The sequence below is a fragment of the Ahaetulla prasina genome, chromosome 10 (assembly GCF_028640845.1).
Source record: "Ahaetulla prasina isolate Xishuangbanna chromosome 10, ASM2864084v1, whole genome shotgun sequence".
Classification (NCBI taxonomy): domain Eukaryota; kingdom Metazoa; phylum Chordata; class Lepidosauria; order Squamata; family Colubridae; genus Ahaetulla; species Ahaetulla prasina.
The window spans coordinates 14,364,602-14,507,663 of NC_080548.1; the positions used below are offsets into that span (position 1 = coordinate 14,364,602).

At 41.8% G+C, this 143,062-nt stretch overlaps 5 protein-coding genes and 1 long non-coding RNA gene across 12 annotated transcripts; 4 read left to right on the forward strand and 2 right to left on the reverse strand.

Annotated features, from left to right (window-relative positions):
* Window positions 1-18,228: 18,228 nt before the first annotated feature.
* CNKSR1 (connector enhancer of kinase suppressor of Ras 1) lies at window positions 18,229-57,355 on the forward strand. 2 transcript variants are annotated; one of them, XM_058195130.1, is made up of 21 exons: window positions 18,229-18,385; window positions 21,837-21,994; window positions 22,288-22,490; window positions 23,975-24,059; window positions 28,026-28,067; window positions 30,223-30,342; window positions 32,056-32,115; window positions 32,643-32,711; window positions 35,742-35,861; window positions 36,896-36,972; window positions 41,136-41,269; window positions 42,367-42,551; window positions 43,750-43,780; window positions 45,341-45,513; window positions 46,330-46,403; window positions 47,155-47,226; window positions 48,017-48,090; window positions 48,917-48,981; window positions 49,320-49,446; window positions 50,283-50,464; window positions 55,250-57,355. In XM_058195130.1, exons 1-21 carry the CDS (start codon window positions 18,334-18,336, stop codon window positions 55,448-55,450), a joined length of 2,304 nt encoding a protein of 767 aa, XP_058051113.1. In that variant the 5' UTR covers window positions 18,229-18,333; the 3' UTR covers window positions 55,451-57,355. The 2 variants fall into 2 exon arrangements, with proteins under 2 accessions (XP_058051113.1, XP_058051114.1); XM_058195131.1 differs by lacking the exon at window positions 32,056-32,115.
* A 4,230-nt stretch (window positions 57,356-61,585) lies between these two features.
* Window positions 61,586-77,007, forward strand: CEP85 (centrosomal protein 85). Of its 3 annotated transcripts, XM_058195133.1 has the most exons (13): window positions 61,586-61,812; window positions 64,725-64,843; window positions 66,389-67,074; window positions 67,766-67,899; window positions 68,509-68,626; window positions 69,207-69,392; window positions 69,885-70,037; window positions 70,225-70,379; window positions 72,643-72,760; window positions 72,989-73,039; window positions 73,131-73,238; window positions 74,763-74,988; window positions 76,042-77,007. In XM_058195133.1, the coding sequence occupies exons 2-13, from the start codon at window positions 64,789-64,791 to the stop codon at window positions 76,203-76,205; spliced, it is 2,154 nt and encodes a 717-aa protein (XP_058051116.1). In that variant the 5' UTR covers window positions 61,586-61,812; window positions 64,725-64,788; the 3' UTR covers window positions 76,206-77,007. The 3 variants fall into 3 exon arrangements, with proteins under 3 accessions (XP_058051116.1, XP_058051117.1, XP_058051118.1); XM_058195134.1 differs by lacking the exons at window positions 61,586-61,812; window positions 64,725-64,843 and adding an exon at window positions 65,927-66,108; XM_058195135.1 differs by lacking the exons at window positions 61,586-61,812; window positions 64,725-64,843; window positions 66,389-67,074; ... (2 more) ...; window positions 69,207-69,392; window positions 69,885-70,037 and adding an exon at window positions 72,441-72,496 and having other exon boundaries at window positions 70,298-70,379.
* A 1,629-nt stretch (window positions 77,008-78,636) lies between these two features.
* On the reverse strand, window positions 78,637-80,944 carry LOC131204194 (uncharacterized). Its single transcript, XM_058195142.1, has 2 exons — window positions 80,024-80,944; window positions 78,637-79,348 (listed from the first exon to the last, which is right to left on the reverse strand). The coding sequence occupies exons 1-2, from the start codon at window positions 80,930-80,932 to the stop codon at window positions 79,274-79,276; spliced, it is 984 nt and encodes a 327-aa protein (XP_058051125.1). The 5' UTR covers window positions 80,933-80,944; the 3' UTR covers window positions 78,637-79,273.
* Window positions 79,596-85,069, forward strand: SH3BGRL3 (SH3 domain binding glutamate rich protein like 3). Of its 2 annotated transcripts, none has more exons than XM_058195143.1 (3): window positions 79,596-79,994; window positions 80,953-81,120; window positions 84,085-85,069. In XM_058195143.1, exons 1-3 carry the CDS (start codon window positions 79,791-79,793, stop codon window positions 84,160-84,162), a joined length of 450 nt encoding a protein of 149 aa, XP_058051126.1. In that variant the 5' UTR covers window positions 79,596-79,790; the 3' UTR covers window positions 84,163-85,069. The 2 variants fall into 2 exon arrangements, with proteins under 2 accessions (XP_058051126.1, XP_058051127.1); XM_058195144.1 differs by having other exon boundaries at window positions 79,625-79,994; window positions 84,108-85,069.
* A 1,777-nt stretch (window positions 85,070-86,846) lies between these two features.
* Window positions 86,847-116,380, reverse strand: UBXN11 (UBX domain protein 11). 3 transcript variants are annotated; one of them, XM_058196367.1, is made up of 15 exons: window positions 116,334-116,380; window positions 116,037-116,133; window positions 115,529-115,566; window positions 114,424-114,534; window positions 113,859-113,959; window positions 112,155-112,209; window positions 111,528-111,610; window positions 109,843-109,957; window positions 106,972-107,189; window positions 102,107-102,184; window positions 94,767-94,887; window positions 93,504-93,607; window positions 92,602-92,672; window positions 90,754-90,900; window positions 86,847-89,053 (listed from the first exon to the last, which is right to left on the reverse strand). In XM_058196367.1, exons 2-15 carry the CDS (start codon window positions 116,099-116,101, stop codon window positions 88,900-88,902), a joined length of 1,461 nt encoding a protein of 486 aa, XP_058052350.1. In that variant the 5' UTR covers window positions 116,102-116,133; window positions 116,334-116,380; the 3' UTR covers window positions 86,847-88,899. The 3 variants fall into 3 exon arrangements, with proteins under 3 accessions (XP_058052350.1, XP_058052353.1, XP_058052351.1); XM_058196370.1 differs by lacking the exon at window positions 114,424-114,534; XM_058196368.1 differs by lacking the exon at window positions 102,107-102,184.
* Window positions 116,381-130,532: 14,152 nt separating this feature from the next.
* LOC131204798 (uncharacterized) lies at window positions 130,533-139,621 on the forward strand. Its single transcript, XR_009156641.1, has 2 exons — window positions 130,533-130,825; window positions 138,607-139,621. It is a non-coding gene; the product is annotated as an uncharacterized LOC131204798 (long non-coding RNA).
* Window positions 139,622-143,062: the final 3,441 nt, after the last annotated feature.

Genomic DNA, 143,062 nt, shown 5'->3' on the forward strand with positions numbered 1-143,062 from the left:
AGGATACTGTAAAAGCTCCATTCCCACCCCACTCCAGGGGAAGGATACTGTAAAAGCTCCATTCCCACCCCGCTCCAGGGGAATATTACTGCAAAATCCCCATTTCCTCCTGATCAGCTGGGACTTGGGAGGCAGAGAATAGATGCGGGCAGGGCCAGTCAGAATTTTTACTACCGGTTCTCCGAACTATTCAAAATTTCCGCTACCAGTTCTCCAGAACTGGTCAGGACCTGCTGAACCTCACCTCTGGTGCAGGGACACACATCTTGCTTATATTATAGTTTTATGGGATATGACATTTTCTCCCCTGCTGTGTGTTTTAATTTTTGTATTGTCGCAATTGTTTTTACTGTAATTTTGTAGGCCTCCCAAATTCACTCGTTAAGATGAACCATGCAAAATGAATGAATGTAATGGAAAGTACAAAATGCAGGTAGCCCTTGACTTACAATCATAATGGTCGTAACAGGTGACAGTCATCAATTTGATCATCCATGTGACTGATCCAATTTCAGGGCCTTTTTTGTGGCAGTCATTAAGCTAACGTAACTGTTGTTAAACAAATCAATTGTTCGCTATGGGCCAGTTTTGCTAAAAACCAGAAGCAAATGCTAGTTTTTGGTAAAAATGCAAAATGTGGTCACCTGAGCATAGGCTGCTGCAAACAGTTATAAATGCAGGGGTGAAATGCTGCCAGCTCTATCTGGCTCGTGGGAGCCAGTAGCGCCAGCGGTGGGTAGTTCAGAGAACCGGTAGCGCCAGCAGCCGGAGGCTCTGCCTCCCCAAACTGGGATGTCGTCACGTCCTGGTTTGACCATCTGCGCATGCGCAGAAGGCTTTGCACATGCTTGTGCACATCAACGAGCCGGTAGGAAAGGTAAGTACATTTCACCCCTGTATAAATGTGTGCCAGTTACCGAACACCCAAAACGCTGTCATGTGACCATGGGGGGGGGAGCCATTGGAACTTTGGAACTGACTAATAAATTCCCCTGTGGAGATCTGTGCCGCGAGCTAAAGACCTTTCTGTTCCATCGTGCAGGGCTGGCTTAATGAAGTTTTTTATTGGGGTTTTAATATAGTTTCATTATAATTCTTTCATCCTTTAATTTAATTAGTTTTTAAATGCTTTTTTAACTTTCTGATTTGTGCTTTTTATCATGGCTGTAAACCGCCCCGAGTCCTTTGGGAGAAGGGCGGTATATAAATTAATTTTTTTAAAATTTGCATTTATATCCCACCCTTCTCCAAAGACTCAGGGCGGCTTACACTATGTTAAGCAATAGTCTTCATCCATTTGTATATTATATACAAAGTCAACTTATTGCCCCCAACAATCTGGGTCCTCATTTTACCTACCTTATAAAGGATGGAAGGCTGAGTCAACCTTGGGCCTGGTGGGACTTGAACCTGCAGTAATTGCAAGCAGCTGTGTTAATAACAGACTGTCTTAGCAGTCTGAGCCACCAGAGGCCCTAAAATAAAATAAAAAAATGTTGAATGGTCACTAAGCGACCCATCGTAAGATAAGGACTACCTATATGTGTGTTTTTCCCAGCCATTCCAAACCCAGATCTAATCCAGCACAACAGAAGGACATCCAGTTACAAATAACAAGAATATAATAAATTGACCACCTCTGCTTTGAGGGATATTGGCAGGGTATAGCCCACAAAATCAAGATGTCAGTCATGATTAAAAGTTAGAATAAGAAATAGAAATAAGAGAGGGGGAATATTAGTGTATACACTTTTATATAATTAAATAAAAGCAATAACAATAATAACTGGGCCTCTGTGGCTCAGACTGCTAATGCAGTCTGTTATTAACAGCAGCTGCCTGCAATTACTGCAGGTTCTAGTCTCACCAGGCCCAAGGTTGACTCAGCCTTCCATCCTTTATAAGGTAGGTAAAATGAGGACCCAGATTGTTGGGGGCAATAAGTTGACTTTGTATATAAATATACAAATAGAATGAAGACTATTGCTAACATAGTGTAAGCTGCCCTGAGTCTTCGGAGAAGGGCGGGATATAAATGCAAATTAAAAAAAACACAAGAGAAAATATGGAATAATTGAATAATGATAGATTGTAACTTAATATAAATGTGTATTATTATTAGAAATATACAAGTTGATTGTATGTAATAACTATGATCATTTCAATTTAATCTATTACAATTTTTTCACAAGTACAATATTCTAATTATACCAATTTCTTACATTACTATCAATTTGCTTATAATATCTTTTTTCTAACCAATGGTAAAATTGATCCCATATCTTAAAATATTCTGAGTCCTCTCTTTCTTTAATCATCAAAGTTAATCTATTCATTTCCGCACAGTCTAAATTTTTTTTAATAACTTCCCCTTCCAGAGGTATTTTCTCTGCTTTCCAATTTTGTGCAAAAACAATTCTTGCTGCTGTTATTATATGTGTAATCAAGTAAATATTTTTTTTACTAATTTTCTCTGGAAGGATACCCAATAGGAACAGCTCCGGTTTTAATTCAGTATGTTGTTGAGTCATTTCTTCTAACCATGTCTTAATTTTGTTCCAATAATTTTTAGCTTCTGGGCATGTCCACCACATATGATAGTAAGATCCTGGTAACTGGTGACATTTCCAACATTTAGCTGATTTATCTTTAAACATTTTTGCCCGTTTTTCAGGAGGCATATGCCATCTATAGAACATTTTATATGAAATAGAGGTATCTAATAGCAAAGTGTTTCCACCATGAAGCAACACATATTGGCACATGGCAGATTCCATAACATAATGTTGCAGTGCAGAGAAGTCCCTGTTTTGAGTTCCAGGGATTCCAACGTGCCCCTCTTTTCATAAGATTTTCATCCCACTTTCAGATGTCAACCTTCCTTCGCTATCAAATCATCATTGCTTTCCACTCCATCTCTCCCCATAGCCATACCTGAAGACTGTTTCTTCCTAAGCGAAGACTTAACTGGTACGCCCTTCTACAAACCTTGATTTTTTCATAGGTTGGAAGACTTTCCTCTTGTTCATGGATACCTTATGCCACCAGACTTGAAATTTTGGACTTAGACAACTTAGAACTACGCTGGCTTCAATCTGACCTACGTGTAGTACATGAAATTATCTGCTACAATGTCCTACCTGTCAATGATTTTTTCAGCTTCAACCACAACAATACACAAGCACGCAATAGATAGAGTGAACCACTCCAAACTCGATTGCAGAAAATACGACTTCAGACTTCAGTGGTCAATGCCTGGAATGCTCTACCTGACTCTGTGGTTTCTTCCCCAAACCCCCAAAAGTTTAAGCTTAAACTGTCTACTGTTGACCTCACCCCATTCCTAAGAGGTCTGTAAGGAGCGTGCATAAGAGCACCAGCCTGCCTATGTCCCTGTCCCTTTTATTCGTAACCATCTCATGTATTCATAACCATGTTTATACTTGTATCTGTTATCTTATATATGCTTGACAAATAAATAAAATAAATAAATAAAATGTTTCAGGCTACAGTAGGGTCTGCCTTCACAGCCTGAACATGAGAAAAAGAAGGAATCCTGCAAATTGTTTTCCTCTTTGTTGTCTTTTTTTGGATTACTAAAATTCCTCTGATCTGCAGCCTCTGATACGGAATACATTATTCAGGACTTTCCAACAAGATCATTCCTATCTGTCTGTCTGTCCTTCCGTTACTCTGGTCTCTAATACAGGAAGAAATTCTGCTTACCTGCAACAGTCGGAAGTATCCTGGGGTCAGACGTCGGAGACGGAAGATCATAGCAGAAGGAAAGAGAGAGAGAGAGAGAAAGAGAGCTCCCCTTCCTAACCCTCTTCTTGTGGGTTTTTGAGTTATTTAGGAAAAAATCAAAGCTGTGGAAGGAAAGGAAAAAGCTTAGGACACGACCAGAGGAAGGGAACCGCAGCGAACATTCTTTGATGTCTGGCAGCGAAATGGTCTCCAGGACTTGACTGTAGACCACTGTTCTGGTGACCCCAAAGTTCTTCTGGCAAAAGATGTGGCGCTAATTGCATGGGTTGTTGTTTGAGTTACTCATTAATTTAATGAGCATCTCAGGCTCATCCTTGTCTACAACAGGGCAACTCCCTGAAATGTATGGTATGTGAAATGCCGCCATCCCTTTCTCTGATGGAACACGTTCCCTGGTTCCCTAGCATTTCCAACCAACTTCAGCTTTCTCCATCTTCTCTCTTTTCACGTCTTCCTCTGATGCTAAGGCAATGGATGTAAATGCACGTACCGCTTAGTGGGTTCAAGATCCTGGTCCTTGCGTATCATCTCCCAGCAATAACGCTGGACGGCTGTGTGCAAGAGATGTTTTTTTCATTTTGCCCTCCTCCCTTCCTGCCCAATGATGAGCCTGCCACTGCTTGCCTTAGCAGCAGCTGTCACAAGGAATCAGCACTCCCCGCACCGCTGACCGCACGCGATCCATGCATCAAGGGGAAGGTTTTTCCTGGCTTTTATTGGGGGAGCAAAATTTGGGAGCTATGTACATCATGAGAACCTCTGAGAACCAGCTCCCACTGTGATGTTGTGAAACAAACCTTCATGGAGGACCAGGTGTTCTAGATCACAGAGGACAATCCATCACTGGAAGAGTCTTACACTCCAAGTTCACTATAAATATGTGAGATGATGATGATAATCTCATCAACCCAACCAACCAGATCAATGACTGGGTAAGGTGGGAACTGAAGTCCAATAACTAAAATTCAGCTGCTGATGTTCATTTGAAGGTCTACCATGGTGAGCAGTATAGCACTTAGATTAAATGATAATTTCTAGATATGCAACTCTAGGTCAGATATGCAAATATTAATTATAGAAAAAGATGCAGGTCTTTTTTTTTTTAAGTGGAAAGAATTTTTTCCAAAACATCATGGAAAAAGCATCCGGAAAACATTGTCAATCGCTTTTCAAAAACAAACAATAATTTCAGAATGACGCACAGAAAGAAGTTGATTCAGCTTCTGTTTTTTAGAAGAACGTTTTCCCATTTGTCCTTCCAAGGGTCTCCTACTCGCTACCTGGAATAGCTTGGACTCAGATTTCATGCAATATACCTGGATTATGCTCTCACTGGACACTGGGACATAATTTGATTGGGTTTGGCTAACAAAACCCCAATGCAACCCTTGTGGTCATCAAACAATAACACATTGCTCATACCTTAGCAAACTGTGGCTTATTTAACAAAACAGGAAAAATATGATGTATAATCCTAGATAGATCAACTCCTAGTTATTTTCCATCAATTTTTGGTCCTTTCTCCTATAGCAGTGCATTTGTTTTCTTTCTTTTTATTAAGCTTTTAACCATTTTTAAAGAATGTTATACCAGAATAAAGATTAAAACAACAACAACAAAGTAAAGGAAAAAATAAAGCATTATGGAAAAACTTGTTAGCAATGTATTCTCTGTTTATTTTCACAACTAACCACAACTTAAATATTTGTACTCTATACTGAAGGTTCTTGCTGGTATTTATTTGTTTACATCCCATCTTTATTATTTTTATAAATAACCCAAAGCAGCAACCATACCTAATACTCCTTCCTCCTCCTCCTGTTTACCCCACAACAGCAACTCTGTGTGGTGGGTTGGGGTGACAGAGAGCGACTGGTCCAAAGTCACCCAGCTGGCTTTCATGCCTAAGGCGGGACTAGAACTCACGGTCTCTTGCTTTCTAGTCTGGTGTCTAACCACGAGATCAAACTGCCTCTCCAAATCTCTTTTTTTAAAGTGATTTCTTCTGTTATTCTTTTGTCTCATTTCCCCCTCTAAAAATCAAATTCCAGATATCTGAAGTTACCTTGCTGTGTGAGGTGTAGTAATATAAGGGAGCCATTCGAGCTTAAATTTGGCTAGATTTGTTTTATTACAGAATGCTAGTTTAACCATTGCTGCAATTTTCTCCCCTTTGGGTCTCTCAATTTTGTATTGTCAGTAAAACTGATCTTTTCCATTGTTGTGTCGAATTTGTTCTTGCAGCTCTCAGCATATATCTGGGTAAATTGGGATGTACCAATAAAGAAGAATGTTTGTAGCTCAGGGTTGAAATGAAGAGTCCTTGGTGCTCTTTCATTACCCTAACTAGGTAACTAGCATTGAGGATGTTACCTAGTTAGGGTAATGAAACATCTGCAAGGAAAAAGAACAAGCTCAGAGAGCACCAAGGACCCCTCAAATTGGGACGATTTTCATGTTTTACGTTCTGAAATTATAGCTAATAAAATGATCAGTTCAGATTGAGTTCAAATTTTATTTTTAGAATTTTCTGAATAACGTGTTTTTTCCAGTACTTTTGAATTTCTTTTACATGTCCATCATTTATGATAAGGTGTTCCTTTTTTGTTGTAGCATTTCCAACTTTTATTGTAAATATGATTTGCCTATCTTGGGCAATTATTGATGGAATTATTTTCTATAACACATTTTGTACCATTTTTCCTTTAAATTGTAACCGAGTATATTTTATTAATTTTTTCCATAGTATTTTTCATTGTTGTTCTCTGATTACTTATTTGTTTTGCATCAACTTTATCGTGCAATTTTTAATTTGTTTCATCTCTGTGTGCTATTTCAATAACTACACACACACAGAGTAATAAACAACCTTGGTTTTGTAAAAGTATTTCGAATTTTGTCATCCTTCTAAAATCCCTCTTTTCTTGATATCACATTTTATTTTTGAGCAATTTCTAAATATTGTACAACGTGGTAAATTCCTACTTAAACTAAGCAGTTCTTGCTAGGTGTTTAATCTATTTTCTGACTCTCATACACCATACTGACATAAGTGATTTGATTTTTCTTGCTGTATTTATCCATGAAATAAAAAGAATTTATCAGTAAAGCTAATGGTGAGGGCACTGTACTTATTCTTGTTTTTAAATAATTCCATATTTTTAAGAAATGTTGTTTATTCCTTCCTTCCTCCCACTCCCTCCCTCCTTCCCTCTCTTTCTATATTTTACCCTCTCTATATATCAGTACTAATGAAGTATTTTAAAGCTTTCTTTAAAATCATTTCTCTTTCACTGGGTTTATTTTCTACTAGCCTTTACCCCATGTTTATATATTTTATTTTTTTTATCCTCTCTCTATATTTTTTATTCTCTTATCTAATTTTCATTAAAAGCCATCCAAACCGAGATCAGCCTATCTTATATCACTGAATTACCAAGTTTAATTATGTACAGGAATTTTCTATTTTTCTGCCCTGACCTTCCCATTGTTCAGCTTCATTGGTTTCATGTGAAACGGAGAAAGCCTTTTTCCATCCATGTTTTCCATTATCATGCATTATTTATCGTATCTCCCTCCTCTTTTCTTTTTATTTCTAATTTAACAATTTTCAAAAGTTTAAAAGGCATTGGTTCTTCTTTTTTTTTTCTTCATATGAATCACAACAATCTCATTGGATGCTTTTGACCACAGCATAAAACAGAGTTTGGCAATGGATCATCTGCAGATACATGTTCAAATAGAAGAGAAACTGTGTAGGAAGAGAAACTCTAGAGTTGAACAGTGGTATCCTTGGGGCCCTCCAAGCTTGGTTGTAGACTTGAAGATATTTCATTACCTGACTAGGTAACATCATCAACACTCTAATCCACATAGTACATGTGTCCCCCATCTCTAATGAGCCATGGTGGTGCAGTGGTTAGAATGCAGTATTGCAGGCTACTTCTGCGACTGACGGCTGCCAGTAGTTCGATTTTCACCGGCTCAGGGTTGACTCAGGTTTCCATCCTTCTGAGGTCAGTAAAATGAGGATCCAGATTGTTGGGGGCAATAGGCTGACTCTGTAAACCACTTAGAGAGGCCTGTAAAGCAGTATGAAGCGGTATATACGTCTAAGTGATATTGCTATTGCAAATGATGCCTACAGGTTCCCAAAATGAAATACAAATATCTAATATTTTAATACAAAAGACCAAAATCTTCCTAATTATCCTCTGCAAGAGATGTTGATGTTCCCAAATTGGGCATCTCTCGCATGATGACTCCCTTAACAACTGCATCACTGAGTGATGAAAGTTCCAATCCCAATTGTGGTCATAAGTCAAGGACTACCTGCATTAGATGCATAAAGTTGTGGGGTGCCGCAGGGGTCGATCCTCTCGCCCCTTCTGTTCAACATCTATATGAAGCCGCTGGGTGAGATCATCAGTGGCTTCGGTGTGAGGTACCAGCTGTACGCTGATGACACCCAGCTGTACTTTTCCACGCCGGGCCACCCCAATGAAGCTATCGAAGTGCTGTTGGGAAGCCGTACGGGTCTGGATGGGGAGAAACAGGCTCAAGCTCAATCCCTCCAAGACAGAGTGGCTGTGGATGCCGGCATCCCGGTACAGTCAGCTGAGTCCACGGCTGACTGTTGGGGGCGAGTCATTGGCCCCGATGGAGGGGGTGCGCAACTTGGGCGGCCTCCTGGGTGGACGGCTGTCTTTTGAAGATCATTTGACGGCCGTCTCCAGGAGAGCTTTTTACCAGGTTCGCCTGGTGCGCCAGTTGCGCCCCTTTCTAGACCGGGATGCCCTATGCACGGTCACTCACGCCCTCGTGACGTCTCGCCTGGATTACTGCAATGCTCTCTACATGGGGCTCCCCTTGAAGGGCATCCGGAGACTGCAGTTAGTTCAGAATGTGGCTGCGCGGGTTATAGAGGGAGCCCCTCGTGGCTCCCGTATGACACCTATCCTGCGCAGACTGCACTGGCTACCTGTGGCCTTCCGGGTGCGCTTCAAGGTTTTGGTAACCACCTTTAAAGTGCTCCATGGCATAGGGCTGGGTTACTTACGGGACCGCCTACTGCTACCGAATACCTCTCACCGACCCGTGCGCTCTCATAGAGAGGAACTCCTCAGGGTGCCGTCAGCTAGGCAGTGTTGTCTGGCGACGCCCAGGGGAAGGGCCTTCTCTGTGGGGGCTCCCACCCTCTGGAACGAACTCCCCCCAGGACTCCGTCAACTTCCGGACCTCCGAACCTTCCGTCGCGAGCTTAAAACACATTTATTCATCTGCGCAGGACTGGACTAGATTTTAAATTTATAGTGGTTTTAATTGGTTTTAATATTTATACTATTTTTAATAATTTGGCTTTTAGAATAAGTTTTTTAATGGTTATCTTAATTTGTACATATATGTTTTTACTTGCCTGTGAACCGCCCTGAGTCCTTCGGGAGATAGGGCGGTATACAAATACGAATAAATAAATAAAATAAATAAATAAATAAAATAAATAAATAAAGTGCCTGTACCAGCAGTCATCCATTAATATCTTCATGGAGGATCAAGCATCACTGAGTCCTAACTGGGACTTTTTGTTACGAAGTTTTCTCATGTGAACTCCACTTCTTGGTCACTTGCTTGGTCTGTTTGCTTTTTCCCCAGCACTTTTTCAATCCTCTTGAATCCTCAGAGGTTCTTAACTTTTAGGTTAGTGTTTGTCAACATTGGCAAGGTTGAAGAGGTGCCGACTTCAACTCCCAGAATTCTTCAGCCAGAAAGCTAGTTGAAGAATTCCAGGAGTTTAACTTCACAGATCTTTCTGTTTCCAAGGTTAAGAAGCAATGATCTGGATGCATAGATTCTTTCTCTGTCAAGAGCTAGGTTGGGGTAATCGATTTTGTGTATGTGTGCAGGGGTGGGCTGCTGGGGGTTCGCAGGGGTTCGGGAGAACCTGTAGCTTAGTTTCTGTGCAGTTCGGAGAACTCCCAAATCCCACTCCTGGCTTGCCCCGCACATCCCACCCCACCCCTCCCAGGATTCCCCACGCGGCCCGTTTTGGATGCAGGTAAGTGCAGGGCATAACATAACATAACATAACATAACATAACATAACATAACATAACATAACATAACATAACATAACATAACATAACATAACATAACATAACATAACATAACATAACATAACATAACAACAGAGTTGGAAGGAACCTTGGAGGCCTTCTAGTCCAACCCCCTGCCCAGGCAGGAAACCCTACACCATCTCAGTTAGATGGTTATCCAACATTTTCTTTAAAATTTCCAATGTTGGAACATTCACAACTTCTGCAGGCAAGTCGTTCCACTTATTAATTGTTCTAACTGTCAGGAAATTTCTCCTTAGTTCTAAGTTGCTTCTTTCTTTGATCAGTTTCCACCCATTGCTTCTTGTTCTACCCTCAGGTGCTTTGGAGAACAGCCCGACTCCCTCTTCTTTGTGGCAACCCCTGAGATATTGGAACACTGCTATCATGTCTCCCCTAGTCCTTCTTTTTATTAAACTAGACATACCCAGTTCCTGCAACTGTTCTTCATATGTTTTAGTCTCCAGTCCCCTAATCATCTTTGTTGCTCTTCTCTGCACTTTTTCTAGAGTCTCAACATCTTTTTTACATTGTGGCGACCAAAACTGGATGCAATATTCCAAGTGTGGCCTTACCAAGGCATTATAAAGTGGCACTAACACTTCACGTGATCTTGATTCTATCCCTCTGTTTATGCAGCCCAGAACTGTGTTGGCTTTTTTAGCAGCTGCTGCACACTGCTGGCTCATATCTAAATGGTTATCCACTAGGACTCCAAGATCCCTCTCACAGGTACTACTATTGAGCAAGGTACCACATATACGGTACCTGTGCATTTTGGGTTTTTTTTGCCTAAATGTAGAACCTTACTTTTTTCACTGTTGAATTTCATTTTGTTAGATAGCGCCCAATGTTCAAGTCTGTCAAGATCTTTCTGTAACTTGAGCCTATCTTCTGGAGTGCTGGAGTGTTCTCCGTGCATGCAAGGAGGCTCAGGGAGGGCAAAAAACGGCCTACCAGAAGTTTGGGAAGAGGGCCTCCCAAGCCATAGGGAGGCAGTTTTCATCCTCCCCGAGGCTCGAGGAAAGCCTCTGGAGCCTGGGGAGGGCAACCCACCCCTGCCATGGTGTAGGAGGCCAACTAGGCTATGCCCACCATGGCACGCCCACCCAGCAACTGAGCAGAGAACCCTTTGCTAAAAAAAAAAATTATATTTTTTTTTATTTTTTAAGACAAAACAGTCCTTCCATGTGTCATCTCAGTGTTTCTTCCATGACTTCTACTTTTTGTTACTCTTTCTCTTCTCATTTCTTCCGTGGTCAATCCCCTTTCTCTATTTCATTATTTCCCCCCAAAATACATATATTTGATATAAACATTCTCCCGTTAGTCAATAAATTCTTTATCTATATCTCTTTTCCATCCAATCATAAAATTTCCCCCATATCTTGAAATATTCCCTCTTTTCTTTCTCTTCGATCATTAATGTTAATCTGTTCATCTCTGCAAGGGACATGGTGGCTCAGTGGATAAGACGGTGAGCTTGTCGATCGAAAGGTTGGCAGTTCAGCGGTTCGAATCCCGATTGCCATGTAATTGGGTGAGCTCCCATTACTTGTCCCAGCTTCTGCCAACCTAGCAGTTCGAAAGCACATAAAAAAATGCAAGTAGAAAAATAGGGACCACCTTTGGTGGGAAGGTAACAGCATTCTGTGCGCCTTTGGCGTTTGGTGTTTAATCATGCCGGCCACATGACCACGGAGACGTCTTCGGACAGCGCTGGCTCTTCAGCTTTGAAACGGAGATGAGCACCACCCCCTAGAGTTGGGAATGACTAGCACATACATGGGAGGGGAACCTTTACCTTTATTCATCTCTGCACAGTCCAAAATTTTTCTAATTACTTCCCCTTCTAAAGGGATTTTCTCTGCTTTCCATCTTTGTGCAAATACTATTCTTGCTGCAGTTATTATGTGTATAATCAAATATACATTTTCTTTACTAATTTTCTCTGGTAGGATACCCAGTAGGAACAGCTCAGGTTTTTCTTGCTAAAAATTTTGAAGCCCACCCCTGTATGTATCTGTGTGAATTCTGGTCCAAAACAATCACTTTCCCAAACTGTTCCTTTCCCAATTTTGTGACTCTCCAAGTTGTTGGCACTTGCTGTGGCGCACTTTGTTAGCTGAGCTTGGGCACAAACTTCCTGGAGTTGTAAAAATATGCCGTTAATAAATGGGTGTAATTTGAAATTACAGAGAGACATTGCCCCAAGCGTGAAGGCAGCCTGGTCCGATCTAGGTATATAGGAGAGAGCATGGAATGTTGTCCTTCTCAACCCCGCCCATCTAACTCAGTTAAATAATTAAAACGGCAAAGCTCAATTAGTTTTTATTAATTTGTTTTTAGTGGCTTATAATATTGTACAAAGCGCCTCAGGTTTCTTCAGGGTTCAGTGTTGGACATAATCCTCAGACATGAATTAATGCAACAACAGCATTAAATGTGTTGTATGAATCCAAAGTTAAAAACTAATAGGAAAGTCAGAATTTTTGTCTTTGGGGTCTAAATTAACCGTAAAGGATGCTATTTGAGGAAGGAGCTGAAACTGCATAGAAATTTCTAGAAATGGCTATGCAGGTTATCCTCAACTTACAACAGTTTGCTTAATGACTTGTTCGAAATTACAGCAGCACTGAAAAAAGTGACCATTTTTCACACTTATGACCACTGCAGCATCGTGATTTATATTTGGATGCTTGACAACTTGACTCATATCGTATTTTTTGGAGTATAAGTCGCACCTTAGTTTTTGGAGAGGAAAATAAGAAAAAAGCTGATTGGCAGGTGGATGGGCCTCCCAGAATACCCCCAGTCAGCTGTTCCCAGAGGTGAATTTTAGCAACAGATTCCTTGGTTGTGAGCTCTGTGCCTTGCTTTTTTTTCAGCCTCTGAAACTTCTGAAACTTGGTTTCTGAAAAAACTTTTTTTTCTGCTTCTGAAAGCCTCCGAAACAGAGCTTCAAAAAAAGCTTTTTTGGGAAGCTCTGTTTCGGAGGCTTTTTTTCCTGAAGCTCTGTTTGGGGGCTTTTTTTCTGAAGTTTCATTTCTTTTTTCAGCCTCTGAAATTTCCGTTTGAGTGGCTGGGCGGGGCTACATTCAGAGTATAAGATGCACCCAGATTTTAACCGTCTTTTTTGGGGGAAAAGGTACGTCTTATACTTCGAAAAATACGGGTATTTATGACAGTTGCAGTGTCCAGGGATCATGTGATCACTTTTTGCAATCTTTTGACAAGCAAAGTCAAAGGGGTAACCAGATTCACTTAACAATGGTGTTACTAATTTAACAACTGCAGGGATTCCCTTAACAAATGTGGCAAGAAAAGTCATAAAATGGGGCAAAACTCATTTAACAAATGTTTCACTTAGCAACATTAATTTTGGGCTGAATTGTGGTTTGAATTGTGGTTTGAAGTTGAGGACTACCTGTATAAATTTCTGTATTTCTAAAATGTGCACAAAGATTCCACCATTGTCCAGTAACAGATCTGTGACCCAGCAGAAATGATTATGCATGGGTTAGATGTTGCATTCTTTTCTGCTTTTTCTGTTTCCCCCTTGTGGTGGTTAACTTTCACATCAGCATTTCCCATGCACAATACTCTGTTTTTCATGACTATGTCACAGAGCCAATGCTTGGTCAGTCATTCTGAAAGCTGTAGTCCCGACAGGACTATAAATATTTATATTGGCTTCGGCTATTGATGGTGTGCAAATATTTTTCTCTTAAACGTATTAACATGTGCGTGCCTGAAGCTTTGAGAAGGGAGTTGCGCAGGATCTCCTCCTATCAGACTCATGAGTTTCCATGAGAGTGACTAAAGCCCCAACATTGTTGTGCCTGGACAATGATGCATCATCATGGAATACTATAATCTCTGTACTGCGATGTGAGTGTTCTGGAATGCAGAATTCTTGTTTGTTCTCCGGAACAATACTTGCTAACCCTGTTCATACTTTCCTTTTGACTTGGAGGTTGTACAGGTAATCCTCGGCTTATGACCGCAATGGGGATCATAATTTATAGAATAGAACAGAACAGTGATGGCTAACCTTTTTGCCATCGGGTGCCAAAAGCAGGGAAAGCACGGGGGTCAAGCGCGCGTGCGCCCACACCCATAATTCAATGCCCCCCCGCGCCCTGCACTCCCCCCGCTTTTGGCACGCAATGGCAAAAAGGTTACCGGTGGGCCCAGTAGGCCCATTTTTCTCCAGAGGCTTTCTTGGAGCCTGGGGAGGGTAAAAGTGGTCTCCCCCCGCCCCAAGGCCCTCTGGAGGCTGGAAACGACCTGTTTCCTGACTTCCAGTGGGACAGGAAAGCCCAAAAATCAGCTGACTGGCGCGTACATGCACACTGGAGCTGAGCTAGGGCAACACTCCCGTGCCCACAGATATGGCTCCGCGTGCCAGCTGTAGCATACGTGCCATAGGTTCACCATCATGGGAATAGAATAACGGAGTTAGAAGGGACCTTGGAGATCTTCTAGCCCAACCCCTGCTCAGGCAGGAAATCCAGCCTATACCACTTCAGACAAATGGTTGTCCAATCTCTTTTTAAAAACTTCCAGTGTTGGAGTATTCACAACTTCTGGAGGCAAGTTGTTCCACTGGTTAATTGTTCTGTTGCTAAGCAAGGTGATTGTGAAGTGAGTCATGCCTAATTTGATCACCTTTTCTGCCACAGTTGTGAAACGAATCCCTAGAGTTGTTCAGTAAATCACACAGTAAGTCAATCCAGTTTCTCCCTTTGACTTTGCTTGTCAGAAGGGAAGGGTGCAAATGGCTATCACATATCACAAATTGTACTTTTATCTTTTTTTTAAATGAATTTTATAGTGATCATACTGTAGAAAGTTAGCACCCACCCCTCTCTGAGGAAAATGAAATATTCTAGGAAATATTAAAGGCAGAATATTATATTTTATATTATATATTATATTATATTTTCCCTAAAGGAGAAATATGTTTCTAAAGACATAAACGCAGAGACTCAGCTCCCTGCTCCCCCTAGCAGATATTTTGATGCTAACCTATCTACAAGACAAAAGCTGGGCCAGCTTATCTACAACACAAAAGACATGGCCCTCAGGACATGATAGGATTAGCCCTCACTCAAGATCCAAACCAGAATAAAGCCATTAAACCATAATAGGAATTGCCCAAAGCCCATTCATTATATCATCACCCAGCAAGATTCAACCAAGCTTGACTCAGAAAACCTACACGGATAGCTATGACTCCTACAGCACCAATAGCTTGCCATAGGAACAGGAAGCTCAAATTCAAAGCCTCTCTCTCCCTCTCACCCATGTGCTCCTTTTGCCCCAGACCCAAAAAACCCATGTGGTCCTGTTTACCATTAAACCATCTTTCCAAGCAGTTTCCATGTTTCCAGTGTCTTTCTCCCCACTTGGAACTGAACCCAGATGGACACTTCTTCCAAGTAATGCATATGTTTGTACAGGAGTCTTGGTATATGTATTGAATTCAGAGCTGCATGGAAAATCAGCATCATGTTCATTCTTGTTTCTCTACTCACTTCATTGGGAGGATGCCATAAATGATTCAGAGCAGAGGTGGTCATCCTATTTGCAGTCACAGATGTAGGTTGTCTGTGTCCCAGGCTTGGTTGAGCCTTGCTGGGTGGTGATGTAATGAAAGGGCTTTGGGCAATTCCTACTATGGCTCTGCCTGAAGGAGGTAGATCTTTGTTATGTAGAATAGACTGGCTCAAACCTTAATGGCCCATTGACAAAGGGGTGGGTGGGTGAGTTTCTGCCTCCCTTTTAGGAGAAATATTCTGCCCTTTTAATATTTTCTAAAATATCTCATTTTCCTAGGAGAGTGGTAGGTGCTAACTTCCTACAAGAGAAAAGCCACCAAATCTGGGTCTGTAGAAATCCAGAGGCGCATTGATTTATATTTCAAGTCAGTGTTAACTTCTGATGACTGCCTAGAGAGACAAATCCCTGCACTTTTCATGGCAAGATTTCAGAAGTGGTTTTGCCATTCCCTACTTGCCAGGGCTGAGAAAGAGGGACTGGCCCATGGTTACCCAGCTGGCTTTTTACCTAAGCTGGGACTAGAACTCACGGTTTCCCAGTTTCTAGACCAGTGCCTTAAACCAGGGGGTCTCCAACCTTGGCCACTTTATGACTTGTGGACTCCAACTCCCAGAGTTCCTCAGCCAGCTTTGCTGCAAGGATCTCCAACCTTGGCCACTTTAAGACAACCGCTTTGCTGGTTGAGGAACTCTGGGAGTTGAGGTCCACAAAGCGGCCAAGGTTGGCGACCCCTGCCTTAAACCACTACTTTACACCAGCTTGGCTCTCTTTGTTTATCTCAATTATTTTGCAACCCAATCCCAGAGAAGGAATGAGGACGTCAGCAGATGTGCAGAGATGCCACAGATGACCTTGGAGAGAAATTAAACAGAGGTGGTTGCAACAACACGTATAAAAACATGTTCTAATCCTGGGAAACAAATCCAACACTAGGAAGGAACTCAAGATTGGCTCCACCCTCATTCTCCAGGAGATTAGAGGGAGAGAACGAAAACACACAGCCAGGCTTTCAAGATTCTGTTACTATTAGCCTAGTAGTCAAATTTGGAAGAGCCAGTTTCCTCATCTGACCTACCTGGAAGGGACTGACCAACTGGAATCATCTGGATTATTGTTTCTTCCCCTGAGGTTTGGGAGTGAGTGATTGATTGATTGATTTGAGGAAGGAAAGGAAGTTCCTTTTTATAGGGCATCAAAATCTTCTTTTAGGCTTTAGATCACATTTTGCAACAGGATGCACATCATTGGATTTTTTTGGAATTATAGGAACATGTGCATATTTACACATACATAATTATTTACAATTTGTATAATCCTCTCTGTATGTATGTATGCATGCAGGCATGTATGAATGAATGATTTTTTTTTATTTTTGGAAAGGAAAATATAAGCAGACCAATTCTATCACTTCTGGCTGCAGAACTAGCCCAGGTTTACTAAAAGCTCAACTCTTGGGAAGATGTAATGAAAACTGTCTTGATTATTGCGGAAGATCTGAATCGGAAGGAGGCCAAGAGACTCCCACCACCACCCCTGCCTGTCCCGGACAATTCCAGAAGCACCTTTCAGCTCCCAGCCATGGAATTTTTCTCCCTTTCGAAGTGTATTTAGGATTGCCGCCTGTGGTTGCCCGAACCTTCAACCCTGATCCTTTATGGCAGCCAGTGGAAGTTGAGCGTCTTGGCTCCCCCCCCCCCCTCCGACTGTAACCCAGCAAGTCTCCTGCGTGAGCAGGAGGTTGGACTTGATCAGCAGTCACTAACCAGTGGTCCATGGACCGCGAAAAAATGTTGGTGGTCGGCAGAAAAATTAGTTGCATTTTTTATATTGCACTAAATACTATTTGGGATGCGGTGTCTTAATGCAGGAGTCTCCAACCTTGGCAACTTTAAGACTTGTGGACTTCAACTTCCAGAGTTCCTCAGCCAGCTTTGCTGATTCTGGGAATTGAAGTCCACAAGTCTTAAAGTTACCAAGGTTAGAGACCCCTGGCTTAGTGGGTAAGACACTGAGCTTGTCGATCGAAAGGTCAGCAGTTCAGCAGTTCGAATCCCTAGTGCCGCGTAACAGGATGAGCTCCTGTTACTTGTCCCAGCTTCTGCCAACCTAGCAGTTGGAAAGCACGTAAAAAATGCAAGTAGAAAAATAGGGACCACCTTTGGTGGGAAGGTAACAGCGTTCCCTGCGCCTTTGGCATTGAGTCATGCCGGCCACAGGACCAGGAGACGTCTTTGGACAGCGCTGGCTCTTCGGCTTTGAAACGGAGATGAGCACCGCCCTCTAGAGTCGGGAACGACTAGCATGTATGTGCGAGGGGAACCTTTACCTTTACCTTTAAAGATACTGTTTATCTTTTAAAAAAAATCATATTAGTGGTCCGCGGGATTTAAAATTATGAATTTAGTGGTCCCTGAGGTGTGAAAGGTTGGCCACCCCTGGACTAGATGACCTCCAAGGTCCCTTCCAACTCCATTACTGTTAAGGTGCGTGCAGAGGGCTGTGTGTGTGTGTGTATGTTGGGGAGGGGGTCATGCTGTTTGGAAAATAGAGAAGGAGCATGACCTGAGTGGCCTGAAATTATCCGCAATTGAGTGCTGGCGAAGTGGGGGGGGCGTCATATAAAGTGGGCAACCCCCTCCCCACAAAACTAAATAATTTCAAGTCCAGCTTTTTTTTAAAAAAACTCTCCCTTTCAAGAGCGAGAGAAGTGGGCGGGTGTTCCCCGTGATTGACAGAAGGTTGAGCCAACCAGCCGGCCGGCTGACGAACTACCTGTTGGAACGTGCAGGTTCGTCTCGGGCGCTCGCCCCGATTCTCTCCCAACGCGGAAGCCTCTGCCCGGAACAGAAGGGGCCCCGCAGGGAGGGGCCGAGCCCGGGGCCCGAGTATGGAGCCCGTCTCTCTCTGGACTTGCCAGACGGTGCTGGCTTGGATCCGAGGTAGGGTTGGAAGAGGCAGCGGCGGCAGAAGCGTGGCGGTCTCGGCAGGGTGGGTTAGGGCAGGGGTCTCCAACCTGGGCAACTTTAAGACTTGGGGACTCCAACTCCCAGAATTCCTCAGCCAGCTTTGCTGGCTGAGGAATTCTGGGAGTTGAAGTCCCCAAGTCTTAAAGTTGCCCAGGTTGGAGACCCTTGGGTTAGGGCTCCCTCCCTCCTCCCCCCCCAAAGGTGTGTTTCGATGAGGTTCGCTCCGCCCCTTCTGAGGCTAAGCCCCGGCGGCCCCAGGGGAGGGGAGCCCACCTGCCAGGGCCCAGACGGCAACCGGGGTCAGGTGCCCCTGCCAAGGGCGAGGTTGGTCCTGCCCAGCTGGGTTCGGGAAGGGAGGCAGGTTCGTGTCCAAAGGCAAGTGGGTCGCTTCAGGTAAGTGGTGCGGTGCGGGCTGGGGAAGAGGCGCTTTAGCCGATAATTTGGGGTGTGTGTGTGTGTGTGTGACAAACCCTCACCTCTCTTTTCACAGTGGTTGTCTCCCTCTCCTCCCTCTCTATTTCTCTCTCTCTTTCTTTCTTTCTTTCTCTCCCTCTCTCTTTTTCTTTCTTTCTCTCTCCCTCTCTCTCTCTTTCTTTCTCTCCCTCTCCCCCTCTCCCGCTTTCTTTCTCTTTCTTTCTCTTTCTCTCTCTTTCTCTTTCTCTCTCTTTCTCTTTCTTTCTCTTTCTCTCTCTTTCTTTCTCTCTTTCTCTCCCTTTTCCTCTCCCTCCCCCCTCTCTTTCTTTCTCTCTCTGTCTTTCTTTCTTTCTTTCTCTCCTTTCCTTCTCCTCTCCCCTCTCTTTCTCTCTTCTTTCTCTCTCCTCTCTTTCTTTCTCTCTCTCTCTCTCTCTCTCTTTCTTTCTCTTCTCTCTCTCCTTTCTCTCTCTCTCCCTCCCCTCTTTCTTTCTTTCTCTCCTCTTCCCTCTCTCTCTCTCTTTCTCTCTCTCTCTCTCTTTTATTTCTTTCTCTTTCTCTCCTTTCTCTCCTCTCCCCTCTCTCTCTCTCTCTCTCTCTCTCTCGCTTTCTTTCTCTCCCCCACTCTCTCTTTCTCCCTCTCTTTCTCTCTCTTTCTCTCTCTCTCTCTCTCTCTGTGTCTCTCCCTGTCTCTCCTTCTCCCCCGCTCTCTCAAGAAACTTAGGGCAGATCCTTTGAAATTAACTTTCTTGGAAGGCATAACTTTAAATCTGAAAGAGGATTAGATTAGATTTAACAGAACATGTGCAGCTCTGAATGGGCTGGGCGGATTGCTGATGCTTGCTCTCTTAGATATTATTATGAGGACCAAGGTATTATATCCTCCCCTACCCCACCCTTATAACAGTGAATTAGGACTGAGGAGACTCAGCGCTTGGCACCTCTTAACTTACACCAGTTGTTGGGAAGGTAAAATAAAAGTCCCTTGAGCATTCAGAGGATGGATATAAACATAACACCTGGGGGTATGTATATGCAGTATGTGTGTGTATGCATTTAGTACTTTGCTTAGATGGCTATTATATGTCATCTGCCACATTACATTATCTTCTGACACTTTCATCATACTGTTATTTATTGCCAGTCATTCTTTGCTGTCTTTCAAGGGAAAAAGCTCGTTCTGCCCCACCCTTCCCATGGCACAGGCACAAACTCCGCTAATTTAAAACTGCAAATGTTATTAAATCTGCATGAAATGCATTCAAATAGAGCAGAAACAATGATTAAAAAGGATCTCATTGCCTTGGCTAATGAATGATATAGAATGAAAACTGCCTCTGAAAAAATGTTGTTCTTATTCCGTCCATCAGTCTAATGCAAGATTTTCCAAGGTTGGCAACTTTAAGACCTGTGGACTTCAACTCCCAGAATTCCCTAACCAGCACAGGTCTTAAAGCCACCAATTTTGGGAAACCCTGATCTAATCGATATTGATGCTGAGCAATGAATCAGACCTTTGTGGAGCTGTTAGAGTTTGGCTCAGGGGCTTGCTAATTGTCTTTCAGGTGATGCCAGTGTCTGCGGGGTATGGTCAAAAAAGCCAAGATGGCTACCTTGAGAGTACAATCAAAAGTTTTTATGGGGACGCATAAATGGGAGCTTTAAATTCAACATCATGGCAATTATCTTAACATTTTTGACCACACGCCCTGTGAACATTTCTGAGTAGTCTATTGACATTTTCTAGTATAGAAATGACAAATAATGGTAGCAGCCAAAGAAAGGGGTTCAACAACTTGCCTTCAGAAGTTGTGAATGCTCCAACGCTGGAAGCTTTTAAGAAGAGATTGGACAATCATTTCTCTGAAATGGTGTAGGGTTTCCTGCCTAAGGTCCCTTCCAACTCTGTTATTCTATTCTGTTCTATGTGTTTCAATCCTAACTGAAGACAGTACCAGTGGGGTGATCAATGTAAGGTCCTTTGGATCTACCCTAATACACCCTACTACATTTACCTGTGTAGTAGGCTGTATTGCTATTAGCCTTCTCATCTTCTCAACTTTCTCATCTTCTCATTTCTCATCTTTTCTCATCTCTCCTATCTTTTATTGATATCTTATGATTTATCACTTGTTGCTTGTATCTTATGATTAATGATTGTAAACTATGATTTATGAGCTATGACCTATCACTTTGTTGTTGTATGTGTGTACACAGAGAGCTTATGTACCGGAGACAAATTCCTTGTATGACCTATCACATTTGGCAAATATTCCTATTCCTATTCCTATTCCTATTCTCAGCCTGATTCCTGTCATTCCCATCAGGTCCTCTCTGCTAGATTTGGTGGGGCAAGTAGAAGCAATGATGGCCTTAAAACAACCCCAAGCAATTTTTAAACTGAGAAATAACATTTAAAGAGAAAGGGGGAAATAGTACAGGTAGTCCTCTGCTTACAGTATTTGATTAGTGGCTGTTTGAAGTCACAAAGGCACTGAAAGATGTGACTTATCACCAGTTTTCACATTTACGACCGTTGTAGCATCTTCACGGTCATGTGATCAAAATGTCGTTGCTTGGCAACTGGCATGTATTTATGACAGTTGTACTGTCCTGGGGTCATGTGATCACCATTTGTAACCTTCCCAGCTGGCTTCTGACAACCAAAGTCAGTTGGGGGGGGGGGAAGCTAGGTTCACTTAACAACTGCATGATTCACTTAACTGCAGTTAACAACTTTGGCAAAAAGGTTGTAAGATGAGACCCAACTCGCTTAACAACGGTCTTGCTTAGCAATGAAATTTTTGGCTCAATTGTGGTTGTAAGTTGAGAGCCACCTGTTACTGCAGGGATTGAGCTGGCCTCCTTTTGAGGCAAGGTGAGTGTGATGACCTAAGCCAAGGGTCTCCAACCTTGGCAACCCCAGATCTAAACTATGGTTCTTCTCAAAGGGTTTGGACCGGTTTGTTGAAATCCAGGAAACCACTTGCTTTGCTTTGCTTCCTCTGTTTAGGTTTGGATCCAGCATTACAAGGTTACCCAGTGGAGGCGTGGGAGTTGACCGGGAAGAGGCTGCTCCGGTTATCCTATCGGGATTTGGAGAATCTGGGCGTGAGCTGCATCGGCCACCAGGAGCTCCTCCTGGAAGCTGTGGAGCAGCTTTGTGTTTTGGTGGGTGCCTGCGGAAAACAAATTCTGGCAAACCCTCAATGGACAGCCGATAGCTTTGGTAGAGAAAGGGTTGCTTTCCTTACAGAATATCTGAACCAGTGGTGGGTTGCTCCTGGTTCATCCTGGTTCGGACGAACTGGTAGCATCGTCAGGAGGCTCCGTCCACCCACCCAGATGTCATCAAAAACACTCTGCGCTTGCGCAGAAGCGCCGTGTGCTCACTACCAATAGTGAACCGGTAGTGCCGGTATTTGAAACCCACTACTGATCTGGGCCTGTACTCCTCTCTCTAGAACTATGAGCTCACCACCTCCAACCTGAGGACCCTTGCCGAGAAGCTGCAAGGGATCATTCGGACGATCGAAGTCTGCATTCTGAGTCGCAGGAAAGTGAGCACTTATCACGGAGCGACAACCGAAAAGTCCAGCTTGGATCTCCTGGCATCTGTGGTGGAGCTGATCAGTGCTGCTAAAGGCCTCTTTTTATGGCTGAACAGGTACTTACTTACTTGCTTTGATGTTGGGAAGGGTGTGCTATCCAGGGCTGCTCTCATCTTGATAAAACATGGGAGGGCAGCATGTGGTTGCTCATAATTTCCTGCTGCCCTCAATAAACAATCGCAGTCCACTTCTTGAAAGTGCAGTTTGCTTTAGCCTCTTGTCCAGTGGGTGGGAGAGATATGCAACAGAGAGGCCGAGGTGGGATGCCAGAGAAAGAGCGATCGGATGGCTCTGTCAATTTTTAGCTATGGCTCTGACCTTTGTTTTTTGTAAACCCCGCCCGTTAACTGACATGTACCTCTGTAGATCCTTTTCAAGAAAAAAGCAGTTATCTCCCCTCCCGAGATAAATTACGGATTGGAAAAACCTTTCCCAACCTGCAGCTTGGATTGCAAATATGAACGTCCAATCATATTTCAAAACATCCGAAGAGAATCGGATTAAAAGTGGTTTCATGTGAACCCAATCGAGTTCACCAATTCTTCCTCCCTCTCTCCCTCCCTCCCTCTCTCCCTCTCTCCTTCCCTCCCTCCCATCCTTCCCTTCCTTCCTTCCTTTCTTCCTCCCTCCCTCCCTCCCTCCCTCCGTCTTTCTTTTTCTTTTTCTTTTTTTCCTTCCTTCCTCCCTCCCTCCCTCCCATCCTTCCTTCCTTCTTCCTTCCTTCCTCCCTCCCTCCCTCCTTCCTCTTTCTTTTTCCTTCCTCCTCCCTCCCATCCTTCCTTCCTCCTCCCTCCCTCCCTCCCATTCTTCCTTCCTTCTCCCTTCCTTCCTTCCTTCCTTCCTCCCTCCCTCCCTCCTTCCCTCTCTCCCCTCCCTTCCATCCTCCCTCCCTCCCTCCCATCCTTCCTTCCTTCTTCCTTCCTTCCTTCCTCCCTCCTCCTCCTTCCTTTCTTTTTCCTTCCTCCTCCTCCCATCCTTCCTTCCTCCTCCCTCGCTCCCTCCCATTCTTCCTTTCCTTCTTCCTTTCCTTCCTTTCCTTCCTTCCTCCCTCCCTCCCTCCCTCCTTCCTCTCTCTTTCCTTCTTTCTTCCTTCCTTCCTTCCTTCCTTCCTTCCTTCCTTCCTTCCTTCCTTCCTTCCTACCTACCTACCTACCTACCTACCTACCTTCCTACCTACACCTGTCTGGCACTGGTAGAAAAACACTGATAAATTGTCAAAATACTGTATATTGAAGTTAGCATCTGGCCTTTAGTACACTTTACATAGTTTACTTCAACTTAAGTCAAGAAGGCTGGTTATTGCTTTGTTTTTACTGTATGAGGGTGCCTGCTGTGAATTTGAGTGCCCTAGAAATATAGTTGTTTTAAGCTAACCTGTGAAGTGAATCAGTGCAGGTGAACAGAAGTCTTCCTGCTTTAAAAAAAAAACAACCACACAAACAGGAAGAACTTTTAGCCATGTCCACTTCCTCCATCTGGCCCCTAGTAGTTTGCCTGTACAACAGAATCTAACCGGGAGCTTACAAGTCTTCTTTTGCAGGTACCTCTTCTCCCACCTACATGATTATTCAGCCAGCCGAGACATCATTTGGCTTTGTGGTGATCTGGCAGAGACTGTGCAGAAGGTAGGTAGTAGTGGGTAGCACTTTGGTCAGGGAAGAATTTTACAGCACAGAGATGGGTTATACCCACCCTGCAAATTAGTTGGAACAAGAGCATTTTAAGAAAAATCTATTTTTCCTGATTTTCTGTAGATTTTGTGACTGTATGGACGGTTAAGTATTTCTGCGTTGTGTGGCTAATGGGGTAGTTTGCTTTATTCTGTGATGGTATTCAGATACTATATTAACATTTGTAAGGATATAACCTGTAGGTATTCTTACAGATTAAATGTGTTGAAAGAGGAAACAATAATTATGTTGCATGTCTTGGAAGCTGTTGGACAGTAGAATTTCCTCCACCTAGTGTATATTAAAATTACCTAATTATCAACAGATGGAACCCAACTAAATGCTCTTTGGGAAAAGAGACATCCAGGTGTCTTTAAGAAAGCTGACTAGTGCTGTTGGGAATGATGGTTGAGCAAGATGTGATTGGCTTATGACCACCGGTTCATAGGAAAGCTAGAGAAGATGGCAAAGGCATTTATTCTGGGAGGTGATGAAAAATGATCCATGCCTGAGATTTAATGTTGGCTAACTGAAAACGAGAGTAGAGAAGCTGAACTTGAGTGAACTGACAGAAATGGCAGCTGACCAGGAAGGGTGGGAGGAATAAGAACAGGAGAAGGAGTAAACAAAGTCGGAAGGGGAGACCGGCCAGTTGTCTTTTATAGAAGTCATCCTGTGACTCACACTTTGGGATCGGAGGCAGGGCTCGGTGCTGGAGTTCTCAGTTAGATGTTCTTGCTAAAAGCGAACAAATGGGCTGAGAGTTACAACCTGTTTAGGAGACAGAACTACAAATTAAGGTAAGTTCTTCAGTAGTGATTCTAAGAACATCCATTGGGTGTTCCTACCGCCTCGCTTTTCTTATATATATATCTCTGTGTGTATGTGTTGTTCTTGCATGGAATCTGTGGAATTTGCTGGGGAGATTTCACAATAAGATAGTTATGCTGGAAATGACATTCAACCAAAGCATGAGAAAGGATAGGAGGGTGCACAGAAGAATTGCCCCAATGCAGGACAATGTGTAGCTTTAAATGGGCAGTGGGGGAGGGGAGGGGAGAAACAGGAAGCTTGCCCAGTTTCACCTGAAGATGCAGAGATTAAACTTGAGATAACTTTGTACGAATTTTAAGCACAGTTTCTGTATCTACCTGTCTTTAGAAAGGAAGCTTGTTTTCGACTAGTTTTGTTTACTGCTCTGTTTCAGCACCTTCTGCATCCTTGGCAGTTTCTAGATTAGTGAGATTTCTAGAGTTGATATCTATGGATTTTGGTCTCCTCAGATGTCACCTTTAGTGAAGCATGCAAACCAGCATTTGCGTTGCCTGCATCGGACGAGGAGAGGACATCTTTTTCATTCTGTCCTGGCCCACTTTTTACGATTGAGAGCGTTTTAACAAACTGCATCGCTGTTTGATTTAGTGGCGGCAGTGCCTCAGATAGAAAGCCCATACAGAAAGTGGTAAGGACAGCAGAGAAGATTATAGGAAGTTCGCTTCCCGTTATTCAGGATATTGCTTATAAGCACTATGTGCTTAGAGCTCAAAGCATCGTTAGAGACCCCACCCACTAACCTCATGGTGTGTTTCTGTTGCTGCCTTCTGGGAGGAGGTTTTGAAGTATCTATAGCAGGATTACTAGAGTCTGTAACAGCTTTGTTTCTTATATCATCCATCTTATAAATTCTCAGGATTCTCCTCCCTCCCCTCCGTCATACATCCGGACTAGATTGTGATATTTCTCTGTATCATATGGGTAGGGATATGGATAAAGGTTATCTTTTGAGAACTGAATGCAATAAAATTTCATTTTAATCTATGCTGATTAATGTACATTTAAAATGACAAGTTCTATTCTATTCTATTCTATTCTATTCTATTCTATTCTATTCTATTCTATTCTATTCTATTTCTACATGTCTAGAAGTTGCCATAGTTTGGAAACTTTTGTTTAATATTATTGGCTCTATCAATAACTTGATGGGAGTTTTTTTCTAGTTCTACTTCTGAGCTGAAAAAGAGGTGAAATCTTATATAATTTTATGCTGTTAAGTATGGTAACTAACATACTGAGGGAATAAGCCATTCAGGCTCCAACGTTCTTCCCAATGTTATTTCCTTTCAAATTTTTTCTTCCCATTCTTCTTCTCCACCTCCCCACTCCTCCTCCTCCTCTTTCAGATTCTTGCTATACAACCCCTATTAGAATTGTGAAATAGAATAGAATAGAATTTTTATTGGCCAAGTGTGATTGGACACACAAGGAATTTGTCTTGGTGCATATGCTCTCAGTGTACATAAAATAAAAGATACCTTTATCCAGGTACAACACTTACAGCACTTAATGATAGGTATAGGGTACAAATTTAACACTTAATAATACAACACTTAATGATAGTTCTAGGCTACAAATAAGCAATCAGGAAACAATATCAGTATAAATTATAAGGATACAAGCAAAATTGACTGGGAATAATGGAAATTGACTCCGTAAGTGTTGTTAAGATTGTAAAATGGATAGAAAATAGCAAGAAGGTTAATGGGAGGGGCACTGCCTTAAAAAGAAGAGCAACAAAGATGATTAGGGGATTGGAGGCTAAAACGTGAAGAACTGGCTATTGCGTACTTCTACTCCAGGGGTCTGCAAACTTGGCTCTTTTAAGACTTGTGGACTTCAACTCCCAGAGTTCAGCTGGCTGAGAGTTGAAGTCCACAAGTCTTAAAACTTGTGGACTTCAAAACTTGTATTGGTGTGGGTATTTTAACATTGGCTGTAAACCGCCCTGAGTCCTTCGGGAGATGGTGCGGTATAGAAATGTAATTATAAATAAATATAAATAAATAAAAAATAAAAGAGCCAAGTTTGCAGACCCCTGGTCTAGTCTAATAAAAAGAAGAACAGGGGTGGCACAATAGCAGTCTTCCAGTATCTAAGGGGCTGCCACAAATAAGGGGTCAACCTATTCTTCAAAGCATCTGAAGGCAGGAAGAGAAGCAATAGACGGAAACGAATCAATGAAAAGACCAACCTAGAAATAAGGAGAAATTTTCTGACAGAACAATTAATCAGTGGAAGGGTTTGCCTTCAGAAGTTGTGGGTGCTCCATCATTGGAGCTTTTTAAGAAGAGATTGGACAGCCATTTGCCTGAAATGATATAGGGTCTCCTGCTTGAGGAGGGGGTTGGATTAGAAGACCTCTAAGGTCCCTTCCTTCTCTGTTATTCTGTATAAAATTTTTACTTTGAACAAGCATTTATTGCTCAAATGTGTGATATTAGCTGATCAAAAGTGGGCTTAAAAACAAGTAAGGTAACAACTAAAACTTGAACTTGTGGTGCTCCTGGATGCCAAAATGTTGGCACCTTGTAGAATTTCCTGTATCTTCCATGATTGACTGGTGGGATTGTTGTTGAGAGTTATTTGCCTTTATTTAAATAAAGGCATTAAGTGGAAAAGAGAGCAATAACAACAAGATTAAGAGCTGCTCATCCATATACAGTATATATATGAATAAGTTGCTTCCAGGTATAGATTATGCATGGATGATCTTGATGAATTATGACCATCCTTTATTAAAATAGTTGTGGAAAACTTCATATACATATTTCCCACAGTTATAAGATGCATGCCTCCTGTTCTTAAGATGATAAAGTGATCATTTTAAGATTAAACCCCATTCCTGGTTGACTCTCCTTAAAGCTTTGGGCAATGCATGGGTCTCCAAATTCCATGTGCCACTCTGAATTGGAATCACCATGAATCCAATTAAGAGGAGGATTGGAATGACATCTGAATTTCTGTGAATTCATCATACCTTTGGCCTTGCTGAAAAGTTGTCTAGTTCAACTAGAAAGGTTGTCTAGTTTGAATCAACAACCCTAGCTTCTATTAAGGTACCTTTCTTTGCATTTGTCCTTATAGGAGTGCACTGTATCTGAAAGAGAGGACCGAATTTTGCTAATCGTAAGTAGAGAAAAGATTCGGGTCCCCACCACAGTGTTGAAAATACAGATTCCCCAACCTTTTATGGGTCAATAGCTATATAATTGGCTTATATACAGAATCTTAAGGGACCCAGTGGCTCAGTGGCTAAGACGCTGAGCTTGTTGATCAAAAGGTCGGCATTTCAGCTGTTCAAATCCCTACTGCCATGTAATGGGGTGTGCTCCTGTTACTTGTTCCAACTTCTGCCAACCAGGGAGTTCGAAAGCACGTAAAAAATGCAAGTAGAAAAATAGGAACCACCTTTGGTAGGAAGGTAACAGCGTTCTGTGCGCCTTTGGCGTTTATTCATGCCGGCCACACGACCACGGAGACGTCTTCGGACAGCGCTGGCTCTTCGGCTTTGAAATGGAGATGAGCACTGCCCCCTAGAGTTGGGAACGACTAGCACATATCTGCAAGGGGAACCTTTACCTTTACCTTTTACAGAATCTTAAATGGGTTCATCTGAAAAGTCAGTGGTGGAGATGCAGGTATCTTCCTAACTCCTCCTCTTCTCCAATTAGCACACAAAAAAAGAAACTTGGAGGATTAGACCAAGGATAATCTACACTTCTAGGCTAGACCATCTGGTCAGCCAGATGTCTATTGGAAATACTTTATTTCCGTACATCCATCCCCTGGCAGGCATGGGCAAATTCTGAAGGATAAGGGCCAAAAGGATACCTCTTGATCTGATGGAAGGGGGTGTCATAAGAAGTTGATTGCTGTTATCATTTGATGCATTGATTATGCACACTGCATCGTGAAGCAAGATACAAAGGCATCACTTTACATACAGGTGGTCCTTACAATCACTTGTTTAGTGACCATTTGAAGTTACAAGGGCGCTGAAAAAAGTGACTTACAACTGGTCCTCATACTTATGACCGTCACAGCATTCCCCATGATCACATGATCAGAATTCAAGCACTTGGCTACCAGCATGTATTATTGAAGCATTTTGGCATCATGCGATTGCCATTTGAGACCATCCCAGGTTGCCTTTTGAAGAACAATATCAATGGGGGAGGCCAGATTTGCTTAATGACTGCATGATTCATTTAACAACTGCAGTGATTCGCTCAACAGTTGTGGTTAAAAAAAAGGTCATAAAATTGAGCATCATTCCCTTAACGATCGTCTTGCTTAGCAACAGAATTTCTGGTCTCAATTGTTGTCTTAAGCCGAGGACTAAAGGTAAAGGTAAAGGTTCCCCTCGCACATACGTGCTAGTCGTTCCCAACTCTAGGGGGTGGTGCTCATCTCCGTTTCAAAGCTGAAGAGCCAGCACTGTCCGAAGACGTCTCCGTGGTCATGTGGCCGGCATGACTCAACGCCAAAGGCACAGAATGGGATGGAATGTAGAATGGGTTTTAATTTGGGGCCAATTTTAAACCACACACAGTATTGGACTGCTGTGAACCACAAATGGTGTAACCAAAGCCTTCTAGCAGGTGACTATCACCGTATCTTTAGTGGGGGAGCATTGTTTATTGCTACATAAGTTAGATTTCCCTTTTGACTGTTTCCTAAGTGATCTAAAAAGACCTGCAGAAGGTCTATATAAATAACTCAGTACAGTGGTGAAATCGTCCCCAGTTTGCCACCGGTTTGCTACCTGCGCATGCGCGATGCGCACCAAACACATGCTGCATGCGCATGCATGCGCAGGTGTGTGCCAAACGTATGCAGTGCACACCAAATGCACGCTGCATGCATGCGCATGTATAGTACACGCCAAAAGCGCGCTGCGTGCGGAAAAAGGCTTGGGAAGGTAAGTAAAACAGCGAGGGGGGGAACAGCTGTGCCCCGCGATTTAGATTCACTAGAAAGCAGGATTTCCTGTTTTCTAGCGATTTTAAATTGGGCGTCACAGCTGATTGTCGGAAATATTGGTTTGGACCAACTGGTAGCTTTTTTTTACTACCGGTTCACCCAAACCGGTGCGAACCGGTAGGATTTCACCACTGACTCAGTAGCATTTGCCCAATTGTAGCTGAGCTCATTTCACAGGTCCGTGGTTTATATGTTGGGGCTCCTTGGATTTCACTTGTTCTTAGAGTTCTTGAGGATGCCACTGTACAGGGCAATTCAAGCCATGCTTTTCCAGGGACTTTGCCTTTTTACTCTGCAGGGAAGACACATTTCTGGAATCTGTGAGCATATTTTACACTGCAGCCCAGCAAACCTCCTGGATCAAACAGCCATCTTGGAAACGGTGGAACTTGAACCTGCAGGTCCAGAAGATAATTTGGTGAGTCTGGCACTGTCAGTACTACAGCTCTTCTGGACAAAAAAAGCTGAAATCAAAGTCCGCCAACTTAATACTGTACCTATTCATTCTACGCCAGTTCTTGACTACAAATATCCCTTTCCTCTGTTATGGGGACTCATTAGGGATCTTAGCAAGGTGGCAGTTAAGAAGGTTTTTGGGCATGATCAAAACCATTAGTGAGCAGAGGCCCACTGTCTTCTGACCTCATAGCACATATTTTCCTCTCCATGTGATTTACTCAGTTCCACACAAATCTTGTATGATAAATAAGGTTTGCCTTGCAGCTCTAAAAGGGTTTGGACCACACTGGTAATCTTGTAAGCTCCCACACCAAAGAGAGAGGTCTGAGATATCTTTGGGGAATGTGATGTTTTGTCTAAAATGTCCGAAGAGTGGAAAACATAGAAGGAGAGAAAGGAAGAGCCAAAACAGCTGGCGTGTGCTCAGGGGACATAGGATGCTGAAGGACCATTGCCAGGGCAGATGAAGAATGAAGTGAGGGAGAGAAGAGTTGGCGCCTCCTGAAGAACTTCATGTTGTTCCAACATCTTGTTCCAGGTCCCATCATGTGATCGATACCATGAGAACTTACATAGATGCCTTTATGGAGTCATTCTTCCAGGGATTTTAGAAAAAGGCCTCTTTATCAGTCTTATCTCGCTATGGTTGGAACAGGAATTTCCCTCATGTATCACACAAGTTCGACCTGTATCAGACTCCAACATCTATCATTCTCAACTATGCAGCTAATCTCTTTGTGGACATCCCCTCATTTACTTTAGGGTCCTTTGCTAAAAAGAACCATGATTAATACCCCAGCTTTGGGTTGTCCATTCCTGGATAGTTTTTTCTATATAATTATAATTCTATATAACTGTGATGGTGAACCTATGGCATGCGTGCCAGAGGTGGCACACGGAACCATATCTGTGGGCACACGAGCGTTGCCGTAGCTCAGTTACAGCGTGCATGTGCACGCCAGCCAGCTGATTTTCGGGCCTTCCGGTCCCACCAGAAGTCGGGAAATGGATCGTTTCTGGCCTCCAGAGGGGCTCCTGTGAGATGGGGAAGGTCATTTTCGCCCACCCCAGGCTCCTAGAAAGCCTCTGGAGCCTGGTGAGGGTGAAAAACAGGCTTACCGGGCCCACTGTGCCATCACATGCCAAAAGCGGGGGGAGTGGGGGGGAGCACACCCCATGCACGGGGCACATTGAATTATGGGTGTGGGCACGCACGCGCATGAACCCCCTTGCGCTCCCCCCGCTTTTGGCACACGACGGCAAAAAGGTTAGCCATCACTGCTATATAACTAAACATATATAAAATGATCCGGGAATTAACAACCCCAAACTGGGACATACATATGGTCCATGTCATGGTTGTTTACATATGAAATTGCCTTCCATTGGGTTGGTCCATCTTGGCTAGTTTTGCATCATCTGGCATTCCTCAACCTGGATGTTTTGGACCTCCTTCAAGTGTTCCGTACCTCCTACCCTCCACAGCACGTTTGGGGATTGGCTGGAGATGAACGCAATCAAATTATCTGAAGGGTGGTGCATTAGGAAAGGCTGATCTCCTTCCATGAGCCATTGCTATCCAGTGACTCGCCGAACGTACAAGGGAGGCAGCTGTCTCTTGCAGAGCCAGAGTTGAGCTGATAAGCATGTCTCCTAAATCTTCTCTCTGCAGGGCCTAGAGATTAAGTCCTTGCCCTCCTGTCTCCATTTGATATCAGGGACTGCCCGAGAGGTGAGTGTACAGTGAGAGCGGGTTCAGTTCATAGCTCTGCCTCTTCCCCCTCCCAAGGCACATTCCCAAGACTAGCAGGCAGGGTCACCGTAACTCCAGTCTTTAAAATAGACCCTCCTCTGCAACGGGCCAGTTCATTTTTTTCTTTTTCAAACCGTTGCCTGTGAAAACGTGGCTCGGTCCAATTGTCATTATTGCTTCCCCTCACCCCCATGGGGATTCTGCATCATACTTGGCTAATTACCATTTATCCCTTCCCCTCCTCTCCTTGGCACAACTGCCTCCTTCGTTCCCTTGCATTCTTTATTGAGTAGAATTAACCAAAAGGTCAAACTTGAAGTTAATACTTAATCCCCTGGGCAGGAATCTTTCCTCCTCCACCCCCAAGAGTTTTGACTTTTCCTGTCCAAAAAGTTTCTTACTACAATTCTGCAAACCGTGAGACTGTCTATGCTGCCTTTTCAGCCCTTTCTCTCCAAAGGCAGTCTTGTCCTTCAGGGTCTCCTGTTTTTTTTTCCCCCTTCCAGATTCCGGTCGACCAGTACAGCAAGGTCTTCCCAGGCGATGAAATAGTCCAAGTCAATGACCAGGTGGTGGTAAGTCAAGGCTTCTTTTCTGCTTGGTTCCTGGGGCAGGATGTACTGTGGTGCTGAGCTACCTTGTAAGGGAGAGATTAACCTGAATGGGGCAGACCTTAAGTATCCCTTGCCTTAATTTTTCCGCTGCATGAAGTTGCTTTGCTGGATGATGGGGAGATTCTTTACGGCCAAGAAAAGCATCTCTTCCCTACTTCTCTTCTTAAAAACTTCCAGTGTCGGAGCATTCACAGCTTCTGGAGGCAAGTTGTAACAATTAACAGGGGATCAACTTGCCTCCAGAAGTTGTGACACCGGAAATTTTTAAGGCGAGATTGGATGATCTTTTTCTGGAGGCAACCAGACTTTCTTGTTTTTTCTTTGAAGACATTTTGCTTCTCATCCAAGAAGCTTCTTCAGCTCTGACAGCATACTGGGGAATGGAAGGATTCATATTCTTTGCAGACAGCTGGTCATTTACATTCTTTTAGAGGGTCGTGGTTGTTGAAGCACTTGGAGGTTTATCTGTGTCCTCAGGGTCACCCAAGATTGGATGACCATTTGTCTGAAATCCTATAGGGTTTCCTGCCTAAGCAGGGGGGTTGGACTTGAAGACCTCCAAGGTCCCTTCCAACAATCTGGGTCCTCAGTTTACCTACCTTATAAAGGATGGAAGGCTGAGTCAACCTTGGGCCTGGTGGGACTTGAACCTGCAGTAATTGCAAGCAGCTGTGTTAATAACAGACTGCATTAATCTGTTGAGCCACCAGAGGCCCCTCATATTGATATGTTGACCATCAATTGTGTTGTAAATGTTGTACCTTGATGAAGGTATCTTTTCTTTTATGTACACTGAGAGCATATGCACCAAGACAAATTCCTTGTGTGTCCAATCACACTTGGCCAATAAAAAATTCTATTTCTATTCTATTCTATTCTATTCTATTCTATTCTATTCTATTTTATTCTACTTCCGAAGGAGAAAAGATGGAAAACTTTCCATGTGCTAATATATGTATATAAACATAAACTTCAATATAATTAAACTAGGATTTAGCTGCTTGTTATGTGAAAGAGACGTTGAGTGTTGCCCACCTGCAGAGTGGTGATGGGTGACTTCCAACTTTCCTGGCTTCTCTTCCTGTGATTGTGTATCTTTAAGATGGAATAAAACAGGGCAACTCTTCAAATAAGAGAACAGTCCTCCGTAAAATAGCAGGCTTGACTGACTGCAGCTCATGAAAACTGCTGGCTTTTAATAAAATTTCATTAGTCAGGAAAGATGCCATGGGACTTCCTGCGGTTTTTATGCTCCCACGGACTAAATGGCTCTCCTCCTACAATAGCTGGACAGCATAGTCTCTGCATTAGCTCACGTGTATTAGCTTTTGAGTTAATAGAAAGTGCACTGCCCAAATGCATTCTGCAATGACTCACCAAGGTTTAGGGCAGATGATTTTTTTTTCTACCTGGGGTGATCATATTTGTAATTGGGAAATGTCATTGATTGCAAAAATAATTAATTTGCCAATGGACCTTCTGGTGCATTGTCCAGTTGTGATTGTGTTGGGGTGTTTGTGACTCTGGGTTTGTATTACGAGGTTTCTCACATGAAGTCCCAAATACACTAAAATCTTAGAAAAAAGACATGTCGCATGGGCCAAAACATGAGCACTATCGGATTAGAGCATAGAGACATGCAAACACTTGTAAAGAGATGCTTTGGGACACAAAGGTTCATGCATGAAGTACCCCTCATTGACACATGAAAGCAGCCATGTCTCCTTCCAGGTTTTCATGATTGTTGTAGGAAGCTGCTCTTGGCTGTGCATTCATTTTGATGTACCCTATACAAAAGTATGGACAGGGATATAATTAGAGTTTTGAAAATACACCATAAAATAATGCTACCATAATAAAATTAACCACAAAAGCAATGATCAGTTGCTCTACAAAGGTTGCCCCAAAGGCTTTGAAAGCAAATTACATTCTTAGACCTGAAAAATATAAGGCTATGTGTACTAAACAGGTCTGTTGGGGAGAGTGTTTCACAAATGGAGCTCACTACGAACTCTTACGGCCACTGTCTGATTTGGAAGGAGAAAGTCTCAACCATATTTATCTACAGGTAGTCCTCAGCTTAAGATAACAATTGAGACCAGAAATTCTGTTGGGGATGCGGTGGCTTAGTGGGTAAGACGCTGAGCTTGTCAATCGAAAGGTCGACAGTTCAGCGGTTTGAATCCCTAGCGCTGTGGAACGGGGTAAGCTCCTGTTACTTGTCCCAGCTTCTGCCAACCTAGCAGTTCGAAAGCACATAAAAAATGCAAGTAGAAAAATAGGGATCACCTTTGGTGGGAAGATAACAGCGTTCCGTGTGTCTTTGGCGTTTAGTCATGCTGGCCACATGACCACGGAGACGTCTTCGGACAGCGCTGGTTCTTCAGCTTTGAAACGGAGATGAGCACCACTCCCTAGAGTTGGGAACGACTAGCACATATGTGTGAGGGGAACCTTTACCTTTACCTTTAGTCTTCGGCTTAAGACAACAATTGAGACCAGAAATTCTGTTGCTAAGCAAGACGATTGTTAAGGGAATGATGCTCAGTTTTATGACTTTTTTTTACCACAATTGTTGAGCGAATCACTGCAGTTGTTAAATGAATCATGCAGTCATTAAGCAAATCTGGCCTCCCCCATTGATATTGTTCTTCAAAAGGCAACCTGGGATGGTCTCAAATGGCAATCGCATGATGCCAAAATGCTTCAATAATGCATGCTAGTAGCCAAGTGCTTGAATTATGATCATGTGACCATGGGGGATGCTGTGACAGTCATAAGTGTGAGGACCAGTTGTAAGTCACTTTTTTCAGCGCCCTTGGAACTTCGAATGGTCACTAAACAAGTGATTGTAAGGACCACCTGTATGTAAAGTGATGCCTTTGTGTCTTGCTTCACGATGCAGTGTGCATAATCAATGCGTCAAATGATAAAAGCAACCAAAACCCTCATTCTTATCATTAAAAGTAAGGCAAATGGTTGATTGTGCAGGTGGGGTGGACCCGGATGAATCTCGTGAAGAAGCTTCTGGAATCCAGTCGAGTGACGCTGGTGCTGAAGAAAATCCCACTGGTTTCCTCAGAGTCTTTAGGATCTCCTCTTCACCAGCAAGTAAGTTTAGGCCAGGTCAAACTTCCCAGCCTCGTGCTTCACAGAGGAAAAAACTTCAACTCCCACAATTCTCAGCCCCTACAACTTTTGAAGCATGTGTTACAATGTCCAGACAATCAACGCACCAATCATTGCAATGTCCACCCGATGCCAGAACCTGATTGGTGCAGAATTCTGCTTCATATGGAAGAATGCACCTCTGTTTGCCTGAAATGGTCCTTCATGTATGAAATCGGTGGCCACAGTTCTCCGCTTTTAATAGGGAAAAGGATGAAGGATGGTTCTTTGAGCATCTCTTTATCTTTAGAGCAGTGTTTCTCAAATCTGAACAACTTTAAGATGTGTGGACTTCCACACGCTGGCTGGGGAATTCTGGGAGCTGAAGTCCAGACATGTTAAAGTTCATGAGGTTGAGAAACACAGCTTTAGAACATCTTTTTAGAGTTAAGGGCAAACCCTGCCGTGTGGTAGATTGGAGTGGTTATCCTAGGGAACAATGTAGTACCTATGGTTGTATTGTGATAGTGGGACATCCAAGGGAATATCATACTCTCTCATTCCTAAGATGCAATTTCCCAAAATCAGGGACCTTGGTTCCCATCTACATTTGATAAACCATGGAATAGATTTGCATCTTTTAAATCCCCCCACACACATACACACAAATGGAGAACCCCCAGCATCATTATCCTATTTCATCCTCCTTGCTTAGATGCTTTCTTACCATTTGCCAGTCCCTGAAGATCTCTCTGGTTTATCTTTCCAAGATCTTAGGCCTTAGGCCACCCCAATAGTAATAATAAATAAACAACCCCAACCTGATTTTACATTAGAAAAGCAAGGCAGGCAGCTTGGAAATTCCATTGTCCTCTATCTCCAAATATACCAGTGATTCATCTCCTACTCTTATGATTTCCCGGGAGTTTCGTTTGTGACTCAACGGGAAGCTGAAAGTGGAGATCAGTTGGCAACAGGAAGCATTTCTTCTCACCTGAGACAGATACTATCCTTAACTGGCTTTGTTTGCTCCCCAGCAACCACAGGCTTTCTTAGAAGACCTGAGCTCAAGAAGCGATGACTCTTCAGCCAGCTCTGCGTCACCAACATCCAGGTCAGACATCCATCAAGTGGAGGACTTGTTTGTTGGCAAGGTTGCCGTGGGACGTGGTTGATGATGTGGGATGTGAATCTGTGGACATGTGAAGGTCCTGCTCTTGGTCCGTGGCCCAGTGAAGAGAATGCTAAGAGCAAACAGTACATTCCAGTGATGCTGAGAAGGCTATCTTTAGAACTGGGCCTGACTCAGATATTCTCTGGGGGGACAGAGAGAAGAGTTTTCTGGTCAAGCTGGAGATGTTTTCTCCGCGTATTGTAAAATATGTGTGTGAATGTGAAGTCCTTGGTGCTCTCTGGTCTGGACTGTTTTCTTGCAGACGTTTTATTACCCAGTTATGTAACATCTTCAGTGCTAGAAGGAAGCGGGATTTGCTTTATGTTTCTGTAGAGCGGCTTGCCTTGTCAAGCATTGTTTTCTTCTAGTAGTTCTGATTACTCTGTTGTTTACTATTTGTTTGGATTGGTAGTTCCTAGATTGGGCATTGTTTACTGCTTGGGCATTGTTAGTTTGGAATTAATCCTGCTGTTAATCCCTGTTTATCTGGATGTCGACTGCTGGTGAGGAGGTTTGGGTCGATTGCTCCAAAGATGTTACCTAGTTCGGTAATGAAATGTCTTCAAGAAAACAATTATGCTCAGAGAGCACCAAGGGCCCCACACAATTCAACCCTGACCTACAAATATTGTCTTCTAGCGATGTATGAGAATTTTGTATGCTCAGTCTAATGATTTAATGATGACCAAGAGCATTGGTGGCACAGTGGTTAGAGTGCAGTACTACAGGCTGCACTCTAACCGTCAGCTTCCTGCAATTTGGTAGTTCAAATCTCACCGGGCTCAAGGTTCCATCCTTCTGAGGTGGGTAAAATGAGGACCCAGATTGTTGGGGGCAATAAGCTGACTCTGTAAACCGCTTAGAGAGGCCTGTAGAGCACTGTTAAAGCTGTATATACTGTAAGTCTAAGTGCTATTGCTATTTTTCATCTTCTGTTGACACCTTCAAAGTAATTGCTTAGAAGATGAATATGTAATAGATGTATTCTCCCAACCTACTTATCTGCTGACCTAAATTAACCCATTTTGTAAATTATCTATAATACATTCAACAGTAAAGTAACCCTATTTCACAGGGTTATTATTGCTGGGGGGGGGGTGGACCTAGAAGGCAGTACTTTATAAGGTGCTTTCAATTTTTGTAGGAAAAAATGGATATAAATCCTAACCAATGAATGCGGCAGCTTTCCTGCCCTCTCTAAAATGAGTGCATCATATCCTAGGCTGGACTCTAGACAGAGTTCTCAGGGCCTCATGCATATAACATGCATATATTCTTTCTCTCTCTCTCTCTCTCTGGCAAGCTAATGTAATAATAGTAAACTAATAAATAACTAAATAACCAATAGATTCAATAATAAACCAAACAATAACAACCAGATCATTTTCATAAGGTAAAGGTTCCCCTCGCACATATGTGCTAGTCGTTCCTGACTCTAGGGGGCAGTGTTCATCTCCGTTTCAAAGCCGAAGAGCCCGCGCTGTCCGAAGATGTCTCCATGGTCATGTGGCCGGCATGACTCAATGCCAAAGGTGCATAAAATGCTGTTACTTTCCCACCAAAGGTGGTCCCTATTTTTCTGCTTGCATTTTTTACGTGCTTTTGAACTGCTAGGTTGGCAGAAGCTGGGACAAGTAATGGGAGCTCGCCCCATTACACAGCACCAGGGATTCGACCCGCTGAACTGCCGACCTTTCGATTGACATGCTCAGCGTCTTAGGTACTGGGTCACCACGTCCCTCAGATCATTTTCGATATATTCAAAATTAGGACTTGAAATGGCCACTTCAGTTGATCAATGGTAGCTTCTTAGACCTGGAACCCTCCAGTGAGTTGTCTTCACATTCCTATGATGCTTTTGTGGGCAGAACGTTGAAGTCTCTATGGCTGTTTGATTGCTAAGGATCCAGACTGCCCTACCTGCCAGAGCTAGACCGTGTGGTGTGTACAGGTCATGGCTTCTTTCTTTTATTCTATCTTCTTGTTCTCTTGCTAGTGAAGTAGATAGAAACAGGAGAAGATAAAAGTAGCAGAGTAGAGTAGAAGGTTCAAGAAACTGTTTATGGATTTCCTAGTAGGGGTTGGCTTCTTGATGTTTTTGCAGACGTGACTTAGTCCTCTGTAACAAAATATGCCATGGCCTTTTCACTTTCAATAGAAAAGAAGCCACAGATGAGAATGTTGCAACATGAGGACGCACTGAGGAACAGATGGAATATCTCTTGGAGAAATTGGTGACCTTCCCCCTTTCTATTACTCAAGCTACATCTTGGCTGCATTTTAAACTTTCCAATAATAAAATTAGGCATTTGTCCTCCAATTTTTTTCCATCTTTTTATAAGGGTCCCCCATATAACATCCAGGAAGTGGGAGGGATTGTAAAAATCCTTGGGGATAGTGGCCCAGATCCTTGACCTATTTGTCTTCTGTCATCATCAAATCCAGCAACGCTTCTGGGCCACAAATGGGTATCATGAGCTTTCATAGAGAATTCAAGGGTTGGGATGTTTTCACAGACCAGGAACTTGGAAATGTGTATCCCTGCCCAGAGGAAGAATAAAAGTAGACATACAGAAGGGAGAATAGCTAATAACCTGGTAAACAGATGTTTTGTACCTAGGTATGTCCAATATAGCTCTTATTTGGTGAATAGAAAAGCCACCTCACCAACCATTTTGTCCACGACTGTTGTCAACAATTATTTGCACACTGGTCCAAAATGGATAGGATGCTTCCCTTGTGCTGAATTACACATTATTTTTTCAAATTCTCTTGCTGATATATATAAATATGTGAAAATATCTACAGACCCCTCATATCCTGGACATAAATTGTTTCCACTTCTACCTTTAAAATGACACACTAGAGGACAATTTTTTCCTGAATGCCATTACTCTGCTTAACAACTAATTCTCACAACACTGTCAAATAATTTACTAAGACTGTATTATTATTATTATTCTCTTCCTTCCTAGTATCAATCTCTTTCCATCTATTACTATAACCATGTTTCTTGTATCTTCCAATTTATATTGTTTTTGTTTCTTAGTACGATTTAGTACTTATTAGTAACCTTGGCTATCACTAAGTGCTGCATCTTTTTATTCTTTTTTTTTATAAAAAAGTTTTATTTTTACATTCATATCCAACAACTCATCCAATGTACAGTCATATACAATTAGTCGGGTTTGCCCAGTCACCACCCCCTCCTTTCAACTCTCTTCCCTCTTCTACCTTCTTCTACTTTCCAGACCTTCCTCCCCTTCTCTTACCTACATCCTCTCCTCCCTCCACCCTACACCTTCCTTCTCCCTCTACTATCCCTCTTCCTTCCTCTTCTCCCTCTTCTCCCCCTCTTCTCCTCTTTCCTACCTCCTACTCTCTCCCCTTTTCTCCCTCCCCACCATTCTAAAATGGTAGCTGGGCAGACCCGACCCTACATTAATTATATTTATATATCTTCAATAATCCCTGTACATTAACCATCACTCCATCCTTTTTATTCTTGATGCATGTGTTTTATTCTCCTTATGTACACTGAGAGCATATACACCAAGGACAAATTCCTTGTGTGTCCAATCACATTTGGCCAATAAAGAATTCTAAATAAGCTATTTGGGAGGTAAAGTGGTGCAAAAACCATTTGCTTGTTTTGTTAAAGGAAAGTTTATAGTTTCATTCCTATGATTATTCCTAATGATTATACAGTTTTCCCCTGCTTGGCAGTGTCTGAGATGCTGAGACTGCACTTCCCAGAATTCCTAGCCAGCATAGCTGGAGGCTAATTTGGGAATGATGGGAGTTTCAGTCTCAACTGGAAGGCAGTCTAGTTGGGGAAGGCTGGATTGGAAAATAACTAGGATTAATAAATTGAAATGGAGCTCCAGCATCTCGTGACATTTGGCGCCAAGAGAAGGGACAGCAGCCAATCTTTGACTTCTCAGTGCCCACAAATACTCAGATGTTTTCCTTAATTGACATTACATGCATTCATCTTGCAGGAACGCCATGTGATATCTGGCAGGGGGTTCTTCTGGCGAGCCACGTGTAGTTGTTATGTAATAGAGCAGATCAAAGGTTATTAATTTTTCTTCTTGTTAAAGCATGACGGCTGAGTTCGAGGGAACCCAGAATTCTGTGCTTGATCTCCCCACCGCTCAGGAGGAACCGAAGGGAATTGATTGCAGGCATCCTGTGGATAATATCTGTGGACTGGAAGAAGTCCTTTCTGGAGCAGGTAAGGAGCCTATTCTGTTGAGTCTAGTGAAGAAGTGCAAGAATAGAATAGAATAGAATAGAATAGAATAGAATAGAATAGAATAGAATAGAATAGAACAGAACAGAACAGAACAGAACAGAACAGAACAGAACAGAACAGAATTCTTTATTGGCCAAGTATGATTGGCTTTGGTGTATATGCTTTCAGTATACATAAAGAGAATAAAATACATTCTTTGAGCATAAAAAGATGCAACACTTAGTGATAGTCAAGGCTACTAATAAGCTATCAAATTGTACTAGGAAACTTGTAAAAACAATATAAATTGAAAAATACAGGCATACATGGTTATAGCAGTAAGTGGGAAGAGATAGATACTAGGAAGGAAGAGAATAATAATAGTAATACAGTCTTAATAAATTATTTGACAATGTTGTGGGGATTAGTTGTTAAGCAGAGTGATGGCATTCGGGAAAAAACTGTCCTTGTATCTAGTAGTTCTGATGTGCAGTGCTCTGTAGCATCATTTTGAGGGTAGAAGTGGAAACAATTTATGTCCAGGATGTGAGGGGTCTGTAGATATTTTCACAGCCCTCTTTTTGACTCATGCAGATCCTCAGTGGAAGGCAGGTTGGTAGCCATTGTTTTTTCTGCAGTTCTAATGATCCTCTGAAGTCTGTGTCTGTCTTGTTGGGTTGCAGAGCCAAACCAGACAGTTATGGAGGTGCAGATGACAGGCTCAATGATTCTTCTGTAGAACTGGATCAGCAGCTCTTTATCCTGGACTCTTCCATTCAGTTGTTGATCTATATATAACTTTTATATCACATTTTTCCCATGGACTTCAGGAATCATCATTAACATCATTAACACACTCCCAAAACCAAAGAATAACATTTAAAACATTCAAATGGACCCGAAAACCAGATAGGTTCCATGTTACAGTCTTTAGGCTCGTTGCCACTTACGGAATTCTCTAGTTCAGTACATGTGGAAGTAGCCAATGGATTTGCTCCTGATACTTGCTGGGTTTAACTTTCCATGCATATTTCTCCTGCCAAAATGGTCTAATTTATTGACCCCTTGGGTTTTTTCTTTCTTTCTGGTTTTTCCAGAGGCATTGGCTGACCCTGCTCTGGCAAAGCAGGACTTTGGAGCAGATTTCATGGGACCTAAATCTCCAGGTGCTGCTGTCCCTTCCACTCCCAAGAAGCAAGAGCATCAATTGGGAAACTCTGCGAGACATGAGAATGGATTTGTCAGAGGGCAACAGGGGCTGGCATCGGCAGATTCCAAAGAGGTAAGACGTTTGTTTAGGGCTAACACCTTCACAAGGAAGTTGCTAATATAAGACGCTTTTTTGGTGAGATTTATGTATATTAGAGCCAAGGTGGTGCGGTGGTTAGAGTGCAGCCCTGCAGGCTACTTCAGCTGACTGCTAGCTGCAGTTTGGCAGTTCGAATCTCACAAGGCTCAAGGTTGACTCAGCCTGCCATCCTTCCGAGGTGAGTAAAATGAGGACCCAGATTGTTGGGAGCAACAGCTGACTCTGTAAACCACTTAGAGAGGGCTGTAAAAGCACTGTGAAGCGGTATATAAGTCTAAGTGCTATTGCTATTGCTATTGCTATATTAGGACTATGCAAACAATGCTACATTTTAATTTTTGATTTACAAAATGGATTGAATGCAGACATCCAAATCCAAACATTTAATTGCATTGATTAGTTCATATGCACATATGATACTTCTTTGCAGGGGTGAAATGCTCCCGGTTCGGACCGGTAGCGATGGCAGCGGGTGGTTCGGAGAATCGGTAGCAAAAATCCCTGCCCCCCCTCCATGCCCAGCTGAACCGCACGATCATCAGAGTTTGTTTGTTTTTTAACTTTTAAAAGCATTTTTTCTTCGGCTGAAAAAATGTTTTTAAAAATAAGAAAAAGCCTCTGATGATCATGTGGCTCAGCTGGGATATTCAGAGCCTTTTAAAAGCATTTTTTCTACAACCTCTTCGGCCGAAGAGGTTGTAAAAAAAATGCTTTTAAAAGGCTCCTCTAACGATTCCAGTTGAATTGCCTGATCATCAGAGGTTTTTATTTTCTTTTAAAGGAAAAAAACCGCTTTTAAAAGAAAACAAAAGTCTCTGATGATCAGGAACTCAGCTGGGATCGTCAGAGGAGCCTATTAAAAGCATTTTTTAAAAACCTCTTCAACTGAAGAGGTTATAGAAAAAATGCTTTTAAAAGTTAAAAAAAAGTTAGCCATGCCCACCCAGTCACGTTACCCCCCACCAAGCCACGCCCACAGAACCGGTAGTAACAAATTTTACATTTCACCACTGCTTCCATGTCCAACCTGTTGCCACTCAGCCTTAGAAGACCTGAGTTTAGGGGAAAAGAGTAGAGAAAAGTTGTGTTTTTGAAAGGGGGTTGCATATTTCAAGTTCCTCATCAATCATGTCACCATGTTTTCTTCTGTCTCTCTCTGTGATCCCTACAGGGCAGCACTGAAATTCGACGGAAGCAGAAAGGTAAGTGGTACCCCTCTGTAGTCACCATGGGCTTGAATATCAAGCTATGGGTACTTATCAGCTTACGACCACAGTTGGGACCGAAACCTCCATTGCTACAGTGATATGGTCATTAAGTGGGTCAACACATGAGCACGCCCCATTTTATGATCTATGGAGTTTTGCTATGGTCATTAAGTAAATCACACAATCATTAAGGAAATCTAGTTTCCCCCATTGACTTTGCTTGTCAGAGGCTGACTGAGAAGGTTGCAAATGGTAATCACCGGACCCCAATTCTGCAACCCTCGTAAATTCCTGTCAATTGCAAAGTGCCCAAATTGTGATTGCGTCACTGCAGGGATCCTGCACACTCATGAGAGGAACCAGTCATAAATCACTTGTAACTTCAAACAGTCTTAAGGGTTATAAATGAAGTATTACCTGTATGTGTCAGGGTTCCAAGGAACACCCCCAACGAAATAAAGCTCTGAGGCTTGAGGTTCCTCAAAATTCCAATTTATTGTCATGTTGGCACAGCTGGGAAAACCCGAAACTGAAAGCTTCCAGGTTTTCCACACCCAGTTGACAGTTCACAGCCCTGCCCCACACCCACAAGTTCATCACATTGTCCAATCAACTCTTCACACTCAGTTGGATACAATCTTCAGGCAGTCTACATCAGACACAGGCAAAAATCCTTGTTGTTATGACTAACTTTCTACCGCTCCAACAACAACCCCCTCCCAACTTCCCCAGCTAAAATATGTGGCAGTTAAGAAGCAAAAAGAAAATTGCCTTCCAAAACTGACAGTATGCTTTTGATACGCTACCGCTCCCCCGGGTGGCTGGGGAATTCTGGGAGTTGAAGTCCACAGGTCTTAAAGTCACCAAGGTTGGATATCCCTGAGTGAACTCCTTCCAAAGTCAGCAAGATTCAGCGCATGCCTCTGCATGTGCACATGTGTGAATGTGCACTGGGGGAGAGCAGGAACTCTTGTAACTCCGCCAGTTCTTTCATTCCATCCATTGAACCAGGGATGGGCTTCTAGGGGTACGGCAGGGTTCGAGGGATCCTCTAGCCAAGGATTGCCAGGGTTTTGCAAACCCCCAAATGCCACCCTTGGCTGGCCACGCCCATCTTGCCCTGCCCCTCCCAGGAGTCTCCACGTGGCCTGTTCATCATTCCAGGTAAGTGCAGGGGCCACGCGGAGGGTCTTGGAGGGCAAAAAACAGGCCTACCGGAGGTTCCGGAAGTCCGGAAATGGGATTGTTTCCGGCCTCCAGAGAGCTTCTGGACCCTAGGGGAAGCAGTTTTCGCCCTCCTGGAGGCTCAAGGATAGCCTACAGAGCCTGGGGAGGGTGAAAGAGCCCCCCCCATCCCCGGCATAAGGTAAGCGGCTGACTAGGCCATGCCCACCATGGCCACGCCCATGCTCACCCAGCAACAGGGCAGAGAACCCGTTGCTAAAGGATCTGAAGCCCACCCCTGAATTGAACTTAACTGTGGGGTGTGTGTCCATTCAGAAGCTTTTAAAAATATGTTAGGCAACCTTTTTTTTTGTCTTTTGCATTAATGAGGCGTCACTACCCGATTAAGTCGACGACGCATCTCCTGCCAGGAACTGGGACAGGTGGACTGTGACGGTTGGCTCTTGAAAAAGAAGGACCACGTGGGCTTCATGGCCCAGAAATGGAAACGGTTTTGGTTTGTGCTGAAAGGACACAACCTTTACTGGTACAGCAACCCCAATGTGAGTGCATTCCGAGACACTTACGGTAACAGTAAACTCAAAGGGAGGCTGGGCTTCCTTCGCGGTGTATCAGTTTTCCATTTATTTTTAAACACTTTTTTTAAAAAAATAACAGCAACAAATGGCTAGGCCAAGATCATAAGTTTATGAGTGAGTGCCGGGAGAAATGAGCAAGGTCACTATTTTGGAGATTCCCCCACTTAGAGATTGAGTTCTTGAGGGATGTTGTACCCAGGAAATTATAAACCCTGCAAAATGGCAAGGTCAGGCGGGGTATGTTTGCCCATTTCAGGTGGTCCTGATTTAAGCTGACGAGTACCCCCACGTGGATTGGAAGACCCACATCAAAATGTTGCTCTTCCATTTCCAGAGAGATTTGAGGAAAATACAGGAGAGAGAGGGGGGAGAGGAAGAAGGAGGGGGAGAGGAAGGAGAGGAGAGAATACTGAAAAAATGAAGATATACCGCGAGATGAAGAAATAGTTAAGAAGATACTAGATTGTGCAGAAATGGGATAGATTGATACTGGAAATTAAGCAGAAAGAGGACATAGAATACAGTCAAACATGGAATTTATTTGACCAATGGTTGGAAAAAAGGGATGGAGTTTAAGAATGTAAATTTGTATTGTTAAGCAAATTAAATACCCAGACAACACGATGTTTAAAGAGCACTAAGAAATTTACTTAATAGAAAATAAATAAATCAATAAATAAATAAATAAAAATGTCCCAAATCCTTCAGTTTGTGGCCAAAGAGTAACACTTCTTTTCTTCTTTTCTTGTCAATGGACTCTTTCCTCTTCTGAAAAACTAGGATGAGAAGGCTGTGGGATTGATCAATGTGTCTGCCTACAGATTGGAGAGCACCAAGGAACAGAAGAAGAAATAGTGAGTGCAAACTCAGGGGTCCCCCTTGAGCCGTTTTCTGAGAAGGAACAAGCTCTGAATCAGTTCTCCAACACCGAAGTCCTTCAGATATGTTAAACTCTCATAATTCCAGCTAGACGAGATCTTTCAGCAGTTTGTGGGCTCCAAATGTCCGATACTTTTTGGAGTATAAGACGCACTTTTTTCCACCCTAAAAGAGGGTGGAAATGTTGGTGCATCTTATATACCGAATACAGCCATTTTTGGACTCTGGAAATCCTGCCCTGTGTGTCCCGTTTTTGCCAAAAACAGGCCCGTTTTTCGCAAAAACGGGACGTGCAGAGGGTTTGGAACGCCTGCAGAGTGCTCCTGGGGGCTGGGGAGGGCAAAAACTTTCTTTTCTTGTTTACCCCTTCGAAATCTTGGAGCGTCTTATACTCCATTGCATCTTATAGTCTGAAAAATACGGGTTTTGGTTTGTTATTTGACAAGGTATACGCACTAAGAGCAAACTGGATTTCAGTGTTAAATCCTTATGTAGCCTATTGATTACCATTTGTATATCTGAGGGCACTATGTGTAGGCTTGAGGGAACCATACGCTTTGCAAAATTGTGGGGGGGGAAAGGGGAAGTCACACTGGTTATGCAATCCTTTCCAAGCTTCATTTTTGCAGCTGTATCCATGCAGATTGGTAATTGGGTATAGGTGTGCTTCCCAACGGCAAGGAATCATGAGAAATCTGACTACTGTCGCTTCTTTTGTCTCTCCAGTGTTTTCCAACTCACCCATGAGAAGTACAAGCCCTTCGTCTTTGCAGCGGAAACCCTGGCTGATCTGAGCATGTGAGTAGCCTCTGAGGCAGGGGTGTCAAACTCAATTTCATTGAGGGCCACATCAGGGTTGTGTTTGACCTCGGGCGGGCGGGGGGGGGGCTGGCCAGCTCAACGTTACTCCTGTCAGGTGCCTGTGGTGGCCCGAGTGCTCTGCCCGCGCAAGCAGGCTCCCGAGCTCCGTTTTCGGCTGCTGCAGCTGCGGCCCTCCCGAGTTCCGTTTTCACTGGCAGAGGGTTGCAGGAGGCTGTGGCTGAGGAACAGCTGGAGCCCGTTCCCAGTGTGCGAATGCACAGAGCTGCCAGAAGACAAGAACAATTAAGAAAGCAGGGTCGACTCGGGAGTAAGGCCACACCTTGGAGGTGATTGGCCCCTCCCGTGGACATAAAAGAGGAGCGAGCGGGACGTGGGCTTTTGCAGGAAGCAATTAGTTCATCTCGTTTCAAGATTGGAAAGTTCTGTTTGTGACTCTAATAGACTCGGTGCCAGGTTTGGCCTTGCTCTGCATTTGGAAATTGGTTCTCTGGCAGCGTTCCAAGTGAGATAAGGTCAGAGTTGATAAACTTCTGTGGAAGCTTTGCTGATCTGATTCCAGTAGAATTTACCAAAGATATAAGGGAGTACTCGTTATCAACAAATTTTTGAAGCTGCTGCCCTTTGGCAAATTCCAGAAGTATAAAAAAAATTGGCAAGGAAGGCTTAAAAGGGGAATCGCTTTGAAGACAGATTTGTTTTCAGCAAGTTCCTATTCAAAGTTGTAAGGAGGGAACCTGGGAACATAACAAGCTGTGTTTCCTCCCAGGTGGGTCAGCCGTTTGATCACATCAATGACTAAATATACAGTGTCCCGTAAACCTGGACCATCTAACCAAGAAGGTGAGTGCCTATTGAAAGTAGTTCATTTTCTACCGGCCAAGTACATAAGACATGATATACCTGCATCACGTATACTAGAGATTCTCAGTCATCCAGGTCACGGTTGTCCCAAAGGTTCTTTTTCAGAAGGCAACTGGACTTTCTTGTTTTTTCTTTGAAGACGTTTCGCTTCTCATCCAAGAAACTTCTAGAGCTCTGATAGGAGCTTCCATTCCCCACTATCCCGACTGGTGACCCCCCAGGGGGAGGGCCTTCTCTATGGGGGCTCCTGCCCTCTGGAATGAGCTGCCTCCGGGGATACGTCAACTCCCCGACCTCCGGACCTTTCGACGCGAGCTAAAGACATTTTTGTTTCATCGCGCAGGGCTGGCTTAATTTGGCTTAATTTAATTTTAATAGGGGTTTTATTAGAGTTTTAGTCTTTCTGAGCCTAATTAAATTAGTTTTTTTAAAACGTTTTTTAATTTTTTTAATTGTTGTTTTTACTAGGCTGTAAACCGCCCTGAGTCTTTTGGGAGAAGGGCGGTATATAAATCAAAATAATAAATAAATAAATAAATAAATAAATAAATAAATAAATAAATAAATAAATAAATAAATAAATAAATAAATAAATAAATAAATAAATCAATAAATCAATAAATCAATCAATCAATCAATCAATCAATCAATCAATCAATCAATCAGGAAAAAAGGGAAGGAGCATGGTGGCTGGGGATGGTAGATTCCTAGGATGGAGGCAGAAAGCTGGTGTGATGCTATTCATCCCATTTCAGAATATTTTTATTCAAATATTTTTTTGTCCTCTGGACTCAATCCAACTTAGATTGCTACAGTGAAACAGAAGCAGAAGATCCTGAGGATGACTCTCCTAGGCATAGCTTTGATCAGGTCAGTATTTTCTTGATGGAACGTAATTGTAAAAATAGTGGGCTGCTCTTACTTTAAAATATCTTGATACTTTTTATAAACTCATTTGGGACTTCATTATTTTGGGGGAATGAGAGGCAACTACAACAGGCATATTGTGATTTCCAAAAAGGCCCTGATTCCAGCATGCAAACTTAAGATGGGAATCGATGCATTTGACTGTGTTTGGAAGGGATTGCAATGTAACCATTGAAAGAAATAGCTGCAGAATGTTGGGTGTGATGAAGTTGAGCTTGAGGGGGTCATATTTACTCATATTTTGTCTCCATCCCATTATTTTCTTTCTTTGTTTCTGGCAGACAAAGCAGAAGGAATTGGAGAAAGCTCAGTTGCCATCAGGGGCTACTGGGAGTAGCCAAAACCTTCTGGGCAGCCCAGTTTTCCAGGACAACGTAGATGAGAAAACAGCATCTCCTTCTTCTCCAGGTGAGCTCACCTTTGGTACCTTCCCAAGTTGCACTGGAAAGAACGTGGCAGGTGAGATGTTGGGGAAAAAAATCAACTATAATTGAACACCATTCCTAAAGCAGAAGGATGCAGATTTCTCTACAAGTTTTCTGAAATGTTCCCTTAGCAAAGGCAAATAGAAGAAAGGTAAGCTAGAATAGTTGAACATTTAAGCCGATGAACTGAAACAGAGGAAATTTGGTATGAAACTTTAGGGCAGCTTTCTCCAACTGGAATCATTCAAATATTTCAGACTACAGTGTACATCTTCCTCTGCCAAACTGACAGGGAGTATGGGCATGTGTGTGCATACGTCAGTAGCCAAATGAAGATTTGGCAACTTTTTTTTTTCATATTGAGACTGTGTTCCATTGGTACTATTATTTAGGACATCCTCATACCAATAAATGTGAATAGATGGCGCCAATCTGTTCTTGAAAATGCCCCTTTCTCCCTCTTTCTATCACCCCTTTTCTCTGTGTGTCTTTCTCTCTTTCTCCAAGTAGCAGGCTAGCTTCATGGCTCTTGCCAAGGTCTGAATTGCTAGCCTGCACAAAAATAAAGGACATTTTTAGTTGGAGTTAGCAGAGATGGCCAAATTGATTGCTCTGATTAAAGAAAAGAGCACAATTAATTTTGTTTCTATTTGGAAACCACTTTTGGACTTTGTGCTTGAGCTGGAAATAAATGAAACTTTGATTTGGGGTTTTGCCGATTAGATAGGTTTGGTGTTACAGGAATGGCTAAGTTTATGTTATTATATAAAAAAAAGTTGAGGTTTGATGTTACATGGTGGTATCTTGTATCTTATGAAGATCCAGCAGAAGAAGAACTTCAGTCACTGATCAAGTGTCTGAAACAAGGAGGAGTATCACTTATTGGGAAACAGCAGGTGTTCACTCGTGAATATTACCGGAAATCGTTTGTCAAACGTAACAAGAACCCAGAGATCAACGAGAAAGTACATCTGGTCCGGACACTTCAAAGCACACTCAAGGCAGGTGGAATGTAACTTTGGCCTGGGAAACAGCTCCATTTATGGGATGGATGCCTCTGGGGGGTGGTGAGAGATTGGGTAGGACTTGTTTTACATTTTGGAGGGGGCTTACAGAAACTCAGTTATGGAAGATGGAGGTAAAGAAACCCAACTACAAATGTAATGCACTTCACTACATTGAAGTACATTACTGAATGAAACTCCCTTTTTCTTTTTATGGCTACTTTTCTTTCTTTTTTTTTTATTCAAAAAGTTTTACAAAAAAATTTCCCCCCCACCTTTCCCCCCAACCCCCCTCCCTTCACTAATCCCCTCCCCCCTCCCCCCTGACTTCCTGGAACAAGCACAAGGTATAGTTAAAAATAAAACAAACATATGCTAAGAAAATTTTTCCCCAAAACTATTATACCAATTTTCCCTCTCTAGCTCTGACTTCCTCCTAACATAACCAAAATCCTTCAAAAAAAATTTAACAATTAACAGTAATAAGATATGTAAAGCAATAGAACAAATTAATCCTAAAGTGTTTAAAATCAGCTAAAGCATAAAAATCCAATCCCATTCAGAAAATATCTCCCTTATAGCTTCTATAACCATATAATTTTTCCCCCCAGGTCTTTCTTACATAAGATCTTTCGAGAATATTCTATTTAAAATTCAATACAACACATTATAAAATTTCAATACAGAAAATTACAATATCTATTCAACTTTAGTCCTTCCTCGTCAAAATCCAGTATAAATCCAAATATCTAGTCTTTTATGATAGATATAAAACATATAATCAACCCATTTCTTCCAGATCTTCCTCACATATTGTCTTTCAGGGACACTAATATTTTTGTCTGTTAATATTTCAAAACAACTTTGTTTCAAGGATAATACTTTTGTCTCTTGCCATTTTTTTTGATGCATTAATCTCTGTCTTTCCTTCATTACTCCTTTTGAAAAGTCAGTCACAATATTTCCTAGTAGTTCCTTATGTCCAAGAATCCACAAATTACTGCCATATATTTCATCAGTCCAAAAAGAGAACTCTTGGAAAGCATTAACCCTGTGAGTTTTTTCGGTTCAGGAGACAGCCTCCTGTAGCACAAATTCAGGCATTTCATCCAAACTATTTAAAGAAAACTTCTTTACATCAACTTGTTTATTCACGATCATATCTTCATATTTATCCACTTTTGTTTGTATCTCCTCCATTCCATTTTCCAAGTCCTGATTACACTGGTTAATTTCCTCCAAGCTCTCATCCAAAACGTCCCCATTTTTTATCAATTCGTATTTTTGAATAATTAAATACATTCTTTCTGTGTAATCCTGTATAAAGTCACGAATCCATTCTTCTGAAAGAACCTTCATGGCAAAGTTCTTGCTGAGAATCCCCTTATGAAATACTTAAACAACGTAATATAATCCAACAATCCACAGTCCAACACAATAAGATAAAATCTCCATTCAGTTTCGATTTCGCAGCAAGGCTCCTTTCCTTTCCCTTCCCTTTATCGCTCTACTTTCAGTTGCTCTCAGACACCATTTTAAACAATTAAAGGAAGGGGATTTTTTTTTTCTCTTTTTAAAGAAGGTGGAAGTCAGAAAGTCAAAAATACTTGCAAACCAATAATTGTTCACTCATACTTCTTCCGTCTGCTTATAGAAATCCACAAAAAGAAATCAATTGTTAGCAGAAGTGGACACCTTCCTCTTTTCCTGCTTTTGCAGAAGCGCACTGAATACTGGAGATTAAAGGAGGATTCAATGGGATTTGACCTTTCGGGACTTTGCATAACAAAAACAAAGCCCCTAGGGGAATCTACCACTCTCCCCCCCCCCCTGCTCTTTTTCTCTCTTTCAACCAGAGAGGGAAATTGAAGCCGGGAACAGCTGTTCGTTGCTGTTTTCACCGGCTTTTACCATATCCAGTGCGGAGTGCCATAAATTAGCACCCAGCGAGAAAGGTGGCGCCAAGCGGAAGTCGCTATCCCTTATGGCTACTTTTCTTGAATTCTAGCCTGCAAAATGTGTGAAATGTGGATTTTATTTTTTATCATATTTTACCTTTCTTGCAAAGGCAGTGGCATAAATGATTCCATCTCTTGCTTGCTTGAGCCTCACAATAATCCTTTGGAGAAGTAAGGAAGGCAGAACATGATTAGACCACTATCATGATTATATAGAGATTTAACCTTATTAATTTAACCTTATGATTCTTGACGAATGTATCTTTTCTTTTATGTACACCGAGAGCGTATGCACCAAGACAAATTCCTTGTGTGTCCAATCACACTTGGCCAATAAAGAATTCTGTTCTGTTCTATTTTATTCTAACTCAGGATCTCCCCAAGACCCATACAACACACCACAGTAGTGGCCAAAATTGTGGAAACCTTTGGGGAAAAGTGTATTTTCTAAAACTGGCTAATAACACCACTTTTTTGGGAAGTAATACCATAAAATTATATATCAATGGAAAGATAATCAAGAATGTAATGCAATAACTTTTATGAAGGATTTGCTATTAGAGTAGCAGGTACAGTATAAAGAAAAAAAGCAAAACACATAGAAAAAATGAGATATACAAAAAATATCTTGTCAGTTAATACTTAGTTGAGTAATCTTTAGCATGAATTATGGCCTTATAACGTCTTCCCATGGAGTGAGCCAAGTCTTTTAGTTCTACAGTGTGAACTACAGTTTCACACTTAATAGTGTGAAACCAAGATTGAATGATTGCTTGTAATAACGGTTTTATTGCTGGGTTGCTTCTGACTAACAAGTTTCTTTAGTCTGCTCCATAGATTTTCAACTGGGAAGGTTTGGGCTATTCCCAGGCCATTCCAGCAGTGGAATAAGATTATCTTGAAACTCCAAAAAAAAGTGGTGTTATTAGCCATCAAACCTCAAAAATATACTTTTCCCAAAAAGTTTCCACAATTTTGGCCACTACTGTAGCTGTGAGGTGTCAGGCTAGATCCTGAAAAGATTTCACAGAGTAACTCTTCTGTTTGAAACCTTAATGGGGCTTAACAAGAGCTGAAGCCTATATCTATAAGGTTCTATGTGAATGTATCACTAAAGAGGCTATAAGAATTTGCTTCAGATGACATATATTAGGGATATCAGTGAGAGGACAGGAGTGGCATATGTTCTAAGCAGGGGATCCCAAGTTTAATTCTTGGGTTTTTCCAAATAGGGAGAATAGATGTGTCTGAAATCCCGCAGAGCTGCTGCTAATAAATACAGTAGTGGAAAGTACCATAGTAAAGCCATCAAAGTTCTCAATCAATAAAAGTAGCTTCCATACTGCTGATACCTCACTGTCAGGTTGTTTCTGGATCCAATGCAAGGGTTTGATGTGATCCTTTTAGAACCCAGATCAATCTGAGACCAGAGTATTTTAACTATCAAAGGAGATTGTTTTAATATCGTGTCTGGTGTCCATCTGAATTCTTGCTTGGTATCCAGGCCAAGTGTCCAGCCCATGTGAGGCAGATACAGATTAACAGAGTTTGAAGGGACCTTGTAGGTCATCTAGTTCAACCCCCCCACCCAGCAGACCCTATACCATTTTTGACAGACAGTAGTCCAGTCTCTTCTTGAAAGCCTCCAGTGATGAAGCTCCCACAACTTTTGAAGGCAACTTCTGTTCCATTGGTTGATAGCTCTCACTGTCAGAAAAATTCTCCTTATTTCCTTGTTCTTTATAAAGTCTTCCTCAACTGCGTGGGCTTAGACATACCTGATTCCCATAATAATGTCTTTTTACTCCAGGGAAAGACAGTCCTCTTTTATGCATTTCTAAGACTTAATCAGTGGTGGGTTTCAAATTTTTTTTACTACTGATTCTGTGGGCGTGGCTTGGTGGGCATGGCAGGGGAAGGATACTGTAAAATCTCCATTACCTCCCCACTCCAGGGGAAGGATACTGTAAAATCTCCATTCCCTCCCCCCTCCAGCGGGAAGGATACTGTAAAATCTCCATTCCCACCCCACTCCAGGGGAAGGATACTGTAAAATCTCCATTCCCTCCCCCCTCCAGCGGGAAGGATACTGTAAAATCTCCATTTCCACCCCACTCCAGGGGGAAGGATACTGTAAAATCTCCATTCCCTCCCCACTCCAGGGGGAAGGATACTGTAAAATCTCCATTCCCACCTCACTCCAGGGGGAAGGTTACTGCAAAATCCCCATTTCTTCCTGATCAGCTGGGACTTGGGAGGCAGAGAATAGGTGGGGGTGGGACCAGTCAGAATTTTGACTACCGGTTCTCCGAACTACTCAAAATTTCCGTTACTGGTTCTCCAGAACTGGTCAGAACCTGCTGAAACCCACTCTGGGCTTAATAATGTAAGTGATTGATCCAATCTGGCACAATGGGTTTGATGTTTCCTGTGCTGTCTTTGAATGACATTATTTTACTTACTTATTTATTTATCCTTTTAAAATTGTAGAAAATTTCAATGGTTTTAAATCCTTTTGGAATCCTTTTGGCCAGACAATTTTGGCTCTTGGATGCATTAGAAATATAATGAATAAAATCAATACGACCTCTAAGGGAGAACAGTTTGTACCTGGGGGTTTATTAATATACCGGGCGTTTTTTGCTGCGCAGGACACCGAAATATTTTGAGACAGCTTTGTAAGGGTGGTGGGCCCTTGTCTCTCTTGAAAGGGATCTGGCAAACCATTTAAAAGCCACTCGAAATGGCTGTGCTCTTCTGGCCTCTGTTGTCCTTGTAAAAATGAGTCATGTATCAGCCTTAGAACATTCCTTTCCTTCCCCAGGCCAAAACTGCAGAGCTCCAATTACTTGATATTCTACTCGAGGACACTGAACTGAACTCTGAGAAATTCAGGAGCTGGAAAGAACAACATCAGGAGTTATACCAGGAAATACAGATGTGGTGGGCTAAAAAACTGGACCAAGACAATGGCTCAATAGACTCAAGTTTCGACCTCAACTTGGAGGCAGCTGCAGATCCGTAGCATCTGTTGGACCTCTGCCCAGTGAGCTAATAATGTCCTTCCCCCAGCTCCACTTACACAACACCAGACAGAAGTGCAGTTTTGTCGTTTCTAAATTTTGGATAGGAATGTTTTACGACAAGCTTCATCTTTAAGAGGGCATTGGGATTACGGTTGGGTTGGTCTAAAAGTTTTATACGGACAGCAACAATGGCTCCAAATGATTCTCTCATTTTAGAGAGATGGATTACAAATATGGTGGCAATTGAGAAAGGATTGTTGGCTTTTTATGTAACGATGGATATTTCCCCCACTGCAAAATAGAAGACCAACGAAGGAGAAAGTGGCTTTGGGTGGCTAAGCATCAGGGAAAGAGCTGGCATTGACTAGCACGGACTTTGTGCCCTTCAGATTTCTTCAAAACAAGCCATTTCCTCCAACGTCTTTCAAGATGAAACTTTCCCTTGACTATATATAGCAACCGAGAGACTCCAGTTTGTGGTTTTCAATAATGATAGTTTATATTGACAACCAACTTGCATTAGAAGCAGGATTACTGTAAACATGTAAGAAATGAATTATATAAACAAATGTTACAATATGTTTCTAAAGGTTGTTTAATGGGTTCACCCCCCTTATTTTCATTTTTAAAATGACCATTTGCCAACAATCCAGCTGCAATACAACAGAATGAATAGCAATAATAATAACACTTAGTGTTAGAGTTATATACTGCCCCATAGCGCTTTTCAGCGCTCTTTTTAAGTGGTTTACGAATGTCAGCATATTGTCCCCAACAATCTGGGTCCTCCTTTTACTGACTTTGGACGGATGGAAGGCTGAGTCAACCTTGAGCCCCATGGAACTACAAGCTGTGGGCAGAGTTAGCTTGCAAGACTGCATTCTGACCACTGCGCCACCAGGGGCGCAGTGGGCAAGGTTTGTTAACTCAGAATTATTAACTGTTTAAAATATTCATGTTTTGTTTTGTTTTTTACAAAATCCTTGCAGTTACTGAAAAATACTCAGCCCTTCAGAGGGTGTGTTTTTTTTAAGTGAATTATATTATAACACCACAAACTGTTTTTCCCCTAAATGTATCAATGGTCTCTGGTGGCCAGTCACGTGCCAGTCACGTGCCAGACACGTGCCAGTCAAGGTCTCTGCTGATTCTCCAGTCCAATCTAAATAAAGACATGTTCCAAGATGAGAGCTATCCTTTGTTGCTCTGGGGATTGGTACTGTTTGCAAGAGCTCTGTATGCCATGTAATGCAGAGATACAAGACTCCAGAAAGCATGAGTACAAACCTCTTGTAAGGCAGTACTTTGGCTGATGAGATCACCAGGGGACTCCCAAGTGAGTAAGAACATAACCCAGGAAACCAACCAGCATTGAAAGAAAGAGTCCAAGTCTTTCATCATCTGAAACTGCCAAGAAATGGCCTTTTTCTCTAGGATTGGTTGGCATTCCTTGGATTGTATACTGGTCATGTCTATGCAGCTCTCCCAAAGGCCATTATTGAAAGAGACATCTTGAGGGAAATTCACGCCACTGTGGTGTTACAGTATCAGCCAACATCAGGATCCAGCCCATGGGAGCAACCACTAGTCTGAATACTATGGCGCTGCTTGTCATATTAGCTGAAAACTGGGGAAGGTATGTCTTCTAAGATCTAAGAGGAAAAGAGTAAGTGATGCTTCTAAAAGAGCAAAATGACCCTTTCCTACTAAAGAACTTCTTTCAATCTTGCTCATCTCCTGATTTGGGACTAAGGTTAGAATCCAAGGGGTTATCATTAAGTGTTGTACCTTAGAATTCTTGATGAAGGTATCTTTTCTTTTATGTACACTGAGAGCATATGCACCAAAGACAAATTCCTTGTGTATCCAATCACACTTGGCCAATAAAAAATTCTATTCTGTTCTCTTCTATTCTCTTTTATAGTTTCAGAAGCTTGCCACCTTAATGCATTTGTACACACTTGCCTTTTAAAATTTTAATTCCAAATAATTTGAATCAGCTTCTTAAAGCATGAATATTATGGTTTAACGAAACCAAGCTTTTTTCTGATAACACATAAACAGTGGAGCTCTTTCTATTTTTGGATCATGTTTGTGGCCAGTCATAATGAATACCTTTAATCATTAAAAAACCACATGTTGGTAACGGAAATACAAATGTGTTGTGAATAACCTGTCAACCTAATATGATCCTGGATTCAACTGTGCTTAATTATTACAGATTATTTGATTTGCAGAAAAATGCAGAAAGTATGATGACTACTTATGAGATTAACAGACCATCAAAATCAATGCTTTTATTGAAATTACGAAAGCTGTTTTGCTTTTACTAAGAGAATCTGAAGACAACACAGTTGTGTGAACCATGAGATGTCTTAATAAGCATTGAAACACAGATGAGCATTCTTCTATATTGTTTATTCTTTTTGGTTTTAGAGATAGAGATAGAGATAGAGAAGTTCAGGTAAATGAGCAAACCAAAACTGGTGGAATACTGGTACAAACGTATGTTTGCTGCAGTCCTAACCGTGGGAGCTAATGAAATATTGATGATACTGTGACATGAGGGGAAGAATAATAAAAATTAAAACCCAGACTCAAATTTTCTGGAACTTCCATTGACACATATTCAATATGTCATGTTAAATTTGACTAACTTAAGTATGTTGTCTGCACAGAAATGGATGTTTTTGAGCCTCCATAATACACATTGCTATGACAAATCTAGACAGCGTACTAAAAAGCAGAGACATCACCCTGCCAACAAAAGTGCGTATAGTCAAGGCTATGGTTTTCCCAGTTGCAATGTATGGCTGTGAAAGTTGGACCATAAGAAAGGCTGAACGCCAAAGAATTGAGGCCTCTGAATTCTGGTGCTGGAGAAGACTCCTGCGAGTCCCTTGGACTGCAAGGCGATCAAACCGGTCAGTACTAGAGGAAATCAACCCTGACTGCTCTTTAGAAGGCCAGATCCTGAAGATGAAACTCAAGTACTTTGGCCACCTAATGAGAAGGAAGGACTCACTGGAGAACAGCCTAATGCTGGGAAAGATTGAGGGCAAAAGAAGGGCATGAGGGAGAAAGAGGTGGCTGGATGGAGTCACTGAAGCAGTTGGCGTAAGCTTAAATGGACTCCAGAGGATGATAGAGGATACGAAGGCCTGGAGGAACGTTGTCCATGGGATCGTGATGGATTGGACACAACTTCGCAACTAACAACAACAATACACATTGCAATGTTAGCTGGTGGTTCCTAGAAACTTTTTATTATTTATTTATTTATTTATTTATTTATCACAACAGTATATGTAAGCATAAGCATGAAATAACTATATGATATATAAGCATATATATAAACATAAGTATATATATATAAAAAAAACTATACGAATTGGATACAATCAAAGGGGACATTGGGACAGGAATGGTAGGCACATTGGTGCTCTTATGCACGCCCCCTTACAGACCTCTTAGGAATGGGGTGAGGTCAATAGTAGATAGTTTTTGATTAAAGATTTTGGGATTTTGGGAAGAAACCACAGAGTCAGGTAGTGCATTCCAGGCATTAACAACTCTGTTACTGAAGTCATATTTTCTGCAGTCAAGATTGGAGTGATTCACATTAAGCTTAAATCTATTGTATGCTCGTGTAATGTTGCGATTGAAACTGAAGTAGTCTTCAACAGGAAGGACATTGTAACAGATTATTCTATGAGTTAAACTCTGGTCATATCGAAGGCGGCGGAGTTCTAAATTTTCTAAACCCAATATTTCTAGTCTGGTGGCATAAGGTATTTTGTTGTATTCAGAGGAGTGGAGAACTCTTCTTGTAATATATTTTTGGACACGCTCAATTGTATTAATGTCCGAAATGAGGTATGGGTTCCAGACAGGCAAGCTGTATTCAAGAATTGGTCTAGCAAATGTTTTATATGCTCTGGTTAGTAGTGTAGTGTTTTTGGAGAAGAAGCTACGCAAGATTAAGTTTACAACTCTTAAAGCCTTTTTTGCGATGTAGTTGCAGTGGGCTTTGGCACTTAGATCATTTGATATGAAAACTCCAAGGTCTTTAACGGGGTGGGGGTCATCTACAAGGTATTGTCCATCGAGTTTGTATGTAGTGTTTTGATTCTTTTTCCCAATATGTAAGACTGAGCATTTGCTGGTTGAGATTTGGAATTGCCAAATTTTTGACCATTCCGACACAAAGTCAAGGTCTTTTTGAAGGGTAGCCGTATTGTTGGTAGTGTTAAATAGTTTGACATCATCAGCGAAGAGAACACAATTACTTATAATATGTCACAGAGGTCATTAATGTATAATATGAAGAGTGTTGGTCCTAGAACGCTGCCTTGGGGGACGCCGTTATTGACAGGAGCGGGATTTGATAGGGCACTGCCTATTTTGACCACTTGTTGTCTGTTTGACAGGAACGTTGTTATCCAATTCTGGAGGGGTCCGGAGATGCCGTAGGATTTTAGTTTTAGGAGAAGTTTGTCATGTACCACTGAGTCAAAAGCTTTACAGAAGTCTATGTAAATTGCAGTAAAATTGAAGTAAAATCTTTCAGGATTCTGCTATTAGGTGGTTAAACACTATGCTGTAGTGTGCAATTAGAAGGACTGTTCTAATTTCTTTGGATTATTGTCCAGCTACATCCTGAAAGCTATTTTAACTCACGGTGGTATCTTGTGTCTTATGAAGATCCAGCAGAAGAACTTGGGTCACTGATCAAGTGTCTGAAACAAGGAGTATCACTTATTTTTTTATTTTTTAATATTATTTTCCAAAGCACCAAAAGGCAAGGCAAGAAACGGAATGGATGGAAGCTAATCAAGGAGAGAAGCAGCTTGGAATTAAGGAAAACCTAACTACCTAATAGAAAAATTAACCAGTGGGACAGTTTGCCTTCAGAAGTTGTGGGTGCTTCACCCCTGGAGCTTTTTAAGAAAAGAGTGGACAGCCACCAGTCTGAAATGTACCATAAGGTTTCCTGCTTGAGCCAGGGGGTTAGACTAGAACAGGGGTCTCCAACCTTGTCAACTTTAACTTTAACTTTTGCCAGCTTTGCTGGCTGAGGAATTCTGGGAGTTGGGAGTCCACAAGACTTAAAGTTGACAAGGTTGGAACTTGGAGACCCCTGGACTAGAAGACCCCCAAAGTCCCTTCCAGCTCTATTCTGGTGTAGTGGTGGAGGTGCTGGCTTAAAAAACAGGAAACCTGGAGGTCCAGTCCTGCCTTAAGCATGAAACCCAACTGGTGACTTTGGTTTAGTCCTCCTCTCACAGACCAAACCACCTCACAGGGTTGTTGGGGGGGGGGGGGGGGAATAACAAGCAGGAATGCTGTAAATGTGTTGTAAATGTTGTACCTTGATGAACGTATCTTTTCTTTTATGTACACTGAGAGCATATGCACCAAGACAAATTCCTTGTGTGTCCAATCACACTTGGCCAATAAAAAATTCTATTCTATTCTATTCTGTATTAGGCATATTTGCCATCTTGAGTTGATATACATATATACTGTATATTGGTCTATGTATATACTGTATGCAGGTGTGTACAATTCATATAAATATGTAAAAAGACAGGATAAAGATCTAATAATTCAGATTTATAGAATCACTCCTCTATAGACCTCCTCCTATCCCAAAAAACCCTCTTATGCTTGCTCTTCTCACCCCACGGCCTCTTGTGTATTTGAACCTAATTAACTGTTCTGACTTTTGTCCAGGAAAAAATGAGAACGCTGACAGAGGAGGCCAGAGTTTCACCAAGCAACAGGTTCCCAGTTACCCTGCCCCTAAGAGAGCATCATCAGATAATCAACTTAGGTCCATTCTTACATGATTTAAATCAGAGGTCTCCAACCTTGGCCACTTTAAGCCTGGCGGACTCCAACTCCCAGAATTCCCCAACCAGCTTTGCTTTGCTGGCTGGGGAATTCTGGGAGTTGAAGTCCTCCAGGCTTAAAGTGGCCAAGGTTGGAGACCCCTGATTTAAAGTCTTCCTACGGCCAGCGGCGGGGAACAATTTTGTTCCGCTCTCAATTTAAATCGGGGCGAGGGGCGGAGCCTGTTGCCAAAGCAGACTTTCTATTGGATAACCACAGACTGTTCTAATCTGAAGGATGAAGACCAATAAAGAGACAGCGGGCCGGACGCCGCGACCCGCTCATGGAACCCGCGCGCCTGGGATGTCGTAACCTTCTGCGGGCAGCGGTTGCTGCGCACGCGCAGTAGCCACAAGGTCCGGGCAGGCTTAGCGCCGCGGTCTCTGAGGCGCAGTTTTTCCCTGGCGGCGGTCGTTAGTCTCCAGTTATAGTTGCCTTAAGTGGAGGCCCGAAGGGTCCCTCGGAGGTAATAATCAAAAATTACTTTCTCCTTTTTGGTTTTAAAAGTTCCCAGCCCTGAAGAGTTTCTCGTTTCCTCCCCTCAGTGCTGGTTCAAACCTCTGGAATTGATATCCCTGCTTTTTTTCGTGGGGAGGGGGGGGCTCGTGACGGAAAGTGAAATTGTGTACTTTGTCTCCAATTGGAGCGCTCGAGACAGCGCGAACTACAATGTCCATCTTTCCTAGGCTGGAGATAACGGGAATTGATGTCTGACGGGTCGAAAGGGCTCCAGGTTGGGGAAAAGTGGCTTAGTTTGGAGCATGCGCAGAGCAGGTGCTAGAAGGGGTTTTGTTGCATTGGGGAAGCAGACAACACCCCCCTCCCACACACACATGTATTTCCCCCCCCCCCCAGCTTTGCTTGTTGGAGAGATATTCCTGGTATATAATGGTGACGAATAATTCGCTTACAGGTATAGTTCTCCACTTATGATCCCAGTTGAGTCCCACGTTAAGGGTGACAGTTGTTAAGTGAGTTTTGCTCCATTTTACGACCTTCCTTGCCACAGCTGTTAAGTGAATCGTTGCGTTTTGTTAAGTTAGTAACATGGTTGTCAAGCGGATCACTGCAGTTGTTAAACGAATCTGGCGTCCCCCCCACTGATTTCGCTTGACAGAAGGTTGCAAAAGGTTATCACATGACCCTGGGGCATGGTGACTGTCATAAGTATGTGCCAGTTGCCAGGTGTCTGGATGTTGACCACGTGACTGTCATAAGTATGTGCCAGTTGCCAGGTGTCTGGATGTTGACCACGTGACTGTGGGGATGCTATAACAGTTGGGTGAAAAATGGTCACAATTCACTTTTTTTTCAGGGTCGTTTTAACTTTGGTCACTAAAATGAATGGTTGTAAGTTGAGGACTACCTGTATTTATTTTATTGTATTTAAATGTACAGGCCATCCAACTCCAGTGGACTCTGGCTGGAGCACAAAATTAAACACACAAAAAGAGCTAAAAATATGGCCATACATATGTATACTATTTGTTCTTTCACAAACCAAATCCGCATAGTTTTTCTCCCCACAATCATCCTTTTGCTCTGGTGGCCCCTCACCACCCACCACACTACTTTTTCTGGGGCCATAGAACATACTCCAGATCAGGGGTCCCTAACCCTTTCGGACCTCAAGGACAATTAAATTCATAATTTTAAATCCCGTGGACCACTAATATAATCTGCTTAATGGTGGATGTAGCTAGGTGGTCATGTGACTGGGTGGGCATGACCAACCTGATGTCACTCATGTCAAGGGGTGCCTCGCTGGCCTCTACTTGCCCCTTCCCTCCTACCCACTCCTCCCCTGCCTGCCCGGGCTCCTTAGGGCCCCAACAGGAAGCAGTTGTTGGAGCTAAGCAGCCACCACCAGAAAGAGTTGACAAAACAGCTCAGTTCAAATTGGATCTGACCGAGAAGGAAGCTTGGCAGAAGCACCTCACTGAGGACTAGGAGCATAGGCTTTTCAAGCAGAGGGAAGACCTGCAGGAGTGCAAGGCCAGGTACCGGTGCTTGGAGGTTCAGCGGGCTGAGATGGTCAGCAATTTCCAGGCCATGATGCAGTCCCACTGGAATAAGGTCCTCTGGCTCTTTGCCACCAGCAGCATTTCCCTCCAGCCTTTACCCAAAGCCCCACACCAGGAGGCTGAAGCAGACCCTAACCCACACAAAAAGACCCTGAAGGGGGAGACTCTGCAGCAACACAAGCATTCATTGCATGTATCCGATCCAGGGGCCGTAGTTTGAGGACCCCTGATTTAGTGCAATATAAAAAATGCAAATAATTTTTCTGGGGACCACCAAAATTTTCTCGAGGGCCACCGCTGTTCCAAAATCAAGCATCTCTTTTGTAACATGAATTATTCAGCGGCTAGGTTCACATAGCATGTTGTAATTAGCATAACATTAAGGGCTAAGCTTCATTATTTTTTGTTTGACTTGATTGCGGCTACAAAAATACTTTGGTTATTTGATGTTTAGTCCAGTGGTCCTTGAAACATTTTGGTCTCTGGACCCAATTTACATTCATAAAAATGACTGAAAGGGTTTTGTTTAGGTAGCGTATATCTATCTGTATGCACTTATTTTATTAGGAATTAAAGCAATGTTAAAATATTTTTTTGACTGCACAGACAGCCTGAAAGGGTCTTTGGGATCCCTAGGCATTTGCAGACCACACTATGAGAATTGCACGGACAAACAAATGGAAGATAACAAAATTTTCTGGCAATTACATAGATAAAATACAAGCAATATTTACTCCTTCCTTCCTTTCATGGATTAGATCTATGTTGTCAGATTCTTAGTTGAGAGACTTAAGTCTGTATTATGAATAATAAGGAAAGATTCCAAAAGTGTTATAAGGTATAATACTGAGTAAATTGCATAGGGAAGAAAAAAGCTGCAATAATGATACAATAAATCTAATGATCTTTATAAACTCCATTTTTTAAAACTAGGACACTAAACAAATATCTTGGCTCATGATGTTTGCTCTTGGTCTGCATTGCATATTGGCTGTTTTGCTATTCTCTGTTGATGTGATTGTAAAATTTATCATCTACAATTTCTGTTGTGGAGTAGCAGCCCAGAATTTAATTCAGAAGTCAGCTGAGACATAGCCTTCCTGAAGACTTCTACATATGAATAAAAACATCCTGGTCACAGTGTCTTCTGGACATAGATGAGATTTTGGGAAGGTTTCAGACCAGTCGGAGAGGTTTGATTCAGTTGGGTCTGATTGCATCATAGCTTTGAAGAACTGATCCAAACAGAAATCCATGAAAGCAGTCACCAGAATTGAAGCTTGATTCTGGAAGATTGCTACCTTTTTATATTTATCCAAGTGTTATATTGTTGCTCTTATGTTCAACTTCCTAGGTACCATCTGAAAATTCCAGATCAATTTGTCGTTCTAGAGAGAAGCTTTTATCATAAATCAAGAATGGCTGCCTCTGGGGGAACATTTATTGGAGTCCCCTCATCAAGCAATAATGATGGTAAATTTTCACTCTAATCCTTCAATTCTTAGAATCCCTTTAATTATTTTTACTCCCCTTATTAGATGAAATTGTAAAAATATTGAGACAAATAATACACTCAGTGAGGACCAGTAAATTGGAGAATAACCCCAACAGTTTGTGCAGGTTGCTACAGAATAGTCTGATCAGTTAAGTGGATCACATTCAGAGAGTCATCCTCATAATTCTGTCTCCTCCATATAATCAGGCATGGAGATCTGAAAGGCAGTTTAATGTCATGTGTACAACAAAGTCTCTAAAGCATTGTCTCCTTCTGCATGTGCTAGCCTGACATTTCTTTTACTATTTGGATACCTTTCTCCAAATATGCCTTTCTCCTATTAGACATTAAGGAACAAGTACTACTTAGTGCCAGGGATATTCTTCCTAGGAAATTTTATTTAGCATTTCCCCCCTTATTTTGTTTGTTTTTCCTTTCAATTTAGAATTGACTTCTGGAATTGACACAGACAGTTTTCTTGGCAATATTTTTTTTCAGAAATGGTTTGCCATTGTCTTCTTCCTGGGGGTTGAGAGGGAATGACTGACCCAGTATCACCCACTTGGCTTCTTTGGCAAGATTAGAAGTCAGATTTCCATGTTTCTATCACCCACTTGGCTTCTTTGGCAAGATTAAAAGTCAGATTTCCATGTTTCTAGTCCAGTATCTTAACCACTAGATCAAACTGGCTTTCTCTAACTAAAATGTAAACAGCACTAAGCTAATTTTCTGCATTACCTTCTTGGAAAATTTTTTGATCAATCCATTTTTCTCACATTTTTAGAATTGATTTTAAACTTTACAATCAACTTGCATTCCTAATAATCTGATTTGGTGTTATATATACATTTGAAATTTATATGGTGACTCTCATGAAAGGGAACACTGTTAGAACACCATGCTCCTTGCAGAGGTTAGCATAGCTGCTGTTGTTTTTCCTGTATTGAAATCTGAGAGTTACTAAGAATAACTTCATACATCCATCTAGTTAGCTCTGGTATTTTCCACGTCAGTATTTTCAGCACTCAACTCCTCCTTATCCCATATAGTGATTAGCAAAAACATACACTTGTTTTCAGAAGAGCCTGGTGCCAGCATAGAACCATTTACTCTATTTTCATAGCAGTGACTAGTTAACTGCTTCCTTGGAATAGCAGCTTCTTCCTTTATATATCTGGAAACAAATGAGGATTTCAATTCAGTGGATGGGAATATAATTAAGATCTGAGGTCTTGATTCCTAAGTAAGTGTTGACATTTTCTAAAGCTTTAACTTGTATTTTATGAGCAACTAGAATGCTATATATTACAAATCAAAAAGGCTTACTCTGATTGCCTATCGAGATTTTATTATTAGTCATAACACTTGATACATTAAGAAAGCTATCATTACTATAATTACTGTAAGCAGTAATTACTCTGAACAATTTTCTAGATGCTTGGTGTACACAAAAGCCAGGGTAAGTGAAATATCAGCTGATCTATAAAGTTTTGTTTTTAATTCCGGTATTTTTTCTTTTCTAGCATCCAGCAGTCTCAACTATGGTTCTTCATTTCAACCCATCAAAACCCAAGTGGCCATTCCTACAGCTCATGTCATGCCCTCCACATTGGACAGACCACCTTGTCTAGCAAGTGAATCAAGCCCTCCTCAGACCACTTTGGCTTCCTCCATGCCAAATTCACTGGGTGACACAGGAGGACTGATGTCCACCTATGACTCTGATACTTTGAGGCAATCCCAGGTGATCAACCGGAATTCTCTCTGTCTGAATCAGACTTCAGCACAAAATGGTTACAATCAGTCCTTGTTTCGTAGTTCTGGTCAGTCAGGTGTGGAATGTGTTCAGAAACCTATCAGCCTAGATGCGGAAGACACCCGTTCTGCTTTTCTAGATAGGCATTCTCTTGGTCCTTGGTCCCAACTCCAGATGTACACTCCAGGCAATTCAAATAGCACTTCTGCTGGCCTAGAAAAAGAATACAATAAAATACTGCAGAATACTAAACCATCAACAGATTCCAATAGAGTCTGTGGAAAGCAAGTATCCTTGGGACTTAATGCTGCTAGTATGTTTTCCACCCCTTTGGCTGCTCAATCTCAGACATCGAAGCAGGATGCTTGTACAATACATCCACATGAAAATTGTGCACACAGTGCTTGGAAACAACATCTGGATTGTGTTCGACTGCAACTGGAACAGATGCATGTAAGTTATTTTAACCTTTATCTATTGGGAATGTCTGCAAATGTAGCTTTTCTGCCTGTAACTTTTCTGCCAGGGCTCAGGAGGAGTATGTAGACCAGAGCTAATGTTGTTGCATATAATTTTCAAAGGGAACAAATGCTGAATGGGGGGAAATCCATAGAATTGTCTTAATTTAAAAGCCTGATGTATTCTAGTATTGTACTCTGGGGAAATAATCCCGTAAGTGCTTTTATTGCAGAATCAAACCTTTAGGAAAGAAAACAAGGACTTGGTGGCTGTAGATTTAGCTTTATAGGCTTTTGAAAAGTGGTGGCACTACATTTTCAAGGAGAGGTTACAGGTAAAAGATATAGTATGAAGCATGGGCATTAAAATTTCATTAAATACGAATCAAATATACAAATGCAAATACAAATATATGCTACCAAATTTAAAAAATGCAATCTCAAAATTGATAATAATTTAAAGAAAAATAGGGAATGGAGAAGAAATTAAAATTGTTATTAATAGTTCCAAAAACTATTATGACATTGCTTGAAAGTCCCTTGATTGAAAAAAAGTCAAATGTTGGCAAAATAATATCAACAGAGAGAACAAAAAAAAATCTAAACATCCCCCCCCCAAAATCTAACACTGACTTTCTCTTTGAGAACTGAATCTCATGCCTTGTCTCTGAATGTCATAATTCCAGCTGCAAAATAAAGCGACTTGTTACTATCCTTTGGTGAACAGTACTTCACTGCACACACTTGATCCAGCTCAGTGGATTGGCATTGCCAGCACTAATGAAAATTTGCTCCTGGAGAAAGAAATTCTCATTGACAGGTAAGAAATTAAACATTAGTTTACCTTCTAGATTTTTTCACCAGAAAGTAACAATGCTTATTTTCTATTTCATCTTGATAGAAAAGCAAGCAATCTTTGGCATAATAAGCTTCACTGAATACTCTACAACTTACTTATGAGTGGTTAAGCTTATGCGATTATTTTTGCCCAAACACTAAACAGTTTTGGTGTTTACTGTGTCAAAAACATAAGAATAGTGGGGAGGAACACCACTTCTTAAAGAGAGGTTTTCTTCCTTCTCTCTATTAATTAAAAAGGACATGCATGGCTTGTTTTGGTTACACTAAGATGTAGCTTGTCTTTTAACTAGGATAGCAAAGCTTTTGCTTCTAGGGTGAGTTGTGATTTCTCTTGAGTGCATTTGATTGGTTTTTATTGACTTATGAGAGGAATTATGGAGGTGGATAACTCTTTCTCAGTTAGCTTTTCCCCATATATCACTCTGCAAGTCCATGTATTGATTTCCTGCTCAGTTACAAACCTGGAAAAATAAATGCTATTTACCATTTTACTGAAAGCCCTCTAATGTTCCCTTTTATACTTTTAATTTTGTCAGTGTTAATATACTGAATGGGTTTATTTTCACAGGCAGAGACAGCACATTTCCCAGCTGGAGCAGAAACTACAAGAAAGTGAAATGCAAGTCCACAGTGCCCTCTATGGCCATCCTGCTCCTTATGGGGATATGCATCTGTTCAGAATGCAGGTAACCTTTATAACTGGTGGCACTGGAAATATGCTATTGGGAAAAGAATTTTAAATTCAGTGCAGGATTAGAGAAGGCATGAATGGAAAAGAGACATGCTCTATAGCTGCTCCTTCAGGAACCTTTAATTTCTGCAATTAGTTTTTCTTTAAAATCCCTTTTATTGGAGTGGAGTCAGGGCAACTAAATGGAGCTGAGCTTTGACTGGCCAGATGTCCTGCCTGATGCCTATGCAGAGTTTGCAGCAAATATTTTCTCTTTGTGCTCTGATAGAGAAACATCTGCCGCTGCCTAGGATTGAACTCTTAGCCACCTGAGTATGAGGTGAGCATCTTCACCTCTAGGCCAGCACACAGGTGTTCTGTTCCCTAAGCATTGGAGCCTGCTTGATTCTCTGGTGAGCACACTGAAGTAAATCAGATATTCTGTTTGTTCTTCAGATATTGATGTGTTTCTCTTCTTGTTCCCAGTATTTATTGAGCTCACATTCAATTTGAACAATTCTTCAATGAATATAATGATGAGTATAGATTTTAGGAGATGTTCTGGCTATTACTATTTTATTTAATATCTTTTGCAGGAGTTACAGCGGGAGAATATATTTTTACGGGCTCAGTTTACTGAAAAAACAGAGTCACTCAATAAGGAAAAGATTGAATTGGAAAGGAAACTGGCTGCTTCAGAAGCTAGTATTAAAAGGATCCAGCAACTTCACAAAGAGACCATACAGAAGCATACAGTAGAATTGAAGAAACAAGAAGAAAGGGTAGGCTTTTTTTGGATGAAGCCCCAACAGATATCCCAATGTCTGCTTATTTATATGGGAATGCAATTTTTTGTTGTAATATTTGATTATTCTAATATTCACACTTTAAGCTTTGATACATTTCATACCCTACTGTATAATAGAGAAGTGCTAAGGGAAATGATGTTTTTAGGAGTTAATAAAAGAAAGGAGCAAAAGGTAAAGCATTAACATTTTCCCAAAATGATTGCACTAAAGTTAGGCTGGAGTATTATTACAATGCCTCAGGGTTTCAGCAGTAAACTAAATTCCTTCTCTTTATAAAATGTAAAAGGTAGAGTAGGTTCCATAAGTATGTTTCTGGAAAGTATGCTTTTTTTTAAACATAGGCTATGCCCCAGAATCACTTCTTTTTGTTCTACATAATGGTCCATTTTTGGGTCATGGGCATTTTTGCATCTGAAATCAATAGTAGAAAGTGCTGCTATCTATCCCTGATATTCTATCCTGCAGGTCAAATCCAGAGACAAGCACATTGAGCATCTGAAAAAGAAATGCCAAAAAGAATTGGACCAAAACCATGAGAAACAGCAGAGAATTGAGACTCTAGAGCGCTATGTTGCTGACCTCCCAGGATTGGAGGATCATCGAAAACAAAGTCAACAGGTAGGAGGGCACCTCCCAGATGCAGCTGGCTTTGAAAAGCAGATGGATAGTGTAGGCATGCAAGTTTGAACAGAATAAATGTGTTAGCTTTGTGAATAGTTTCAATTGCTAGAAGGCATTCCTTTTAAGTCTGATGTATGTGTTTGTTCTCTCTCCACCCCACCCCACCCCACCTCCAACATTTTAGTTAAAGCAGTCCCAGGAGACCGTTAGCACTTTGCAAGAAACGGTAACTACTCTTGAAAGGGAGCTAAGAGATGTTCGCACTGACTGCCGAGAGAAGGAGCTGCAGCTAGAAGTGCAGAAACACAAAGAAATGGAACTGCTTTCCACAGTGCGCAGGTAACACCTGGGAAGTAGAAAAAACCAAGAACATTGGCTTCTAAGATAATCTAGAAGTACATTGTGCTGTCTGGCAATAAAGCCTTCCTACAAATAGCAGGCACAGCAGGCCCATATAGGAGAGATTAAGTATCAGAGAAAGGGATAGGAATAAAAAGAGAGAAGTTCTTTGACAGAATATCCTTTGAAGAAGAGTGACTGAAATATGTTTAGCCTTAAGGAAAAAACAACTGAGACGAGGTAGAGTAGCATTTTTAAAACTCCTTCCCTTAGAAGAATGTTCTCTCTCATTCCAGAGTGTAAGGTAAAGGTAAAGGTTCCCCTCGCACATATGTGTTAGTTGTTCCTGACTCTAGGGGGCGGTACTCATCTCCATTTCAAAGCCGAAGAGCCAGCGCTGTCCGAAGACGTCTCCGTGGTCATGTGGTCGGCATGACTAAATGCCAAAGGCACACGGAACACTGTTACCTTCCCACCAAAGGTGGTCCCTATTTTTCTACTTGCTTTTTTTACATGCTTTCAAACTGCTAGATTGGCAGAAGCTGGGACAAGTAATGGGAGCGGCACTAGGGATTTGAACTGCTGAACTGCCAACCTTCTGCTCGACAAGCTCAGCATCTTAGCCACTGAGCCACCACGTCCCTGTGCATTCCAGAATGTAGGATATGGAATAATGGTTTTTAAGTTACAAGAAAGCAGATTCATTGGAATTTGAGAAAAAAAAGGATGTTAACGTTAGTTGCTGTTAGACAGTGGAACTGATTATCCAGAGAGATGGTTGTCTCAATTTCTTTGGATCTGTGGAAGGAGAGCCTAGACAGCTCATCTGCTTAGGATGCCTTAATGTAGATTCCTGCACTAAGCGGGCCAAATGGCTCCTTTCGATCCTGATTCTCGTGATGGGAACTATAGTGTGAGGAGAAAAGAGCCTGGAAAGCCAATGGTGGCAAGCAATATATGCTTTAAGACAGGGGTCTCCAACCTTGACAATTTTAAGCCTGGTGGACCTCAACTCCCAGAATTCCCCCAGCCAGCTTTGCTTTGCTGGCTGGGGAATTCTAGGAGTTGGTCCACCAAGCTTAAAGTTGCCAAGGTTGGAGACCCCTGCTTTAAGAATCTACAGTCCTTGGACAGAGGCATTCACTCTTTATAAGGGGTGTCCTCATGGCCTATGTACAAATTGGGCAGATTTGCATTCTTTCGGCATGGCATTTTATTTCATAATTTGTCCTACTTTGTATGGATATCTCTCTCCAGAGAGAGGAAGGTGGAAAATGGCTATAGTCAAAAGTGTGTGTGCTTTGGGCTCAGAAAAGATCCTGGGAGTAGCAGTCACAGAATATATCCTCGACTTAACAACAGTTGGCTTAGAAACTGTTAAAACTTCATTGAAAAAAGTGACCTATGACAATTTTTCATACTTCCGACCATTGCAGCAGCATCCCCATGGTCCCATGATCAAAATTCAGACACTTGTCAACTGACTCATATTTGTGACGGTTGCAGTGTCCGGGGGTCATATAACCACCTGACAGGCAAAGTCAATGGGGAAGCCAGATTCACTTAATCGTGTTACTAACTTATTAAGTATAGTGATTCATTTAACAACTGTGGCAAGAAGAGTCATAAAATGGGGCAAAATTCACTTAACAAACGTTTCACCTAACAACAGAAATTTTGGACTCCCATTATTGTCATAAGTCTTTCTCTGTTTGAGGAAGGATAATTCTTTTGGGAGGGGATTGTGTTTATATCTCCTTCCAACACATACTTTTCCCTCAACTGGGTGCCCGTCCTTGGAAGATACTCTATTTATTACACATTTTAGGAGCATCTTACAAAAATCAGCGTTGCCCCCACCCCATATTTGGCTTGTGGGGTGTGGGCAACCAAATTAGATCAGGCTTTGATGGCATCTTTATCTGCTTCCACCATGTTTTTCTTTGAATACAATCGGAATTTGGTAACACTGGTAAGAAAACCTGCCTTGTTGCTTAGGCTTGATTGTGAGAATGGATGGGCATCTTTTGTAGACAATTTTAGCTTTTCAATTTCTCACAGACATGAAACTTCAACATACACAGAATCAAGACAGAAGAGTCTCTTTAATAATCGGGGTATGTGTGCATTTTTGTATCTGCTCATGTCTTTGCAATGGAGCAATGTTTTTAATTTGTTTTAGAGGCAGAATTACGAAGCTCACTTTCAAAGGGTGAGCTTACATAAAGTTGATTTCATTTAATGTAAACGTCTCGTTTCTTAGTTTACAAGATAAAATGCAGCAGATGAAGCCTTCAGTACCAGAAGATTATGCTCAAGAGATAGAGAGAGAAAAAGGAGAAAAAGAGGCTCTGCACAAAGAACGGGATCTTCTCAGGAAGGTAACTCCAAAGATGAGATTGGAGCTCTTAAGGGCAGTGTTTATTCTGTACTGAATAGATAGAAAATCAGCATTCGCTTCCTTTATGATCACTTGTATATATCAACATTCTTGTATTAGGATCTCATATCAAGGATACAATTGCTTGTGAGCACATTCATTCAGCAGCAGGCACATAATGCTGGAAGATGTATGGGAACATTTGATCATTTTGATTCCTTAAATTTAGATTGTGGAAAATCAGAAGAAGAAATTGGATCATTTGTCTTCACAAATAAAGGTGAGCTTCTTATTGGAGCATTAAAGGCAAACTTCTTGTTGAAGCAACACATCACCAGTGACAACATCTCAATTTGTCTTTTGACTCCCAGGATCTGGAGGAACAGATTGCCCAGGATGATGGTACAGCCCAAGCTGTGAGGGCAGAAGCCTTGAAGCAGGAAAATGCATTGCAGCAGCTGCGCAGAGCTGTGAAAGAGGTATAGCTTATTTTAAAAAACGGCAGTTTTAACAATCCCAATTATCAGGCTGTCTGATTCTTCTTACTAGTTTACTCCTGCAGTTTCTCTTTTTGCATAGTATATCCTTATCCATCTGATTTTTTCCCAGTTTAAATCCGTGGCCTGATTTGAACCTTCCCTCTTAATTAGTTCAGAAGTGCATAATCTTTTTTTAAATTAATGCCTGCACTTTGACTTTGAGTAGAATATTAGGGACCATATTTTGGAAAGAAGGTGAAACAAGGAAAACTCCATTTGATTTACATTTAATTAAGGTAACAAGAATGTTATTTCTGTCACTTCAAAGTAAAAACAAATACTGTTTAGAGGGATTACAAGAGACCTGAAGAGAATGCTTATAGTCCCATGATACAAGTCTTTTGACCAGCACATACGCTATTTGTTTTGCATTATTGTAAGTGAGATTGTGGTTCCGCTAGGGCTGGTTCCCACAGTTATGTTATTGTGCGGAGATATGATTTACATCTAGTGCCATCTAGCTGCTAGATTTTCTCCTTTGGTTCTAAAACATATTGTAGTAAAAGAAGGCTGGGTGGAGATTTTTTGATCTCCTGGAGACATGGTTGCCCAGCTGAATCCAGCAGAAGTTGGATAGTGGATGATGCAGCACAATCCACATTTTGTTTTTCCTCACTGCTCTAAATAATTTGGGGGAGGGAAAGGGTTGAACTACAAACTTCTATCTGGTGCCAAAAGTGTCTGAATCAATGAAAAAACAAATCAGTCATAAAGTTCCATAAAATATATGCAAAGCACCTGTAACTCCTTCATTCTCAAATACTTTGTAAGCGAGGACAATCTATACCAATTCATATTTCCCTGAAATGTATCTAAGGAATATTATTAAAAGTATGTTAAATTGTCTTTCCTATTATAGGAATTCTATTTTTTCTATATTTTGACGTCATTACCCTTCTCTTAATCAAAGATAGGTTGCGTTTATTTCTTGGAGTGGGGAACAGAGGACAAATTACAACTGTCTCTAAATTGGAAGTTCTGTTCTGGGAAGCAAGGCATAAATGTATTGGAATGTCTCCTGTCAGAATACTTACAATAATTTCCACTTTTTTTTTGTAAGACCATTTTCCCTGGTAGCACAAATGCTTAATCTAAACTTTGTGTTTTTCCTTCCTTGTAAAAGTGTAACTTTTCAGTCTCCAAGCTGTGTGATGGTTAGCCTATACCAGGGCTGTCAAACTCACAGGCCGGATGCATCATGTGCTGGCCACACCCATGCCCAGTTTAGCAAAGAAGGGGAAAGTTGCGATACATCACATGATGCCGCCGTAACGATGTGAGTTTGATACCCCTGGCCTATACTATGCTAAGAGTGATCTCAGAACTAAAGGCAAAAGCTACAGATGTACTTTCTGATGTCCAAGTTCCCAAACATGTTTGTAAAATGCAGAGCTGTGGAATCATAACTAGTGAAGAATCAGGAATCGTTTTTGAAAGCCCTGATTTTTTACATCTTATTTTTAGCTGTCTTCTCAGAACCAAGAATTGATGGAAAAAAACCTGACCTTCCAAGAGCATCTCCGGCAGATGGAGTTGGGCCAGCTGCTGTCAAATGAAACAGCCAGCCTGACCCAAGAGCTGCATAGTGAACTAGCCAGCTGTCTGCAGGACTTGCACTCGGTTTACAGTGTGGTTACTCAGCGGGCTCAAGGAAAAGATCCCAATTTGTCATTGCTGTTAGGCATTCACAGTAAGTCATAGGAGTCTGTTGTCCGTAGGGACAGATTATGGTCCCTTTGTTTGTAATACTTTGGGATTGTAATACCCGCATAGCTTTCTTAGTATGATGTCCACAGCAAACCATGACACCACCTACCCAGTGACACCTTTGTGCAGATCCTCCCATTACTTACTTGGGTCCAGTGGTGAAATGTAAAATTTGTTACTACCGGTTCTGTGGGCGTGGCTTGGTGGGGGGGGGTTAATGTGACTGGGTAGGCATGGGCAACTTTTTCTTTTTCTTTTTTTAACTTTTAAAAGCGAAGTGGTTGTAAAAAAAAATACTTTTAAAAGGCTCTGACAATCCCAGCTGAGCCCCTCGACCATCAGAGGCTTTTTTTTAACTTTTAAAAGCATTTTTTCAGCCAAAGAAAAATGCTTTTAAAAGTAAAAAAAACCCAAAACCCTTGATGATTGTGCGGCTCAGCTGGTTGGAGGGGGGGCAGAGATTTTTGCTACCGGTTCTCCGAACCACCCGCCGCCATCGCTACTGGATCAGGTGATCCGGTCTGAACCAGGAGCATTTCATCCCTGCTTCGGTCTTGATAATCTGACTCAAATCTCTTAAGTCACAGCACTTGCATGATTATGATGGTATGTACATTTTGTCAGTTGCTGTTCTTGCCCTCCATGTAGGCACTCATGTCTTACCTTGCCAATTGATGTTCTTTAACAGTACCTTATGGAAGTTAAGGGACAATACTATTTTGTGCTGAGAAAATCTTTTAACTCTTCCCTCCACTTTATTTAAGCATGATTGCTTCTTGTGGAGCTCCTTTGAGTTTTCTTGTGTAGAGTTTCAAGATTGTGGTGTAATGGTTATTTTTGTGGTATTTTGCACTATCCACCTAACTCCAAAGTACTTGGAGGTGGTCCCTATGATCATTAATAAGAGTTTTAAAAACTGCTTTTTAAGGGGGGGGGGATCCAAATTTATAGCTGTTATAGGAATTAGATGCCAATTCCCAATGCTGATTTTTCACTGGAAAATGACTAATCTGAGAACCTTCCTCTGATTTCACAGCTGTACATTATTCTGTTCAACAAGAAAAAGATTTGCTGAAACCAGACACACTAGCAAAAAAGGTGGAGGATGTAAAACAGTTACACAAAGAGATTGAAGATTTGCGGACTGCTATTTCAGATAGATACGCTCAAGATGTGGGTGATAACTGCATTACTCAGTGAAGGCCAAATAAGTGGAAGACGTGAACTAAGTTTGTACTGTGCAGGGTGAGTTTTCAGAAGGTCTTCATTACCTGTTCGAGTGAAGATGCTTCCCACAGCTGGAAATCATACTTTCTTTTGACAGGAAAGCTCTTTAAGGACAACGAGCCAGTAAGGGTGTGGCGAAAACTTTTTTTTTTTTATCCTGCAAGTCTGGATCTGGTTCCTGTTAGCAGCTGCAGTCAGGAAAGTGTCTGCCAGCATCCATTTTTGTAATTTATGGCAGAAGCATTTTTTCAGACACTACAATCATGGAGACTCTCTTTCTTTGTCATGTAATTGCTGTGAGGTTGCGAAAGCTTTGATGAGTTAGGATTGAATATAAAATGGCAGTCCGTATGTAGGAAAAACTGAATCAGCTGTGGTAAAGCAAGTCTGAACAGAAGAAAGATCTGTTTTTAAACAGGTTTTTGAAATTTCTAAGATAATCTTGTACTCTCAGGTTTTTTCCGATTCCTTCCTGAAACTAGAAATAATATGACAAAATTGTAGAAGGCATTGTTGCATTTCTCCTATAATGTTTTAGATCTCCAAAGCCTGTGCTGGTTCCCCAGGTTGCAGGATATGACCACTGCTAATGGCATGGACACTTTCAATGTCAGTCTGTCATTCTGGGTTCTTACGTTTTCAATGCAGATGCACTTTTTAAACTATATTTTCGCATTGCAGTTCTCTATGCAAGCATTAACTTGACATTCTAGAATGTATGAATTCAAATGTTGAAATGCCTTAATTCTCCTAGAAATAAACCTTTGGAAAGAGAGACTTGAATTTTCATATTGTTGCAATGTGGGCAATTAAGTTTATACATTGTGTAATAGAAAGAATTGCAGTTTGATTTTAAAACTAGCCCTTCTGTGAAACAGGGAGGTGATAATTTGTTAGTCCTTAAAACTGAACAGATTAATGCTCATACTTCCACAAGGTTGTAATATTGGAGGAGTATTTAATGCTGTGCCACCACTTTATAAAAAGACCTTACATTAGAACAAGCATGGATGGCAGTGGCTACTGATGTTGATGAACTCCTATCAAGTGTAGGTAGCATGATCGATGGTGAAGGCATGTAGACGGTTTACGCTTGCTCTTAAAATTGAAAATTGACCTTGAACAGAAAGCTGAATATGTTCCTGCAACATGTCAAATGTTTACCAGTGGAAATTATTCAAATGAGAAAACTGTAAATCAAGCATTCTCCATTCTTTTGATTACAATCCCAGCTGTAGATGTATTTAACCAAGTATATGAATGTTTATGTAATTTAGTTAAACAGATTGCTTATGATGAATTACTTCATTTGGTAGTGTAAAGGTTGGCTGTAATCAATGCTATTTATTCTTTGAAACAATGTATTTTTGACAACCCCTTGAATGTTTTTTCATATAATTAAGATGAATATTTATCATTAACCTAGGGTCCTAGATATTCCAATTTTCTTTTTTGGATGAAATTCATATTTCCCTATCTTTGTCCATTCTCTGGAGGACTGTCTTATTTTGTATGGATTTGACCATTATTTTAAGTATCTTTTTAAGTTTTTTCAAACCTTTCTATTCTGATCATTATTTAATTGCCCAAAATCACTGAGGATCAGGCAATATATAAGTAACAAAATTATATAAACAAAAAACTAAAACCACACTTGCAATTCTTTAGCTTGTTTTTCCCAAGAGCTTAGAATGTCATAATGTATTCTAGTAGTTTTATGTGTGGATCTAAGCAATATGTCCTTTTGTAAATGTTTTTTTAAAAAAACATGCAAAATGTAACAGCATACAAAGTTCTAAGCTTAAAACTGGCAGTAAATATGTTTACTTATTTTTCCAAAAGCTGCTTTTGCCTCATCAAACCTACCCTTTATTTATGTCCATGCTTTAGTTCCATCTATCATCAAAATAGAGCCAAAGTATTTGTACTGCTCCACTTTCTGCATTTATTTTCCTATAATTGGTTCATGGATTTTATTTTTGTTGAATAACTATATTTTTATTTTGAGTTACTTTTACTCAGTTAACCTAATTGAATAAATCTATAAACAATGGTTGCTATTTGCTAATAGACTATCTGGACATGGCAAGTCCATTATGCCACTAATTAATATACCTTCTTGACAGTCTTTTAAAGCTTTAGAATACATAATAGTGTGATAATGCACACCCTTGTCAGTCCATACATTATTTGACATTTGTTGGTTTGCAGACAGCTATTTCCCAAATTCTGGTACATTCCAGATGCAATACAGTTATAATAGCTAGTATTCTACATTTTGACAACTTTTACTATCTTTTAGTAAAGATCATAGCTTTACAAACATTCCCTATTTTTTATTGAACTTTTACTAAAGGATGGTAAAAGTTCAATCAAAAAAATAGGAGAGAATGTTTGTAAAGCTATGATCTAAAATTGTGACAAAAACTGCTTTATTGTCAGCATTTGACAGAAATTTTGACTTGAACTTTTGGAACAGGTAGGGAAAATTTCAGGGGTATAACATTTTGTTGTGTTTGCAGACAAGGAAAATGTTTATATGCTGGTTATTTTTATTACAAAAGAGTAGAACATTTTACTTTTTTTAAAAGTATACCCTTAATACAAATATTGCACCGAATTTCACTGTAAGATTGCAGTTTTACTGCACAATTTCTACATTACGTTTTCAAAGTAGGAATATTTCCTTTATGAAAAAGCTGCAACTGCGTTCATTGTTTTAACATATTTCTTTCAGAATAAATTAAATTTATTTTAAAAATAATAAAAAGAAAAAAGTTCTTTGTTTTTGTAGAATTAACCTAGTTGCTTTTAATCAAAGTTTTGAATATGGAAAGTTTTGAATTCCAGCCCTGAGATTTTGGACCTAATCTGACTCTTAAATGAGAAATTTAGAAAACGTATTTTGATTGAAATTATACACATTTCTTATTGATGCAAACTCAGTGTAGCAATAAAACTTCTGCGAATCGATTTACATTCAAAATTTTAAAAAGTTATTAAAATCACTAAGAGTGAAAGTATAGCAGTTGCCTAGTTTTCTAAGAAGAAGAAATTAAAAAAAAATCCCACCTATTTTTATAGCTGCCATTTTCCATTTTTGCTAATAAAACGAGCTGAAAATAGGAAGATCGGGGATTGGTAAACCAGATGCAACCGGGAACTCAAATAAGCATAAAGAACTTGTATTTTAAAAAAAAAAAGCAAAATGTGTGAAACGGAGTCTAAGCTGATCGGTGGAACAATTATTCTCCATCAACTACGCCTGATTTTGCACACACAAAGACGTCAAGAAGCGCTGCCAGTTGATGAGTCAGAGACCTTCCGCGCCCGCAGAGTAGGCGCCCCCTTTCCTTGGCAGCCACCCCAGCAGCGTTCTGGGCGGGGGACTCCGGAAGAGCTGCAAGGAGGCTGAGGTCGGCTTGAGCCCGCGGCTGCAGCTCCGGAAGAGAAGTGGGGAGGAAGCCTCCGACTCTTCTGGCGACCCTTCCAACAGCCCCCTCTGACCGCAGCTGAGCCGGTGGCGGAGAGCAGAGCCTGGCGTGCCGCCTGTTCCGCATGCTCGCGCCCGCTCGCCCCATTGGTCTAGCTGCGATCACGTGCCGGCTGGGGTTGGGGAGGCAACGGAGCCCTGCCCACCCTTTCGCTTCCTTCCCCATCCATCCTTCCACCCACCCAGCGGGCGACCCAGCGAGAGGGGAGCGACCAGCAGCCATGGCCTGTCTCACCATCTACAGCACTTCGGTGACCGGTTCTCGGGAGGTAAGCCACCCCCCAGTTCCCCCACTCACCAGCGCCCGTCCGTCCGTGCAGGAGGTCGGTGCCGCCCCTTTGCAGTATGCGCTGCCTACGGGGGTGGGGTCTTCTCCCCCCCTCCACACTTCTTCCCCTGGGGAGGGGGCTGCCTGCGCGCCCTCCGTCCCAAACGGTCCTGCTCTCTCCGCACTTTCCTTCCCCCGTTTCTCGCCTCCCTTCCCCAGCCAGCTCTTCCAGCTGTGCTCGTCTCTGCATCCTCCAGCCAGAACATCTGGAGGGCGGGCCAGGAATCTTGCCTCTCTTGGCTGTAGGTGGGCTTCTCTTCCCTGTAGGTTCCCCCCACCCCCCCACCGCCAGGGTGGGTTCCCTGAAGGGTTAAGGGGAGCAACTCCTTTTCGGTTCCCAATTCCCGCCCATGCCACTGGAGACACTGGAGCGATTTGAGGAAAACCTGAACGGGAAGAAATCCAATCCTGTGACAAAGGCGAGGGAGGGTCTTCCTTTGCCAAAGGCTCTTCCCCTACCCCGAGGCGTGGAGTCTTCCTTCCCCCCTCCCTCACTTCCTTCCTTCCCCGAGTCTTCCTCCCTCCATTTCCTCCCTCCCTCCTTTCCTTCCTTCCTCCTTTCCTCCCTCCCTCCTTTCCTTCCTTCCTTCCTCCCTCCCTCCTTTCCTTCCTCCCTCCCTCCCTCTTTTCCTCCCTCCCTCCTTTCCTTTCTTCCTTCCTTCCTTTTCCCATCCCCAGGCATGGAGCCATCCTTCCTCCTGTTGGGGGGGGGGCTGCCATCTCCTTGTTCTGCCTGAATTTAGCTAAGATTGGATTCATTCCCTGGAAGTATGATTCTGGCTCTTCGTATTTCAGTTGTCTCCTCTGCATATCCCCAATGCAGGGTGATTCACCCTCTTCCCCTTTTTCTCTTCCTCTTCTTTCCTCCCCCCCCACCATTGATATGCCTGCCCCCACAGATCAAATCCCAGCAGAGCGAAGTGACCAGGATCTTGGATGGAAAGAACATCAAGTACATCATGGTGGATATCTCCCAAGATAATGCCCTTCGGGAAGAAATGAGGACCAAATCAGGCAACCCCAAAGCCATTCCTCCCCAGATTTTCAATGGGGACCACTACTGCGGGGTGAGTGACCCCTGGCTGTAGGTAGTAGGTGTTGTATTGTACATTACTGTTTGGGAGAGGTTTTCCCCGGGATAGCAGTAGCAACGTTAAATGTTTTGCATCTCATTAAGAACGAACCACTTGAATGCATCCTGGTTCATTTGACTATTCACTGTGCCAATGTGTTCATGCCAACAAAACTGCAGACTTGTCCAGGCAGTCAAAGCTGACTCAAAGGCCAAAAAAAAAAAAAAAAGAGGTGCCCACTACCTCCACAACAAAATGAACTGGCTGGTTTCTTGTTTAGTTGAAACTAAATGTGCTGGTAGATGTTTAATTGATCTAAATGTATGGCAAAGGATTTCTAGCTCCCTAGCCTTTAGCGAGAGCATAAAAAAGTTGGAGGTGGATGAAGAGCCATCTATGATCATGGTAAATATGTCCTTGAGTCAATCTCCTGGCATGGGAATATCCGTGGATTTGGCTACAATACAGATGAGGCTTGCCAGTACCGTTTTTTTCCAGGGTGTGTTTCGTTTTTAACTTCCCAGTCTGAGCTGCAATCTTGAATTTCCTGGGTAAATATTATGCCCATCCCTGCTTGATCAATTTTTTCCCTTTCTAAAGATCAGCCAAGGTTGGCTAAGTGCTGCCATCTGGCGTCTCTCACAATTGTTTTACATTAATTGCTCATCTCTGGCCTTCATTGTTTCTTTTGCTTTCAACCTGGACTTTGCTCAGTTCTGTTGGCCGCTTTTAAATGAGAATGAATGTTGCTCTTCTCTCTGTACTCTCCATGCATGTTGGCCTTGCGTTAACCAGAATTCCCTGTCTTTGCTGTCAAGTTGATTTTAATAATTAACTTGTAGTTTTACATAAGAGGCTAATCTACAATCATAGGATGGAATACTGGCTCCAGTAGCCTCATCTTGTGACTAGGCCAAGATTTCAATATTAATCCTAAATGAATGAAGGGCCTGTATGACAAGGACTGTGTGTAAGTAGCTCAGAGTAATAACTCCTTATGTGCAATATGACTGCGGTGGTATTCTTACTTGTGTCATTTTGTATTATTTAGAATGGTGAAAGGAAGCTTCTAACCTTGCAAATATTGCTAAGTTGCAACTCCCAGCATCCCTTGATATTGGCCATGCTGGCTGGGGCCGCTAGGAGTTGTAGTTCATCAACATCTGGAGGGGTTCTGCATCTGGAGATTTAGGCTCCTCTGGCAAATGTTTAAATGAATTTTTGTCAACAGACCTTTTTCAAATATGAAGTGTAGGGCAACACTTGCTATTTCCAAACATTTTTAATAGCACCTGTTACAGTGAAAGTCCCTTGAGTAAGTTAAAGGAAAGCTGTAATCTTGCTGGGCTTGGCATGAAATTAGACAGGGAATCTTGCTAGGACAGGAAGGGGAAAATCCCATCTCTTTCTATACATTTCCATACTCTTTTAGGTGCTTATTACAAAATGTCTCAGACTAAAATGAATCGTTAATGTAAGGGTGAGGAAGAGTTATTTGGTTTGCTGACAGCAGGAGGAAATATTAATAGACTATGGTGATGCATCTCCTTGAGAGGAAAATGAATATTGACTCCAACCTAAATTATGTCCCTGAGCAAATTCCTGTCAAAGTCAGAGGGTCATTTGCAGAGGGAGCAGCCCTATGGGCATAAGGATACTATCGTTTTCCCTCTACCTGAAAGTATCTGTAAACAATCCCTAATTCTGTGCCTTAATACTGATACTGACAAGTGACATACTGCAGGTTAAAAGGCGTTTACTGTGAAAATGTCATCATGCCAGAGTGATTGCCTTGTTCTGTGAAAAAAAGAATTTTTCAGACTGTCTAGCATGTACGGACTGTATTAATGCTGAAGGTTGCAGGCCTGTCCCTTATAATTCCTTGTGTGTCCAATCACTCTTGGCCAATAAAGAATTCCATTCCATTCCATTCTATTTTTTTTATTACTCTATTCTATTCCTATTCTATTCTGACCAAATCCTGAATAAAAGCTCATAGTGGGGAATGACTCAGTTTGCATCAGACAGAACAGCTATAAAAGGAAGACAGCCAAGGATATATAACAGTGTTGGTGAACCTATGGCACGCGTGCCGGAAGCAGCACACAAAACCATCCCGTGAAGAGTGTGCAGCCTTGCTGGCTTCTATTCTGCGTTCCTGTGATCACACGCGCACTGGTCAGCTGGCCGTTGCACATGCAGGAGCGGCAGAACCCAGAAGAGCGGTGTTCCATCATGCATGTGCAGGCCAATACCCGAAGTTCCGGGTTGATGTTGCACGCATGCGCGGTGGCCAGCTTTTTGTCGGGTGCGCGTCCATGCTGCTATGGGTGCCGGCTTGCGCATGCGCAACAGACCGCTGCTCTTCCAAGTATCGGCGCTCCCATGCGCACGAAGGCCAGCAGGGCGGCGCATACCTCACAGGATTGTTTCGCATGCCACTTCCAGCACGCAGGCCAGCACACAGTGACGTCAAAGGTTCACCATCAGTGATATATAAGATATTTGTGGCTTTCACAGTAATTGTGACTGGATACACACCCAGGTTGGTGTCTGAGCCAAAGCACCCACAGGCCATTTAGTTGAAGGTTTTAGGTGTATCTTGCAGGGATTCTGCAGATGTTTCCACCAAATTATTGTTTTTCTTGTGATAGAAGGGGACGAAGTACATAGAAGCAATAGTATCAACTGTATTTAAGCAATGTAAGTATAATTGTATTACCTCAAACCTTACTTTTGATGTGATTAACCTCTCAGTTGTTAAGTGAAGATAAGTATCTAGAGAGGATTACCAAGGAGAGGGCTATATAATCAATTTTGAGGCACAAGAACAGGTCTTTAGCAGGGCTTTGAACATTCTGTAATGAAAGCTGTTCTCCTGTTTGGCTCCAGAGGCTGTTTTGGTTTGATGCTAAGAAATTCTTAGCCTTTCACTGCATAATGTCCCTATTTTTTTAGTTTACTTTTCTCCCACCTGGCAGGACTACGAACTGTTTGTGGAAGCCGTGGAACAGAACACCCTGCAGCAATTCCTGAAGTTAGCCTGAGCCTGCTTCTTCCCTGCCCCACGTGAAAAACCTCCCCACATGAAAACCATCCAGGACTTGGAAATTCTGCATTCCAGATGGATCACCTCCTAAGTGATTGTTGGCTCTGCGGGACCAAACCTCTTCTCCAACTGCCTCTGAATTGCATTCCCTCTTTAACTGTGGTCTCCAAAGACCTGCGTGTACCCTCGAATGCAGCTGGGCCCCTCTCCTCGTGCCTATGGGGGTAGTAGACTGATGCTAATCTTCTAATTAAGGACCTTGGAAAGCTACCTTTCCCTCCCCTCCCCCTTTTCTTTTTCAAGCTCAGACCACCCTTAGTATTAAAGGGGGAAGAGCTGGTTGCTTCTGCCCTTCTTATCACCATACGTCCTTCAATGTGCAAATGTCAGTTCCCCCTAGTTCCTTTTTCATTTTAACCCAGGAAAGAGAGCAACAGACATCTGCTCTTGCTGGGATTATTCTTTTCGAGCAATGCAAAAAGTGCTGCACATAGCTTTGTGCTCCCGTTGCCTTCTCTGCCGGCAGTTAGTGGGGTGGGGGGAGGGAGTGTGTGTATGTATCTGTCTTAAAACATGGTGATGTAGCTCAGCCTTTCTTAAACTGGTTCTCCAGAGGGCAGCAAGAGCATTTCTCCTAGCCCATTAGTGCTTTTTTCCTTGTGCCCCATCTGGCAATGGAAAAAAAAACCATCCCTGCTCCCCAAGAGGGGAAGGCAATTTCCACTCTATTTTAGCCTCAGCTGGTTTCCTGCTTCCCCTTTTTTGGAACTGGCTTTTTGCAAACTTGGACCAAGTGCATTTTCTTTTCTTTTTTTATTATTTCTGAAAGCAAAATTTAAAATTTAAAACAGCCATGTTTTTGTTAAGATGCCATTAAATATTGCTAAAAACCTGCATCGCTGTGGTTCTGTGCTTTTTTTATTATGGTCTAATTGGATGCTACATTGAATGCTTCATTTAGAAATCTGTTTTCTAACTCTTAGCAACTCGATTACTTTCATTGTTATAGTTGGGCAATATTATCTTTTTTTTAAAAAATCCCAAATGTACCGGAACAATGGCAGAAGTGCAAGGAAGTGTTTGGCACAACTGCCTCCTACAGCGATATGTAGCAATAGGAATAGCAATAGCACTTAGACTTATATAGGCCTTTTACAGCCCTCTCTAAGTTTTTTACAGAGTCAGCCTATTGCCCCCAACAATCTGGGTCCTCATTTTACCCACCTTGGAAGGCTGAGTCAACCTTGAGCCGGTTGTATCTAAAATAGGATTTAGTGTTTGGGCTTTTTGCAACCATTTGTAATGTGAGACTGTCATTACACTTTTTTGTGCTGTGAAAATTGTCCCCTGTGTCCCACAGTTCAGTAGCCAGGTTTTTTTTCCCAGGAAAGAGACTTTGCACAATATTTCTCTAGCACTGAAGTATGAGGCAATGTGCGAGGTTGCCTTTTAGTGAAAATAATGCAAAAGGGACAAGAAATAGATAGATAAATACTTGACAGCATTTCTCAAGAAGACGTTAATGCATCCTGCCCTCTTGCTTTAAGGACCAATCAGCATCCTTCTCTTTGCCTCCCAGAGAGGAGGTAGTAAGTAAATATAAAATGTCAGCTGCTGTTGCACTTCACGGTTGTATAAGAAGTTGTCAAAAAAAGTTCCTTTGTTCATGGTACATGTTATTCATTTCCCCCCCCCACCCAAACTAAGTGTAGGTGGGAAACTCAGTTGGACTATGGCTAAATTGGCTTACTACAACTTCCCTCTTGTACGCAGACAATGCTGCTTTGGTTACAGTACAGATAAACATTTGGAGAATAAGTCTATTGTTCAAGGGGAGAAAGGGGTGTGTGTGGAGAAACACATCTGAGTACAACATGCAAAACCCAAACCCTAAATCATATTGGGCTTGGCTTGTTATGTAAAGTCAGTCAGTTAAGATACTAACTACAGTTAAGTATACCACGTTTAAGCAAATGTTGGCTGAGCATACAGTTATTAATGAGGGCGTTGTCCAATGGGAATATTTTTGGTATGTTTATGGTCCAAATGCCATCACACAGAATACTTTCTAAAAATTCTGGTTGAAAACCCAGCATCATTATTTTTAAACATCGGGAGATTGGCACCAGGTCTTGAAAACCAGAAGCCAACTTAACTGCTTTTTTGCAGCTGAGATCAATGGCAAAATACTTGCTCTGGCATTCTTAGCTTTTACAGATTCTAAAGAGTCACCTTCAGTTGAGTATTAGGCTTACCACATCTGTTCGGTAAAAACCCAGATGAGGCCCACACGGCAGCCATCAGCCCTAACGGTAACCACAATTTGTCAAACTTTATGGATCCAGGGTGGCAGGCTATTGTAGTGATTAAGAGACATATTCTCATGATGATGAAGCATTTGTCCACCCAACAGCACTTTCTGGGAAGATACCAGCTGAGTTGACTGCAAGCATCTTATGTGCGTAGCAAAAGTAAGTTGTGCTGAAACAACTGTGGTTTAGTAGCACCAAGAACTGATTTTTAAAGTTAAAAAAAAATCAACCATCTAGCACTGGGGTCTCCAACCTTGGCAACTTTCAGACCTGTGGACTTTAACTCCCAGAGTATTGGGAGTTGAAGTCCACAAGTCTGAAAGTTGCCAAGGTTGGAGACCCTTGATCTAGCGTATCTTTTGTGTAATGAATACATATCTGCAACTTTGTGGCAGGCTTAGGAGGAATGTTTTAAGATATTCCTCCTGGTCAGAAAGGCCTTGCACACACAGTGCCTGGGCTTATATAACACCATACCACTATAGATGCCGTTGCTGGCAAAATGTGTTTTTAATTATTAAAGCCTTCTATTTGCTCATGTAGCTTTCTGCATGAAAGGAACTGCTGCTACAAGGAGAGGAATTCTAATGCATAATTCAATCCCTACCCTGCTATAATTCTGGATGGTCCAAACCCCAAGGGAGGAAATACTGGGTATTGGCAGAAGACGTGGATGCTGAAGAAATCTAGCCTGCCTTCTTCTGAACCTCTACAAAGACCCAGAAGATGCCCGTTGCTTAATGCTTCAAGTCTTCATCCAAATAGATAACATAATTCCCTCAACACTCAAACTATTCACTAAGGCTGCATTACTATTACTATTAGTTTTCTCATCGTTCCTATCACCCATATCCTCCCACTTATGACTGCATGACTGTAACTTTGCTGCTTGTATCCTTACGATTTATATTGAGATGGATTGTTTCCCAATTGCTTATTTGTGCCCTATGACTATCATTAAGTGTTGTACCTTATGATTCTTCATGAATGTATCTTGGCTTTTTATGTACACTGAGAGCATAGGCACCAAGGACAAATTCTTTGTGTGTCCAATCACACTTGGCCAATAAAGAATTCTATAAAAGGATAGGGAAATTAACCTGTTCAAAAAATGGGACCCAGTGGGCAAAAAACTAGGGACAACAGTAAAAAATAAGCTTACTTTTGGACTTAACAAACTATCTGAATACCTCATTTTACCTACAGTAATAGCTACAATGAGTAATAAAAGGCTTAGTTAGGTAAGTCATAAAACGCTTTCTGTTGAAGGACAAGACAAACAATGAGAAGGAAGTTGCCCGGAACTGGTTGCATTATTGCACTCGGTCACTCCCACTCAACTCCTATTCAGATATGTTGATTCTCATAATCTCCTAACTGGAAGAACCAAAAGAAATGGAGTAGGGGGCAGTTGGGAGCTAAATTTGTGACATCCAGAGAGACACAACTGAGGAAAGCTCGTAGTTAGCACTTGCAGCTGTTCCAGGGGAAAAAATAAATAAATAGCTGGACCACTCTGGTTCTCCTTGGCTTCGGGTACTTGTCTGCTCCATACTTTAAATCTGCCCACAGAGACAAAGCTCTCCCTCAGCTCTCTGGTCCCCTTTGATGATTTTCAGGATGTCCTTATAGGGTAGAACAGGATCCAGAAATGTCTGCTTTTCCTGCTTAGGATTTACAACAGTTGGGAGTACAAAGAAAACGGTGCCATATCTTGCCTGGCAGGGGTGATGCCCCAAATGGGTATTGTGTTTTACAAAAGCTTTACGATGCTCAAGAAGTTGCCAGCTGGGCACTGACCGCCCAACTGTTTTTCTTGCGGAAATAGATGTTCAAGAAGTTGCCAGCTGGGCACTGACCGCCCAACTGTTTTTCTTGCGGAAATAGATGTTCAAGAAGTTGCCAGCTGGGCACTGACCGCCCAACTGTTTTTCTTGCGGAAATAGACTGAACGTTCCTAAAGGAATGGTAATAAAGGCCAATTTATTTCAGTTCCTTCCTGGCTGAGTAGAAGGAGACGAGTAAGGGCTAAAGTCTTTGCCTGTGTCAGGATCGGAAAGAAAAGTGTTGCATAAAGCTGGGGAATTCTGGGAGTTGAAGTCCACAGTGTAATGTTTACGAAACACTGCTCTCTATGTAAGCCATTCAACATTCCTTTAGTATGTTTGCCCTGGCTTGTTTACTTGGGGGACAAGGGAGGGGTGGGGCATCAGGCAGAATACAGTGGCTAGTTCTAACCTGTGTAGCTGGAACTACAAGTTTTACTTGTTTCCTCCCTGGGTCTGCTTTCATACAGTTAAGGCCTTTGGCTCGTATCCGAGCAGTTACCTTGGAGAAGGAGAAGAAGGCACACAACATCCTAGCTGAATGGCAGCCAAAATCCGATGCATCATCTACTGTGAACCATTACAGCTATTCCCCGCCTGCTTTGCTGGGAGAGAGTTTTTTCCTCAGCAGAAGGAATGCGTTGGGGACCAGCCCACATTCCTCCAGGGTCACGGCATTGTCGTTATATACCCGAAGGGGAAACGTGGTGAGGATCTCATAGGGCTCCAGCGCTTCGCCCCTAGAAAAGAATAGAACCAGGTTGGTAAGACAGATTCACTTCACATCTGCCCAATGTTTCCAATCCGGTGACCTTTCTGAATTCAGTTTTAGCAATCGCATTAGCGCTTAGACTTAGAGACCCGCTTCACAGTGCTTGACAGCCCTCTCTCAGCGGTTTTACAGAGTCAACTTCTTGCCCCCAAGAATCTGGTTCCTCATTTTACCCACCTCGGAAGGATGGAAGGCTGAGTCAACCTGGAGCCTGTCAGGGGTTGAACTGCTGGCAGTGAGCAGAGTTAGGCTGCAATTTTGCATTCCAACCACTGGACACCATGGAAGGAAGGGAGGGCGGGAGGCGGGAGGGAGGGAGGGAGGACATTATCCCACCTCCTCAATTTTATGCTGAAAACTAATCCTCTTCCTTTCTTTCCAAAACAGCAAGTCACAATACATTGCCTCCACCTATGGCAGGGGTAGTCAACCTTTTTATACCTAGCGCCCACTTTTGTATCTCTGTTAGTAGTAAAATTTTCTAACTGCCCACTGGTTCCACAGTAATGGTGATTTATAAAGTGTATCGTCATCTGTGCATGCCTCTCGCGCATCGTGGATTGGGTTTGGGGGGGGTGCCGGCTACAAGCTCTCCTTGTCTGTTACAGCTGGGTGGTGTGGGGAGAGATGCGCGAACTATTCTGGGATGAGGCTCTTTTGTTTGTGGTCACACTATAGCGCCATTTAGTTTCACTTACGTAACATGAACTAAACTTATGTGCGGGTGATACAAATAGTATATTTTCAGAAATTTAAATTGTCATGGGGAATTTTATGAAAACCTAATGAAAATGTTTTTAAATAATGCTATGAAATTTTTTTAAAAAGTCAATTAAATTTTAAAAAAGGAAAGTACTTCAGTATGGGACAAACCATGAAAGCTGGAATGCCCACTAGTGGGCGGTAGGGACCAGGTTGACTATCACTGATCTATGGCTTGCAAACAACTATTTCTCATTTGCTCCGAATATTGTGATTGCAGTGGGAGGAAGCCAGGATCTAGTGAAATGGTTGGCACCAGTGGTGGGATTCAAATAATTTAACAACCTCTTCTCTGCCTTAATGACCGACTGGGTGGGCATGGCCTTGGTGGGTGTGGCCAATGGAGGTGACAGGCAGGGGATGTGATAGGATGTGTGTCAGCCTCCTACACCCCCGGGAGCAAAAATGGGTCACGGGGGGGAAACATGCCCTCATGCACCCCATTTTGGGCCTAGGAGGCCTCCCTGAATCTGCCTGGGAGTGAAAACGGGGCAAAGGGGGGCATGCCGCACCCCCCGTGTCCCATTTTGGGCCTAGGAGGGCTCCTTGCACTTACCTGGGAGCCAAAATAGGGTGCGTGGGGACTCCTGGAAGGGGCGGGGCAGGAAGGAGTGGGGCCAGCCAGCAATTTAACTACCGGTTCACGTGAACCGGCCCGAACCGGTTGAATCCCACCACTGGTTAACATTCAGGAACAACCTACACCAAACTGCAGGAGACTAAAGTTGGTTCTGAACCCATGATTAATAAATGCTCCCAAGCCTCTTTTATTTCTTGATATTACAGTTGGCAAATTTGAAGCTTCAAATGCAAAAACAGGGACAGGGGCTTGTTTTTCAGTGCAAACCGATGTTTGCCACAATTACCATCATTCTCCAATTTTGCTAGAACCACTCTTCTTCCTACCTATTCTGAGCAAGATGTTGTCGCAAGTCTCCAATAGTCTCCGCGAAGGACATTTTGACAATGTATGTCTTCTCTCCATCCTCCGACTTTATCCGAAGAGTTGAAATGTTGCCGTCAGGCCCCTCTGTCTTCTGCTTCCCTTCCAGTCTAGGTGTTAAAGGGAGACGGTGATGGAAACCATGGTTTCTTTAAGGAGAGCAGAACAACCCAGGCACACTGGTAGGTGGGATCGTCCTCTTTAAAAAATAGATATAGTTCTGTCCTAACATTCTCCAGATGTGTTGGGTCTACCATTCCCAGAAAGCAGAGCTTTTAATCATGCTACAATCCCAAGACATGTGGACTGAAGAAGGCTACTAAACCTTTTCTTTATGTAATTTATGCTGGTTTTGTTTTTGGCACACAAATCTTTAGCACCCACAATCCCTCACTCTAGCACGCAAAACAGTCTCGGGGAAAACAGTGGCCTGCACATGTCGGGGGTGGGGTGGGGTGGAGAGTTACTAAATGATAAAATATGGGAGACTCAGCTTCTCGGGACAGATTAAGTGCATAATGGGATTAGAATAGAAAAGGAAGCCAAAGCATAAATTCAGCCTACTTAATTGGGTTGGTTATTGAGACTTGGCATGCTAATACCTCGTACGGTTGAGGAAAAGGAGCCAAACTTTCTTAAAAATGCCCCCAATTCTTTCAGATTTGCTTGTTGGATTGATCGATTTATATAAGCTATCCTCTGAAAATGATAAGAGGATGATGTACAAAAGAGAAGGGGGAGGGAGCCCAAATGAACACTAACATTTCTTTTTCACAAAAAAAAAAAAAAGAATTTTGGCAATGTCACACAAGATTTATATCCTTGTAAAATCAGGGATAAGGAAGGAGATGGATTCAGACCTCCAAACTGATCCATTTTAAGTCCATTTTATCTACATTTCCTAGCCACGAGACTTTCCACGGTCTCAAGCAATCCATCATCTCCGTCCCGGAATCCTAGCTCAGAGGGTTCCATATATAAAACAGGTGCTTGATCGCATGTAGGATTGCACTTCAAAACGAGGCTAAAAGGACTTCCTGATGCTACTCCAGCTTACTTGAGGTTTGGAGTTCTGCCATAATGAGGAGACATTCTGAGGAAAAGAACCAGTGAGGATTCTAGAGCAGGGGTGTCAAACTCGAGGCCCGGGGGCCGGATCCAGCCTGCGGGGTACTTAGATGTGGCCAGCGGGGCCACCCAGGAAACAGTGAAGAACTGGCTCGCAGTGCTTCTGCCAGCGGAAACAGGCTCCCGAGTTCTGTTTTCGGCTGCCGCAGCCTCCTACAACCCTCTGCCAGTGAAGACGGAGCTCGGGAGGGCTGCGGGCGGAGCCAGCCTGCGGGGTACTTAGATGTGGCCAGCGGGGCCGCCCAGGAAACAGTGAAGAACTGGCTCGTAGTGCTTCTGCCAGCGGAAACAGGCTCCCAAGCTCTGTTTTCGGCTGCCGCAGCCTCCTATAACCCTCTGCCAGTGAAGACGGAGCTTCGTCTTCACTGTCAGAGGCTTGCAGGAGGCTGCGGCAGTCGAAAACAGAGCTCGGGAGCCTGTTTCCGCTGGCAGAGTGCTCAGGCCACCACAGGCACCCAACAGGGGTGATGTCAAGCTGGCCACACCCACCCTGGCCATGCCCCCCCTTCTCCCCACCCACCCCGAGGTCAAACACAACCCTGATGCGACCCTCAATGGAATCAAGTTTGACTCCCCTGTTCTAAAGACTTGTTTTTTTGTTTTTTTTTTAATTTATATCCCACCCTTCTCCGAAGACTCAGGGCGGCTTACACTATGTTAAGCAATAGTCTTCATCCGTTTACCTCTTCCTCAGTGCTGTGAGGCTGGGCGTCTCCACCAAAACTACTTCGTGGCTTTGTGCTCCATCCAGGCCCTGGAAGCAAAAGAGGGAAATGTAGGCCAATGTTGGAATGCCCTAAAGAGACATTAAGTCAGATGATGCCCTTCTGGTCAAGCAGCCCACATGTTTAAAGATCAAAAAGAAAGGAAGCGTTCTTTACTAGAGCTATTTTAGTAAAGAACAAGAAGGCTTGGTTAATCATTCTAAATAGCTTTTTGAGATCTCGGTTGTTATTCGTTTTTTGGAGCTGTTGTGACCCCAGGCCCAAGTAGGTAGTAGGAAACTCAGTCAGTGAAAAAACAAACTTTATTCGAACAGCTGAGAATTACTTCATTCTCAGCGTAGTTTAACTAAATTAAAGCAAATTCCTCCCAACACAAATTCCTCAGTCCTATCAGAAACCTTGGTCCAATTAGGCAAACAGCCGAAGGCCTTTCTTGGCAAACATTCAGAAGATACCGATACAAAAATAAATGCAAGAAGACGGAACTACCAACGTTGTTTTCCAGCAAAGCCCAAATGCCGTTGCTGGTCTGTTTTAAGCCTTATGGGAGGGGCCAATCATTTCTTGGCCTTATTCCGAGTTGTCCTCTTTGCTTGAGCTGCTCTTGCCTTCTGGCAGCTCTTCTCATGCGTGCATTAGGAACAGGCTCCACCTGTTCCTCTGCCTCATTACTATTAGTCTCTGGAGGCTCACTCCCCGATAGCCCAGGCCCTACCTCAGCCTCTGACTCAGAGCCCTCATCCGGACCTTCCCCAGCCTCATCACTGTCTGACTCCGTTGCCAGCTCTGCAGGCTGCTGGCGGACCACAACAGGAGCTTTGAAGAGGGGGATGCAAAATTAGAGAGGGGGAGCATCTTACCTGAAGGGTCTTTTTAAGATCTTCCCGGATATCTATCACTTGCCCATCTCGAACCAGTGACTTTGGAAGTTTGTTCAAAAATTGTTCCATGGTGAGCTTGGGACCTGGCAAAAAAAAGGGTTTCACAAGCAGATGCTTTTCAGGGTATGTAGACAATGGCAAAGCCATGCTAAGATTTCATTTAAATTAATTTAAATATCTTTCTTTTCTGGGGAAAGTCCTCTCAAATTTAGTTGTATTAAAACTACCCACAACTGTATGAGAAACAAAAAGAGGGAGCACTAGGCATGGCAGTTTGAGTTCCTGAAAAAAATTGGAATATACACCTAATACAGAAACAGATTTTTAGCACAAAAGGGAATTCTAGTGGTCAAAGGGTGAAACCAGGGGTGAAATGCTCCCGGTTTGGACCGGATCGCCCAATCCGGTAGCGATGGCGGTGGGTGGTTCAGAGAACCGGTAGCAAAAATCTCTGCCCCCTTCATGCCCAGCTGAGCCACGCAATCATCAGAGGTTTTCTTTTTACTTTTAAAAGCATTTTTTCTTTGGCTAAAAAAATGCTTTTAATTTTTTTTTTTTTTAAAAAGCCTCTGATGATCGCATAGCTCAGCTGGGATCGTTTAAATCTTTTAAAAGCATTTTTTCTACAACTTCTTTTGCCAAAGAGGTTGTAAAAAAAATCATTTAAAAGGCTCCTCTGGCAATCCCAGCTGAGTTGCCTGATCATCAGAACCCTTTAAAAGCATTTTTTCTACAACCTCTTCGGCCAAAGAAGTTGTAGAAAAAATGCTTTTAAAAGGTTCAGACAATCCCAGCTGAGCTGTGCGATCATCAGAGGCTTTTTTTTTTCTGTGCAGTTCGGAGACACCCCCCCGAAATCCGACTCCTAGCTGCTCCCCCTGCCCCCCCCCAGGAGTCACCAAGCAGCAGGTTTTGGATGCAGGGTACGGGCAGAAGCTCGGGAAGGGCGAAAAATGGGCCTACCAAAAGTTCGGGAAGGTCAGAAACAGGCCCATTTCTGGCCTCCAGAGGGCCTCCGGAGCCTGGGAGGCTGTTTTCGCCCTCCTGGAGGCTCGAAGAATGCTTCTGGAGCCCAGGGAGGGCAAAAATGCCCCCCCCCCCGCTGTGGCGCAAGAGGCCGACTAAGCCACGCCCACACCCACCCAGCAACCAGGCAGAGAACCCCTTGCTAAAATAACCCCTGCTTATAATCATTGGAGTTGGGTGGCTGATAAATTTGAATAAAAACAAACCAATCATCACCTGAGATTTCATTTGTCTCCTTTATGCCACTTGGTTTGGAACGCCCAACAGCCTGGCCAAAGCCAGGAAAATACCCTGGCCGTTTCCTTTCCTGGAAGAAGACATCTGTCTTGTTGGTGACCTATGGAATAAATCCCGCTGATGTTAAGTAACCCTGTCGGATTCCAGACTCCAGAGGTCACTGTTAGACTAAAAAGCAGATGAAACTGGATGTCAGCAGCAATAACAAATGCTATGGAAACAACCTCTTCCTTCTTCTGTCAAAATTCAAAGGAAATACCACATTTCAGACACCAGAAATGTAAGCATACCTGATAAGACCATGTTATAGGAAACCAAGAATAAGTTGTCTTGGACATAATGAACTGAACATTATGACACAATAAATGTATTGGTCTTAGAAAGGAAGTTGCAGAATGAATGCAAAATAAAAAGTGTTAGAATTTTTTTTATTTTTTTTTTATTGGCCAAGTGTGATTGACACACAAGGAATTTGTCTTGGTGCATATGCTCTCAGTGTACATAAAAGAAAAGATACGTTCATCAAGGTACAACATTTACAACACAATTGATGGTCAGTATATCAATATAAATCATAAGGATTGCCAGCAACAAAGTTACAGTCATACAGTCATAAGTGAGAGGAGATGGGTGATGGGAACGATGAGAAGACCAATAGCAGTGCAGATCTAGCAAATAGTTTGACAGTGTTGAGGGAATTATTTGTTTAGCAGAGTGATGGCCTTCGGGAAAAAACTGTTCTTGTGTCTAGTTGTTCTGGTGTGCAGTGCTCTATAGCGTCGTTTTGAGGGTAGTAGTTAGAAGTTATAGTAGTTGTAGTAGTTGTAGTAGTTAGAAGCCAACAATGGCAGGTATCTAGCAATAATCAAGATGCTCAGATAATTAAAACACACGAGTCTTTCACAACCCCAAATCCTGATAAAATCAACAGAATCTATACAAAATGACAGGTCACCTACATTTTTCAGCTCCTGTGGAGAGAACATTTATCTTTCTTTCTCATGGTCTTTTAGGGGGAAACCATGAATATATTCCAGACATTATGAACAGAAAAAAGTTTCATTTCATAAATGAGTAAACTATCTGACAGGCATTTGCAACAGTGATACCACAATCCAATTATATCATGTACCATACAGCTAGTCCTCAACTTATGACTACAAATTTCCATTGCTGAGCAAGGTTAATTAAGTCACACCTGATTTTACGCCCTTTCTAATTTCCTGCCATGATTACTAAGCGATTCACTGCAGATGTTAAGTGGCTCACATGGTCATTAAACAAATCCAGCTTTCCCCATTGACAGCTTGAGAGAAGTTGTAAATGGAGAATCGCGTTACTTTGGGAGGCTGCAACTGTCCTAAATATATTCAGGTTGCCGGGTGCCCAAATTTTGTTCCCTTGACTGTGGAGATGCTGTGAAGATTGTGTGAGGAGATGACTGGTCACGTAGCTTTCACCACTCTTGCAAACAAGTAACTTTCTTCAATGGTGTTGTGACTTCGAACAGTTGCTAAATGAATGGTTGTAAGCAGTGGTGAAATCTGAACCGGTTTACTACCGGTTCGCTGGCTGTGCATGTGTGCTGTGTGCGCATGCTTAGTGCGCACCACACACCAAATGCGAGGTGTGCGTGTGTGCACAGTGCATGCCAAAAGGAGGCATGGAGAAAGTAGAACAACACGCGGGGGGGTGATCAGCTGTGGCGAGCAATTTTTTTTTACTTTTAAAAGCATTTTTTACAACCTATTTGGCCGAATAGGTTGTTACAAAATGCTTTTAAAAGTAAAAAAAAGGCTCTGACGATCGCGCGGCTCAGCTGTGATCATCAGAGCTTTTTTTAACCTTTTAAAAGCATTTTTTTACAACCTATTTGGCCAAACAGGTTGTAAAAAAATGTTTTTAAAAGTAAGGCTCTGATGATCAGCTATGATCGACAGAGCCTTTTTTTTAAAATCTTTTTTTACCGCAAGCGAGCAAGCTGCAATTGGGTGGGCATGGGCGGGGGCCCCAGGGATTTTTGCTACCGGTTCTCCTAACCATCAGCCACCATCGCTACCAGATTGGCTGATCCGGTCCGAACCGGGAGCATTTCACCCTTGGTTATAAATCAAGGATTAGCTGTATGCCACATGCTAGCTATTGCTTTGGCTTCTCCCGAGCTGAGGCAAGATATAACCAGAGCCCTCCATGGCAGAGGCAACCTATATTTCCAGGATACAAAGGCGCTTTTCCAAGAGGCAACTAGATCTCACTCTGTGTTCTCTACATCCAGTGGACACAGTGGTGAAATGTAAAATTTGTTACTACCAGTTCTTGGGGGGGGGGGGGGGAATGTGACTGGGTGGGCATGGTCAACTTTTTTTTTTTACTTTTAAAAGCATTTATTCTACAACCTCTTCGGCCGAAGAAGTTGTTAAAAAATGCTTTTAAAAGCCTCTGACGATCCCAGCTGAGTTACTTAATCGTCAGAGGCTTTTTTTTTCTTTTAAAGGCAAAAAAAATGCTTTTAAAAGAAAAATAAGCCTCTGACGAACAGGCAACTCAGCTGGGCTCACCAGAGGAGCCTTTTAAAAGCATTTTTTCTACAACCTCTTTGCCAAATTTTAAAAGGCTCTGACGATCCCAGCTGAGCCGCCCAATCATCAGAGGCTTTTTTTTTTTACTTTTAAAAGCCTTTTTTCGGCCGAAGGAAAAATGCTTTTAAAAGTTAAAAAAAAAACACCTCTGATGATCGCGCAGCTCAGCTGGGCATGGGGCGGGGGCAGGGATTTTTGCTACCCGTTCTCCGAACCCCCTGCCGCCATCGCTACCAGATCGGGTGATGCGGTCTGAACCGGGAGCATTTCACCCCTGACTAGAGAGATTGGGAAAATAGGAGCTGCAGTCTAAGACTTCAAGAATGCACCAGAATGCTGGGCTTTGACTTTGCCACTCTATTTCCTCCTGTCTGCGTTTCCTCTCTAGAACTAACCAAGCATTCATTTTTAGGGCCCACACCCCAACCCTCAACTGCTAAAGGAACAGATGTTTTCCTCAGCAGTCACCAGCCCAAAGTGCAGACGGGCGGGTTTTAGAAACAGTGGCCCACATTTCCCTTTTTTCAACAAGACTTTCCCATGCATCTCTAAACCATGAAAGTTTAAAAATGTAATAAAATTCCCCCACCCTTGGGTATATGAGGCAAATAACCCTACCTAAATGAGGCTTGTCTCTTGACAAAGATCAGTAAAATGATGATGTGTTTGATGTATTCTAGCTGTGTTCTAGCTGATAATATGTTCAAGAAAGTTCAAAAATAAATTCCAGGCATCCGTAAATGGCCTTATAATTTTCCTCCCGCGCCTGAAACTTGCTGAGTGTCTAAATTGTGCGGTCTCTTTCATGTACTGCATTCTCTTTCAAGAGGCAGGGAGGGGTAGATTTGTTAAATGAGACACGTCCTAGGACCTTATTCACATCTCCAAACCTCCTACTTTTGTGTAAGATATGCATTTCTTAGTTGAAGGCAGGATGGGGTACCTAGAGTTTCAGGACCACATGGAGCCCCTCCAAAGAGATTTTCTTTGGGATACCAGAATCTGCTGTGAACAAAATGGACAGGGTGATTTTCTACCCTTTGGAGATGGGAAACAGAAATCTTGTAGAGCAGGGATGTCAAACTTGATTTCATTGAGGGCCACATCAGGCTTGTGTTTGACCTCAGTGGGGGTGTGAGGGATGGCCAGGGGGGGTGGCCAGCTCAATGTCACTCCTGTCGGGGGCGCCTGTGGTGGCCCGAGCACTCTGCCAGTGAAAATGGGCTCCTGAGCTCCGTTTTTGGCTGTGATAGTCTCCTGTAATGCTCTGCCAATGAAAACAGAGCTCGGGAGGGCCGCACACAGCCCTCCTGAGCTCCGTTTTTCCTGGCAGAGACACCGTGGGTCAGTCCTCTGCTATTTCCAGGGTGGCCCTGTGGGCCAAATCTAAGCACCCCCCCCAGCCCAAATCCGGCCCCCGGGTCTTCAGTTCGACACCCCTGTTGTAGAGTAAGATCTAACACAGACTGAATACAGTATAGAAAAATAAAAACTCTCCCAATCCTTAAACTGGAAAGAAACTCTGCTCACATAGAGCTGTTGATGAGATAGAACAGTGATGGCGAACCTTTTTGCCATCACGTGCCAAAAGTGGGGGTCGCGTGGGGGGGGGTGTCACGTGCATGCCCACGCCCATAATTCTATGCACCCTGCCCCCATGAATACACATGTGCTCCCCCCCCGCTTTTCGCACAGTGGGCCCAGTAGGCCCGTTATTTGCTCTCACAGGCTTTAGAGCCTTTCTAGGAGCCTTGGGAGGACCAAAACAGCCTCCCCCCTGGAGGTCCTGCAGAGGCCGGAAATGGCCCATTTGCCAATTTCCGGTGGGACCGGAAGTTGGCAAATAGGCCGTTTTTGGCCTCCGGAGGGCCTCCAGGAGGGTGAGGAAGGCTGTTTTTCACTCTCCCCAGCCTCCTAGCAAGCTCTGGAGCCTGAGGAGAGTGAAAAATGGACCTACCTGAGGGACCAAAAGTTGGCAAACAGGCCCTTTCTGGCCTCCGGAGGGCCTCCTGGTGGGTGGGAAAGGCCATTTTGGGGCCCCCAAGTCCTAGAAAGGTTCTGGAGCATGAGCAAAAAACAGGCCTTCCCCACCCCCACCAGGCCCTCCGGAGGTAGGAAACAACCTGTTTCCCTATTGCAGGTGGGCCCAGAAGGCCCGAAAATCAGCTGGCTGGAGCTGAGCTCATGTGCCCACCAATATGGCTACACGTGCACCTGTGGCACGCGTGCCATAGTTTCGCCATCACAGATATAGAAGAAGCTTTTCCAATAAAATTAAAACTCAAGGACTTTCCAAGTCTGTTTGGATTTGCCACAGTTCTGAACTAGGTGGTACCAGTCCATAAAGTTCTGGCTGTTGCAGCATCTGTAATGGAATGTAAGGATGATCTTGGGGAACGAGAGGAGGAGATGCTGCCCAGGAAACGATTAGACAAGAGAGGCAGGAACCTGCAGCTACTTTACAGAGAAAGAAACTGAGGAAAGACCTGCACTAATGAATCAAGTAGTTAAAAATGGAGGCAAAATTTGGGCCTTGGGCCTTGCAAGACTTCGTTCATGTAGCTTTATAGTAATGTAGAATTAGTTTTGCCATGTTTCCTGTCTGGTTTATGTGGGAGGGTCGGAGGGCCGAGCACCCCTGCAGCTATGGGACTGCAAATGGAGCACTCAGCGACTGTTCCAGACTCCCGACTGTCACAACATGCCATAGTCATGTGATCATGATTTGCAACCTTCCCCACTGGCTTTCCATGAAACAAGTCAGTGGGGAAGTGGGCAAGAAATTGGAAGTCATGGTCACAACCTGTGCAATTCTTTCTTAAGAAGTGTAACGAGGGACTACCGGAACTACTGTCACTAAGCAATGTGGTCATAAAATGAGACTGGTCTGTTTTCAAAGTCCACCAGGGAAGAAGAGGGAAGAGCCATGCTGTAATAAAGTTTCTTCTTTAGAATCAGTTTAGCATCTTATCTTCAGCAGTTCTATGTAGGATGTTTAATAAAATAAATATATATTCGTTGCTTGTATCCTTACGATTTTTATTGATATTGATTGATTCCTGATTGCTTATTTCTTACTCTATGACTATCATTAAGTGTTGTACCTTTGAATTCTTGATGATCTTTTCTTTTATGTATACTGAGAGCATCTGCACCAAGACAAATTCCTTGTGTGTCCAAACACACTTGGCCAATAAAAAATTCTATTCTATTCTATTCTATTCTATTCTATTCTATTCTATTCTATTCTATTCTATTCTATTCTATTCTATTCTATCTATTCTATATAACTTGCCAATTTTGCCCCTGTGGTTCCAGTTCTGTTAAATTCATCCTATATATGTTGCTATGTTATTTCTTTTATGCACACAGGCAGAAAAGCTTCATATTTCTTGTTGTTAGCTGACCCAGGACAGCAGGAATTAATATGTGCAAGCCCTTGAATTTGATGTGATGAACAGCCTTCAAAGGATCTCTTTAGGCTTTTTTGTACTTTTGGTATGCAAAAGTCATTTTACTTTTATTTTGGGTTAGATTTCAATAAATAAAACTGTATCTGTATCTACCTTGTGATAATTATAATTATAAAACGAGGAACTTACATTTCACGTTGCTTGCTTGATTAAATTGGCAAATGTTTAGCTAGACAGTAGCACTTTGCCAATTTTCACTAATCTTAAAAAAAAGAAGTCAGCATTTGGTAAATATTTGGTAAATATTTGGATCAGAGATCATCAGAAACTCCAAAAATTTAAAACACTAAGAAACTGAAGGCTTAATTTATACAGATTCCTACAATTCAACTGCACTTGTCTTTTTTCAATTAAAAAAAAATCTATTTGCTGTTTAACTTTTTCTGTTTCCAACTTGTGGGTTTACTATTTTTCCATTCTTCCAAAACAAACTATCCTAATAATCTCTAGTTAAACTGTCTTTTTATTTATTGCTTTTTTTAAAAAAAATTACATTCTGATTTTTGACTGTTGTAAAGATGGTAAAGATTATTTTTTTTTAGAGACAATATACTTTTCATGTTTCCAGTAATTTTTTTTCTCCGTTGTTTCCCTGAGTCACATAATGAATATTTAAACTGATTTTTCTAATAGAATTTGATCTAAATATCCAGTGGTATTCTTAAACATTGTATTTACCTACTGAAAAATATCTTTTAATTTTCATTAGTGGAAACTGCTACTACTAGTAGATGGTTTTTAAATGTTTATTATCTGTATTTAAATAATAAAACAGTATTTTCAAAAAGGAAACTTAAAGAAATGCAAACTAAGAAGAAAAAGGGGGGAAAAACCTATCATTAATAGAGTTACTTCAAAGCAAAAATACAGAAATGACAATTAAGCTGTTCTAAAGAAGGTTTTAGGAGAAAAATTGTTCCAGTTTCTGATACAACAAGCATTCTCAGTTCCTCAAATGGACTGATAATTAAAAAAAAAACTTTCACAGCTTGCAAAAACACCCAACAAAAATCAGTTGCCTGTTGTTTGAAACAATAATTAGGTACAATAACTTGACCAAAAAGTACTCCATCCATAGGTCAGTGACAGTTTAACTAACCTCATAGAAGCGGTGCTGATTGTATGGATCCATTGTCATAAAACCACAGAATCAACACAGAATTAAGTTGTAGTAGAGTATCTTTTTGTAGGCATGATGACCTCAAAATCTTCAATTCTGACAAACAAGAAACCAAGCATTCAAAAACAGGAAGCTATAAAGATATACCTGAAATGGGACACCATTGGGGTAACGGCTTTGCAGTTCAGACGGGAAAAAGCCATCCATGATATCTCGCAGGCAACGCTGAAACCACAATCAGAACCAACTCATTAGATTTCCCCCAGAGTGACAAAGCAATTGCAATGGAGAAAACCTCAAATTATTTGCCTGTTGACACCTTATCTATTTCCGTTTATGTATTCCCCTTTATTGGGACAGAAAATATTTATTGTTCCCCACCATTTAAAAAAAAAGGAAAGAAAGAAATTAAATGGGTCAACATTTTCCGTGGGAAAATTTATGGACTCCATCTGAATTGAGTAGCAATGGCAGACAGGGAATGGCCTGGATAAAAAGAACCAATCAAACAATCTTAAAAAATGCAGGCTTGGACATGAGAAGACCAATGAGTGACCCAGTCCGAAACTAGCCTTGGTTACTGACTATCTGGTGAAAACTGAACATCAAGGGGTGAAAGCCACCCAGCCCAGCAATGATAGCAACCAATAAAGATGAGGCCAAGAATAAAAGAATTAAATAAAAAGGAGGGCTAGACAGAGACCTATTTGGGCGACATCATTTCATCAACTGTCTAGACTGTAATTTGTCTTTTCAAGTTTCTTGACTGGTTATTATGTTGAGGTTTACCAATTAGCTAAGAATGTACTTTATTATACCAAGAAACCAAAGGCTTAATTTACATGCAATCCAACAATTCAATTACATTTCTCTCTTCTCGGTTTTTTTTAAAATTCTACTTTATGCCTATTTTGCTCCCTTCCTTTCCATCAGGGTTAACCAAATTTTATCTGATTTTTTTATCTGTGCGGTTCTTACTTATTGTTTTAATGTTTTATATAGTCTTTTAATTTCTTGACTGTAAGATGCCTAGAGTCGCCTTGATGAGATGGGCAGCACAGAAGTCTAATCATAATTCATAAATAAATAAATTGACCCAAAGTCACCTAACTGGTTTCATGGCTAAAGTGAGACTAGAACTCATGGGCCTCCAGTTTCTAACTTAGTGTTTTAACCACTGGATCCCAGTTATTCTAATAGTGAAATGTTAATCGCAAAATTTAAATGTGAAACCATAATCCTAACTGCTTATGTAGTATTGTAGAACAAGCTTACAATTTGGCAAGTACAGGGGAGGCTTCCTATATATTCCTGGCAAAGATAAACCCACTACAGAGTCTACATTAAGTCAATAAAACAGTTATTTGGAGGGTTGGATAGACAGGAAGTGCCCCATTTATTACAGTTTCCCCAATTTCATGTTTTTCAACATTTGGACTTTATCCATTGGCCATGGTGGCTGAAGTACTAAAGTCCAAAACTTCCTGAAAGGCACCCAGTAAGACAAAACTAAGTATAATCTTGATCTTGATCTTCACTCAAAGATCAAGAACATACCAAGAAGAAACCAGATACTCAGTCAAACAACCTGGAGAATCTTAGGCAACTCTCAAAAAGAGTATAATTGCCATTCGTGCTACAGAAATGGGAAGACTATCCTAATAAGAATAAAGCTGAACACAAAGTTCTAGCAGAGGAATCATAAAATCATAATAAAGAATGCAAAAACTTTATGTTCAAAGCAGAAAATCACTGCGGGGCCTTTAGACATCAAAAGTGTGAAAGAGATCCTCAACGATTGCAGAGAAATTAAATTAATTATTTCATCTGTCTATCACAGGAACTGTAGACTAGACCAAAAGTGAGCTTAGGCTGAGTTTATCAGGATGGGAATTGGAACAACTGAAGCAAAATGGGATATCAAGAAAAATCTATTCTAGGAGGAGGTATTCAAAGACAAATCACTGGGTCTTGATGGCATCCACTTAAGAGATTTTAAATAACTCATTTGAGAAATTTATGACCTCCTTACAAATATTATCCCTTTTCACTCAAATCAGGGTCAGTGCCAGAGGTCACTGTCATATCCCTTTTAGAAAGTGATTAAGTGGAAATCCAGGAAAACTTAGGCTAGTCAGCCTAGCAACTGTTACAGGAGAATTTGTAGAAATGGTAATAATTGAAAAAAACTAAGCATACAGAACAAAGATTTGTTGCTTGTATCTTTACGATTTATATTGATATTGTTTCCTGATTGCTTATTTGTACCCTATGACTATCATTAAGTGTTGTACCTTATGATTCTTGATGAAGGTATCTTTTCTTTTATGTACACTGAGAGCATATGAACCAAGACTTGTGTGTCCAATCACACTTGGCCAATAAAAAATTCTATTCTATTCTATTCTATTCTATTCTATTCTATTCTATTCTATTCTATTCTATTCTATTCTATTCTATTCTATTCTAGCCTAGCCTAGCCTAGCCTAGCCTAGCCTAGCCTAGCCTAGCCTAGCCTAGCCAAGTCTATTTCCTTCTAAAAAGAAAATCAGAATACAAAGGAAACTCCTGCCCCATCTTGTGGTTTTTTTTAGATTTTGGGTATCAACGGGACATGGATGGAAGCATCTCTGTTAATTGGTGAATATAGGATAACAGGACTAGGGGCAGCGAATATATTTTCTCCGTATAAAAATGTCAAATCTAGGTAGATATGAAATGGAGTAGTTCAGCGAATGTCTTAACTACAATTTTCAGCCAATAACTGCCTCTTATTTACCGTAAGACAACAATCATATGAAAGCCAGTTTGATCTAGTAGTCAAGGAAGGCACAAGAAGCCAGAAGACTGTGAGCTCAGGCCGTATCTTGGCCACGAAAGCCGGCTGGGTGACCTTGGGCCGGTCACATTCTCCCGGCCCAACCCACCTCACAGGGTTGTTGTTGTGGAGAAAAGAGGAGGAGGAAGGTGTGCTGGATATGTTCACCCCCTTGACTTTTTTGTAAAAATAATAAAAAGGGGATATAAATAAATAAATAAATAAATAAATGGAAGAAGCGACTTAATTTGTATACATTGCATACATCTTTTGGGGGAGACTTTAAAAGGTCACGCCAAGTGTTAGGATTGCATGCGGTAAAAGGCCCCAGACAGCTTGGTTATTGTGGATGGGGAACTGCAGCAGGCTGAAAACAGGAAGCAGTTTCCACGTGCAATAAGGAAAACAGGAAGCAGTTTCCACGCGTCACTACCTTGCTATGAAGGCAACATACAGATTCTTGTGGTTCTCTGAAAAAGTAAGCCAAATGGCTTGGCCATCAGAAAGGGGGTATTTTCACTTCCTCCAACTCCCTTTCAGGCTGAGAAGCAGTAGGACGCGTCTTCTTAAACATGAAGCTTTCCAGTTGAAAAAGACAAAGAAATGAGAAGTAATAAAACCTTATTTCCCACCATTTCTCATTTCACAATTTCAGTTCTTTGCAAAAAAAAATAAAGCCTGCTTTGTTCTCAGCCAGACTCAAAATACTGGAGTCCTTGCTTTTAGAAGTCGCTGGAGAGAGAGAGAGAGAGAGAGAGAGAGAGAGAGAGAGAGACTGTGGGAAATAAGCCATAGGTGGAAGGGAAAGGTGCTTTCCCCACACTTCAGTACCGCAGCAGCAGTTCCCTTTCATGGTTCGTGGTCAATTCAAAATGCAATGTGTGCGTGGGCCCCGTGCATGCATCCTGTTCTCGCACATGCGCGCATGGCCCCTGCACATGTGAGCAAGGCCCCCGCATACGCCATCCCGTGCATGCGCGTGCGCCTCTGCACGTGCCCCACCCCGCACCCCCGCACATGCGCATCCACACCAGCACATGCCCTGCCTCCGCACGCGTCCTGCTCCCCTGCGCATGCGTGCGCGGTCCCCCTCCCCAGTACCCTGCTGCCCCCACACCCCGTGCATGCATGGCAGAGACCCGAAGACCAGCTAGCCGGTGGGAGGTGCGCGTGCATGCATGATGGAGCTGAACTAGGCTGACGGCTCGTGTGCCCACAGAAAGGGCACTACTGCATGCCACCTCTGGCACGCGTGCCATGGGTTCGCCATTTAGGGTCCCCTGCTTGAACAGGGGGTTGGACTGGAAGACCACTGTTACTCTGTTCTGTTAATTTCTGCAATGTTTCTGTTACCCAATCCACTTGAGTTGGAATCCTTCTTCTTTCTTTTCTCTAACTGGATAGTTGCTAATTCAATATTCCTCTCAATAACTTCTCCATTTCTTATTATCCCATTTCCCCTTCTGCGCTACTATTTTAAGTCTCCAGTGCTTCCTTTTTGTTTCATGTTTTCCTGCCACGTTCCATATTCTCTTTTATTTTCTCTTTCAAGCATGGTCATCATCATCATTAACAATAATATTACATTGTAATATTATTTACAATTAAATAATATTGTTATATTAAATAAAATTAAATTATAAAATTAAATTATTATAAATTGTTAATGGGAAACATAACATTACATGCCACGCGCTATTTATGTTGGAAGCTGCTTATTCCAAGGCTGAACTTTCAGAGATGTATGTCTCGGCCCAACATGGAATAAGTGCGCTTCCACATCAGTTTGACGGCTACATGTTGCATCTTTGCCGCTTCTTATCTTATCAGTCTTTTCAAACCTAATGATCAAAATGCCCAAGGACCCACTAAAAGATAAGATTCTTGCCATTCTCTGCCACAATAGAAGGAAGGGGAGGGGCTTGGCCATGGTTGTGGGAGAATGTTACTGCCACAAAAGGCTTATTTTGTACATGTACTAGTAACTCTCATATTCCAATCAAAGAGAATATTTCTAGCTCAGGGTTTCAAATGAGAGGTCCTTTGCTGCTACTATAAGCTTGGATGTTTCCTTGCAGATATTTCATTCCCCAAATTTCGCAATGTCATGAGTGCTAATGCCATCAGAGAATCTCAGAGAATCTCAGATCAGCTGCTAGTCAACAATTGTGTTTCTTTGAAGCTTGATCCCTACCTGAGTGGAAGGATCTTCATATGACCGAAAAGGCCCATTGAACATGACAATCCCATTCTGATAGAAGGTGATCGGAACGGAATCCAAGCGCTTCAACCGAGCTCCACCTGTCGTGTGTTTGATTTGGGACACACCTTCCCCAGCCAGCAGGTTCAAATCTTTCAGATTTTTGAAAATCAAATCAAAATTGATTGGGGTTTCAGAAATGATGGCTTCGCCTGTACGAAAGGAGAAATGACTGTGGGAAGGCAAGGATAAGTAAGGCATCTTCCAGCCTATAGTGATATTTAGTTCTGAATTTTAGTGCAAGCTCAGTATTTGAACTGCATCTTTGCTGAAGCGAAACCAACACTCCAATGCAATCTTCCCAAACCCAAATGTGATATCCTCCAGATGCCCTCTTGACTGAGATTCTGGGAATTGTAGTCTAAATACACCTGGGGGGGGGCACTAGTTTGGTGGACCTGGCAATGGAATGCTATTATCTGCATTTCTGTAACAAAGGCATTGCTTTATCTGATAAGTTTCTCATCTTATGCTACAGGTATACCGATTCCACATACACCCTACCCTCCAGGGAGAGATACATAGCACAGTCTAAAAACGAAGATATGTTTGTGGCTTTTAAAAATATATTTTAAATTTCTATAGTAATTCTCACTGCAAAACCTCCTCCAAAGGATCTGCAATATAATTCAAAGTATATAATTAAAATAATCATAGCGTTCAATTGAATTACAAGCAACAAAAATAAAATATTTAATATTTAGGAAGCTGGCAGAATAATTTCCAAACTTGTCTGAATAGAAGAATGAGTAGAACAATTTCCCGAGGACTAAAAAGGCCAATTTGTGTTTCCTAGTATATAAAACAAATCAGCTTTGATAGGAGCAGTCAATAAAAGCTTTCTTCCAAGACTGACCTGAAAGTCTTGCTCTTTGTTATCACAAGTCTAACAATCAGCAGGATTGTCCCAAAGGTGCTTTTCAAAAAGAAACTGGACATTCTTGGGGTTTTTTTTTCCTTGAAGACATTTTGCTACTCATCCAAGAAGCTTCTTCAGTTCTGACTGAATGTTGTCCCACCATTCAGTCAGAACTGAAGCAGCTTCTTGGATGAGAAGCAAAATGACTTCAAGGAAAAAAACCCAAGAATGTCCCGTTGCCTTTTGAAAACATCTTTGGGACAAGCACAACCTGGATAATTGGGAATCTCTATAGACATATCAGCAGGATTATATAATGAACATTGATGGGGAGAAGATATCAAAATACATAGCTACAGGGATGGGCTTCAGCCGGTTCAGGCGAATCGGATGTCAATTTTAATCTGGTTCGCTGAAGTCCTTAGAAGTCCTTAGAACAGTTGTTCTAAGGACTGGCTGACCCCGCCCCACCCCACCCCGCCCCTCCCAGGAGTCTCCACACAGCCCATTTTGGATGCCAGGTAAGTGCAGAGTACATGTGGAGGTTCTGGGAGGGTGAAAAATGGGCCTACGAAAAGTACTGGCAGTCCGGAAACTGGCCCATTTCTGGCCTCCGGAGGGCTCTGGTGCCTGGGGGAGGCCATTTTTGCCCTCCTGGAGGCTCCGGGAAAGCCTCCAGAGCCTGGGGAGGGCGAAAAATGGGCCTACTGGAAGTACCAGAAGTCCTGAAAGGGGCCCATTTCTGCCCGTTTTCTGTCTCCTGGAGGCTGGGGAGGGTGAAAATGCCCCCCCCCCCGCCGTGGTGGAGGCAGCCAAGTAGGCCACACACCCATGGCCACATCCACTGGGCAGCGAACCAATTGCTGAAATTTTTCAGTCCCACCCCTGCGTACCTACTTTATGAAATTTTGCAAAGAAAAAAAGATTTGTTTCCTCTTTCAAGAAACTGGACATTCTTGGGGTTTTTTTTTCCTTGAAAACATTTTGCGACTCATCCAAGAAGCTTCTTCAGTTCTGACTGAATGTTGTCCCACCATTCAGTCAGAACTGAAGCAGCTTCTTGGATGAGAAGCAAAATGACTTCAAGGAAAAAAACCCAAGAATGTCCCGTTGCCTTTTGAAAACATCTTTGGGACAAGCACAACCTGGATAATTGGGAATCTCTATAGACATATCAGCAGGATTATATAATGAACATTGATGGGGAGAAGATATCAAAATACATAGCTACAGGGATGGGCTTCAGCCGGTTCAGGCGAATCGGATGTCAATTTTAATCTGGTTCGCTGAAGTCCTTAGAAGTCCTTAGAACAGTTGTTCTAAGGACTGGCTGACCCCGCCCCACCCCACCCCGCCCCTCCCAGGAGTCTCCACACAGCCCATTTTGGATGCCAGGTAAGTGCAGAGTACATGTGGAGGTTCTGGGAGGGTGAAAAATGGGCCTACGAAAAGTACTGGCAGTCCGGAAACTGGCCCATTTCTGGCCTCCGGAGGGCTCTGGTGCCTGGGGGAGGCCATTTTTGCCCTCCTGGAGGCTCCGGGAAAGCCTCCAGAGCCTGGGGAGGGCGAAAAATGGGCCTACTGGAAGTACCAGAAGTCCTGAAAGGGGCCCATTTCTGCCCGTTTTCTGTCTCCTGGAGGCTGGGGAGGGTGAAAATGCCCCCCCCCCCGCCGTGGTGGAGGCAGCCAAGTAGGCCACACACCCATGGCCACATCCACTGGGCAGCGAACCAATTGCTGAAATTTTTCAGTCCCACCCCTGCGTACCTACTTTATGAAATTTTGCAAAGAAAAAAAGATTTGTTTCCTCTTTCAAGAAACTAATAATATGCCTTTCATTATTCACAAAATCAATAGAGAAAGGGGAGAAGAAGATGAGATTAAAATAAACGATAAAATATATTTTCATGCTTCTTTTAAAAAGGCAGTCATTCCTCCCAGCTAACCTGGTTTCCAAAAAGTCCTTGATGTCAAACTCTCTCCTTCCTCTGGTGACTCACGATCTCTCAGAGAATCTGGGTCTTCCCCGACCCAGATCAATCCATAGTCATTCAGAAACCGCTTTATGGGAGAGGGAATAGAAAATTCAGAGGACAAGAAAATTGATAGTATTTCTTAATTTTTATATTAATCTTTTTGTCTGCAATGACATAATATGTACATTCCAAGATGGAATAGGAAAACTAAGTTTGTTAAACCTGCAAGTCAACTAAGGCCATTTTTAACTAGGGAATTTTAATACATTTAAAAATGTTGTTTGGGAAGGAAGTCCTGACACGAAGCCACCTCTGCAGATGTAGAGTCCCTCCCGTCCCTTCTTAATACCAACAGAGAAAGGCATAAAGCACATGTGTCAAAATCAAGATCCACAGGCCGTATCCAGCTCACAGGGTGCTTAGATCTGGCCCATGGGGCAACCCCGGAAACAGCAAAGGACCAGCCTATGGTGCTTCTGCCAGCGAAAATGGAGCGGCCGTGTGCAGCCCTCCTGAGTGCCGTTTTTGTTGGCAGAGGCTTGCAGGATGCTGTTGCAGCCAAAAATGGAACTTGGAAGCCCGTTTTCACTGGCAGAGTATTGAGCCACATGTTGTGGTCCACCAGCAGCCTGCGTAGCTGGCAACGGAGTCGGACAGTGAGGAGGCTGGGGAGGACAATGGGCCAGTCCTGGAGTCAGAGGAAGGCCCGGATGAGGGTTCTGCGTCAGAGGCAGAGATGGGGCCAGGGCCATCGGGGAGTGATGTGCAGACTCTGGAGCCTCTAGAGGCAGACAGCAGAGAGGCAGAGGAACAGGAGGAGCCTGTTCCTAGTGCATGCATACGAAGAGCTGCCAAAAGGCAAGAGCAGCTAAAGTTAAAAGGAAAACTCGGGAGTAAGGCCAGGAAATGACTGGTCCTTCCCATAAGGCTTAAAAGAGCAGCAACAGCTCTTGGACTCTTGGTAGGAAAGCAACGTTGCTACATTTGTTTCTAGTTGGCATCTCTTGTTTCTGAACTTCGTGGGGCTTTGCCTAGAAAAGCCTTTGGCAGGGTGCCAAAGAAGACAAAAGTTTGTGATAAGGCCGGAGGACTTTTTTTGAAGAATTTGTTTTGGAATTAATTTGGACTAAGCTGAGAATGAAGTAATTCTCAGCTGTTCTAATAAAATATGTTTGTTTAGGACTGGTTGTGTCTGGTAATAACTACTTGACTTGAGCCTAGGTCACACCACCACCACAGGTGCTCCTGACATGAGTGAAGTTGAGCTGGCCATGCCCACTCTGGCCACGCCCACCCCAGCTCCCCAAGGTCAAACACAACCCTGATGCAGCCCTCAATGAAATTGAGTTTGACATGCCTGCCATAAAGAGTGGTGTTTGTGTGTGTCCCATCTTCTTTCCACTACTGTTTGCATTAAACACACTGTAGTTTTCCAGTTCAACAACTGTCAGTTTTCCTTGAATTCATGAAAAAGCTCAGATTCCTTCCTTCCTTTAACAGAGATGGAAGGGACCCTGGAGATCATCTAGTCCAACCCCTCTGCTCATGCAGGAGACCTGTACTAGGGATTCAAATAGCTAACCTTTCTGATCAACAAGCTCAGTGTCCTAAAGGAAAGCAGAATTTTTTTTATTTCTTTCCATTATGTAGCTAACCTCCATTTCCCAGACCTGACGTTGCAGCTGAAGGCATAACATTTCCAGTTCCTCAACTCGGGTTGCCCCTGATGACGCTTTTTCTATAGGGAGGCAAAAATAAATAAAATAATAGAATTTGGAATTCTTTTTTCTTTTAAATATCAAACTATACCAAACGAAAATCAATAAATGTTCTGATTTGGAACAGAAAATAAGACAAATTTATTTTGGGATATATATATATATAATATATATATAGGTCTTTGGTTGTTCGGGTTTTCTCCCGTGTAAAATTGGAAGTGTCTTGGCGACGTTTCGACGAAGTCTCATTCGTCATCTTCAGGCTTCAGCTTCAGTATATATATATATATATATATATATATATATATATATATATATATATATATATATATATATATATATATATATATATATATATATATATATATATATATATATATATATCTCCTTTGTATTATTTTTCCACATTTCATCAGTTTCAGATCTTAGTAGTCTACAAAGTCTTAAAATCCTTCTCTCTATTAATGGTAAGGACGAAATATGGTCTCTTGTTTCGCATTTCCCATCTTTACCTAGACAGTGTCACTGCCTGCTGTTGAGGACTAAAAGAAAAGGAAGGGTTACCTGTTCTCTTCTGAAGGGTTTTGATCTGCTCCTCAAGTTCTCTGATCTTCTTATTCTGCCAACCCAAAAGCAAAGGCCAAAACAAGTTGCTTTTTGTATTAATGCAAACTCAACTTGATTATTATAGACACAGAGCCAGGCAATTTTCTGAAACTTGGAAAGCACATTAGTCCCCTATCTATTTTCAACAGGCACTATTCACGCTTCATTATCTGCATTCGAAAAATTATCCTACCCTTGACTATCTCTATTCCCCCTGACAGTGCAAAAGATCAGGACCGGGGTGAAATCCAGCAGGTTCTGACAGGTTCTGGAGAACCGGTAGCGGAAATTTTGAGCAGTTCAGTGAACCGGTAGCAAAAATTTTGAGCAGTTCAGAGAACTGCCAAATACCATCTCCGGCTGGCCTCAGAGTGGGGTGGGAATGGAGACTTTGCAATATCCTTCCCCCAGGAGTGGGGAGGAAATGGGGTTTTTGCAGTATCCTTTCCCTGCCACGCCCACCAAGCCACGCCCACAGAACTAGTAGTAAAAAAATGTGGATTTCACCCCTGAACAGGACCCATACATTAACTTACAGTACAAAAGATTTAGTCAATCAGGTGCTCAATAAGGGTCAAAGGAATTCAAGGGAGGCTGGCCTTGGAGCACTTGTGGACACATAAGAATTCTAAGCTAATGACACGTTTAACTCCGCCACCTAGTCCTGCCTGCTCTTCTACAGTCAGTTTTAAAACCAGGCATGGCGTCCCATGGTCATGTAACTGATTCACAATGCTTTTTACCAATTTATGGCAAAATCGACCCAAAGAATGGGTTCGCTTAAAAACTGCCTCCCTTGCTTAACAACTGCCCTGTTCACTTAACAACCTCCATATTTGTTTAACAACCCCGCCCCATTCTTTTAACACTCACCATGTTTGCTTAACAACTACTGCCCCCCAAAAAATCAGAAATTTACTTCTGGTTATGTAGTGCCTCGACTTATAATCATAGCAACGTAAAACCAAATTTCTGGTCCCACTTAGTCATAAGTCAAGGAACTACCTGTACCTCTTTTCAAGTGTATCTGTTCAGTTTTTAAGACTCCAATCTTCCCTAATTGCAAAGAAAACACTTCTGAGTATTGCTGCTTGTATTCTTATGATTTATATTGATATTGTTTCCTGATTGCTTATTTGTATCCTATAACTATCATTAAGTGTTGTACCTTAGAATTCTTAATGAACGTATCTTTTCTTTTATGTACCCTGAGAGCGTATGCACCAAGACAAATTCCTTATGTGTCCAATCACATTTGGCCAATAAAAAATTCTATTCTATTCTATTCTATTAACTCCAAACATACCAATGTAATAGCAACTATAGTAATGCCCGTTTAGCATACAGGGTTTTTTATTGTATCTTTTAAATTTCTTTGCACATCTTGTGCCAAATTCTCTACATTTATTATCCTTTGGTCTCTTTTAATGTGTTGTTTTGATCTTATTATATTACTTGTTTTACACTATTTTTATTGTAATCATAACTCTACTTAATTTTGCTGCTTATCCTAATGAGATATCTACGACAAGCTGACGTAAAAAAATAAAAAAAATAAAAAAAACAAAATGGTAAGTAAAATCTTAACAAAATGTCAACAGTTTCCAATCTGAACTGTTACAAATAGTTCAAGGGCAACTCCTACACTGGTTGTATTGTCACCTTTTCTTGGATGGCTTGTGCTTGGCTCTTGACTTTCTGCTCCAAAGAAGCAATCTTCTGCATCATAGAAGTCATCAACTCCATATCAGTCGGAGCGTTCCCTGAAGACATGAAATCAGCAGAATATGAGGACAATCTGGAGGTGAACCTTCATGCTAGCAATTGGTTTAAGGGCATTTTGTATTGTTGAAAAATGGGGCATACTTCCAGAAGATTTGCTATGTTGTCTGCATTGGCTCTTTATCTATAGCAGTATCTCCACTTTCATGAGGAGAAGCTATTTGATTTCAGGGAAAAGGGCTGTTTAATTGGTTTTGTTCTATACCCAAAATTGAGATTTTTTAGGAATCCAAATTCTGGTCCAAATCTATAAGGAACCACAAAGTATTCTTAATAGCACAGGAACATGGGTCTCATTAAGTCTGAGTCAGCTTTTTAAACTGTATAGTGAATTATAATTAAACTTACTCTTACTCATTCCAAAGTGAGACTGTGCAGCTAATGTAAATGCTTAGCATTACCCAGTACAGTTACATAATTCTATGTCCAATTCTTTGACTCATACCAAAAGTGGTTGATTGTGCTGTAGCTCCATTTGAGCAAGAAGGCAAATTAATTTGTACTGGAATTTGAGCTCCTGGCCCTAGAATTTCATCCATCATAGCAGCTTCATCTTCTGTGAATCAAAGGAATTACACTATTATCAAGAGCAAACCTATGATATTCTCTTTATTCTGCTTGTTTAGAGAGAAAGAGAGAGCAAACCCCACACTCTTCTAGCACTGATGATGTTATCTAGTTGGGTAATGAAACATCTGCAAGAAAACAACCAAGCTCAGAGAGCACCAGGGACTCCATTGTTCAGAAAGAAACCACATATCAATTGTATCATTTTCCCATATAGACTGATATAACAAAGTGAAAGACTGATTCAAAGCAGATTTTTTCCCCCAAGATAACTGTAAAGGTAAAGGTTCTCCTCGCACATACGTGCTAGTCGTTCTCGACTCTAGGGAACGGTGCTCATCTCCGTTTCAAAGCCGAAGACGTCTCCGTGGTCATGTGGCTGGCATGACTCAACGCCAAAGGCGCACGAAACGCTGTTACCTTCCCACCAAAGGTGGTCCCTATTTTTCTACTTGCATTTTTTACGTGCTTTTGAACTGCTAGGTGGCAGAAGCTGGGACAAGTAACAGGAACTCACCCCGTTAGGCGGCACTAGGGATTCGAACCGCTGATCTGCCAACCTTTCAATTGATAAGCTCAGCGTCTTACCCACTAAGCCACCACGTCCCTTAAGATAACTGTGTAACACACTAAACCAGCATTAATTGCAACTACCATCTTTTACTAATTGACATCTATTTGACTGTAAAAGATAATCAGATCAAATCAATTGGTCAGATCAAGCAGACCTTTCTTAGTTCCATAGTTCCTATATGTGCCCCAAAGGTTATTTTCATAGCATTTTGTAGTTTAATTGTTTGCTGGTAGATTTTTAAAACCTTTATGGAAATATATAACATTAACGATATGGTATTTAAACACAAACATTTTTTATGAATACCTGGGATGTGAAAATATTCCTATGGATCATTAAACTATAAGAAAAGCTTACAATGTTTACAACCAGTATTTAAAATAAAAGGTATGAAGCTTTGACAATTTACCATTCTGGATATTTATCGGGAGTGGTCCTGCCTTTTTCCTAAAATCCAGAAACAAATGGGAGAAACAATTAAAAAAAAAATAAAGAGGAAAATTCATTCAAATTATCATGTCAATATATCACGTTTGCAATCACGTTTGCAGGGTTGCATACAAATTATTCTTTGGAACGTTTTAGTTCTTCTTTTTAAGGAAGTTAGACCATATGCATAACTCAAACAAGAACTCGGGATTTCCTGCATGAATATGTAACATTAAAATAGGAAGAAATAAAAATATATAAAAAGTCATGACTAATAGTTTCAAATTGTAGTAAAACTGAATAAAACTAAGTGCATTAGAAACATTTAAATTCTCCTACGTAATGCTCTCACAACTGGCAGAAGCTTAAGGGCTATTTTGGTCATTCAAAAGAGGACTGTCCATCTATTGTGATATTCAGAAGCCGAAATATGGGATTTTTTTTCTACCACAGATTTAGATGATTTCTTCCAATAAGCCCTCACTTACTCTGTTGGCTGCAGCTGAAGTGGCATTCTACGAATCTTGCTGAGAGAAGAGAAGGGAGATGACATTTTTCCCCCCCCCTTGAACACAGTTGTAATTCCTAGGTGGAGAAAAGAGGTAAAAATGCTTTACTTTTGGAGACCATTTTGGATGAGAACCAACGTGCCCCGCCAGTTTGGGGAGGCGCCGGGGATTTTTCTGCAGGTCTTTTCGTCGGGATGAGGCAGCCTCGTCAAGGGCAGGTGGGAAAACGAGGGGCAGGGGGTGGGGTGGGGGGCTCCCGCTCCCCCCGGGACTCACCGGCCCCTCCAGAGGCTTCAGAGAGGCGCCGCCATCTTGTTGACCGGCGGTTGCCTAGGCTACCGCCCCTGCTTCAGCTCCCGAAACTACAAGTCCCGACGTTCCAAGCAGGGCCAGCCGCCTACCTGGTTCGGCTGGACTTCTCAAAAGTTGCTTTTAACAGAATAGAATAGAATTTTTATTGGCCAAGTGTGGTTGGACACACAAGAAATTTATCTTTGGTGCATACGCTCTCAGTGTATATAAAAGAAAAGATACTTTCATCAAGGCACAACACTTACAGCACTTAATGATACTCATAGGGTACAAATTTAACACTTAATGATACAACACTTAATGATAGTCATAGAATAGAATAGAATAGAATAGAATAGAATAGAATAGAATAGAATAGAATAGAATAGATTTTTTTATTGGCCAAGTGTGATTGGACACACAAGGAATTTGTCTTGGTGCAGATGCTCTCAGTGTACATAAAAGAAAAGATACCTTCATCAAGAATCATAAGGTACAACACTTAATGATAGTCATAGAATAGAACAGAATAGAACAGAATAGAATAGAATAGAATAGAATAGAATAGAATAGAATAGAATTCTTTTATTGGCCAACTGTGATTGGACATACAAGGAATTTGTCTTGGTGCAGATGCTCTCAGTGTACATAAAAGAAAAGATACCTTCATCAAGAATCATAAGGTACAACACTTAATGATAGTCATAGAATAGAATAGAACAGAACAGAACAGAACAGAACAGAACAGAACAGAATAGAATAGAATAGAATAGAATAGAATAGAATAGAATAGAATTCTTTTATTGGCCAACTGTGATTGGACATACAAGGAATTTGTCTTGGTGCAGATGCTCTCAGTGTACATAAAAGATACCTTCATCAAGGTACAACTCTTACAACACTTAATGATAGTCATAGGGTACAAATTTAACACTTAATGATATAACAATGATAGTCATAGAATAGAATAGAATAGAATAGAATAGAATAGAATAGAATAGAATAGAATAGAATAGAATAGAATAGAATTTTTTTATTGGCCAAGTGTGATTGGACACACAAGGAATTTGTCTTGGTGCAGATGCTCTCAGTATACATAAAGGTACAACACCTACAACACTTAATGATAGTCATAGGCTACAAATAAGCAATCAGAAAACAATCAATTGCAGTATAAATCGTAAGGATATAAACAACAAAGTTACAGTCGTAAGTGGAAAGAGATGGGTGGTGGGAACGATGAGGAGATTAATAGTAGTGCAGATTTAGTGAATAGTTTGACAGTGTTGAGGGAATTATTTGTTTAGCAAAGTGATGGTGTTTGGGGAAAAGCTGTCCTTGTGTCTAGTTGTTCTGATGTGCAATGCTCTATAGCGTTATTTTGAGGGTAGGAGTTGAAACAGTTTATGTCCAGGTTGTGAGGGATCTGTAAATATTTTCACATCCCTCTTTTTGATTTGTGCAGTATACAGGTCCTCAGTGGAAGGCAGGTTGGTAGCCATGGTTTTTTCTGCAGTTCTTTTCAAAAGGCAACTTGGATTTTCTACCTTTTAAATTTTTCTTAAGCATCTTTCTTAGCACCTTTGGGACAACCACAGTCTGGATGGTTGAGAATCTCCATAGGGATTCATTCAGCTTCTTCTTTTTTTTAATGTATTTTTTGCAGAGGCCGGGCAGAGTCCATCTCTCACATCATTTGTATCTCTGTCGTTGCATTGTTTTCAGAGTGTGGGGGGGGGGCGGGGGGAGAGAAATCAATGCAGCTTTGGACATGATTATCATCTGTCCCCTTCCAAGTGGATGAGTGAGAGGGTGGGTGTATGGATGGATCATGGATGGATGGAGTGGATGTATAAGAAGCCACAAAGTCAGTGTGGGCTCTTAACAGGGATAGATTTACTCCAAGATCATATGTTACCAAGGTGATCCTTTAGAACAGGCGTCTCCAACCTTGGCAACTTTAAGCCTGGCGGTCTTTAACTCCCAGAATTCTGGGAGTTGAAGTCCACCAAGCTTAAAATTGCCAAGATTGGAGACCCCTCCTTTAGAATAGAATAGAATAGAATAGAATAGAATAGAATAGAATAGAATAGAATAGAATAGAATACCAGAGTTGGAAGAGACCTTGGAGGTCTTCCCTGCCTAGGCAGGAAACTCTACAGCATTTCAGAAAAATGGTTATCCAACATCTTCTTAAAAACTTCCAGTGTTGAAGCATTCACAACTTCTGGAGGCAAGTAGTTCCACTGATTAATTGTTCTAACTGTCAGGAAATTTCTCCTTAGTTCTAAGTTGCTTCTCTCCTTGATTGTCCCACCTTTTTTTTTTTCTGAAATGGTATAGTTCTCCTGCTTGAGCAGGGGGCTCGACTAGAAGACCTCCAGGGTCCCTTCCAGCTCATTCTCTTCTACTTATTAACAACCAAATGACTGCAAGGAATATAAATCCTTCCATCTTCCACCATTCAGTCAGAACTGAAGAAGCTTCTTGGATGAGAAGCGAAACATCTTCAAGGAAAAAGGATTTTCCAAAAGTGCCCCCGCATAGAGTATGTCCACCTTGCTGTTGGTCGTTCTCTTCTGTTTCTTTTCACCTTTCCCAGCATTGGACCATTTTCCAGAGATCTAGGTCTTCCGAAGTAGCATAAAAATAGCCTGCTCATGTGTCCTTGGAGTCACAACTCTGGACTGATTTGTCCGATGGTCCGTCAATTTGTTTTCTTGGCTGTCCATAGACTCCAATTCAGTGGTGAAATCCAATTTTTTTTACTACCGGTTCTTTGGGCGTGGCTTGGTGGGCGTGGTGTGGCTTGGTGGGTGTGGCAGGGGAAGGATACTGCAAAATCTCCATTCCCACCCCACTCTGGCGCCAGCCAGAGGTGGCATTTGCCGGTTCTGTGAACTGCTCAAAATTTCTGCTGCCGGTTCTCCAGAACCTGATGGATTTTACCCCTGCTCCATTTTCTATAAGTTTCAGTTAGCTCACCCCATGCAATGGCAAATGTCTGGAAAGCCCAAACGGCCTATCCCGGATGCTAAAAGCCAAACATTTTGTGTGCATTCATCGCATGTACTATGCCTTCATTATAACGCTGGATTTATATAAATCTGGGCATTGTGGTTTGTAAAAATCCTTTTTTCTTCCTTAGACTGACGTTGGGCAAGTCTTTGTGTTGCTTTCTCTGCAATGCTGTAAATAAGGGACTTTCTTTGAAGGAAGATTTTGGCTATTGCTCCTGATGCACCGACTTTCGAATAGCACAAAGATAAATGAAAGTGGAATTCACTTTTATTAGGGCAAATTTTTTGGGGGGGCACGTCTGTATGCAATGTTTGTTTAGTCAAAAAAGGACAAGAAAGGAAGATGAAAGTGAGAAGATTCTGCTAAATCAAACAAGCTACATCAAACCTAGCACTGCCACACTGATCGATCAAGTGTCTTGGGGAAACCTCCAAGCGAGTTAGACAAATGCAGTCTTCCTGTTGGCATTTTTCAGCTCCATGGTACTAAAAGGCTCTGAAAGTAACATAGAATCTCTAACCATTTTTTCAGATGTATTACTCCCTACCAATTTACAGTCAATATCAGTAGAGTGCAGGGGTGAAATGCTCCCGGTTTGGACCGGATCGCCTGATCCGGTCCAAAAATCTCTGCCCGCCGCCACCCCAGCTGAGCCACGTGATCATCAGAGGGTTTTTTTTTTTTTACTTTTAAAAACATTTTTTCTTTGGCCAAAAAAATGCTTTTAAAAGTAAAAAAAAAAGCTTCTGATGATCGCATGGCTCAGCTGGGATCGTCAGAGCCTTTTAAAAGCATTTTTTCTACAACCTCTTCAGCCGAAGAGGTTGTAAAAAAAAAATTTTAAAGGCTCCTCTGGCGATCCCAGCTGAGTCGCCTGATCATCAGAACCCTTTAAAAGCATGTTTTCTACAAGCTCTTCGGTCGAAGAGGATGTCGAAAAAATGTTTTTAAAAGGTTCTGGCGATCAGGCAACTTAGCTGGGATCATCAGAACCCTTTAAAAGCCTTTTTTCCTCTGGCGATCCCAGCTGAGTTGCCTGATCATCAGAGGCTTTTAAAAGCATTTTTATACAAGCTCTTCAGCCAAAGAAATTGTAGAAAAAATGCTTTTAAAAGGGAAGTTTAAAAAAAAGTTGGCCATGCCCACCCAGTCACATTACCGCCTCCCCACCAAGCCACGCCCACAGAACTGGTAGTAACGAATTTTACATTTCACCCCTGGTAGAGTGGTGCATGATTTGAAAATTGTTCAGATTATTTCCTTTGTGCAGGAGCCTTAGCCCAGCACGTTTAAAGTATCTGCAGCTGTTAATAAATCTATTTATTGGTGTCTTTTCTCTGAGAAAGCTTGAAAAAAATCAGCTGCTTTAAAGAGGTGTTGCATTCACACCCCTTGCATTCTGAAGACACTCTTCTGATCATTTTTGAAGAATGCATAGTCTTCCTATTGATCAGGTGATCCACCACTTTGGCTGTCTAAGCATTAGCACATGCACACTGAATATCAAAAGAAACACCCAGAAAGCAGCAGATTCATGTTTTGCAAACAAATAAGAGGTTTCCATAAATCCTGTCTCCGATCCAAATTATTTTCCTCTGTGTTCACGGATTTAATTACTAAGTGAATCACGTTGTTAAGAAAATCCAGCTTCTTTCTTTCTTTCTTTCTTTCACTTTGCTTGTCGGAAGCCAGTTAGGAAGGTCACAGATGGAGATCACATGACCCCAGGAGACTGAAACTATCATAAAGAGCCATGGTGGCACAGTGGTTAGAATGCAATACTGCAGGGCTACCTCACTGCTCACTCCAGCAGTTCGATCCTGACCGACTCAAGGTTGACTCAGCCTTCCATCCTTCCGAGGCCGGTAAAATGAGGACCCAGAATATTTTGGGCAATATGCCGACTCTGTAAACAGCTTAGAAAGGGCTGTAAAGCAGGGGTCTCCAACTTTGGTCCCTTTAAGGCTTTTCAGCTTTGCTGGCTGAGGGACTCTGGGAGTTGACGTCCACAAGTCTTAAAGGGACCAAGGTTGGAGACCCCTGCTGTAAAGCACTATGAAGTGATATATAAGTATAAGTGCTATTGCCTTCCTTCCTTCCTTCCTTCCTTCCTTCCTTCCTTCCTTCCTTCCTTCCTTCCTTCCTTCCTTCCTTGCTGTGGTGGTGCAATGGTTAGAATGCAGTATTGCAGGCTCATTTTGCTGACTGCCAACAGTTCGATTCTCACTGGCTCAAGCTTATCTCAGCCTTCCATCCTTCCGAGGTCGGTAAAATGAGGACCCAGACTGTTGGAGGGAATATGCTGACTCTGTAAACTGCTTAGAGAGGGCTGTAAAGCACTATGAAGCCGTATATAAGTCTTAAGTGCTATTGCTATTATAAGAGCTGTGCTGCCACAGTGGTTAGAATGCAGCGTTGCAGACCAACTCTGCCCATTTCCAGGAGTTCGATCCTGACCGGCTCAAGATTGACTCAGCCTTCCATCCTTCTGAGGTGGGTAAAATGAGGACCCAGATTATTGGGGGCAATAGGCAGACTCTGTAAACTGCTTATTGAGGGCTGTAAAGCACTATGAAGCCGTATATACATCTAAATGGTTTTGCTATAAAAACAAGTGCCCAAATTTTGAACACATGACAATGAAGATGCTGTAATGATAGCAAATCCGAGGACTTAAGACACTTTTTTTTAAAGTTGTTATAACTTTGAATGGTCATGAAACAAAGGGCAGTAAGTTGTGGACTACCTGTCTATACATATGTGCATCTCTATTCCGCAGACACAGAATAAGATGGGCATCCCTGCTGCCATCCAATAATTTCTACTACTTCAGGTAGCTGCCACAATCTGCCTAATGATACAACCAACCCTGTTAAAGCATTAATTCTGTCAATGATGGCAGAGGACCTAAAAGAATAACAGTTAAGGTTGTCCCAAAGGTGCTTTTTTTCAAGAGGCAACTGGACTTTGGTTTTTCTTTGAAGACATTTTGCAGAAACTTCTTCAGCTTCCAACTGGATGATGGGGAATGGAAGGATTTATAAGGAAGTATCCAGATACTTATGGATGAGAAGCGAAATGTCTTCCAAGAAAAACAAGGAAGTCCAGTTGCCTCTGGAAAAAAGCACCTTTGAGACAACCATGACCCAGATGACTGAGAATCTCCGTAGACATAAGAGCTCAGTCAAATAAAATTCAATTTGACTTTTAGAGAGAAAAAAATTACAGCCATATCAGTCCTCAGAAGAGAAAATTATCATCAAGGTAGATTTCACCTAGATGTGGCAATATCAAGAGATAATCAAACTGATGAAAAATCATCAGAGGAAGAAATAAAATACTAAGATTTACAAACTGAGGTAGAAAAATTATGATGGGGGGGGGGAAAAACCAGTTGTCACATTGATTGAAATGGGAGCTTTTGGCACAAATGACACAAGTTGCCAAACATTAGGAATTTTAAACTTACTGGACTTGGCTCCATTGCATTCCCACTCATTTTTTTAAAAAATTTGCATTTATATCCCGCCCTTCTCTGAAGACTCAGGGCGGCTTACACTATGTTAAGCAATAGTCTTCATCCATTTGTATATTATATACAAAGTCAACTTTTATTGCCCCCAACAATCTAGGTCCTCATTTTACCTACCTTATAAAGGATGGAAGGCTGAGTCAACCTTGAGCCTGGTGGGACTTGAACCTGCAGAAATTGCAAGCAGCTGTGTTAATAACAGACTGTCTTAGCAGTCTGAGCCACCAGAGGCCAGTAATACTATTTAATTTGCTGATGATACAACAGTGGTGGGACTCATCTGTGGGGAGGCAAGTCTGCCTATCAAGATGAGGTGGACCGGATGCTTTCATGGTGTGGAGACAATAACTTGGTGCTTAACACCAATAAGACCAAGGAGCTTATAGTGGACTACAGAAGAAACAGATCAGACATCCAGCCCTTGCTTATCAATGGAGACCCGAGTGGAGCAAGTGGCCAGTTTTAAGTTTTGGGGCGTTATAAAAGAAGACCTGACCTGATTGATCAAAGGTTTGGTCTTCCCTTGAATGCACTTCCATAAGCCCACCTGTTGCAGCTCTACTCTTCTAGGCAGGCAGATCAGCTCTGGATGTGTCAATGGACCAACCATCGTAATCCCCACCCATCATCATCCACACAAAAGCAAATCAGAAGACGTTGGTTGTGATGGGCGAGTTCCTTCTGCTTTTGCCTTAGCACAAAACCTTCTGCATCTCTTCTAAGAGAGAGATTGTTTTTCCCAGATGCTCCAACCTTGAGAGCTGTAGAGAATTTAACCATGAAGGCTGCTTTGCTCCTTGGTGCCATTCTCTTCATGAGCCTGGTTATGGCTAATGTACCATATCTACCAGATATATCTTCATTTGACAATAAAATTAAATCGGCAGTTGAAAATATACCAGCTAACTTGGTGAGTCGAATTAGAGTCTGTGGTTATTCCAAACAGCAGGGTTTTATTGAAGGAAATATGTGTTTGTGAACTGGGTACAGGTTTTCAACGAGGGATATATTTCTGAGATGTTCTATTAAACATGGATGAACTAACTTCTAAGTAATAATCCGTAAGACTTCAATGTTTTATGCATATTTGGTATTAGTGGGCTTCTACTAAGAATGAAATTTCCCTAGGTTATATAGAACTTATTTCCTGATATTATCAGTAATATATATATATTGTACCTGAGTTTGCTGATAAAGAAATAAATGGAGACTAGTATAGATCTATTTCAAGCTATTTAGTTCTCATCAGCTAGCCATACCCTTACTCGGATTCAAACTTGGGCTGCCTGCATATTAGGCAGTTGTATTAACCTCTGAGCCACAAGTTCCCCTCTCTTTATCAGCTGAGCCAGGGGAGAGATTAAGTGTTTTTCTGTCGAAACACCTGGTCTGCCCCAATATGGGAGCGAGCATACTGCTTCCCTTTCGCCTTTCAACTCCAATCCAGGAGCCCTCAGGCAGTCGCTTTCACAACAAACTATTTTGTACCAAATTTCTGTTTGCTGATCAAAAAATAAATAGTTAAATAGCTTGAAATAGAACTAGACTAGTCTCCTTTTATTTCTTTATCATCAAATATATATTTGGTATATTTGGTATGAAATGGTTTGTCATGAATGCGACTATCTGAAGGCTCCTGGATTGGAGCTGAAAGGCGAAAGGGAAGCAGTCTGCTCCCTCCCATATTGGGGCAGACCAGGTGCTTTGACAGAAAAACACTTTATACACACACATGTATGTATGTAATTGAAAGGGCATGGACTTCAAAACTGATTTTAGAGAACATTGGCATCTAAACTGTTTGTAACCCCAAGCAGCCTTTCTAACACATACTGCATTGTGATTTCTACTAACATAATTGTATTTTTATTTACAGTAAGACAGGATAGATGATAGATGGGTGGGATGCATAGATGGATGGGATGTATAGATTGATAGACAATAGGTAGGTAGGTAGGTAGGTAGGTAGATAGACAGACAGACAGACAGACAGACAGACAGACAGACAGAAAGACAGACAGATAGATACCAACCTGTCTACCATCCTATTGTGATTGCCAGTTGGCCATTGAAAACTCCTTCTATTTCTTTATCTTTGAGGGGGGACACCTGCTCAATGATAATCAACTGAAGCATACTATAAATAAGGTGATCCTTATTTTGTTGTTGTTAGTTGCAAAGTCATGTCCAACTCATCACAACCCCATGGACAATGTTCCTCCAGGCCTTCCTGTCCTCTACCATCCTCTGGAGTCCATTTAAGCTCACACCGACTCCTTCAGTGACTCTAGCCAGCCACCTCGTTCTCTGCCGTCACGTTTTTCAATCTTTCGCAGCATTTGTCTCTTCTCCAATGAGTCCTTCCTTCTCATTAGGTGGCCAAAGTATTTGAGTTTCATCTTCAGGACCTGGCCTTCTAAAGAGCAGTCAGGGTTGATCTCCTCTAGGACTGACCGGTTTGATCACCTTGCAGTCCAAGGGACTCACAAGAGTCTTCTCCAGCACCATAGTTCAAAGGCCTCAATTCTTTGGCGCACAGCCTTCTTTATGGTCCAACTTTCACAGCCATACATTGCAACTGGGAAAACCATAGCTTTGACTATACACACTTTTGTTGGCAGGGTGATGTCTCTGCTTTTTAGTAAGCTATCTAGGTTTGCCATAGCTTTCCTCCCCAGGAGCAAGTGTCTTTTAATTTCTTGGCTGCAGTCCCCATCTAGGGTGATCTTGGAGCCCAAGAAAATAAAATCTGTCACTATCTCCGTTTCTTCCCCATCTATTTGCCAGGAATTGAGAGGGCCATATGCCATGATCTTAGTTTTCTTAATGTTGAGTTTAAGCCAACTTTTGCACTCTCCTTCTTCACCTGCATCAAGAGGCTCTTTAGTTCCTCCACTTTCTGCCATTAGAGTGGTATCTTCTGCATATTAGAGGTTGTTGGTTCCCCTCACACATATATGCTAGTCGTTCCTGACTCTAGGGGGCGGTGCTCGTCTCCGTTTCAAAGCCGAAAAGACCACTCTCCCTTCTTTCACTTTGCTTGTCGGAAGCCAGTTAGGAAGGTTACAGATGGAGATCACATGGCCCCAGGACACTGAAACTATCATAAAGAGCCATGGTGGCTAGAATGCAATACTGCAGGGCTACCTTGCTGCTCACTCCAGCAGTTCAGTCTTGATCCATTCAAGGTTGACTCAGCCTCCCATCCTTCCGAGGGTGGTAAAATGAGGATGCAGATTCTTGGGGGCAATATGCTGACTCTGTAAGCAGCTTAGAAAGGGCTGTAAAGCACTTTGAAGTGGTATATGTCTAAGTGCTATTGCCCTTCCTTCCCTCCCTCCCTCCCTCCCTCCCTCCCTCCTTCCTTCCTTCCTTCCTTCCTTCCTTCCTTCCTTCCTTCCTTCCTTCCTTCCTTCTGTCCTTCCTTGCTGTGGTGGTGCAATGGTTAGAATGCAGTATTGCAGGCTCATTTTGCTGACTGCCAGCATCATTGCCCAGAGGATCATTGGTTGCCCTCTCCCCTTCTTGGAAGAGCTTGATAGTTCCTACTGCCTCAAGACAGTTCAAAATGTTCTTAAAGTTCCATCTCATCCTGGGCACCCTTTTTTTTTTTTTTGAACTATTACCATCTGGCAGATGGTACAGGATAATAAAAACAAGGACAAATAGGCTGAAAAACAGCTTCTATCCCAGGGCAGTAACTATGTTGAATTCTACTGTATAGTGCAATATTAATGCGGTATCCGGGGGTTTCAGTTCACTTATGTAGAATGTGAAGGGTGTGTGTTTTCGTTTTATTTTTTTATAGTTTTCATATGTATGATGTACACTGAAGATGGCATTTGATTTCATTGTACGAGGCACAATGACAATAAAGTAAACTTATAACTTGGTTTTGCGAAGCGTGACTAGAGTCGAAATCAGTTCATTACACCATCATATTCATTTAGAAGAAAAGAGGAAGAGGAGAAGGAGAAGAGCTCTGTTTTAACCATCAACAGTTGTCGTGCCTACAGATCCCTCCTTTCAGACAGTAAGTGTTTGATCGGGCGATGGAAGAGACAGGACTCACTGCTAACAGTAACAAGAGCTCTTTATTAGTAGATCGGTAATCGGTGATCTCCCTTTTATAGGGAGCTGTCAGACAGCCTGGCCAATGATATTTGAGTATTTTTCCCGCCGGAATGGTGAACCTGAGTGAAGGCTAGCTCACTACATTTCAATATGTAACAGTAAGACTTACAAAATCTACATGGAACTGTGGCTCAGATATGTAGACGACACCTTCATAATCTGGCCACAAGGGAAAGAAAAACTGGACAACTTCCTCATACACCTCAACAGCCTACACCCCAAAATACAATTCACCATGGAAACAGAAGCTAACAACCAACTTCCCTTCCTGGATGTCTTAGTCTACAGGAAATCCAATGGCTCCCTAGGACATACCATCTACCGGAAGAAAACACACACAAACCGCTATCTGCACGCACTCTCACACCACCATCAGCACAGATCAACTCCATAGCCAAGACACTCATCTCCAGAACAAAACACTTAGCTGATGAACAACACCTAAAAACCGAACTACACACTCTCACTAACGTACTAACATCCAATGGATTCCAAAGAAATAAGATTACCAAATTAATCCATAAAGAAACCCCCACTAAAATCCAAGACAGAGAACAAGAAAACGGCAAAGCCCCCCTCCCTTATATAAAAGGCACCACAGACAGAATCAGCAAGATCCTCCACAAACACAACATCAAGACAGCATTCTGCACAAACCGAAAAATATCCACAATCCTAAGAAACCCCAAAGACAAAATTGAGTTAGAAAATCAAGGAGTATATAAAATCCCATGCACCACATACATCGGACAAACCAACAGAAGAATAAGTGCATGCATTGAAGAACATAAAAACTCAGTCAGAAAAGAGGAACCAACTTCTTCCCTGGTCCAACACCTTAAAGCTACAGGTCATAAAATTGACTTTAAAAAGACCAGAACTATCGCCAAAACTGAACACTTTAACAACAGAATAATCAGATAAGCCATTGAGATAGAAAAACGGCACACAGCATGAATAAACGAGATGATACCTCCTGCCTACCAGCCATTTGGAAACCCGCCCTTATCGACAAACGAGTCCCTAACATGAAGAATGATGCAAGACCCACACTCACGAGTGGTACATGGCATGTCACCACCACACATCCACGCGGAAAGCAGACTCAAACCCACACCGATGATGAAGCACGACCATGAACCAGAAGCCAGACCGCAGCTGCCTCATTAGCCATTTCAAACCCCTCCAATCCATACATGCAGCAGACTGATACCCACCATGAAGAGGTAGCACAACCACGAACGCAAAGCCAAACAACAGCAATGCAGCTCACCAACTCAAATCCCCCTGTAACTCAGACTAACCTGAGCACAACCAAGCCCCCCCCAAACAGAACACACCCCCATCCAATCAGAGCACAGCCAACCCCACCATCCAATCAGAGCACAGCCAATCCCACCATCCAATCAGAACACATCTCAACCCAATCAGAACACAGCCAAGCTCCCAACCAATCAGTTCAAACCCCACTAGCAGTTAAAAGGAAGAAACATCTGCGATCACATGTTGGTCCTAGAAGCACGAAGCTGTAAACACCAGCCTGAAGATGACGAATGAGACTTCGTCGAAACGTTGCCAAGACACTTTCAATTTTACGCGGGAGAAAACCCGAATAACCAAAGACCTACATATATACATACACATACACACACACACACACATACACACCAGTGTGTGTGTGTGTGTGTGTGTGTGTGTGTGTGTGTGTATGTATGTAATTGAAAGGCCATGTACTTCAAATCTGATTTTAGAGAACATTGGCATCTAAACTGTTTGTAACCCCAAGCAGTCTTTCTAACACATACTGCATTGTGATTTCTACTAACATAATTGTATTTTTATTTAAGACTGGGTAGATGATAGATGGATGGGATGTACAGACAGGTGAGATGCATAGATGGATGGGATGTATAGATTGATTGACAATAGGTAGGTAGGTGGGTAGGTAGATAGATAGACAGACAGACAGACAGACAGACAGATAGATAGATAGATACCAACCTGTCTACCATCCTATTGTGATTGCTAGTTGGCCATTGAAAACTCCTTCTATTTCTTTATCTTTGAGGGGGGACACCTGCTCAATGATAATCAACTGAAGCATACTATAAATAAGGTGATCCTTATTTTGTTGTTGTTAGTTGCAAAGTCATGTCCAACTCATCACAACCCCATGGACAATGTTCCTCCAGGCCTTCCTGTCCTCTACCATCCTCTGGAGTCCATTTAAGCTCACACCGACTCCTTCAGTGACTCTAGCCAGCCACCTCGTTCTCTGCCGTCACGTTTTTCAATCTTTCGCAGCATTTGTCTCTTCTCCAATGAGTCCTTCATTCTCATTAGGTGGCCAAAGTATTTGAGTTTCATCTTCAGGACCTGGCCTTCTAAAGAGCAGTCAGGGTTGATCTCCTCTAGGACTGACCGGTTTGATCACCTTGCAGTCCAAGGGACTCACAAGAGTCTTCTCCAGCACCATAGTTCAAAGGCCTCAATTCTTTGGCGCACAGCCTTCTTTATGGTCCAACTTTCACAGCCATACATTGCAACTGGGAAAACCATAGCCTTGACTATACACACTTTTGTTGGCAGGGTCATGTCTCTGCTTTTTAGTAAGCTGTCTAGATTTGCCATAGCTTTCCTCCCCGGGAACAAGCGTCTTTTAATTTCTTGGCTGCAGTCCCCATCTGGGGTGATCTTGGAGCCCAGGAAAATAAAATCTGTCACTATCTCCGTTTCTTCCCCATCTATTTGCCAGGAATTGAGAGGGCCATATGCCATGATCTTAGTTTTCTTAATGTTGAGTTTAAGCCAACTTTTGCACTCATCTCCGTTTCAAAGCTGAAGAGACCACTCCCTTCTTTCACTTTGCTTTTTGGAGACTGAAACTATCATAAAGAGCCATGGTGGCACAGTGGTTAGAATGCAATACTGCACAGCTACCTCACTGCTCACTCCAGCAATTCGATCCTGACCCACTCAAGGTTGACTCAGCCTTCCATCCTTCTGAGGCCGGTAAAATGCAGACCCAGAATATTTTGGGCAATATGCTGACTCTGTAAACAGCTTAGAAAGGGCTGTAAAGCATTATGAAGTGATATATAAGTGTGTTTTCATTCTTTTAATGGTTTTCTTATGATGATGTACACTGAAGATGGCATTTAATTTCATTGTACAAGGCGCAATGACAATAAAGTAAACGTATAACTTGATTTTGCGAAACATGACTAGAGCCGAAATCGTTGTAACTGTCACCCAGTTCATTACACCGTCATATGCATTTAGAAGAAGGGAGGAAGAGGAGAAGGAGGAGAGCTCTGTTTTAACAATCAGCAATTGTCGTGCCTGCAAATCCCTCCTTTCAGACAGTAAGATTGAAAAAATGTCTATCTGTCCTCTGATTGATCAAAGGTTTGCCATCCCTTGAATGCACTTCCATAAGCCCACCTGTTGCAGCTCTGTTCTTCTAGGCAAGCAGATCAGCTCTGGAATGTGTCAATGGAACAACCATCGTAATCCCCACCCATCATCACCCACACAAAAGCAAATCAGAAGACGTTGGTTGTGATGGGCAAGTTCCTTCTGCTTTTGCCTTAGCACAAAACCTTCTGCATCTCTTCTAAGAGAGAGATTGTTTTTCCCAGACGCTCCAACCTTGAGAGCTGTAGAGAACTTAACCATGAAGGCCACTTTGCTCCTTAGTGCCATTCTTTTCATGAGCCTGATTACGGCTAATGTACAAGGTAAATCTGAAGATAAAACTAAATCTGAAGCTAAACCTGGAGCTGACTTGGTGAGTCGAATTAGAATCTTTGGTTATTTCAAACAGCAGGGTTTTATTGAAGGAAATATGTGTTTGTGAACTGGGTACAGGTTTTCAACGAGGGATATATTTCTGTGATGTTCTATTAAACATGGAAGAACTAATTTCTAAGTAATAATCCATAAGACTTCAATGGTTTATGCTTCATAATTGGTATTAGTGGGCTCCTACTAAGAATGAAATTTCCCTAAGTTATATAGAACTTATTTTCTGATTGTATGTATATATGTATGTATGTACGTATTTACCATGTTTTCCCAAAAATAAAGACTGGGTCCTATATTATTTTTTCGCTCCAAAAGATGCATTGGGGCTTATTTTCTGGTTATTTGTTAGTTTGGGGAAAATACGGTACTAATTGCATCTTTCTGGCTGATGATCTTAACTGGGGATTATTTTGGGGGTAGGGCTTATATTACAAGCATCCTGAAAAATCATGCTAGGGCTTATTTTCTAATTGGGTCTTCATTTATGCTGCATTGTGATTTCTACTGACATAATTGTATTTTTATTTAAGTGGGTAAAAGATAGATGGATGGGATGAATGATAGATGGACGGGATGTATGTATGTATGTATGGATAGATAGATAGATAGATAGATAGATAGATAGATAGATAGATAGATAGATAGATAGATAGATAGATAGATAGATAGATACCAACCTGTTTGCCCTCCTATTGTGATTGCTAGTTGGCCATTGAAAACTCCTTCTATTTCAGGGAAAACCCTGTTTAAAGTTTGTAGATAAAATAGCATAATCCTCTGAAGCATACTCTAAATAAGGTGATCCTTATTTATAAGGAATAATTGCCACAGTCAGTTAGCAAAAAATTGGCATGGCTTCATTCCAGTTTCCAGAGGGAATCCTGTTAAATTTTTGCAAATGCCTCGAATTGTATTCTCCCGTTTGGATTATTCTCCCTTCGTTTTTGCCCAACTTTTCTGCTCTCCTTCCTCTTTTCTATGTCTGTCCACTACCGGCTGTTTGGAGCATCCTCCCTAGTGGGTTTTTACAAGCTGACTATGCTTAGCAAGGTTTCTGGGCAGCAGAAACCTACTAACTACAGCATGGTTTTCCCCCCTCTATTTCTTTGCTGCCATCTAGTGGCCATTCCAACGATGCTTAGTAAAGTCCAGTAGAGTACTTAGCAATTATTTTGAATTAACTGAGTGCAAATTCATCTGTCTACCGTAGGACTGTTTCATATCTCATTCAAGTCAAGCACTGAGCATACGTTCATAAAATAAACTGAGCTCATTTTATTGCTTCATATAGTATTCCAGGTTTTATAAATCCCAGTGCTCGTTAAAATAATGTGTGCAATATAGATTACTAAGATAACCAGGTTCCTGCCTCCTTTTTTCTGGCTTAACACATCTCATAAAAACAGCAGCCATCAGTGATGCCTTGTATTCAGTCTGCCCAAACATATACTGTTCCTTTTCTGCACATATATTTATGCAGAATACATGACATTTAACAGAGAACACTGGATAGCTTACCCAAGCCATAATGACTTCCTCTCTCTACGTTGTTTATAGAGGAATATTTACCATTATCCCAACCAACTTTCAAAGCAGACTGCTTTGGAGCCAAATCATCCTCTAACAACATCATAACAGGCTGTTTCCAGATACGGTCATACTTTAAGAGTTAGAAAGCAGTATGGACAGCTCCAAGCTAGATGGAAAGAAGACCAGAAAATTGGTATTATGCAAAGTGAAGAAAATTTGGTAAAACAGATTAGAGATCAAGGCCAATCACATATTAAAAGGTTGTATAATGCATTGTTAGAAATAGATTCACAAACAGAATTAGTTAAGGATTGTATGATAAAATGGGCACAAAATATACAGGAACCAATAATGAAGAAAACTTGGGGAAAAAATTGGATTAGAAATGTTAAATTTACGCAAGCTCAAAATTTAAGAGAAAATTTTTATAAAATGTTTTACAGATGGCATTTAGACCCTAAGAAATTAGCATGTATGTACCCGAAATTAAAAAAAAGAGAGTTAGAAAGCGTGTCCACTTAGCTGACTGCAATTAAATTCTAGGAAGCTCATCCTGACTCAAAATTCATTTCTCATAGAAACTCAAACAAAATTTCTTTCTAGTGCACTGTTTTTCCAGCAATTAAATTCAGCATCTTGGAAATCAATATGTCTTCATAATTATTTTATTTAAACAATGTGCTGTGTAACACACAGCCAAACAAATTACCTTATAGTGGTGACTGTGGTGAGATCATTGGGGTTTGATTAAGCTGTAGTAATTTATAAACTATGAATCCTGGTTTACTGTGTACTTACAACCCTAAGACTGGAGAAGGAATGGGGTGTTCATGAGCAATAAACTGAAATGAAAAGGATCTATTTGCTATTATTTTAGATACAAACCTATATATAGTATGATTTGCCTTTCACTTTTGGAGAGGAACAAGAATTTGAATTAACTCCATTGTCTTCATTAACTTTCAGTTCCCCTGGTTTAACCCACTAGATGATACACAGTGAAAACACTCATTTCCTCACAGTGGGTGTCAGTTAGTAATTTATTCAATGGCTCATTTGACCTCAATCTGCAATTTCTTCAGTTTTATTCTAAACGTTCAAGATTCTTTGTATGCAATGCCTGCTTTTTTAAAAAAAAGTACGTTTACGCACACTGCAACTGCTTTCATTTAAAAAATTATTTAATCTGGTTCCTACTCCATTCCATTCTATTTTAGAACTGAAGTGTGGTGGGCGTGTACACATTTCTTTTCTCCCTGTTCAGCCATCTCCAATCTATCTGGACAAGTCCCTGCAGTTTTCTTCGCAAAGGGTTTTCGGACGTGGTTGCCAGGGCTGAGAGAATGTGCCTGGCTGGCCTTATGCCTAAAGCTGGACTACAACTCCCCATCTCCCAGTTTTTACCGGTAGCCTGGTGCTTTCATTACTACGCCAAACGAGTTTGTCACACATTCTTCATATAATTTCATGAAATTAAATTTCAGGAGGAAGGCTAATTTGACAAAACAGACAGGCTTCACATGCTTTGCTTTTCCCTTCATTTACTGCCATTTTATCTTAGCCCTCTGACTTGTTTTGATCCCATTAAAGAAAAAAAAATAGAGATAGGAACACATCAGGGTAATAAAGGCACTGGAGGATCCTGTGTCAGGTGAAAAGTTTGTGTTTTCTGCCCTGCCTAATAGCAGCGTTCCAATATTTGAGGGGCTGCCACAAAGAAGAGGGGCTCAACCAAACCAATCCAAAACATCTGAAGGCAAGACAAGAAACAATGGGTGGAAACTAACCACTAACTAACTAACTAACTAGCCACTCCTCCGAATACAACAAAATACCTTATGCCACCAGACTTGAAATCCTGGGTTTAGAAAATTTAGAACGCCGCCACCTTCGACAGGACCTGTGTTTAACTCATGGAATCATCTATTGCAATGTTCTTCCTGTTGAAAACTTCTTCAGCTTCAATCACAACAATACAAAAGCAAACAATAGATTTAAACTTAATGTTAACCGCTTCAATCTTGATTGCAGAAAATATGACTTCTGTAAAAAGCAAAGCTGTCTGAGGAACTCTGGGAGTTGAAGTCCACAAGTCTTAAAGGGACCAAGGTTGGAGACCCCTGACCTAAGAGACATTTCCTGACAGTTAGAACAATTAATCAGTGGAACTGCTTGGATGGAATCTAATCAAGGAGAGAAGGAACCTGGAATTAAGGAGAAACTTACTAACAGTGAGGACAATCAATCAGTGGGAGAGTTTGCCTTCATAAAATCATGGGCACTTCACCACTGGAGGTTTTTAAGAAGAGACTAGACAGTCACTTATCTGAAATAGGTTCTCCCGCTTGAGCAGGGGACTGGACTAGAAGACCTCCAAGGTCCCTCCCAGCTCTATTCTATTCAGTTGCTTAAATTTCCTTTAGAATCAGCTAAACACAACAGCCATGATTTCTTTTTTGTACGAGCAGATGTGTTTACTGGGTTCTTCAAAAAAAAAAACAACAACCAAAAAATCATTTTGTATCAGGATAGCAGAAGCAAATGCCATTGCTGTTATTGCTAGGCTAAAAATTAGAAAGTCAACACGCTTGCAGTATCTAATTTACAGTACAGTATCAGGATTAGCACAGTTTCGTTGTGTTTCACCCTAAAAAAAAATGGGAAGGAAGGAACAGGTACAGACCAACTTTCCTCAAGATTTGACCTTCCAGACCTGCTCAATTTTACCAACATGATCAAACGCTACTATTCTGGGCGTTAAAGTTAATCAATGCAGCCTGTTCCAATGTTGGTAAAGCATGGCATGATAATGGAGTAGATAAATGTTACTTCTGTACAAATAAATCAATTCCTATTGCTGCCCAAAAGAAGACATTTATAAGGTTTTAAAAAGAGATGCGGTGGCTCAGTGGCTAAGACGCTGAGTTTGTCGATCAAAAAGTCGGGAGTTCAGCAGTTCGAATCCCTAGTGCCACGTAACGAGGTGAGCTCCTGTTACTTGTCCCAGCTTCTGCCAACCTAGCAGTTCGAAAGCACATTAAAAATGCCAGTAGAAAAATAGGAACCACCTTTGGTGGGAAGGGAACAGCGTTCCATGCGCCTTTGGCGTTGAGTCATGCTGGCCACATGACCACGGAGACGTCTTCGGACAATGCTGGCTCTTTGGCTTTGAAACGGAGATGAGCACCGCCCCCTAGAGTCGGGAACGACTAGCACATATATGTGAGGGGAAACTTTACCTTTACCTTTAAAACTAGCTGGTCTGCTGCCTTACACCGAATGTTGCTTATCTTTAAAAATCATCATTATCATCATTATTATTATATTTATGTTGCTCTGGGTTACTGCCTTATAAAGTACATTAGGCTGAATCCAAAACCCATCACAACAGAAGAGATCATTCTAAGGTTTTTGTGGACTATCGGACTGATGATTTGAGTGTGGACCACCTACCCTTTAACACTTGAATTGAGTCCAAATCTAAAGCTTCCCAGCATTAAATCATATATCTGCCCACAACGAAGGTTAGATAATCTATCAGAGTTTGGCCAACTGGTTTAGATTTCAGGTACAATTGTGCAACCTTCCGCTACTTCTAGATACCTCTTGCTCTCTCAAAATGTCATTGATTTCAACTGAGATTTCAGTATTTCTTTTTCGTCCGATAACTTTATTTGAACATTTCAGAGAATGTCTTCTCAAATTAATTCAAAGTTCGAACCAAACTAATTCTACCATCCTAGGTTTGGGGTGACATTCGTTTCCTTGGGAGATGTATGTCCTAAAACATTGCTTTCAGCTTTTTCTGCATTTCCTTTTCTGTGCACTAAAATAAAATGCAGGAGCAGACATTCTTTTGGCAGGAAGAGGAAACCATAACTTTGTAAGCACAGCCAAGAGGTTTCTTCAAGTTCTAATTTGTCAGTTGCAACGGTTGCATTGGTTTAACTGATAACCTAAGCAACCGGTGCAGGGATCTGGGCAGGGTGGAACATAACACATTATGAAAGTATGAACAGATTTTTTTAAAAAAAAATAATATTTATTAAATTTCCAAACGTTAAAATACACAGTACAAAAAGAAACATAATACACACACACACAAAAAAAACCCCAAAGGCAGACACATCAAAATTACAATACTAGTAACAGCTTTTCTACATCAGTATCTCTATCCTATTTAACCTCTTTACACAAATTCTACTCCTAAATATCTCTATCTTAAACTTACATCCTTGTTTAAATTATCTTAACTTCTATTCACAATTCGTTCTCATAACAAAAATCTCCCTTAAGTTTTATATTTACTCTCCAGCCAGGAATACCATCTGTTGTTGTTAGGTGCAAAGTTGTATCTGACCCATCGCGTTGTCCCCATGGACAACATTCCTCCAGGCCTTCCTATCCTCTACCATCCTCTGGAGTCCATTTAAGCTCACGCTGACTGCTTCAGTGACTCCATCCAGCCATCTCATTCTCTGTCATCCCCTTCTTCTTTTGCCCTGAATCATTCCCAGCATTAGGCTCTTCTCCAGTGGTGAAATCCAAATATTTTTACTACCGGTTCTGTGGGTTGGCTTGGTGGGCGTGGTGTGGCTTGGTGGGTGTGGCTTGGTGGGCATGGCAGGAGAAGGATACTGCAAAATCTCCATCCCCATCCCACTCCAGGGCAAAATCTCCATCCCCGTCCCACTCCATCCCCATCCCACTCTTCTGCAAAATCCCCATTCCTTCCACACTCCTGGGGGAAGAATATTGCAAAATCTCCATTACCTCCCCATTCTGGGGCCAGCCAGAGATGGTATTTGCCAGTTCTCCGAACTACTCAAAATCTCCGCTACCGGTTCTCCAGAACCTGTCAGAACCTGCTGGATTTCACCCCTGCTCTTCTCCAGTGAGTCCTTCCTTCTCCTTAGGTGGCCAAAGTATTTCAGTTGAATACCATCTATTCCATATTAAATAGTACTCAGTGTCTTCCCTCTCTTTCATTTCCATAGATAATCTGTCCATTTCTGCACATAAGTATGAACAGAAATTTAATTAACCCTTGGAACACAGTGAGACAAAGTTAGGAGGCCTGTGGACAAGCAAGTCACGAAGACAATGGGGACAAAGGATGTCTTAAGCAGGCGTTCCCTGTGCTGCTTCTAAAATTCTTCCCAAAGGAATCATGCGTATTTTCAGGTTCCAGTTAAGATTCATGGAGTCATTTGACCCAGGGTGAGGGTGATTCACCACAATCTGCTTTTTCCACAATTTTTCCATGTATCTACTACCTGCTTTGAAGATCTTCATGCATTTTCTAGATACTGTGAGATTTGGAGAGTTTGAAGCACATGGAGTTTTGAAGCCAGGATGCACTTAGATGCTCTTTTTCAGACCTTACCTTACTGAGAGCATTTGCACCAAGACAAATTCCTTGTGTGTCCAATCACACTTGGCCAATAAAAATTCTATTCTATTCTACCTAAAATGCACAATGAACTCTGAGTTGAGTGGCACACCCACTTCCTCCTTGTGATTTGAATCTATTTGTCCTGCAGTCAGTGTCCGCCTAGACTTTTAGCTTTAATGGAGTGGCTTAAAGGGAACCCTAAAAGGTATCCTTTCCACATACAGTGGTACCTTGATACTCCTGCTCAATTGGTTCTGGGATGAGTACCAAAAACAATTGAATACCAAACATTTTTTTCCCCATAAGGAATAATGTAGTGGGTCACAAGGCAGCTGACACCGACAAGTGCTAGCTTGTGCATTGACTACCAAAAGAACGCTGAGTACCGGGACAAACATTTTCATGTCAAAATGCATTGAGTACCAAACGCAATGAGTTTCAAAGCAGTTGAGTACCGAGGTACCACTGTATTTCCTATTAAAAAAATTTTCTGGGTTTTATTTTTTATGCTTTTGCTTCTCTAATCATATTAGAATATTATAGGTATTGCTAGGTGGGGAGGAGGAACAGATGTTAACAATATTTCCAAATAAATGTCCCGTGTTCTTCTGTTTTGCATACATTATTATTTATTTCATTTGTATCCCATCTCACTTTCCAAAGCTACTCTGAATAGTCTGAAGATCTAAATCTCTACCCTGGCGGGATAAATAGATGTCCAAATCATGTGTATATCTGTATATGACACGTGTCAGTGAATAAAATAATTGTTAAGTGTTCAGGTTTGTGCACACCCTATTTGACCCAATATAAAACATCTTTCTCAATTTCTCTTTCAGATGAACAAGACAAATACTACTCCTAGGAGTTCTGGCATAATGGTGTCTGGGGGCCCAGTCTTCTTTTTGTTGCCACTGATGTGGATGATGGTCCATCTTCTTCACATGTAACGAACCTGAAGCTTCACTTTTTGGGAGAAATGAAGGTCCATCAGTCCTACCCAAGTTTAAGAAAAGGGGCTCCTTTCCATTGCTAACTGCTTAATAGCCCAGCCAGTATCCTGCTCTTGCTGCAATATTAGTCCGACATGTTGGACTATCCATGATTTCATTGCATCGGCCAATTAAACAGGGAAATGAAAAAGAAAGCCAGGGAAATGTCTGATGTCAATCCTCAAGTGCATGCTTTTTTTGCAATATGACTGTCATTGTTCAGAGGAAATCTGCGTAAGACGAGTTATGAAATATCTCAGACACATCTTCTGCTCCTGAGACAGATAATCCAGATCATACTTTTCCTACAAAATCCTTTTGCAGAGCTGTCTAGGGATGGACATAAGCCACACATGCCTGTAATCATGTCTCGTCCATTATGGTCTCCATCCTACTGATGCTCTTTTATATTTGGTCTCTCAAGCAACTATGCTGTCACCTCTGAAGAAATGAATCTGCCTTGTGAGAATCCTTCTCTTGTCTCAAAGAAAGAAGTAACTGCTCTACCCAGGAGGCTTCATCTTGATGAGCTTCAGCACTTCAAGACAAGAATACCGGTTGCTGTACGATAAAGCCACATCTAGCGTGGTGGTTCCACCAGATTATCCTTTTTTTAACAGGACAGGAGAGGACAATTGCTCATCAGACTGCAAGTAGCCAAACAGACAGAATGTCTCTGATTGTAACTGCATCTGCCTTTATGTGAAATGTAATCAGGTTTTTTGCATTTCCCCATTTACAGAAAACATTTACAGAAAATAATAACACAAGATAACAAGTTTGTTTTATAAATTGGTTGCTATTACCTTCTGTAATATATGTGCAGGTTGATTTAAATAAAAGCTTTTTGGCTAGCTGGCAATTCTGTCTTTTTTAATTGTCTGGGCAAGGCTGCTGGGCTAGCTTTGCAGAAGAGCAAAATAATGGTGAATTCTTTGGAGAAAGTAAGGCAAAGATGGGGAAAACCCTGGATGATGGATTTCATTGCATATATACTATATCAGTCTGATCTCACCTTATAAAACTCAATTTCTAAATTCTTTGGGCAGCTCATAGGGACATAAAAAGATTGGCCTGAGAAGGAAGAGATTACTATGTCCTATGACTTGGACCAGGGGTAGAATTAAATTTTTTTTACTACCGGTTCTGTGGGCATGGCTTGGTGGGCGTTGTGTGGCTTGGTGGGTGTAGCAAGGGAAGGATACTGCAAAATCTTCATTTCCACCCCACTCCAGGGGAAGGATACTGCAAAATCCCCATTCTTTCCCCACTCTGGGGTAAGCCAGAGGTGGTATTTGCTGGTTCTCCAAACTCCTCAAAATGTCTGCTACCGGTTCTCCAGAACCGGTCAGAACCTGCTGAATTTCACCCCTGACTTGGACTTTACAGTCCCCTATAGTATTTACCTTATTTAAACAGCTGTGTCTCCATTGGCTCACGTTAAACCTGTGATCTACTTTTTCATCCTTGGCAAGTTGAAAATGTGTAGACTTCAACTCCCAGAATTCCCCAGCCAGCAAAGGAAAGGTGTCTGGGGGAATTCTGGGAGTTGGTCCACACATCTTAAACATGCTAAGGTTGAGAAACACTGGTAAAACACCAAGCTCTTTTTCACATGTATGAACTAGGTCTCTCTTCCCCTTCCTATATTTTTTCACCCCTTCTTCTTCTTGTGCCATATCCGTCATGGGATGTTGGCGATCATGTTGGCAATTTTTCACCCCGGAAGCAGAATTTCGTATATTGCTAAATTTAATCCTGTTGTTTTTATTGGCCATTCTGGGTCTTTTTGAATATTCTCTTTCTCTTCCAAAATGTTGCTGCTTCCTCTTAATTTTACAACATCAGCAAATCTGATAACCATTTCCTCAACTCCTTCATCCAGGCCGTTAATAAAATTGTGCCCGTTGTTTCATTTCATTCAGCACTGCTCTTCAAGCTGATGTGGAGTTATTTATTAAGTATAACATAAAACCAGTATACCTAAAAAGTACGTATACATAAATGAATCTATTGGGATGACGATCATCCTTGCAAGCATTAATACAATTAATACAATTGAGTGAGTCCAGAGGTATTTCACGAGAAGACTCCTCCACTCCTCTGCTCACAACAGAATAGTTTATGCCGCCAGGCTTGAAATGTTGGGATTAGGCAATTTAGAACTAGGCCGCCTTCGGTCTGACCTAAGCATAGTACACAAAATTATCTGCTACAACGTCCTACCTGTCAATGACTACTTCAACTTCAACCACAACAACACATGAGCACACAACAAATACAAACTTTATTTGTTTATTTATTTATTTATTTATTTATTTATTTTGTCACACAGTATATATAAGCGTAAGCATGAAATAACTATACAATATATAAGCATATATATAAGTATGAGTATGTAATAACTATATTAAATAGGACAGGAACGGTAGGCACGCTTGTGCTCTTATGCACGCCCCTTACAGACCTCTTAGGAATGGGGTGAGGTCAGTAGTAGACAGTTTTTGGTTGAAGCTTTGGGGATTTTGGGAAGAGACCACAGAGTCAGGTAGTGTATTCCAAGTATTAACAACTCTGTTACTGAAGTCGTATTTTCTGCAATCAAGATTGGAGCAGTTAATATGTGAGAGAGAAGGATTATAATTGTGTTAGATTTTAAAAGTTTAATGTATGACTGTTTGTTTAATGAACTATACCTTGTGTTTGCTCCGGGAAATCGGGGGGGGGGGATTTTGGAGGGAGGGGGGAGGAGGGGGAGGGGGGAGGGGAGGGAAAAAATTTAATTGTTGTTGTAAAACTTTTTCAATAAAAAAAAAGAAGAAGAAGATTGGAGCAGTTAACATTAAGCTTAAATCTATTGTGTGCTCGTGTATTGTTGCAATTGAAGCTGAAGTAGTCTTTGACAGGAAGGACATTACTTACTTACAATACTTACTTATTCAAGGTAAACCGCTCCAAACTCAATTGCAGAAAATACGACTTCAGCAACAGAGTGGTCAATGCCTGGAATGCACTACCTGACTCTGTGGTTTCTTCCCTAAACCTCCATAACTTTAACCTTAGACTGCCTACTGTTGACCTCACCCAATAGTGGTTTTCAAATCCTGTCAGTACTGGTTTGTTCGTGGGTGTGTTTGCGCGCATGCGCAGAGACATCCGGGTGGGTGAGCAGAGCCTCCCGACGCCACCACTACTAGTTTGCCCGATCTGGGGGAAACCGGTAGCAACCCACCACTGACCTCACACCATTCCTAAGAGGTCTGTAAGGGGTGTGCATAAGCGCACCTATGTGCCTACCGTCCCTGTCCTAATGTCCCCATTTATTTGTATCCTTATCCTGTAGTCATAATCATGTTTATACTTATATCTGTTATACGTGTTTGATAAATAAATAAATAAATAAAATAATAAAAAAAGCAGAGAGTCCTGCAGCACGCAAGCCCTTCTAGCAATTCTTTGCAAAAGCCCTGCCTGCTTTTCAGCTCCCGACATATGGATTTACAGGGACTCCTTTCCCCCATTGTTTTTTTATTTCTATGTGTAGATCTGAGCAATTCCTGAGTTTCTATTCTAATGGCGTTTAAGCTCTTTTTTTTTTTTAGCAATTCTTTCTTGGAAAAGTACTGCTTGCCTTTTCAGCTCTAAATCAGGACATGCATTTATATTTATTTGTACTTGTAGTATTTGCAGTATTTTTTGTATTTGTATCTGTCAGGCATTTATCTGGAATAGTATAGGGTCCCCCTGCTTGACTAGACAGGGGGGTTGACTAGAAGACCTCCAAGGGTCCTTCCAGCCCTATGTTCTATTAGAACTCAAACAGGGGAATTCAATATTTCTTCTCCTCCAGTCTTCGGACACTTCACCAGTTTCTGAGACAGCCTTGTATTCTAATATTTAATTTGTATATTTGTCCCTGGAGGAGCCCCGATCAGCTATTTTACATTTTCAGTAGACTGACTGAACAATAAATAAAGACCTAACAATAAAAACGCAATTCAGAAATTAATCTTATTTCAGATTTAGCCCTAAACATGTGACTATTGTTAACACAAATTTGCCTCCCCCTTTTTCCCCCCGCCTTATTTATTGACTGTGTTCCTACTTAAACTGGCAAAAAAAAAACCAATACTATTAGGGAGGGGGGGGTTTTTGCAAACATTTTGCAGCTTCTGAGGGTGTCAAGATGACTAGAACACCTGCTCATGTCACAGAGCCTCCTCACTTCTAGTGACAGCCGCAAAGCCTACATAGCTGGTAATCTTACACCCACCAAAGCTGAGCTATGCACCATTCAGGAAGT

Coding starts and splice junctions, on each gene's coding strand:
- CNKSR1 (XM_058195130.1), top strand. CDS start 18,334: ATGGAGCCCGTCTCTCTCTGGACTTGCCAGACGGTGCTGGCTTGGATC. Junction 43,781..45,340: donor AATTCGACGGAAGCAGAAAG/GTAAGTGGTACC, acceptor TGCATTAATGAG/GCGTCACTACCCGATTAAGT. Junction 48,091..48,916: donor TGGACCATCTAACCAAGAAG/GTGAGTGCCTAT, acceptor AATCCAACTTAG/ATTGCTACAGTGAAACAGAA.
- CEP85 (XM_058195133.1), top strand. CDS start 64,789: ATGGCTGCCTCTGGGGGAACATTTATTGGAGTCCCCTCATCAAGCAAT. Junction 67,900..68,508: donor AAAGAAATTCTCATTGACAG/GTAAGAAATTAA, acceptor TTATTTTCACAG/GCAGAGACAGCACATTTCCC. Junction 72,761..72,988: donor AACGGGATCTTCTCAGGAAG/GTAACTCCAAAG, acceptor CCTTAAATTTAG/ATTGTGGAAAATCAGAAGAA.
- SH3BGRL3 (XM_058195143.1), top strand. CDS start 79,791: ATGCTCGCGCCCGCTCGCCCCATTGGTCTAGCTGCGATCACGTGCCGG. Junction 79,995..80,952: donor CGGTGACCGGTTCTCGGGAG/GTAAGCCACCCC, acceptor CTGCCCCCACAG/ATCAAATCCCAGCAGAGCGA. Junction 81,121..84,084: donor ATGGGGACCACTACTGCGGG/GTGAGTGACCCC, acceptor CTATTTTTTTAG/TTTACTTTTCTCCCACCTGG.
- LOC131204194 (XM_058195142.1), bottom strand. CDS start 80,932: ATGGTGGGGGGGGAGGAAAGAAGAGGAAGAGAAAAAGGGGAAGAGGGT. Junction 79,349..80,023: donor GCACGGACGGACGGGCGCTG/GTGAGTGGGGGA, acceptor TCCTATTTTCAG/CTCGTTTTATTAGCAAAAAT.
- UBXN11 (XM_058196367.1), bottom strand. CDS start 116,101: ATGTCATCTCCCTTCTCTTCTCTCAGCAAGATTCGTAGAATGCCACTT. Junction 111,611..112,154: donor AACCCTTCAGAAGAGAACAG/GTAACCCTTCCT, acceptor GCCTCCCTATAG/AAAAAGCGTCATCAGGGGCA. Junction 94,888..102,106: donor CCAATGGTGTCCCATTTCAG/GTATATCTTTAT, acceptor TTTATTCCATAG/GTCACCAACAAGACAGATGT.